Source organism: Balaenoptera musculus, chromosome 10, assembly GCF_009873245.2.
Source record: "Balaenoptera musculus isolate JJ_BM4_2016_0621 chromosome 10, mBalMus1.pri.v3, whole genome shotgun sequence".
NCBI classification, from domain to species: Eukaryota; Metazoa; Chordata; class Mammalia; order Artiodactyla; family Balaenopteridae; genus Balaenoptera; species Balaenoptera musculus.
In genome coordinates, this window is record NC_045794.1 from 38,548,535 (window position 1) to 38,692,713 (window position 144,179).

The 144,179-nt window shown below is 41.2% G+C and overlaps 4 protein-coding genes, 2 long non-coding RNA genes, 1 other non-coding gene and 1 pseudogene across 14 annotated transcripts; 5 read left to right on the top strand and 3 right to left on the bottom strand.

Moving 5' to 3' along the window:
• Positions 1 to 3,635: 3,635 nt before the first annotated feature.
• Positions 3,636 to 62,028, bottom strand: SENP1 (SUMO specific peptidase 1). 3 transcript variants are annotated; one of them, XM_036866862.1, is made up of 19 exons: positions 61,289 to 61,907; positions 57,745 to 57,792; positions 55,703 to 55,833; positions 54,574 to 54,655; positions 53,669 to 53,710; positions 49,285 to 49,444; positions 45,370 to 45,541; positions 38,108 to 38,211; positions 37,739 to 38,025; positions 36,151 to 36,199; positions 32,263 to 32,301; positions 31,327 to 31,411; positions 30,940 to 31,095; positions 29,934 to 30,065; positions 9,847 to 10,050; positions 8,899 to 8,978; positions 7,888 to 7,972; positions 7,269 to 7,364; positions 3,636 to 6,312 (listed from the first exon to the last, which is right to left on the bottom strand). In XM_036866862.1, the coding sequence occupies exons 1-19, from the start codon at positions 61,338 to 61,340 to the stop codon at positions 6,250 to 6,252; spliced, it is 2,067 nt and encodes a 688-aa protein (XP_036722757.1). In that variant the 5' UTR covers positions 61,341 to 61,907; the 3' UTR covers positions 3,636 to 6,249. The 3 variants fall into 3 exon arrangements, with proteins under 3 accessions (XP_036722757.1, XP_036722759.1, XP_036722758.1); XM_036866864.1 differs by lacking the exons at positions 53,669 to 53,710; positions 61,289 to 61,907 and adding an exon at positions 61,922 to 62,028; XM_036866863.1 differs by lacking the exon at positions 53,669 to 53,710 and having other exon boundaries at positions 36,151 to 36,205.
• Positions 62,029 to 63,224: 1,196 nt separating this feature from the next.
• Positions 63,225 to 65,545, top strand: LOC118901794. Its single transcript, XR_005021471.1, has 3 exons — positions 63,225 to 63,311; positions 63,971 to 64,093; positions 65,462 to 65,545. It is a non-coding gene; the product is annotated as an uncharacterized LOC118901794 (long non-coding RNA).
• A 12,958-nt stretch (positions 65,546 to 78,503) lies between these two features.
• PFKM (phosphofructokinase, muscle) lies at positions 78,504 to 103,624 on the top strand. 2 transcript variants are annotated; one of them, XM_036865396.1, is made up of 23 exons: positions 78,504 to 78,592; positions 81,744 to 81,836; positions 89,147 to 89,220; positions 90,079 to 90,156; positions 91,788 to 91,977; positions 92,206 to 92,371; positions 93,138 to 93,182; positions 93,600 to 93,708; positions 93,822 to 93,917; positions 94,180 to 94,272; positions 94,856 to 94,981; positions 96,082 to 96,146; positions 96,672 to 96,735; positions 97,482 to 97,631; positions 98,420 to 98,490; positions 98,846 to 98,933; positions 99,022 to 99,174; positions 99,671 to 99,835; positions 100,826 to 100,887; positions 101,112 to 101,223; positions 102,550 to 102,649; positions 102,728 to 102,833; positions 103,077 to 103,624. In XM_036865396.1, exons 2-23 carry the CDS (start codon positions 81,752 to 81,754, stop codon positions 103,219 to 103,221), a joined length of 2,343 nt encoding a protein of 780 aa, XP_036721291.1. In that variant the 5' UTR covers positions 78,504 to 78,592; positions 81,744 to 81,751; the 3' UTR covers positions 103,222 to 103,624. The 2 variants fall into 2 exon arrangements, with proteins under 2 accessions (XP_036721291.1, XP_036721292.1); XM_036865397.1 differs by having other exon boundaries at positions 78,553 to 78,597.
• LOC118901793 lies at positions 84,825 to 88,097 on the top strand. Its single transcript, XR_005021470.1, has 3 exons — positions 84,825 to 84,911; positions 85,494 to 85,618; positions 87,955 to 88,097. It is a non-coding gene; the product is annotated as an uncharacterized LOC118901793 (long non-coding RNA).
• A 1,408-nt stretch (positions 103,625 to 105,032) lies between the features above and the next one.
• Positions 105,033 to 113,175, bottom strand: ASB8 (ankyrin repeat and SOCS box containing 8). 5 transcript variants are annotated; one of them, XM_036867236.1, is made up of 4 exons: positions 113,084 to 113,175; positions 110,368 to 110,527; positions 108,809 to 108,913; positions 105,033 to 106,955 (listed from the first exon to the last, which is right to left on the bottom strand). In XM_036867236.1, exons 2-4 carry the CDS (start codon positions 110,494 to 110,496, stop codon positions 106,323 to 106,325), a joined length of 867 nt encoding a protein of 288 aa, XP_036723131.1. In that variant the 5' UTR covers positions 110,497 to 110,527; positions 113,084 to 113,175; the 3' UTR covers positions 105,033 to 106,322. The 5 variants fall into 5 exon arrangements, with proteins under 5 accessions (XP_036723131.1, XP_036723132.1, XP_036723133.1 ...); XM_036867237.1 differs by having other exon boundaries at positions 110,368 to 110,531; XM_036867238.1 differs by lacking the exon at positions 113,084 to 113,175 and adding an exon at positions 112,732 to 113,033.
• Positions 113,176 to 113,433: 258 nt separating this feature from the next.
• Positions 113,434 to 123,217, top strand: LOC118902755 (annotated as a pseudogene).
• A 1,496-nt stretch (positions 123,218 to 124,713) lies between these two features.
• On the bottom strand, positions 124,714 to 124,842 carry LOC118902924. Its single transcript, XR_005021638.1, has one exon. It is a non-coding gene; the product is annotated as a small nucleolar RNA SNORA18 (small nucleolar RNA).
• Positions 124,843 to 140,566: 15,724 nt separating this feature from the next.
• On the top strand, positions 140,567 to 142,783 carry CCDC184 (coiled-coil domain containing 184). The gene has a single exon (XM_036866450.1). The coding sequence runs from the start codon at positions 140,984 to 140,986 to the stop codon at positions 141,569 to 141,571; it is 588 nt and encodes a 195-aa protein (XP_036722345.1). The 5' UTR covers positions 140,567 to 140,983; the 3' UTR covers positions 141,572 to 142,783.
• Positions 142,784 to 144,179: the final 1,396 nt, after the last annotated feature.

A 144,179-nucleotide genomic window follows, 5' to 3' on the forward strand; every position in this document is an offset into this window, starting at 1 on the left:
TTGAGGATGGGTGGCTTTTATTTCCACCAAATGGTCAAACCATTTCCACCAGATGGTCAAACCATCTCTTCACTCCACCCTCCAGGGCCCCCAAGCCCAGTGCTTAAACACAGGCTTATTAAACACCTAGCATAAGGGGCTCCTCAGAAGTATTAGATGAGGAAAATGCCCTCCAGGAACTTAGCTCCGGCTAATAGACAAGACACAGGCAGCATGTAAAACAGTCCATTTAAAGGACAAGGCAGACAGAAGGGGACCCACAATCCATAATGGATGTACAACATCACTGGAAATAAAAAAAGCATAAAGAAAACTGTATATAATAGAAAGGTGTGTGGTTAGGGAAAAAATACTTTTTTTTTTTTTTTCCCCAGGAGAAACAGCTTTATTTGGACTGAGAGCTGGAGAGTGAGAGGAGGACCTGAGATAGCATACTGAGCTAAGGGGTAGAGATCAGTTTCCAAAATGGCAGGCAGAGCTCATCAGCCAAATGGACTCCACTTCCCAGCAGCCTGGCAGTGAGTTCAGTCAATGAAAGGCCTGCTGGGAAACGTTTATTTGCCACTAAATCATCCAAGCATGCCACAATTACAAGAAAGGTACAGGTCGTTTTTTCCTTTCCATAATGAAATTTCCACAGCATCTCCCCAATCATGAGTATTACAAAAAAAAGTTAAAAAATCACATTTTACAGATCTTAGACTTGTCTTCAGCATTTAGCTCAAATCTCACCATCTTCAAAAACTAGTTCTCCTGCAAAATTCACCAGCTAAAAGTTCTATCCAAGCAGTGGGAAGACGGCCTTTGCTAGCCCATGGCAATTCTTTTCCCATTTTCCCTAGCCAGTTAGGGTTGAACAGCAGAGTGAGGCTTAGATTGCAGGGTTGGCGGGGGGAGGGACACAAGGGCTAATTTCCCCCAGTACAAGATGGCATCTGAAGCTTGATGGGAGAGCAGAGCTGGAGAGACTTGAGGGAAGGGTCCAGGCCCTGTATTCAGTCAGAGTCACTGCTGGAAGAGGAGGAGGAGGAGGAGGAGGAATGCTTGCCATGTCTGTGGTGTTTCTGCTTCTTTTTATGAGCTTTTTTCATTTTCTTTTGCATCTTCTTGTCAATCACCATTCCTGGTCCTACCATGCCAGGAGCCCATGGATTCACAGGACACATGCCAGGGGCAGGTGGTGGGTATGGAGGGGGATAGGGACCTGAGGGTTGGCATCCTGGATACCCTGGTTGTGGCACAGGATGACAGGGCCCACCGGGGGAAAGGCTGGATTCCCCTGGGGTGCTCCTGGGGGAGTGGGAAAGGGGCCTGGAGGAAAGGTAGGGGTGGCAGGTGGTGGATGGGCAGGATTGCAACCTCCAGGGCACCCAGCGTTAGGGGGGTGTGGATATGGCCCTGGCTGCCCGGCATTGGGATTCCACATGTTCAGGTATTTCTTCCAGCCTCTACACCACTGGCATCCCGTCACCTCTACAACACTGCTTGGGCGGACTCCTCCTTTCTGGGAAAAAATACTTTGATTAGGCCCCTTGCATAGAGACTGAAACCCATGAAGGATATGCCAAACTGCTGAGGAAGGGGCTTTTGTTAAGGGCAGAGTGAGGCATTAGGTTTAGGGCCAACAAAGGAGGTGCAGCCTCACTGCAGGCTGATGTGAGTGGACCTTCTCCCCCAGACTCCTGAAATGTTGGTTAAGTAAATGTTTAGTCAGTTACCCCTACTCCTCCCTAGCAGGCCAGAGAGAAGCAGCTTGCACTCCTGGCCTGGAAAAAAAAAGCACCAAATCATTCACCTGCCTTCACTGGCAACACAGGTCTCAGTCCATTCTTGATGTAAAGGACAGATTACAATACATATGCCATGTGGAGTTGTATTATTTTCTAAGTGCTGCAGATGTCCAGATAAGAGATTTTAATGTAATCAGGGAAGGCTTCAAGGAGGTGAGATTTGGGTGTGTGCGCGCTGTGTATTCGTGAAAGCAGTAAGAGTAAATTGGATGAGGGGTGCCCAGCAGGTTGAAGGCTCTGGGCTCCTTGTGTGCCTCTCCCCGACAACTTTCCTTTCCCAGCACTAAAGTTCTGTGAAGGATGGAAGGACAATCTCCGGAAGTCAAGCAGTTGATGGTTACTCCTCAGTTTAGAATGGAGAAAAGTCAGCAGCTATGATCTGTTCCATTAGGAAAGACTGACCTGGGCCTTAACTCTAAGATCAAGCCAGTGTTAACACTGGCCTTAAACTTGACTTTGAATCTCTACCTTGACCAATTTCTATTCCAAGCAGCATTATGGCCCTCAATAACATTTCAGAATCTGGTTCAACCACTCCCAAATGGAACTCTCCCCACCCTCTCCCTGACAGGCCAGAGAGGCAGCCTGCACTAACGTTTCCTCGAGGTTTATCTTGTAGCTAAAAGTCTCCTAGTTTCCCATTTCTCTCCCACAGGGGATGCATGCCTAAGTACTCTTCTCTTCTCTTTTTTTTTTTTTAATTTTTTACTTATTTATTTATGGCTGTGTTGGGTCTTCCTTTCTGTGCGAGGGCTTTCTCTAGTTGTGGCAAGCGGGGGCCACTCTTCATCGTGGTGCGCGGGCGCCTCACCATCGTGGCCTCTCCTGTTGTGGAGCACAGGCTCCAGACGCGCAGGCTCAGCAATTGTGGCTCACAGGCCCAGTTGCTCCGCAGCATGTGGGATCCTCCCAGACCAGGGCTCGAACCCGTGTCCCCTGCATTGGCAGGCAGACTCTCAACCACTGCGCCACCAGGGAAGCCCCTAAGTACTCTTCTCTCAGTGGTGACCAGCATAACCCCATTTACCCTTACGTTACATCACCCACCACCTCCAAAGCTGGGAATAGGAATTATGGGCTCTTAAAAGACAGATATTAGGATTCAACACAGGTGAAATAAGGCCTGGGCTATTAGGAAAGCTATTGAGTTGAGTCTTACTTGTCCCTTCCCAAATTTTAGGATGAATTTGAAGCTGTGGACAGATTGCTCCTGGGTAGGGAAATATGGCCACTTTGCCAGGAGCTCAGCATGTAGTCTGAGTCAACAACAGGGCCTGATAGCGTTACACGTCTTTTTCTGACTCTCTTGGGTATGTGAGCTCCCAGGATGAAAGCATCATATTCCACCCTACCCCAACCCCCCTGGCCCATCCAGGTGGAGCAAGGGAGAAGACAAAGGCCGAGTGTCAGTTGTCTCTCTTACTCTGGGTTAAGACATATCTGAGAGCTGGAGGGATGGCACAGGAGAAGGACCAGAAGCTGAAACGCTAAAAACATTGGGGCTCTGAAGTGAACCCTCCCTCCCTACCCACTAGAGCCTTTTATGGGCCACGCAGAACCAGGTGGCGATGGACAGACTCTGGAATATGGCTGCTGGCAGTGCTTTTCCAGGCAACCTGTTTCTATCCCAGAACACTAAAACTTTGGGGCTAATCTTGCTAGGGGCAGTGGGTAGAAGATGCTAGCACAATTACAAGGGCAAAATAAGAGAGAAGTTGATACCACAGAGAAATATGAAGAGTCAGTTTACACAGAGTCTCCAGGCCAGATGAGGGAAAAGCGCTCTTACATTCAAACCTAAACAGGGCTCCCGGGAGCAACGGTGGGTCCCAGGTGACAAATGCGATGGAACTAGCCTCTGTGCCTCGCACCATGTATCCTCAAATGGGCAGGAATGGTCTGATTTTCTCTGTACAGGGTCCAGGAGTGATTGTTGAGACTGTGGTTTCTGCTGAAGGCTCCATATCTGGCATCTAGAGCTTATCATCCATCAAGTGTTCCCTTTCTTTGGGGAGGCAGGTAATTATGAGCACTGGACACAGAGGCGAGGGGAAGATCGGAGAAAAGGAAAGCAACAGGCTTTAGTTTAAAGCAGGTTAAACAAGACATTGGTAACATGCCCTTGGCCATGGAATACAGGAACGTCGTATTTTTTCCCCCCTGTCATCAAGGTCCGCCCTTAAATGAAGAAGAAAGTTTCCAGATGCTAGTCCTGCTCTTCTTGGGCAGCTGTCTGGAAAGAATGGCCCCCACTATGTTAAGTCTACTTGGTTCCCACCCTGGACCACAACCTGTGTCTCAGCCTGGACCACTCATGCAGGGCATCTCAGGATCACTAACTTCACCTTGTACAAAACTACACTGGTCAGAAAGTGGGGCCAAATTCAGACAGGCTTAACAATTCCTTGTATATTTTTCAAAGTGCTTTTGTTGCATGTTTCATTTTCTGCTGTACATGGCAATAAATATTTGTTGCTTTGGTCTGTACAAAAAGTCTGTGAGGAAAGTAAGACAGATGTTATCTAAATGGACAAACAATAAATACAGAGAAGTATCTTGTTTTGAGTCCCCCAGACAACAGCAAGAGTGCCTGAAAAACTCAGGTCTTTTTGATTCATGGTCCAAAATCTATACCATATTGTCACCTTTCAAGTTGTCACTTAAATACATTAAGTACCAAGAATCAATGTTCAGGAGTCCCACAATGAGCCTGCATGCCATAGCTCTCTAAAAGAGAATGTGAAAGTCCCAAGAACTCATATATAGAAAGCTATTTATTTCCTATAGAAAACACCAAAAAAAACCAAAACAAAACAAAAAAAACAAATCAAAACAAAACAGGCAAGAAAGAAAGAAGAAAAAAAAAGAAAACAAACAAACAAAAGGTGGTCTTCCCCCCAAAGGCAGGCAGTATGAAAAAGGTAGGACATCTAGTTGCTGGAGTGGAAAACAGTAACATTCAGTTAACAATGGAATATTTAAAAAAAATAGTTTTCTTTTCAAATTGTAACCTGTGGTAACACATAGAAAAATGTACTAAACAAGCTTGATATAAAACAGAGTAAAATTTTCAAATAAGCCCAGGGAGAAAGCACAATGTTGGAAAGGATGAGGTACATGGGAAGAGAAGAAAAGATTTCATACAAAACTACCTATTACAATAGAGAAAAAAGTATAAAATGTTCCTATTTTGGAACTTAAGTACAAAATGACACTGGCATTGGATCGTTTCACTATCTAGCCTGAGGAGCGCTCAGAGGGTGGGGAGATGCCACAAAGAACAAAAGGAATAGCAGTTTTTCAATCTCAAGCTGATCAGTCCAAATTCCACCCGTTTTCCAGTTGAAAATCTCGCCTCCCTCTGTAACCTCTACCCCAAGCCAAAATTCAACCAGGAATCAAAATATTCTGTTAGGAAGTCCACAAACACCCTACACATAGGGGCTGGGATCTGTGCGTGCTGGAGCTAAATTTGGAAAATGGTAATAAACCTACAGGCTAAAATGGTGAACACATTCAGCCTTCAAAAAAAAAAAAAAACATATCCCTGTGAAATATATATATATATTAAATTCTCTGTGGTTAGAAACATATTTAAACTAGCTAGCCACAGACCAAACTAGACCTGCATTCATCCAATGCTGGAATTTTATGCTAAAGACTGAGGTCCTTCTTCTTGGTCAGAAGTAGGTAGCAGTAAAAGTGGTGCCTTGTCACTCCACTAAACCACTCCCTGGGTGGGTCTTCCCCATATCATGTGTTGTGAGCACATGCAAGCCTCTGCTTTTAAGGAAAGGACTGCCTGGGACTTTGGGGTCCATCCAGGGCTCACGTGTTGTGCCTCAGGAGAGGAAGATGCTACAGATGATAAAACAGCCTTGTACAGAAGCAGACGGATTTCACAAAGGGGCATATAAATAGGAAAAGTCCTGGAGGAGGGAATTATGCAGGTGCCCCAAAGTCCAGTTTACAGTCACTTTCCCAGTGACATATCTTGAAAATCCTGTGTGTATGTATGTGTGCGTGTATATGCTGGTGGTTTTCATCCCTACCTTTTTGCCCACGTCCTTTCCTACCTCTTAGTAAGGCCTAACAACAAGAGTTTACATGAAATCAAGAGTCTTTCCAAGCTTCTCTCAGGCCCCTAATTAGAGACTGAGTGAGGCTGGAGCCCTTTGAAAATAAGATGGCAGAACTGAAGAAGTGAAAAGCAGTCTCTCTCTTCAGCTTAGGGATGTCCCTCACCCCTTTCACAGCACCAAAGTTTCTTTGCAAAAATAGTATCTAAGATACAAAAGGAAAGGCAGATGTGCTTGTGAGTGCATCTCTCCAGGGCCTGGTCCAGGATCAAGGACTTTACAAGAACAGAGGGTTGGGAGCAGCTGTTTCCAAGGTCTCTGGCTGTAGACAACAAAGAGCTGGTCTCCCACAAGTCCACGTCTGCTAATTGAGACAGTCTTCACAAAAGCTTTCGGTGGAGGATTTCCCAGACCATCCGCTTCCGGAAGTAGGGCATGTGTTGCTGTAGGGACACAGAGACACCCTTATTTTCATTTCTTGTATGCAGACCTAACACTCCTTTCCGTCTTGAGGTTTTCAACTAAAATAATCTCAGCTGAATTTCTGATCTTTCAAATGGCTCATTCTTCATCACATGTGATTTTTTTTTCTTTCTATTGCTTTTTTCTATTACTATCTCTATTGCTATTTTCCATTGTTGTAACCTTAGAAGTTTTGTTGGGCATTGCCAGAAGTCCCTAGGGTACACCCAAATGTCTCCAAGAATTTTGAGAATGGTGTCTATCAAGTCCTCTATGTTAAACTTTTAAGAGGATATGAGATCCGACACTTGAAAATCAAAAACTCACTTTTTACGGGAGGAGTTATAGGAACTGCAAGAGTGAGCTCCACCCAAGGGCTATGGTGGAAAAATCTGGTAAAGCCATTGATTTAAACAGAAGTAAAGAGTTAAGTGGAGGACACAGAATAACCCCTAATCTCTAGTCTCAATCCACTTTGGTCTCCGAAGGACCACGTGGACAGAAATAAACAATCACAAACTATAAGAAGACTGACCAGCTGCCTCAAGTGAGGGGCAGGGGAAGAGGGCAGCATAACAAATTACACTAGATCAAGATGTGGCCTGTTCCAAAACTTAACTGCTATCCAAATAAAGGGAAACTATAGGAAACTTGCTCTGGTCCCAGTTCTCTGCTTCTTACAGGATTTGAGGTAGGTGGGAGAGATGGGCGGAGAAGAAGGCTCTGCCCATACATCACAATATGTGATATACGGTAACCCGGGATGTGGCCTATCACTACCCTTTTTCTTGTGACGCGGCACAGGCAGTAACCACCCGTGTTATGAGCCACAAGCTGAAGCAGAGCCCCCTAAGTGGAGCAAGTGGAGGGAAAAACATCTATCCGGCAGCCTGGAGACAGGGTGGTCATAGAGCTCCCTCCTGAAGGCTTGGCTCACCTGTGTGAAGTTGATTGGTCTGTCTTTGGTAATGCAGTCAGCATATTTGCAGGCAAACATGCCACAGTCGCTTCCATTCATCTGCTGTGGAATTTCCTGAAAGGCCAAAAACAATAAAAAAGTGACATCTTTCCAAGCTTCCTTCTTTCTTATTTGATTATAAATAAGAGCCAAAGGATATAAATTTTACAGGTTTCCCTGAATTTTGAAGAGATGACTCTGGTCCCCGACTCAGAACAACAGAGGCTCAGAGAAAAAAATTCAGCATCTCAGTCCAGCCTGTGTATTTATTAATCACACAGGAGACTATCTTAGATTTCCATGACACCCAAGGGTGTAAAAGCTGGCCCCTCCCACAAGGGCCAAACAATCTGCAAACATTTCCCACAGATGAAAGTTTAGCAAAATAGCTGGGCATTTATAAAACCTAGTTCTTCATAAGAAACACATTACTAGTTTCCCACAGATAGCTTACTCTGTCTTCCCCAAGGAACCAAACGACCAAGCTGAGGTGAGGCTAGACACTAACACAGAAGGTCTCTGGGGACCAAGCAGTAAAATCCTTTTCTTTCCAATACCCTAGGTCTCAGGATTTCCATCTCATCAAGAAGAAATGTACCTGGCTTTTCTTGCTGAAGAGTTGCCAGCCATTGGTGTCAAACTCTTTCCTTTTCTTGTCAATGCTTTCTTGCTTCAGGTATTGCCTAAAGGTATTGGGAGAGAATGAGATGAGCTTGGGGAGCAGTGATGACAGCTGCCACTGCAAGAACGGGGCTGACAATCCTTAGGAAGAGTTTTCTTCTGCGCGTCTAAGGAAAACAGTATATACTACTGGGCAGGGAATCTTTGGACTGCTAAGCTTCCTTTGGAGGTCCCACAATTCAGGCCTTCCCTGTCAACCCAAGAGAAGCATGACATCTGCCTTTGATACCCAGGCTCCTTCTACCTACTGTCCGTCCTGAGGAACAAGTTTTGGTTCTTTTCCTTGGTTTATATGGTCCTACAGAACTCAATCTAATGGAAGAAAAATGTTTCTCCAGCAATACTGAGGTATTTATTTATTTACAGTCTTGATTCTCCTGTGTGAAAATTCAATCCAAATCAACAATTTGTTGAGTGCATACCTCATATACAGCACTCTTCTTAAGTGCGAACTGCTCACGATTCTGGAACCCAGCCCCCTCCTGGCTGCCAAAATGGTACAGTGAGAAATAGACATTTTGGAAAGAGAAACACATGGGATATAAAGAGATTTGCATTCTGGTTCCCAGTTGAGCCACTAACTAGCAGGACCTGAGCAAATCTAAGTCACCTCTGTGGGTCTTGGTTTCTTCATCTGAAAAATTAGGAGGTTGGAGTAGATGATTTCTAAGTAGTTTCTATATCTATATGTATATATCCACTCTGTATTTAGAGCACTGGGACAGTAATTATCCCCATTAGGGTGTATTTTTGGTATTATATTATTATTAAACTTTACTTATTTAGATGGAAAATATCCATTCTTACTCAAGATAAAGATTTCCTTTATTAATCACTACATTGAAGGGATCAGAGAACTGAGTTCAATAGCTGGAAAAACATAACATATACCCAACATCAAACTCTTTGTCCTCAACTCCCTACTTACAAGAGGATCCTGCAGGCTTCATTGTTTATCCCACCCATGGAGTCGTAATAGGTAATATTCTTCTTTCTAAAGTCTACAACCTGGGAATTAAAAAAAAAAAAAAAATCTGTGTTTATGAAGTGAAGAAAACTGGTTTCTCAGCTTTTCCCTTCCCTGGAATTTGGAACCTTCTGCCAGATTTCCTATGATATCATGACAAGTTTGATGGATGCTTAGCATTATACCATGCTTAATCTGCAGAGGAGAGAAGAACAGGGGGGTTATTTACTCAGAACTACGATGGGGGCTGATTGACTGGTGGCTCCAGTAATTGCCCTGAAACCTTTTTCTAGTACTCAGGTTCTCCATCTGCACTGTGGGTTACAGTGAAGACACAACATGCTCTTCAGAGAACGTAAGTTGAGTGAGATAATTTCCATACATTTTCTGAAAGATGGTAAAAGAGTCTAGTTTTTGTTTCTTTACTTGGAGAATTTCCTTTTGGCTTATGCTTTTCAAATGTAATTCAAAACAGACTGTGAAATACTTTTTATACTTTTATTAATATATTAAGCTCATGTATCCATGTTCTCAGAATCATAAAAAATACTGAATTACCAAGTATGCAAGACAAGTCATGATTAGGCAGAAAATAACAGTCATAGAATCTGAGTTGGCAGCATCACTGAGAAGTCACTTTTACTCCCCATGCCTTGCCTTTAGCCTGCTTTGACTTATAACTCCCTTTTTAAATATTTCCAGAAAAGGAAAACTCCATAGCTTTCTTCAAAGTCTAAGTATCTCCCACTCTTGACAGGGAGTTCACTGATCTATCCAATTTTTAGACAACTAAATGCTACTTTTTCTCTCAGTCATCTAGTGAAAATGTAGAATATTCACCACTCTCTGTGTATTCTATAATTACATAGATTTCTTTTAAATTTTATCAGTAATAAAAGAGGCACTCACAGCAAGACACCAGTGCACTCCCAGGTGAATGGGCACCAAAAGAATGTCAACAGAAAAGACATCTACTTTCTTTGTCCAACGTTTCACTGCTTGATAACCAGCCGTTTTTAACTTAGTGAAAAAAAAGGTATTAAATGCATGCACACTTGGCAATCCCTTCTCTTTACTTCGCTCCATCAGCATATTCATGTAGAAATTGATGATCTGTGGGAAGAAAGTATATGTATTAAAATAGATACTCCAGCCTTTCAAAATAGTTGTGTTGTAAGAAGGAAACACAGTTGCGATATTGCACAGCATAGGTTAGTTTCCTAATCAATTCAATTATGACTTCAACACCCAACAGCCTCATGTCCCTATATCAAATTTTGACTAGAAGGGAGGGAGGTGTTGAGGTGGTTATAAACAGTGAAAACAGAAAAAGCTGATGTGTGTGTGTGTGTATACACACACACACACACACACACACACACACACACACATATGTGTATATATATGGTTCCAGATACATATGGGAAGATGTTGGCCGGACTTGTAGAAGACTGAAGATTAGGTTAAAAAAACTGGAAAATGAGGAGGAAGGGGTGGTACAAGGTGAGACTCAGAGAAAAGGAAAGGAAGGAGTACAAGCAGTTTAATGAGGTACACACTAGCAGTTCCTTTAATCTATCGGGACTGTGCAAGTAATTTAAATAAATCCTGAGCTCAGAGTCTAGTGTTAACAAAGGTAAGATCAGTAGTTCAATCCTTCTATGTAGGTCTCCTGATTCTGCACAAAGATAGAAAATTCTGCTCCATGACTAAGGATTGCATTTTCAGCCTAACAAGCCACCTAGCAGAAGCAAACTGTTTTGGTCTCAAGTAGAACTGAGCGACAGAATAAACCATCAACTATATTGGAAAAACATCTCTAAACTGGTAGTAGCTCAGCAATGTCACCATTATAGAGGCAGACATGGATATGGTATAACCTACATTACATGAGACCTGAAAGTAAAATGACAAACATGAAGAGTAAAGTTCTCCCCCAGAATCTATATGGTTAGCTGCCTCATTTTTGTTGATTCCATTTATGCCTTCAATATCAAGTACAAGTGAAAGAAATTAAAATGCTTGATACAGGAGATATGTTAATGAAACAATGTGTTCTCTAACAATGACTATGTCATCCATGGTTCCTTTAAGTCCAGGACTCCTTGGTACCAAAGCTTGAAAGTTACTGTGCCGGAAGTTACTGCATACTTATTTTATGTGGCCAGCTGAGGTCAGGCCAGTGTCTGTCAACTGCAAGGAATGAATGGGCTAACTGATCCAAAGCTTGGAAATATGACTAAGAAAACAGGCACATTTTTCAGAATGCTTTTTGGGGAATGGGAAAACACCCCCGTCCTTTGACAAATATTTACACACTAGAATGCCAGAGCAGTGAGCCCAATAGTAGGCAACTACATACTGGGGAGGCAGCAGGGAACGCTGCCAGGAACACACCGGAGCATGGTCTAGACCAGAGAAAGGGCCTATAGATGAGGATGCCTAAGCAGTTGCAGGGAAACCACATTCACCATGAAGCAGAGCTCTGAGGGTGGTGGGAGGGAGAGCTAGGACTGAAGAAAGACACTGTTTTTCCTGCATCTCTGAAGACGGAACAACAGGCCCAGAGGACTCAGGTTGTGGTTGATTCTCTGTTGAGTGATGCCCAATAGGTAACTGGAGCTCAGTTATTTAAAATAATGATAATGAATTAAGACACAATTAGGATCACAGATTTCTCCAATCCAGGTTTTTAATCTAACCCTGCCCCCGAAGATAATGGTGCTAAAGGATGCTTCTCCACTTGTGAAGGCAGCCAGGAATGCAGGAGGATCTTGCTCAGCAAGCACAGATTTCACAGCTATAATCTACATCCTCTAGTGAGAGAAAATCAGCAGGAAGGGACTGATTCCTCTGGCATTCTATCCCACAGTATTAGCCATGCTATGAGGCTAACTAAACCCTTCAATCCAGGGGGTGAAGTGAACAGGCAGACAACCTGTCAGTCACTGTAAGCCAAACCTTCCATGGGGGCAGACAAGTTATATATTACAACAGGCAACAAGGACTTAGGATGGAAGTGGAAGAAATTAGAGAGAGATAAGGATAGCCAAGCACATGAAAGCCACAGAGATATATCTCCCCCAGGTGCCCATCAGAGGGGTATACCACCTTTGGTATAGTTACCCTGAAGTGAAAAGGATGACATTATGAGTGTCATGCTACACATGACTATCCTATTTTTCAGGAGGAAAGAGTGCCAGAAACCAATTAAGTTTAGCTGGACCTCCATAGACTGAGTTGTTTGGCTTCTTATTTCATTTTGTTATTTTGAGAGAGTGGACCTATAAAGCTAAAGACCAAGCCAGCTGAACAGGAACAGAGACCTAGTGATCAGGACACCACACTAAGAATCCCTCTTCCACTGCTTCAGTTCTGCCTCCAACCAAGGTTTCTCCACTGAGAGGGAAATGGCTTCCTCCAAAGCCAGCTCATTAATTAGCTCTACGGAGTGGTCTGGGTTCTTTTTCATTTCTCCTGTATCTCAGTAGGAGGGAGTTTAGTGGCTTCAATGTTCCCTCCCATTAACTGAGGACATGTAATCTGACATCTGAGGCAGAATTTAGATCTGAGTTTCTCTCCTCAGTTTTTCAGCTCTTACTCTATCCAAATGAGGAAAATTGCCGTAGTTCAGCCAAGACACAATCATACCAAAAAAACAAGCTAGGAGTTAGGAGAACAAAAAGAATCCTACACGTCATCTCACAGAGGGCTGAAGATAAAGGAAAAAGAAATGAGAGAAGGGATCACAGTGCTTAAGATGAAAGAGGAGCAATGATGGTCAGAGCACTTGCTTGTATTTTGTGAAGACAAGGTTCCCTCCCCTTCCATAGTGAGAGCCTTTCTGCACACAGGACTCTCTTAGCTTCAGAAGATCTTCAATTCCCTTTGGAATAGGGGGCTAAGAGTAATAAGTCAGCCCGGTGCCTACTGTTTGTCTTGCACTTGTCACTCTTTTGGGGGCCCACACTTGCCTCTGCTTGCTGCAGCTCCTGGTGCCTAAACAGCTGCCCTTCCTGCTGCCTTTGCAGCTTTGGCCATGAGTGCCTACTTGTCTATGCAGTCCTGTCTGGGGGTGGAATGGTTGTTTATAGTGTCTTATTCCTTTGTGATTTTATTTGAAGAGTTGCCAGGTTGAAGCTGAAAAAAGCTTCTCTTTAAAAGAAAAGCCTACCATGTTTTCAAACTAAGGACTCAATCCTTTTCCTGTATGTTACCACAATGACATAAATGACTGCTATTTGTATCCTCCTTCTCACGCAGTAAACCAGCCAAACTATTGTTTTCTCATGCATTTAGAAGTAAAACATTTCACAATACAATCCTGACTTTAACCCTTTCCAGTTTCACACTCTGAACCCTTATAATTGACTTAGGAAATAAATGTTCTAAAAGTCCTGAGCATGACAGTGTTCCTGAGCAGAGACCACGATAACTTTCAGGGGGAAAAAAAGCTGTTTTCCTATTTTACCCCTCCAGATTTTCCCCTCTACATACTCATTCTGAATTTTCTTTTTTTTTAAAGATTTAATTGTATTTATTTTTGGCTGTGTTGGGTTTTCGTTGCTGTGCACAGGCTTTCTCTAGTTGTGGTGAGTGGGGGCTACTCTCCCTTGTGGTGTGTGGGCTACTTGCGGTGGCTTCTCTTGTTGTGGAGCACAGGCTCTAGGCGCGCGGGCTTCAGTAGTTGTGGCACACGGGCTCAGTAGTTGTGGCATGCGGGCCCTAGAGCGCAGGCTCAGTAGTTGTGGCACACGGGCTTAGTTGCTCCGTGGCATGTGGGATCTTCCTGGACCAGGGCTCGAACCCGTGTCCCCTGCATTGGCAGGCGGATTCTTAGCCACTGTGCCACTGGGGAAGTCTTCCTCATTCTGATTTTTAAATTAGACTTATCCTTGTCAACCACAAAACCCAAAAGACTGACCAAGCAACAACCCCTGAATATTATGTGTCAGAAGGTCACTCACTCCTAAAAGATCTAATCTAATAATACTATGGAAACCAAGAAGGCAGACTTCAGGTAAGCTCTATGTTACTGCATCCCTCACTGTGTCCAGGATTTTTCTCACATGCGAATTCAAGTAACAAATTATTAGAATTACTGCCAAGGTTTTAGAGAAAGAGAGGCAGGCAACATCTATTTTTATGCAGTCATGACAACTGTAATTATTCTCCCTGTGACCTCACATAAATCCCTGGTTTATCAATAGGACTAGTTCTATTAAGAAACACTTTAAAGAGGTAAACTATAATGACGTGGAATCTTCCCACGAGTCATGTTAGAAACACTATAACTTCCATTCTAGTCATTTTATTCCACATGTTAGAGTGCATAGCATATCGTAGACCCCATCATATTCACTTAATTTATCTCATTTTGTCTGATTTTTTTCCCTTCTTACGCAGTTTTTATTTCCTAAGGAAAACCTACTCCCTGTGCTAGGTTTGTCTAGTTGGGCTTAATGTTTGGCAGGATGTTTCCTCTCTTACCAAGCATCACTTAGATTTAACTTCTCCTCGGAAACCGTTAATTATTGAGAAAGAGGTGTTGAAATCTTCAACAGTAATTATAAATTTGTCTATTTCCCCTTCCAATTTTCTCAGTTTTTACTTCATCTATTTTGAAGTTCTGTTAGGTGTGTACATATCTAGGTTGTTAATCCTCTTGAACTTACCCCTTTACCATTATGAAAAGTCTATCACTGGTAATATGACTTGCTCTGAAATCTACTTGGTGTGATATTAATACAGTTACTTCATCTTTCCTTTGTTTAGTGTTGGCACGGTATATTTTTTCCATCCTTTTACTTTTAACCTATATGTGTCTTCATATTTAAAATAGGTTTCCTGTAGACATATTTTTTAACCTAATCTGACAATCTCTGCCTTTTAACAGGATATTTATACTGTCCAATATGGTAGCTACTAGCCAAATGTGACTCTTGAGCACTTGAAATATGACTAATGCAAATTGTGTTGTAAGTGTAAATGTGCTGTAAGTGTAAAATACATACATTTTAAAGAGAAGGTAAAATATCTCATTAACAATATTTTCAGATTTATTACATGCCAAAATAACATATTTTGGATATATTGGGTTAAATAAAATATATTATAAAATTAGTTTTACCTGTTTCTTTTCACTTTTTTTTAATGTGACTACTAGAAAACTTAAAATTACATACATGGCTCACATTATATTTCTATTGGGTGTGCCGGGTTAGGTCATTTACATTTAATGTGATTACTGAGATGGTTGGTTTTAAATCTACCATCATGTTCTTTTTTTACTATTAGTCCCATCTGTTCTTTGTATCCTTCCTCTTTTCCTGCCTTCCTTTGGATTGGGTATCTTTTAATTCCATTTTACCTCCATTACTGGCTTATAACGATACCTCTCTGGTTTTTGTTTTTGTTTTTTAACTGGTCGCTCTAGGATTTATATGTCTTTAACTTATTGTAGTCTACCTTCATATAACATTATACCACTTCATGTATTGTATAGGAACCTTAGACAAGTATGTACTTCCATTTTCCCCCTCCTTTATGTTATGATTGTCATATACTTCACTTCAACATGTTATAAACCCCACAGTATGTTGTTTTATTTTTGACTTGACTAGTCAATTGTCTTTCAGAGATATTAAAAACTGAGAGCATTTCCACTGCTCTTCACTCCTCGTGTAGATTGAAACTTTTACCTCATATTTGTCTTCTGCCTGACAAATATCTTTTAATATTTCTTACGGTAGAAGTCTGCTGGTGATGAATTCTTTCAGCATTTGTTTGCCTAAAAAAGTATAGCCTTATTTTTTGAAAGATTTATTTGCTGGTATAGAATTTAGGTTGACAAGCTTTTTTTTTCCTCCTTCAGTACTTTAAAGATGTAGCTATATTGTCCTCTGGCCTACATGGTTTCTGACAGATCTTTGTTCCTCTGTACATAATATGCCTCTTTTCCTCTGGTTGCTTTCATTAGTTTTCTCTTTATCAGTGGTCTTTAGCAATTTGATTATTATACATTTCACTATGGTGTTTCTTCTATTTGAGGTATGCTGAATTTCTGGGATCTGTCAGTATATTTCCAAATTTGGAAAATCTTCCACCGTTATTTCTTTAAACATTTTTTCTGATACCACTTACACCCAACTTTCCCTTCTGGGACTTCAATTACATGCTTAGGCTTGACACTGCCCCAGAGCTCGCTAAGCTCTAGTCATCTTTTTTCAGCCTTTTTTCTACTCCATTTGAATGGTTCCTATTGCTCTATTTTCAAGTTCGCTAACTGTTCCTTCCACAGTGTCTAATATGTTAATCTCATCTCATGTATTTTTCATTTCAGATACTGTATTTTTCATCTCTAGAAGTTCAATTTGGGTCTTTTATATTTTCCATTTCTCTCCTCATAATGTCCACTTTCCTGAACATGTGAATATGTTAATGATATCTGTTTTAATATCTTTGTTGGCTAATCCTATCATTTTTGTCTTTTCTGGGTATTTCTATAGTGACTGTTTTTTCCCTTTGTTATATTTTTCTTCTATTTGCATGCCTGGGAATTTTTAATTGGATGCTAGACATTGTGAATTTCATGTTGTTGGGTTTTGTTGTTACCAGAATTTGCTGTGTTCCTTTAAATATTGTTGGGCTTTGTTCTGTGATATAGTTAAGTTAGTTGGATCAGTTTCAAGCTTTCAAGACTTGTATTTAAGCTTGTTACCATGGGTTCAGGGCAACCTTTATTCTAGGGTCACTTTGGCCCCACTCTTGAAGCAATGCCCTTTTGAGGACTCTATTCAATGCCCCACAACTTTTCTACTCTAGATGGTTGGGACATGAACTATTCTTGGCACCTGTGTTAGCTCTCAGGCTTGTTCTGATTCCTTCTTTCTGGTGGTTCTTCCCCCAGGCTCTGGTAGTTTCTTCCCATATATGTACAGATCAGTATTCAGCCAAAGATTTGAGGGGGGCCCACTGCATATCTCTGGAGCTTTCTCTTTGTTCAGCAACTTCCCCTCCAGTATTTATCTCACAAACCTTAGCCACTTTGGCCTCCCTGAACTCTGTCTCCTCCACTCACAAGACTGCCAGGCACTGCCAGGTTTTACCAGCTCTCTCCCCTCAACACACCGCCCCAGTAAGCTGTGGAAATCATAGGCTCATCCTTTTCATTTCCCTTCTCTCAGGAATCACTGTTATCCAATGTCTGAAAATTCTTGCTTGATGTTTTATCTAGTTTCCTAGTTAAGTTGAAAGAGTAAATCTGATCCATTTTATTCTATCAGGATCAGAAGAAGTCAGATTCATTTACTTGTATGCCTAAATAATTTCCATGTATTTCTAAATTTATCTGATGCTTTATAAAACAACTTTTAGGCCCTCTAAGAAGCAGAATTAGCAGGCCATAAAGAGAAACACAAAGCCTAAGGTAGTCCTCTCCTCAGGATCATTAACCTAAAATCTTAGACTTGGATTCCAGAAGTTATTCAACTCAATCTCCAGGAAATAATAAATAGTTTCTAGTACTGACATACACTTAAAAATATTTCCTTTTGTTTAATTTGTTAATATTGTTAATATTTAATAATATTGTATTGTTAATATTTGTTAATATTTCCTTTTGTTTCAATCTACTTTTGCAACTAACTCCTCCTCTCTTTAACCCTGTCTTCCTTCCCTTAATTAGAAATTTCTTTTAATAACTAATCACCAGACCTGGTATAGAAATCCCCATCTATATGTTATTAGCTTTCCAGCCTCATTTTCTATTCTTTACAAGGCAGCCACTTCCCACATTCCAATTTTGAGAAGTTTCATTTTCTTATAGTAAGGTAAAATGTTAATCCTCACCTATATAAAAATCCATTCTTAAAAACATGTTGGGGGGGCGGAGTCAAGATGGCATACTAGGAGGATGCGGAATTCTCGTCTCCTCACAACTAGGACACCTACCAGGCACCAGTGGGGGACCACGGACACCTAAGCAGGTAGGAGGAACCCCCAGCGACTGGGTAGGACGTGGGTCACTGGGGGAAGGAAGGGGGAGGAGAAGTGGAGGCGGGATGGGACTGGCGCCCCGAGGGGTGGCTGCGGGAGGGGAAGGGGTAAATTGGGGAACCACTGGGAGGGTAGAGGATCAAAAGGGAGTGTGGCCAGGTTTCCCCTGCCCACTTGAACCCCCAGGAACCTGCTGAGATCCCAGGCCTGATCCTCTGCCCATTGAGGCCCCCTCCAGCCATGCGGGTCCTGAGGGAGTGGGAGGGAGGGAAGGGGGAGCAAAAGTTAAGGCCAGACCTCCAGGACCGGCACCCTGAGGGCTGGCTGGGGGAGGGAAGGAGTTCCTACACCCAGCGGGACCCAACCACGGTTAGGGGTCCAGTGGCAACGGGGGAGACCCTGGGGGAGACCCTGGGGGAGACGGTGGGGGAGGGGCACGAAGGAGCGGAAGGGAATGGGGCCAGTACTTTCCCTGTCCACTTAGGCACCGGGAAGCCTGTTGGGCTCCCGGGCCTAATCCTCTGCCCTCGGAGCCTCCCCCCTGCCGTGCAGAGCCGAAGCCCCACCCCTACACCCCCACCCAGGGCCCCAACTCTACACTCGGAGACCCCCTCCAACGAGCTGGGCCTAAACCCCACCCACACACCCTCACTCAGTGCCCTACCTACAAACTACGGAACTCCACACTCCTGAGGCCCTCATTTCTGCATGCTGCCTCTCCTATTCCCCACAGGTCCTAAGCAGAGGCCACGCCTCAAGCTTAAAAGTCACCCACCTAGGCCCCACCCCATGCTCAAATGTCACCCCCCACCTGCCTAGGCCCTGCCACACCCTAAACAGTGCCCCTGCCTAAGTGCCACCACAGCCTAAACTCCACCCCCATGGTCAAGGCTTTTTTTTTTTTTTTTTTTTTTTTTCTTTTTTCCTCTTTTAGATTGGGGTTCTGTTTTACCTTGTTGATTCACTGTTGTTGATTCTTTTATATTTTTATTTTTCCTACTAAATCTTTTATTTTTCTAATTTTATTTTATTCTTTATACTTTGTTAGTGATCTCTCCTTTTGACTTGTCCTCCACCCCGCCTTTTCTTCCTTTTTTCTGTTGTGGTTTTATTTTGCCTTGTTGCAGTTGTTTCAATTATACTTTTACTTTTCCTAACATATTTTTTATCTTTCTACTTTTATTTTGTCTTTTATTCTTTGATATTGTACTGCTCCTTTTTTTCTTTCTTTCTTTCTTCTTCATTTTTTTACCGTGCCACAAACCTCACGGGATCTTGGTTCCCAGGGTGGAGGTTGGGCCCAAGCTCTCATAGTGGGAGCTCTGAGTCCAAACCACTGGACTAACAGGAAGCTCAGACCCCAGGGAATATTAATCAGAGTGAGACCTCCTGGAGGTCCTCATCTCAGCACAAAGACCCAACTCTATCCAACTGCCTGCACACTCCAGTGCTGGACGTCTCAGGCCAAGCAACCAGTAAGACAGGAATACAGCACCAACCATCAAAAAAAACAAAAAATGAAATGACAAAAAAATATGTTATAGACGAAGGAGAAAGGTAAAACTTACAAGACCAAATAATGAAGATGAAATAGGCAAACTACACAAAAAAGAATTCAGAGTAATGGTAGTAAAGATAATCCAAAATCTCGGAAACAGAATGGAGAAAATGCAAGAAACATTTAACGAGGATCTAGAAGAACTAAAGAGCAAACAAACAGTGATGAAAAACACAATTACTGAAATTAAAAATACTCTAGAAGGAATCAATAACAGAATAACTGAGACAGAAGAACGAATAAGTGAGCTGGAAGTCAAAATGGTGGAAATAACTGCCAGGGAGCAGAATAAAGAAAAAAGAATGAAAAGAATTGAAGACAGTCTCAGAGACCTCTGGGACAACATTAAACACACCAACATTCAAATTATATGGGTCCCAGAAGAAGAAGAGAAAAAGAAAGGGACTGAGAAAATATTTGAAGAGAGTACAGTCAAAAAACTTCCCTAACATGGGAAAGGAAATAGTGAATCAAGTCCAGAAAGCACAGAGATAACCAGATAGGATAAACCCAAAGAGAAACACTCTGAGGCACATATTAATCAAACTATCAAAAATTAAATACAAAGAAAAAATATTAAAAGCAACAAATAATATACAAGGGAATCCCCATAAGGTTAACAGCTGATTTTTCAGCACAAACTCTGCAAGCCAGAAGGGAGTGGAAGGACATGTTTAAAGTGATGAAAGGGAAAAACCTACAACCAAGATTACACTACCCAGCAAGGATCTCATTCAGAATCGAGGGAGAAATTAAAACCTTTACAGATAAGCAAAAGTTACGAGAATTCAGCACCACAAAACCAGCTTTACAACAAACGCGAAAGGAACTTCTTGAGGCAGGAAACACAAGAGAAGGAAAAGACTTACAAAAACAAACCCAAAAGAATTAAGAAAATGGTAACAGGAACATACATACCCATAATTACCTTAAATGTAAATGGATTAAATTCTCCAACCAAAAGACATAGACTGGCTGAATGGATACAAAAACAAGACCTGCACATATGCTGTCTACAAGAGACCCTCTTCAGACCAAGGGACACATACAGACTGAAAGTGAGGGGATGGAAAAAGATATTCCATGCAAATGGAAATCAAAAGAAAGATGGAGTAGCAATTCTCATATCAGACAAAATAGACTTTAAAATAAAGGCTATTACAACAGACAAAGAAGGACACTACATAATGATCAAGGGATCAATCCAAGAAGAAGATATAACAATTGTAAATATTTATGCACCAAATATAGGAGCACCTCAATAAATAAGGCAAATGCTACCAGCCATAAAATGGGAAATTGACAGTAACACAATAATAGTAGGGGACTTTAACACCCCACTTTCACCAATGGACAGATCATCCAAAATGAAAATAAATAAGGAAACACATATTTAAATGACACATTAAACAAGATGGACTGAATTGATATTTATAGGACATTCCATCCAAAAACAACAGAATACACTTTCTTCTCAAGTGCTCATGGAACATTCTCCAGGATAGACCATATCTTGGGACACAAATCAAACCTTGGTAAATTTAAGAAAATTGAATCGTATCAAGTATCTTTTCCGATCACAATGCTATGAGACTAGATATCAATTACAGGAAAAAATCTGTAAAAAATACAAACACATGGAGGCTAAACAATACACTACTAAATAACCAAGAGATCAATGAAGAAATCAAAGAGGAAATCAAAAAATACCTAGAAACAAACGACAATGAAAACACAACAACCCAAAACCTATGGGATGCAGCAAAAGCAGTTCTAAGAGGGAAGTTTATAGCAATACAGTCCTACCTCAAGAAACAAGAAACATCTCAAATAAACAACCTAACCTTACACCTAAAGCAATTAGAGAAGGAAGAACAAAAAAACCCCAAAGTTACCAGAAGGAAAGAAATCATAAAGATCAGATCAGAAATAAATGAAAAAGAAATGAAGGAAACAATAGCAAAGATCAATGAAACTAAAAGCTGGTTCTTTGAGAAGATAAACAAAATTGATAAACCATTAGCCAGACTCATCAAGAAAAAAAGGGAGAGGACTCAAATCAACAGAATTAGAAATGAAAAAGGAGAAATAACAACCGACACTGCAGAAATACAAAGGATCATGAGAGATTACTACAAGCAACCATATGCCAATAAAATGGACAACCTGGAAGAAATGGACAAATTCTTACAAAAGCACAACCTTCCAAGACTGAACCAAGAAGAAATAGAAAATATAAACAGACCAACCACAAGCACTGAAATGGAAATTGTGATTAAAAATCTTCCAGCAAATATGTATGGAAATATGTTAATATAAATGTTTCAGACATTACATGAAATTTCTAAAAATCTTATATGTTCTGGTATAATGTTATAAGTAATAATCCTAGTTATTACTTTAAAATGTATATCTCAGAAATAACTAATTTTCTTGTCAACTGCATTATTATGAACTTTCATCAAATCTTTAACCGTGGTCATTTTTAAGTCCTTTGTCATTTACAGACAGTTCTGGGTGTACTCTGATGATTTTGCAAATATGTTCCTATAAAAGGGTTTCATCTTCAAGAAATTCATGGAAAAGACTCTGACAAGTACAGGTTTCTGGTAACTGACTGTACTGCTGAACTGAATGAATAAGCATTTTCAGAACTCTAATGAAAAACTGATGAACTCATAAAAGTGCTAACAAAAGATCAAGATGAAAAAAAAAAAAATTAATTACATGGGACTGAGTGAACTGATGAGGATGAGTATAATTTTTGTGACTTTCTGTCTGAATTCAAAAAAAAAAAAAAACCCACAAGGACTCAGAGGCAAAGAATATACAAATCAATTTTCACTGCAAAGTAAAGGAGCTGTTACAGTGGAGGATTACTGGACTGAATGTCAATATTATGACATAGTATGAGTGTGTTTCATGTTTGGTAATTGCAATCATTGTTGCTTTTGTTGTGGTCATCCATGTACAATGCTTGGTGTCAGTCTATTTATGTCTTGTAAAAATAAAATACAGTGTGTGTGTGTGTGAAAAAAACAAAAAATAAAAAAAAAAAAAAAAAAAAAAAAAAAAACTTCCAGCAAACAAAAGCCCAGGACCAGATGGCTTCACAAGCAAATTCTATCAAACATTTAGAGAAGAGGTAACACCTATCCTTCTCAAACTCCTCCAAAATATAGCAGAGGGAAGAACACTCCCAAACTCATTCTAAAAGGCCACTATCACCCTGATACCAAAACCAGACAAAGATGTCACAAAGAAAGAAAACTACAGGCCAATATCACTGATGAACATAGATGCAAAAATCCTCAACAAAATACTAGCAAACAGAATCCAACAGCACATTAAAAGGATCATACACCCTGATCCAGTGGGGTTTATCCCAGGAATGCAAGGATTCTTCAGTATATGCAAATCAATCAATGTGATACACCATATTAACAAACTGAAGGAGAAAAACCATATGATCATCTCAGTAGATGCAGAAAAAGCTTTCAAGAAAATTCAACACCCATTTATGATAAAAAGCCTCCAGAAAGTAGGCACAGAGGGAACCTACCTCAACAAAATAAAGGCTATATATGACAAACCCACAGCCAACATCATTCTCAATGGTGAAAAACTGAAACCATTTCCACTAAGATCAGGAACAAGACAAGGTTGCCCACTCTCACCACTATTATTCCACATAAGTTTTGGAAATTTTAGCCACAGCCATCAGAGAACAAAAAGAAATAAAAGGAATACAAATCAGAAAAGAAGAAGTAAAACTGTCACTGTCTGCAGATGACATGATACTATACATAGAGAATCCTAAAGATGCTACCAGAAAACTACGAGAGCTAATCAATGAATTTGGTAAAGTAGCAGGATACAAAATCAATGCACAGAAATCTTTTGCATTCTGATACACTAATGATGAAAAACCTGAAAGAGAAATTAAGGAAACACTCCCATTTACCACTGCCACAAAAAGAATAAAATACCTAGGAATAAACCTACCTAAGGAGAGAAAAGACCTGTTTGCAGAAAACTATGAGACACTGATGAAAGAAATTAAAGATGATACAAACAGATGGAGAGATATACTATGTTCTTGGATTGGAAGAATCAACATTGTGAAAATGACTATACCACCCAAAACAATCTACAGATTCAATGCAATCCCTATCAAATTACCAATGGCATTTTTTTACAGAACTAGAACAAAAAATTCTTAAAATATGTCTGGAGACACAAAAGACCCCGAATACCCAAAGCAATCTTGAGAAAAAAAAACGGAGCTGGAGGAATCACTCCCTGACTTCAGACTATACTACAAAGCTACAGTAATCAAGACAGTATGGTACTGGCACAAAAACAGAAATATAGATCAATGGAACAGGATAGAAGCCCAGAGATAAACCCACGCACATATGGTCACCTTATCTTTGATAAAGGAGGCAAGAGTATACAATGGAGAAAAGACAGCCTCTTCAATAAGCGGTGCTGGGAAAACTGGACAGCTACATGGAAAAGAATGAAATTAGAACACTTCCTAACACCATACACAAAAATAAACTCAAAATGGATTAAAGACCTAAATGTAAGGCCAGACACTATAAAACTCTTAGAGGAAAACATAGGCAGAACACTCTATGACATAAATCACAGCAAGATCCTTTTTGACCCACCTCCTAGAGAAATGGAAACAAAAACAAACAAATGGAATCTAATGAAACTTAAAAGCTTTTGCACAGCAAAGGAAACCATAAACAAGACGAAAAGATAACCCTCAGAATGGGAGAAAATATTTGCAAACGAAGCAACTGACAAAGAATTAATCTCCAAAATATACAAGCAGCTCATGCAGCTCAATATCAGAAAAACAAACAACCCAATCCAAAAATGGGCAGAAGAACTAAATAGACATTTCTCCAAAGAAGATATACAGATTGCCAACAAACACATGAAAGGATGCTCAACATCACTAATGATTAGAGAAATGCAAATCAAAACTACAATGAGGGGGCTTCCCTGGTGGCGCAGTGGTTGAGAATCTGCCTGCCAGTGCAGGGGACACGGGTTCAAGCCCTCGTCTGGGAAGATCCCGCATGCCGCGGAGCAACTGGGCCCGTGAGCCACAATTACTGAGCCTGTGCGTCTGGAGCCTGTGCTCCGCAACAAGAGAGGCCGCGATAATGAGAGGCCCGCGCACCGCGATGAAGAGTGGCCCCCACTTGCCACAACTAGAGAAAGCCCTCGCACAGAAACGAAGACCCAACACAGCAATAAATAAATAAATAAATAAATAAACAAACAAACAAACCCAAAGTTTAAAAAAAAAAACTACAATGAGGTATCACCTCACACCAGTCAGAATGGCCATCATCAAAAACTCTACAAACAATAAATGCTGGAGAGGGTGTGGAGAAAAGGGAACCTTCTTGCACTGTTGGTGGGAATGTAAATTGATACAGCCACTATGGAGAACAGTATGGAGGTTCCTTAAAAAACTAAAAATAGGGCTTCCCTGGTGGCGCAGTGGTTGAGAATCTGCCTGCCAATGCAGGGGACACGGGTTCGAGCCCTGGTCTGAGAAGATCCCACATGCCACGGAGCAACTGGGCCCGTGAGCCACAATTACTGAGCCTGCGCGTCTGGAGCCTGTGCTCCGCAACAAGAGAGGCCGCGATGGTGAGAGGCCCGCGCACCGCGATGAAGAGTGGTCCCCACTTGCCGCAACTAGAGAAAGCCCTCACACAGAAACGAAGACTCAACACAGTCATAAATAAATAAATAAAAGAACGTGAATTTCTTAAAAAAAAAAAAAAAAACTAAAAATAGAACTACCATATGACCCAGCAATCCCACTACTGGGCATATACCCTGAGAAAAGCATAATTCAAAAAGAGTCATGGGAGCTTCCCTAGTGGCGCAGTGGTTAAGAATCCGCCTGCCAATGCAGGGGACATGGGTTCGAGCCCTGGTCTGGGAAGATCCCACATGCCGCGGAGCAACTAAGCCTGTGCGCCACAACTACTGAGCCTGCACTCTAGAGCCCGTGAGCCACAACTACTGAAGCTCTTGAGCCTAGAGCCCATGCTCTGCAAGAGAAGCCACGACAATGAGAAGCCTGCGCACTGCAACAAACAGTAGGGAAAGCCCGAGCACAGCAACGAAGACCCAATACAGCCAAAAATAAAAACAAATAAATAAATAAAAATATTTTAAAAGTAAAAAATTAAAAAAAGAGTCATGTACCACAATGTTCATTGCAGCACTATTTACAATAGCCAGGACATGGAAGCAACCTAAGTGTCCAGGGACAGATTAATGGATAAAGAAGAAGTGGTGCATGTATACAATGGAATATTACTCAGCCATAAAAAGAAACGAAATTGAGTTATTTGTAGTGAGGTGGATGGACCGAGAGTCTGTCATACAGAGTGAAGTCAGAAAGAGAAAAACAAATACCGTATGCTAACACATATACATGGAATCTAAAAAAAAATGGTTGTGATGAACCTAGGGGCAGGACAGGAATAAAGACACAGACATAGAGAATGGACTTGAGGACACAAGGAGGGGGAAGGGTAAGCTGGGACGAAGTGAGAGAGTAGCACTGACATATATACACTACCAAATGTAAAATAGATAGCTAGTGGGAAGTAGCTGCATAGCACAGGGAGATCAGTTCGGTGCTTTGCGACCACCTAGAGGGGTGGGAGGGAGATGCAAGAGGGAGGGGATATGGGGATATATGTATGCATATAGCTGATTCACTTTGTTATACAGCAGAAACTAATACAACACTGTAAAGCAATTATACTCCAATAAAGATGTAAAAAAAAAAAAAAAAACCATGTTAGAAAGCCTATTGTATGAACAGGCACTGTGGCTTACTCTTCTTTTAGGAAAGAGAGCAGAGAAAGGATAGCCTAATGGCTTTCTGTACATATCCCAAATACAGGACTTCTGGATTTTATTTTCCTTATAAACTAAATCTGATCCCTTTCATTTCTAGGATCTTATATTCCTCGTCTATAAAATAGTAGAAATAATGTGTCAACCACCTTCTTTTGGAGAAAATTTTAATGCAGCCTATAAAACTGACATGAGAAACAAAAAGAAAAGAAATGGTTATTAATGAAAATATCTGTTTGAGGGAAGGAGAATAGCACTGAAGAGAGCAAATTACTTGCAAAAGATTGAGAGTTCACAATTGAGAAATGGAATTAAGTATTTTAAAATGATTATGAATAATTAAGGATATCTACTAATTCCCCTTCAGAATGGTATTAGCTTCTCAAGGGCAGTAATTCTAAAAGCCTGAGAAATGCGGTACTTTGAAAATGGTGCTTTTTAAAACAGTTAAAATAGTTATTAAAGTAGTTATTATTAACAGTTCTCATCATCATTATGGACATGTGAATTGGCACCTGCTTTCAAGGTTAACATTATCCTGAACTCAGAAGACAAGTACTCCTTACAAAAGTTATGGGTAGGTGTGGTAGAGATAAAGTAGGCAAGGAATCTTTCCTTTCCCTTGTCTCTTCTAAGTAATGTAATTTCCATGAACTTTGTTTGGTAAAAATCCAGCCTCTGGTGGGCCCAGGGAATGGAAACTATGTCCTGATGAATGCTGCCTCTGTAAGGGAGCTCACTGAGGTAATACCAGAATATATAGCTAGAACTCAGCTCATATCCTACTCATTGCTGCCCCCTAGAAGGTTCTGCATAATTTACAACAAACACGAGCTACAATCCCTATAGAATAACTGACTCTTCCCCATTTAGCAGTGGCAGTCAAAAAATGGTAAAAGACCACAGATTAATATCTCCAAATCAAAAACACTTAATTGGTGGATATTTATGACTGTTTTTGATTTTCATTTTGCCCTTTGATTTGGTGAGCTCTTTTTTTCCCCTGTTATTTGACCCAATGTTCTAATATCACTATTCTGAGCCACAAGAAGCAAGGGATGCTTCCCCTAAAGCAAGACAGTATCAAACCATAATTTCTTTACTATTCTTTGTCAAAGATATTATTCAGGGAGTGATGAACTTCTGAAATTTATATCTTATAAACTCACCAATGGCAAAGACGGTGGGGTTAGTTCAGCTGGCCCCATAGAAGATCAACTTACTGGACATGACATGGTTCTCAAATCCTATACATCTAATCCTAAAATGGGATCCAATTTAAGATTCTGAGGCAGTATGACATAACAGATAAGACCCAATGCTTGAGTCTGAATCCTGGCTCTGCTACTTACTAGTTATGTAACCTTGCAAGTTTCTTAATCTTTCTATGCCTTGTTTCTTTATTAAATGGAGATGATAAAATTACAGTATCTACCTCCAAGGGTTGTGGTGACTATGACATGAGTAGAACACATAAAACACTTAGAATAAAGCATAAACAAGACGAAAGACAACCCTCAGAATGGGAGAAAATACCTGCAAATGAAGCAACTGACAAAGGATTAATCTCCAAAATATACAAGCAGCTCATGCAGCTCAATATCAAAAAAACAAACAACCCAATCCAAAAATGGGCAGAAGAACTAAATAGACATTTCTCCAAAGAAGATATACAGATTGCCAACAAACACATGAAAGGATGCTCAACATCACTAATCATTAGAGAAATGCAAGTCAAAACCACAATGAGGTTATCACCTCACACCGGTCAGAATGGCCATCATCAAAAAAATCTACAAATAATACATGCTGGAGAGAGTGTGGAAAAAAGGGAACCCTCTTGCACTGTTGGTGGGAATGTAAAATGATACAGTCACTATGGAGAACAGTATGGAGGTTCCTTAAAAAACTAAAAATAGAACCACCATATGACCCAGCAATCCCACTACTGGGCATATACCCTGAGAAAACCATAATTCAAAAAGAGACATGTACCACAATGTTCATTGCAGCACTATTTACAATAGCCAGGACATGGAAGCAACTTGAGTGTCCAATGGATAGAGAAGATGTGGCACATATACACAATGGAATATTACTCAGCCATAAAAAGAAACAAAATTGAGTTATTTGTAGTGATATGGGTGGACCGAGAGTCTGTCATACAGAGTGAAGTAAGTCAGAAAGAGAAAAACAAATACCGTATGCTAACACATATACATGGAATCTAAAAAAAATGGTTCTGATGAACCTAGGGACAGTACAGGAATAAAGACGCAGACGTAGAGGATGGACTTGAGGACACGGGGAGGGGGAAGGATAAGCTGTGACGAAGTGAGAGAGTGGCACTGACATATACACACTACCAAACATAAAACAGATAGCTAGTGGGAAGCAGCCGCATAGCACAGGGAGATCAGCTTGGTGCTTTGTGACCACGTAGAGGGGTGGGATAGGGAGGGTGGGAGGGAGACGCAAGAGGGAGGGGATATGTTTACATATAGCTGATTCACTTTGTTATACAGCAGAGACTAACACACCATTGTAAAGCAATTATACTCCAATAAAGATGTTTAAAAAAAAAAGGTATTTGAGTTCAAAAAAAATACTGCATAACATAAGGTAAATGCCCAACAGACGTTGGCCAATATTAGTATTTGGAAGGTCTTAAACATAGAAGGCCAGGATACAGGTACCTAGAATATCTAGTGCTTACTATATTGAGCATCTAAAAAGTATCCATAGCTATGAAGCTTGAGTACACCAAAGATATCAGGCAGGAATGCTCCTAGTGGGCCTAAGAAAGGAGGCAGGTAAATAGGAAAAAATCCCAACCCAGCTCTCTTCTTTTGCTGTGAAAATATCCTTCCTAAACCTGTAGACTCCTACAGGTTTAGGAATAGGACAGATCAGTTTAAAGATTCTAATGTAACTAATCTACATAAAATAATTAGAACTCTCAGGAGCTGAGAGCCATACCTTTTTTCTTTTTTAACTCAATACATCAAATATTTAATAATGTAACTTCTATGTCAGTTTAAATAATATCACGTATAAATGTAGGCTATTTTAGAAAGCTTCCCACTCATAACGTAAGTGACCTAAGTAGAGACAGAAAGGGTAGTAGAAATGGATTCCTATATGGAAATCCCAAAGTATTCCTTCATGCTGCAACATGGTCAGCTATTAAATATTTGATCAAAAGATGTGAACTGCAGGGCAGGTGCCTTAAACAGAGCGAGAATACCAATAAGTGAAGGTCCTCTCCCTCAGCGTCCAAATCTTCAACACATAAAAAGATAAATCAGCAGTTCTCAGACATTAAGGTACATAAAAAAATCACCTGAGATCTTTAAAATACATAACTCTACCACACTGCCTCAAACTTATTCAGGAGAATGGAGAGGCCTGTGAGAGCTGATTCTGAAGCAGGTCATCCAAGGACCACACTTTGAGACACAGTGAAATAATACCTTTCGTTTCCACTTGATGTTTACTTACTCTTTGAATATAAAAACTAGTGTGAGATTACCTCATCATTGAGCCAGTTCAGATGGTTTAGAGTTTGAATATCTTTGCGTGTAATAGTCAAGCGGAATGCTTCACTCAGAACTTCATCCTGGTTCCCATTACGAAATACATTCTTTATTTCTTTCTCCATTTCCTAGGGAACCAAGAAGTGTCAGAGATCAAGCATACATGGCCTTAGACATACCAATCTCTCACCGAGCTCCATGCAATCCCTAGACTTAAATCAACTATTTACTTCTAATATTTTGGTTTCTATTCCTTCCAGTAATCTCCCTGATTACTTCTTTCCATCCTAGCTTGTCCTCCCTTCTCTGTTTCAGTACATTTCAGACCCTTGTTTCATATTATTCCTGAAGTCTGAAATAACCTTCTGCTGTCAAATTTCCTAAGTTCATGAGAAGACCTAATTATATTTTATATCTTTGGTCCAAACAATTTCCTGAGAAATAGAATCTTTCTCAAAGGCAATAAGGGAATAAAGGTAGTGAAGTCTTTTAGAAACATTTTCCTAGAAAAATTTGTTTTACTTTTTTAATGTAAAACTGTGGAATTCAGCACAACTATAATAAATGTGTTACACTCACCAGCTATATGATAGTTTTTCAAACAGAAGAATGAATTAAGGAACAGATTTGTAAATGTATGCAGACTTTTATGTATTTTCCAAATTTTTATTCTGCGTTTTATTGCTTAAAAAAAAAGGTAAGGCTCAACTTACTATTTGATATCAAAGTACCAGACACATGCATTAAGTAAAAGTGCACATGAAATGAAACACAAATTTATTAAATGCTTTTTACTGAAGTCACTAAAAGTCACCCATAATTCTTTCCTGAATTTTCAATAATCCTTTAAAAATAAAGCCAAGATTGGTATGCAATACAAATGAAAGCAGGAGTATGCAACACAATTTAAATACCAGATTACTTTTATGTTTGAAATTTGTCCAAAGAATTCTCTCTAAACACAACACTTGCTAGTGTAGGAATTGAGAGTATATAATTTACCTCTGTGATTTCAGGAAATTCATCTTCGCTCTGCGTTAATTTATGACCTTTTTTTCCTGTTTCTTGGGCGATCGTGACAGGAATCTCCTTTTCAAGAGGCACACGAAGATGCAGTTCTACTGAATCATGTACTGAATGTTCTTGTTCCTGCAGTCTCTGAAAAACAGAGCTTCAAAATAAGTGGAATAAAGAAATCTACTATTTGTCTATGTACACTAAGTAGTACTAGCTGGAGAGACCAAGAACATAGACCACTTATCATACAATGCTATGCTATCACACTATCTTGTAATTACAACAACTTTGATCCCAAATCCAGGTAACCTTCTAAAATTAGTTTCAACCTGGATGTGCTATTCATTTATTATGTCAAAAAAATTGTTTTACCTGGTTTTGAAGCTGTAATGCCAGTGCTTTCTGCTCTTCAATCTGGCGCAATCTTTCCCGTGCTCGAGAATCATAAACACTAGTCCTTGGAAATGAAAAGGAACGTGACACAAATGCAGACCACTCTCTCAGTGTCAAGAACATTGCTGACGCACAATGAGCATTAAATATAAAACCCTCAGAGAGAAAGTCTAAAATCCTTATACTAACTTATCACTACATTTACTTTAAGACAAAGTGAAACCACATGGTGTTACTGAAATTATCCTATTTTTTTTTGATATAATGAAAATTACTAGTTTGTTGCTAAACGTGAACAAGTGACTTTTGTGTTCGTAAATGTGGAGTCCTTTTTTAAAAACATGCTTCTAAGATTATGGAGAAAGTGAAGCTTCATTCTAGAAATCCAAAAATGAAACTGAATCCCAAAGAAGAGAATAATACAAGATATCATCGAGGTTTTAGTTCAAATATTGTATTTATGATCCAGAAGAAGAAATATGGGTTTCTTTTTTTCTTTCAAAAAAATCAACTAGACCAGGGGTTTGGATAACTCAAAGTGAGTCCTTGAAACTAGAGACTAAACTTTCAGTGATTTTGCAAACTCCAGAAATAAAGATTATTCAGTAAATTAGTTTTATCAATGTGAAAATAAAGGCACTTACTTTCCTTTCTATACAATAGCTAACTTTGAAATATTTTTCCAATTCAGTTGAGCTTCAACAATTGTTACAGATTTAATAAACCTGAGTATAGATATGTCCCAACTCCAATAGAACCTTTAAAACCCAATTAACTTAAAAGTTATTTTCTATATAGACAAACATAGGAAATTTTTACTGACTAAAAATAGGTAGGGTGATTGGCTAATTGATTTCTTCTAACTGAAAAGAAAGTGATAGACAGGGAAAAATGATACCAAAAATAATAACTTACAATTCTTTGATCCACAGCTCTGCCTGGAAAAAAGTAGGACTATGGGTGGGAAAAGAAAAATGTGACAAATGAGCAGGAGACGTAAAGGAAAATCAAATATTTTCATCAAGAAAACCAATTATTTAAACAGTTTATAAAAATGCTTTACAAGTATGCAATAAATAAAAGGACCTAAATTACATAAAACAATTCTAACTGGGAAGTAAAGGAATACAAATATGAGTCATCCGCACACGTACAGTTAAAAAGATGACCCAACATTCAGCCGAGAAATTAAGTTTAGCATGCTCCTTACTTGGAAGAGAGACCAACACGATGTGAAAGAGTACATCACTTGTCAAGGCAATATATTAAGCTAGAACATTCCTCTTTCCAAATGGCTCAGATTGACAGATTTATTAATGGTTTAATAAAATCTTATGGGTTCTTGGACTTCTTGTAGGTCTACTTGAGTAAAAATACATTCAACCACATCACTTAGATACTGAAAATCCCCGCCCACAGAACAGCCCATATCAAATGGCTAATGAGCCAACGAACCAAAGCGGATAATCAGCAATACAACTCCATTCCAAAGATGAAAGGCCAGTTCTACTCCATGCAGCTCTTGCTGACAACCCAAGTGAATAATGCTTAGCAGAGTCACAGGTATGCTCTCTGTTCTAGAGCCTTTTGCTCTTCTCAGACTTTCTTGTCTCCTTTCTTATCTCCTTGCCCCTAACTGAAGGAGTTCTCATAGAACCAAATGAAAGAAGAGGGAACAGTTTTCCAAAGAAAACTTTCAGATACGTAGAACAAGTAAACAGAGCATCAAATTGCAATTTAAGAGACCAGTATCTCCTGGAGCTGCTTTGTGACCTTGAGCAAGTCACTTGCTTTCCATGGGCCTCAATTTCTGGGTTTGTAAACATGGAGATAAGAGTCCCTTTCAGTTCTTAAATTTCTACAGTCTGTCCTGTAAAGGCAAGAATAAGGGCTCAGAGATTATCCCCTTGCTCCTTAGCCTAACTTCTGAGAATTAGTATTCCCAATCATCCTTAGTTCTGGGGTTTGGTGATAAACATGCTGCTCTATTACCTCCCCACTGTCGGTAGCTACCTCCTTAACACAGTGAACGACTGATACAACAGCCAAGAAAGAAAGTCACAGAGATCAGTGGAAGCACTGTGAGGGGCTACTTAGCGCGGGATACTAAAAACAAATGAACGTGAGAATACATTTATTGAACAATATAACAAAGTGACAAGAATCACCCAGAATTTCATGGTACTGGATCATGCTATTCAAATTTGTCTGCTCCCCTTATTAGAATATAAGCTTGATGAGGATAGGAATTTTTCTCTTTTGTATTTACTACTGTATCCTCTGCACCAAGAATAGTGCCTGACACATAGCAGGCAGTCAGTATTTACTGAATAAATAAATAATGTAAGGGCCAAACACTTCTCTTTAACGGATCAAGGTATCTGCTGGCGCAGGAAAGCAAAATGCAGAGGAAAAAGCAAAATCTGTTTGCTTTTCAGAGATTATACATTACTTCTCATATAATTGAAGCAATAATAATTACAGCTACTTAATGAGCACCTACTTAGTGCTTTATGTATAAAACTCTCTTTGGGGGGTTTTACATATTAGTTAAGCCTCACAATAATCCTCAAATTAATTAAGACTCAATATAATGTGTAATAAGGAAATATTACTTATACTGTACAGAAAAGGAAATTGAGTTCAAAAGAATAATTTGTTTTGGAAGAGCCAGGATCAGAAACTATTTATGTCCAATTCCAAAGACTGTGTTCTTTCTATTATTGTAAAGTGTCTTCTAATAAACCAAAGTATTAAGCCAAAATGGAGATGATGAGTATTTGGGCTACTCAAGAGAGTATTTCAGGCTTTCTAGGAAATTCATTTATTTAACACAGATTTATTTACTAAGTACCCATGATGTGCCATGCACTATTATGGGCACCAGGTGGTAGTGCAAAGGTACTAGTACCGAACAAAGTACAGAGATAGAAGTACTGGAAGGAAAGACTAATGCTATCAGGAGAAGCCAGAGAAATGTCCTGAGAAAAAAATAACACCTGAGTCAGATTCTGAAAAGCAAAATAAGAGTGTAACAAGTGGACACGGAGAGAAAAGGAATTCCAGGCAGAAGGGGAAGGGTTGGAATGTACAATGGCACAAAGGCATAAAATACATGGCACATTCTGGGAAATAAGGGCAGATCTTCATTGCTGGAACTTAACCAAGCGGGAATGCTGGGAGATTAAGAATAAAGAGCCAATCAATCAACCAAGCCTTGGGAGAGCAGGCTCCAACTTTGACAAACAGCATCATCCAATAAGCCTTACCCAAGACTACTTCTTGTCCATCTCACTCTTCAGTCACTAGGAGAAATTCTCCATAAAGGAAAGGCAGACTCAGTAAAGAACTGAAGAACTGAGAGCACCCATTACATGAAATCAAATTTTTCCCAAGAAAGAACACCTATTTTTGCACATACACGTAAAGCACTTTTATAAGTGTTTTATCTGTAAGTTAATCTTCACAACAATTCAATAGTAAGGTATTAATACTCGCATTTTATTGATAAGGAAACTGAGGTTTAGAAGAGTAACTTGTCCAAAGTTACATGAAGCCTGGAAAAGGCAAGATCAGAACCCAGGTCTAACTCAAAAAAAAAAAAAAAAGTATAAAGAATAAAGCATCTAAACTATAAAGTCTCCTTGAGAAACTATAACTGGAGAATTTTTTTAAATATCTGAAGTTTAGAACATACAAGGGAGCTGCAAAGACACAGAGGAACTGAGATGAGAAAGAACATTTTATTATTCCTAACCTTCTCAATGGAAAACTGATACCATTATTATTCTAGCAATTGAATTGCTAAGGCCAGATATGGCAAAGACACAGCAATCTGAGTAGCAACTTATTGGATTACAGAGGAAGAAGTACTTGGTACCTCTCAGAGGGGTCAAGTTTCCTATAGAAGATCACACGTGAATTGAGACTTAGAAGATAAGAAAAAGACTACTGCCCGATAGACAAGTGGAGGGGCGAGAAGGAGAGCATGCCAGGCAGAAGGCACACAATGTGAAGGTAAGAAAATGCCTATCATCTTATAAGTCAGCATAGAATAAACACACGAAAGAATCCAGTATTTACACATGGTTCCTTCTCTCACCTCCACTGTGTCTCTCCTCAAATGTCACCTAATCAGAAACTTGCCATGACTATCCTAGATAAATAGCACCCCCAAACCCCAGTCCATATACTACCCTGCTTTATTTTTCTTTGCAGCACTTATCACCAACAGGCATGTGTTTATTTGCTTATTTGTTCTCTATCTGTCCCCCATCCCTCCCCTTACACCCCTTACAATTAGAATGTAGACTCCTTGAGAGCAGGAACTTCATTTTGTTCACTGCTGTTATCTCCAATGTCTATACTAGTACCTGGCACCCAAGAGACTATCAATAAATACTTGTTAAAGGAAAGAACGCATGATAGGAAGCAAGACTTGTGGAGGAAGGGTGTTGTATACCATACTAGGAGTTTGGGCTTGATTCTATGTCTGATAAGCCACCCTTGAGGGAGTTTAGTGAATGATTAGATAAGCATTTTAGGAAGATCACTCTGCAGAATGGAAGATGGACTAAAGAACAAGGCAAAGAATGGATTAGAAAACATGGTGGAAAATGGAATGAAGAACAAAATGGAGGCTGGAGGAAAAGCGATTAATCAGGAAGTTACTGAAATAATTCAAACAACATATAAGAGAGGTCTGAGTTGAGGCCATTTTATATTACTTAGATCTTAGTGAAGAAACAGTGATTAAATAGAGGGAGAACAATATGTTAAAAATGTCCTTTAACCAAAGTTTACCTGGGAGTTGGAGTCTGGGAATCTTTCACTTTGAGTAAAATCACAGAGTCTAAACAATAAAACACAAGAGCATATCATTATTAACAAAATTCCACATGGTTGTACCTTCTAGATGTCTGTAGTTTAAGTTCCCATATTTTGTTATATTCTATTTCCATAAACATAACACAGCATAAGGATAAAGGTAAGATGGAAGAGAAAGAGAGGCAGATCCATTTTCACTGAGCCATAAATAGGGCTTAGTGAAGAGCCTGCCTCACAAATAAAGCAATCACTCTAAAAGAAAGTATATATGCCCTTCAGCATCTCCTCCTGGGCTGAGCTTGCTCCCTGTGCTTCTTCTTTCTATTCCTGGGAAACAAGAATGTGCCAAGATTTCTCAAAAGTCTTTAGTTCATGAGCTACCACAAGACTGAATAAGGTGAAAGAGGGAAGGGGAAGGAGGAAGGGAAGAGAGGGGAGGGGACAAGAAGAGGAGGGAAGGCAGAAAGAAAGAGAGCAACAGCTATGTGAGAAGTAGCAAACTCTAAAGAGTGTAAATTCTATCATTCTAGCATTTATTTTCTATTGATAGAGGAAGAAATCATGTCCTTCTAAAGCACTATGATTAGAATCTCATTTAGAATATTTAATAAATGGTACCAGGAAAGTAATTAAACAGTTCAGTGTAGTATATTTGTTCCAGTTTAGTTGTATCTAAGCATCTGCCATACAATGCATGCTTCTGAAATTAACAGCTTTTAATAATAGTTCTCACCTGACAAAATTTAAGTTTTCATGAATATGTGTAGCTATATAATGATGTCACCAATAATTTTAATCCCCAGGTGAGAATTTTAAGAAAGTGAGGAATAGATTAAAAAAAAAACTAAATAACCTGAAGAAGGAGGGGAGAGCCTTAGAGACTGATCTAGCAAAAGATCCCTAATGTCTAACCACTTAACATAAAACTTGTTTTAAGTTACATGCCTAAATACATACCATAAATACACACATAACGCATACTTAAAGAAGGGGAAAACTAAGCAAACAAAAAAAAACTACCAGAGCAAACCTTTTAATTAACTGGAATGCTAAGAGACTGAATATTTTGGTTAGCTGAAAGTTAGGTAGAAAACTTTGTTTCCCAAACTTGCCGATGACCATTCCAAAATGCATAAACCTACTATACAGGTTTTATAAGTAGTACTTGTTTAAGAACTTCTACTTCAGTTCTTAATTGATGTTCCAAAACTCCTAGAACTTCAGAGTACTTAATTTTCATTGTAAAGTACTAGAAACAGAGACAGTACTGAAGTAATTGGGCTTAATATATTCTGACACAAGACTGCTCAGGAAGTTAATCTTTTAAATAAAATATTATAGGAAATCATTTGCATCTCCATGTAAGAAAAAAGTAAGCTACTTATTATATGCTTCATTTACTCGTGGCACAGCTAACTGAATTAAATGTATTTAAGGTATCTTGTACCTTATATCTTAATTAAGTTACATGTGTATTACTACCTTGCCTATAATTCACATGGATCCAATAAACTGTTAATTGGCTATTAGGGTTCAAAATACAGTTATACAACACCACTTTTACCTTCAGATTGTGTATTTGAAGCTGGTAAGTTATCTGGCTGATGTGAAAGAGAGTGGTGATGTTGGGGTTGATGGAGAGGATCAGAATCTTTGGATCCAAATGCAACAACATCTGGGGTATAAGATGATATGGAAAACACACTGTGGGACAATTGTTCCTGGGCAGTTAAAATGCTGGCCGATCCAGATGATGAAGTATCAGAGCCAATGATCTGGGTTGCACAAGAGTTTCCATTTTTAAACAGTGAGTCTTTCAAAGTATTCTTACTGGAACTAAGACATCGAGACCTAGCAAGAGAAGAATACAACTTCAATATCAAATAACAAAATGTCGAATTAAATTCATTTGAACAATGTTTCCGTGACTCACAAGTGTAAAGGAAAGTGTGTGGTAGGTTTGGCTACAGAAAACTGTTTCCCTGTGACCATCTGTAGCAGCTGTCTGTAAATCTCTCGTTCTTCCTCTTGAACTGTCTATAAAAGAAAAAAAAATCTTAAATACATCCAATGAGGCAAATGTTTCTCAAAGTAGTATCTAGACTCCCAGAAGCTCTGTCAAAGCACTGGCAGCATCCTCACGATAATTAAGAATTATGGTTCATTAATAATATTCTAGAAAATTATAAAGTATATATAAGAGGAGTTGAGTGAAGCAAATACCAGACAGTATATTTTGGAAAATTATGGGGCATATACGTAAATAACAGCATAGAGAAACTATGGGATATGAAAGCAGAAGGCCACTTTTGTGTCACTTATAGAGTGCCAGAAATAAAACATTTGAGGACCTCTAAATAGGACTCCAACATATCCCTTGACTCCTAATACCTGTTAGAAAAACCACAAGGAAGTAACCAGAACAGTGAAATGGGATATCTTGCTAAAGTTTCCTATTCTATCCAATTTTTAAGAGTGTAAGTATTTTCCAGAGATGGTTCTCATTATTTACTTTTTTTTCCCCCTCAAGTCCCAATACTGAATTTGGGGAAAAGCACATACTATACATCTACAACATAATTCACTTATTAACTTAAACACCTACTATGCTCCAGTCACTAAGATACCGCACTGAATAAAAGAAAGTCCATGCCCTTGTGAAGCTTACATTACAGTTGAAAGACTGACAAACTAGTCAAGTAGTATGAAGAAAATTAAAGATAAGAGAATAGAAAGTGACGGAAGAGGAACAGCAAGAACAGGTAAGACATTTCTAAAAAGGTGATATTTCAATAGAAACCTAAATCAAAGGAAGAAATCAGTCATAGAAATTTATAAACAGTATTCCAGGTAGAGTCAGAGCAAATGCAAAGGCCCTGAGACAGAAATATGCTTGATGTGTTCAAGGAATAGTAAGGTCAGTGTGAATCAGAAGAATAATAAGAAATGAGGTCACTTAGCAGAGAACCAGATTACATAAGGACTTGTAACTATAATCATGGTAAAGTATCTACACTGCACAGATCCCCTGAAGCAATGGGCTGCATTCATTAAATAACATGCCCCAGTATTTTCAAAATCTTATATAGAGTTTAATACAAGCACCAATCTTCACAAAATAATTTTAATACTTTGTGCCAATGCTAGCAACATCCTACACTGTGACATTTCAATATGCACATAAGCATTTCATTCAGTTTCAAATGTTTGTTAAAAGCACAGTGAAGGGACTTCCCTGGTGGCGCAATGGTTAAGAATCTTCCTGCCAATGCTGGGGACACGGGTTCGAGCCCTGGTCCGGGAAGACCCCACATGCCGCAGAGCAACTAAGCCCGTGCGCCACAACTACTGAGCCTGTGCTCTAGAGCTCACGAGCCACAACTACTGAGCCCACGTGCCGCAACTACTGAAGCCCGCGTGCCTAGAGCCCATGCTCTGCAACAAGAGAAGCCACCGCAGTGAGAAGCCTGCGCACTACAACGAAGAGTAGCCCCCGCTCGCCGCAACTAGAGAAAGCCCGTGCACAGCAACGAAGACCCAACACAGCCAAAAATAAATAAATAAATAAATTAATTAATTTTAAAAAGCACAATAAATAAAGCAATTATCTATGCAAAGGTAAAGAGACACTAAATTTTTTCTTCTTGAATCTTTTTTTGTACATAGTAAATTTCAATTACATTGTCAGTATAATGTTACTGATCTAACAAGATACACCTTGTACTGTGCTGCATGACAATTCCTTATGAGAAAGAGCTATCCTCAAATCTGAATAGTTGAGTGATCAGAAAAGGTAGAACTAGTTGAGCATTTGGTGGCAAAATAGACCCAAGAGAAAAAACAAATTTGCAATGTTCTATATGAAGAAAATAAACACCATTATTTTATCCCTTAGACATTAATATTATATTCAAGATGATGGTGGTCTTCTTTTTTAGTGTTTGTAAAGAGACTGTCTACAGTATTAAAAACCATAATTAAAATAAATGCCTCTTTATTAAAACATAAATTGGCTACTATGAAAATTCTTCAAGTAGATAATATGAAGAATGAAGCATCATTACAGATTATTAGATTGTAAGAGACATCTTTGCCAACCAACTCCACTGTGATCTATATACAGGAAAGCTGTGTTATCTGGCACTTTAATGACTGGAATTTTGAATACCCCTCAATGTACATCTTGACTCCACCTTCCCACTACACCAAGTAACCTAATCCACAATACTATGGGGTTAACAGTATGTTGTTTTCAGGGGTGGTAAAATGGAAGGAGGGAAGGGAAACCGTAAGCGGAATACCACACCTGAGTCGTGGATATTAACTCAATCATTTTAGTTCATTTTCACTGTCCCAACAAACTACATCTTAAAAAGCTCTGACTGTATTATCATAACACAGGGAGGAAAGTAAAGCAGATAAACTGGTATAGGAGGTTACTCTGCATACCAAGGGAAAATAAAGAAATATGCCCATTACTTAAAGACCTCCAGAGAACACCAAGAATTATGAGAACACCAATTTATTTGTGGTACCCTAAACACTTCAACCAAAAGGGGAAACATGAGGTGGGGGGAAGAATAAATCAGGAGCTTGGGATTAACGTACATATACTACTATATACAAGATAGACAACCAACAAGGACCTACTCTATAGCACAGGGAAATCTACTGAATATTCTGTGATAACCTATATGAGAAAAGAATCTGAAAAAGAATAAATATATGTATATGTATAACTGAATCACTTTGCTGTAAACCTGAAACTAACACAACATTGTAAATCAACTATAATCCAATAAAATTTTTTTAAAAGAGACTTAAACCATAAAAAGTTAGAAACATTTCCCTCCTTCCTGATACCTCATAGCGAAATGTTTTCTTGAAATAAATTTTTATACTTAGGACTTCCCTGGTGGCACAGTGGTTAAGAATCCGCCTGCCAATGCAGGGGACACGGGTTTGATCTCTGGTCCGGGAAGATCCCACATGCCGCGGAGCAACTAAGCCCACATGTTGCAACTACTGAGCCCGCGGCTGCAACTACTGAAGCCCGTGTGCCTACAGCCCGTGCTCCGCAACAAGAGAAGCCACCCCAATGAGAAGCCCACACACTGCAACGAAGAGTAGCTCGCGTGCAGCAACAAAGACCCAACGCGGCCAAAAAAAAAAAAAAAAAATTTTTTTATACTTATAAATAAAACATGAATAAACTAAGGAGCCATTAAGCAACTCAGCTAATGCAAATTACAAGAAATCTAGATTAACTGAACGCAAAGAGTTGATTTTTAAAAATAATTTAACACACACAAAAGTCCCCCACAAATCTTTTTCCCCAATAAATATATCTTCAAAGAAAAGCTTCTGTCTGAGCCTGAACAACCTCACAGTCATTAGACAACATAAAATGAACAGAAATAAATCCATATTCCAAATAATTATCTGAACTCCTTCAAATCCCATACTTTCAGTTTAAACTGATTTATGGTTTAAAAAAGAAATTACAGAAAAAAGGTTAAGAAGTTTTCACTGTTCTACATGTTTATTTGGAAGTTACAAGAATTTATGCTTTTTTTAAATGAGGCAAGGCACTTTTCTTTTTGGGGCTTCATTAAACAATAAAACACTGGGTATATTACATTTTATTTAGAACCATTTCGGACAAAGAAAGAATAGTCTAAGCAACTCTCAGAAGAACACGTAACGTTTGGCTTTACCAAAAGCAAATGCAAGATGCAAGGAGGTAAGTCACTTGAGACTTCAAACATAATCCTTTTTTGGAGCATCTGGTACTATAAAGTAAAAAAAAAAATTCTTTCTATGTATATTACTTATTAAACTATTTTCTATTGAGAAAGCAAATTAGGAAATTGAGAGGAAAGGAAGCTATAATTGGATAAAATGTTAAAGGAAGTTGGCTAACGTTATGTTTCAAACCTAATAGAGGACCAAAGAAAGTTTAATAAGTATAAGGACAATTAGTAAAGTATGTTTTTTTTAAAAGAAAAAGAATAAAACCATCAGTGACATCTATAAGGCAGTCTAACATCTTAAAATGCTGCTCAATATGTAGCAGAGAAGCATGTCTGGAAGCAACATATAATTGAAAAGAAACTACTTGTGTTTTTACTATTTAACATTTCTATTGTCCCTAATATTTTTTTCTTTCCTAAACAGAAACTCTCATCCTCTGTAACAGTGCTAAGAGAACCTTCTGTGATAACAGAAATGATCTCTATCCTGTCCAATATGGTAGCCACTAGCCATATATGGCTAATGAGTACTTGAAATGTGGCTAGCGTGACTGAGAAACTACACTTTTATTTAATTTGAATTAACTTAAATAGTGCACGTGGCTGGTGGTAACCCTACTGCAGTGGTCCCCAACCTTTTTGGCAACAGGGACCGGTTTCATGGAAGACAATTTTTCCCTGGAACGGGGGGAGGGGGAGATGGTTTTGGGATGATTCAAGTGCATTACATTTATTGTGCACTTTATTTCTATTATTATTACACTGCAATATATAATGAAATAATTATACAAGTCACCATAATACAGAATCAGTGGGAGCCCTGAGCTTGTTTTCATTTGCCACTCACTGATAGGGTTTTGTGAGTCTGCAAGCAATTGATTTATTACTGTCTCTGTGCAGTCAGACCTCTCTGCTAATGAGAATCTGTATTTGCAGCCACTCCCCAGCGCTAGCATCACCGCCTCAGCTCCACCTCAGATCATCAGGCATTAGATTCTCATAAGGAGCAAGCAACCTAGATCCCTCACATGCGCAGTTCACGGTAGGGTTCGAGTTCCTATGAGAATCTAATGTCACCGCTGATCTGACAGGAGGCGGAGCTCAGGCGGTAATGTGAGCGACGTGGAGTGGCTGTAAATACAGATGAAGCTTCACTTGCCGGCCACTCACCTCCTGCTGTGCAGCCCAGTTCCTAACAGGCCAGGGACCAATACCGGTCTGTGGCCGGGGTGTTGGGGACCCCTGCCCTATTGGATAGTATCGTTCTTTAATGTTGCCCTTGAATCAGCCATCAGCCAAGTGGTGGTACAGCCACCACCTGCATATTTCCAAATTCTTCTTCCTCACGTATTATCTTCAAACCCGTTGTAAGACTCAACAGCACAGTGGTGACATGTTAATTCCGCAGATAGCTTCATATTCCTGAAGGTGTTAGACAACTCCAGCAGCAAGATTCATACACAATTCTCCTTCTTTAACATAAGCAACAGATGTCTCTTGGAGATCCCAATATTTCCATGGAAAATAACTTTTCCTCCAGCTTATAAGCTCCCATCAATAATTTTAGTCCAGGGGGGAAAAGTAACATTTTAATCTGGATTATCTGTAATATCCAAGACTAAATATCTAAATAATCTGTTGAGAGTTTCATTTAATAAAGTTTGGTCCAATATTTCGTCTTGTTCATATAATACGGGTTACTCCATATTTCTACACTACAGGTGACTTGCTTTTCACAGCAGATTATAGACCTAAAAACAACTGAGACAAAATTCCCTGCATCTCTTGTTCCATAGGACAGGTTCAATCCTTGGCATCTTTTTGACACTGCAGAAGGAAAGAGAAACCAGCTTCATGTCCTCCCTTGACCCAGCCTGCGGCCTGGAAGGTGGATTGGAAGGATGAAAGTATTGGGTCAGCCCAAGTCTTCGGGCTGGAAGTGGAGGTGAAAGGAGGAGGGGCTGAGTGGTCCCAAGGACTGGTTGGCTAGTGGGTGAATGGGGGGCTTACAATGAGCACATTCTAAAGGGCACTGGCGATGCCAGCAGCAGCCACACGGGGCAGGGACGGGTTCGGGAGGCCTGTACCGGCTGCCATGTGTTACCGTCTCGGTCCCCACAAGTCTCTCGGTATCCTGCTGGCTGCCTACACTCTAGCACAAGCACAACCCCCACAGCTCCAGTAACTAAAAAAGAATTATTTATGTATGTAATAACTGATACGCAGATCGTACTAAATTCAATGTTACAAAAGGTACAGTGAAAAATAAATCACCCTTTCATTAACTGTTGCTCAGCTCTTATTACCAAATGCAACTGGTGCCAGTTTCTTGTCTATCCTTCCCCCTGATAATTATGATTTACTAGCTCTGTCATCCTCTGCTTGAATATTTTAGATTCAATACAAATTTAAAACCAAAAAATATACAGCATTTTGAACTATGTAACAAATAATCAAGTTTTGCCACCTAAGAGATCTTCACCGCCAAATTACACAATTATTTAGCACATAATGCTATATTCTTGACTCCACGGTCTGTAAGCGCCAATGGACAGGAACCACAGAACCATGCTGTATAAAAGAAAGCATACCTTCTAGACTCCTGTAGAAGAACTGGGCTGCAGGCTGGCCATTTATTAGTTGTGTGACCTCTGATCTTTACTTTCCAACTTTGTAAAATGTGGTTATTACCTCATCTCTACCTATTTCACAAGGTTATAAGAATTCAAAACAATAATACATGTGGAAAGCACACTGGAAACTCTAATGCTATATAAGTATGAGGTCATTATTACTCATATGTATCTCCACAGCAACCAGTCCAAAGCTGACTAGATGCACAATAAATATTTAATTGAACAGGTGTAAGCACATCTCCTTATTGTATAAATTATATGTTATATATAAGGAACTGATTTTTTCCTAAGTTTACTGAATGAATATAACATAGTGTCAACACAACATCTTTCTTGTGGAGAAAGTTTATGATCTCAAAGATCTTACTCATAATGAAAGGATGTAAATTATTTAGCTGGCTTCTTGACTTTTCTTTTATATTGAGGAAAAATTATCCTAGTAAGAAGGGCAGGTATGAAATCCAGCAAGGTTAACAGCTTTGCCACATGAAACTAGAGTTTTAATAAGGGTCCAAAAGAGAACAGAGATAGTTTGATGTACGAAAGCCACTCAGACAATACTGAAGATTAAGTGTGCTGTCCAACAGGAATAGAAGATGCTAAGAAAAATACTGAAGTCGTGCTAAAATATCTCCTTACTTTCTTTAGAAGAGATGCTGGCACTCAAAAAGAGTAATTAAGAAAGAAAAAAAAAACATAGAAAGGATTAATGGAATGGTTAATAAACATCTAAGTCAGAGGGAACAAATGGCTGAATGTAGGGAGAGTCTTAACTTTTAGCAGCTTTTGTTGCAGGTTTTCCTTACCTCTTCTGCTGTACTAATGTGTCGCCTCTGAGTTTTCTTGGGGCTCAAAAGATTTCGACGACATGAACCACTCCAAGATGGACTTGGAACAGGCTTAATAGGAAAAGATTTTTCATATGCAGACACATGACAGTGATGGTTTGACTTTCCTGTAAAAGTGTTTGATAATCCACTAAAAAAAAAAAAAAAAGTTTGTAAGAAAAGACAAGAACAGTAAGTAAGAAAATCTAACCAGGTGATTATTTTCACTTTTAAGAAATAACAAAAACAAAAAATGCAGACTGACAGATGTACCCTGTGAGGGAAATACACAAGAAATGATACATGAGTTGCTGCGTTAGGTTCTGCCACTTAAGAGGTCTTAAAGTGCCAAACTATGTAATTATCAAACACCTAAAATTGTATTTCTTAGCTTCGCCATCTATAAGTTCCTTTGGTCAGGAACCATAGACCTGTGTGGTATGACAGAAAGCCTATCAGATTAGAGTTCTTCAGAAAACCTGGGTTCTAGGTATGCACCTGGGTTCTAGGTGTGCTAATATGCACATCCTATTTACTCCCTGCAGTCCCCTTTCCCAGCCTTTTGGAGGGAATTATTTTAATATTAAATATGCAAAGATGGATAAAGCTGAAGCTTCTCAACTGTTTTTCAATTGAATTTAAGTTTCCTAAAAGACCAACAGAGGGCTCCCATCCTCCATTAAAAAAAACTAGGCTTTTTATGAGGTTGCATCACTGTGACTGCTCCTTCTGCCCTATCTACCTCTTTTGAAGGAGAATCTTGCTTTGTTTCTTTATACCATATGTGCCTCAAATAATGGGAAAAATTGGCAAGAAAAATATTTTTGTGGACTCAAAATCCAGTTTTATCTCTAAGGTTAGGTTAATAATTTAAAGTTTTTTTCTATGTGCTCTTTTTCAAATATCATTGCCCAGCACAGGTACTTGTGCTCAATATAATTAATTTTCTTTCTTTCTGCTGAGGATGAAGAGTAAAGTACATAGCTGACTAAGCTGAATTTATTGAAATGAACTCTTTAAATCAGTACATGTGGTCTGATCCAAATGAAATCAGACTAGGTCTAAAGAAAATTAAAAAGTACATATACTCCCTCTGACTCTTCAAACTCTAATGTTTCCTACGTGTGTTAGAGTGGGGAAAGGAGCAAGAACTTGGAATTTCAGAAACACGGTTCTTTTCTTAGGATGGGTAGATGTGGCTAGGAAAAAATGGCAAGGGCAATATAACTTGCTTGATAAAGATATAATGAATTCCCCACAATGTCTTTTGCATTTATTTTTCCTGGAGTGTGTGTGCGTGTTTAATGCAAAAGATTCTTCTTCCTAAAGAAACAGTATGAGGGCACTTGCGATGCCAGAAAGCAAGGGTGCTACCAACAACTAACGAGGTTGAGTCAGACACAGACATAAGCCTGAAGGAACTTCCACTAGCCAAAGTTGTGAGAATGTAAGCATTAAAAGAATAATGATTGTAGTAGTGGATTAAAACACACTGAATCCATGACACTGAAAAAAGAACAGAAAAATTCATTTGAACCACATGAAGTGGCGATTAAAAAAAAAAAACTTACTTTGAAAATTGGTAATGAAAAAGAAAGATCTAATCACATACCCTGCCTTCCCAGTAGGAAAACTATTTCAGGGTAACCAAACAGCCCTAATGAGGAAAAAAGCTCTCCCTTATAGCAGAGTGCCAATTAATTAGTGTAAAAGAAATGATAAAATTAGAAAAATACTATTTCATTAACTACTAAAATTATTATCAGGTCAAAGGAGGTCAAAAGGTACAAACTTCCAGTGATAAAACAAGTCATGGGGATGTAATGTAGAGCATGGTGACTATGGTTAATAATACCATATTTCATATTTGAAAGTTACTGAGAAAGTAGATCTTAAAAGTTCTCATAACAAGAAAAAAAAATTTTGTAACCATGTATGGTGATGGATGTTAACTAAACTTATCGTGGTGATCAATATACAAATATTGCATCATTATGCTGCACACCCGAAACTAATATAATGTTATATGTCAATTATACCTCAATTAAAAAATTACTATCAGCTAAGGATTATCAGTTGATATTAATAACTCCTAGGCTGATTTGAAACTGGTCGTTCATAAAATGCCAAAGTAACATCATTTAGATTACATTCTAGTCACAAGGGGGAAGAAAACCTAACTGTACAATTAAGGACTAGAGCGCTATCACTCTAAATCTAGAGGTCAATCCAGCATCACTAATGATAGGACTGTAAGTTTTCTAATATGATGTAACACAGCATCAGCTTTTATTAAGGTCAAAAATCTAGTTTATAAAATATACAGAGGATAGAGGACAAAATAATGATACTACGGGAAAGCAACCTGTCAAATCCAAAAGGTGGAACATTATGCAGAAAAAAGTCATGTCATAAAAAAAGGGGGTGCTGTTCAGGCTTGTAAGAGACTTAAGGGTGATAAATACCAGATGCAATTTTAAACTGCATACTGCTTTGGACAAACTAGCTGTAAAGGATACTTTTGGGTCAACTAGGAAAACTTAAATATAACTTATTCAGTGTATAAGATAAAATTTACTGAATGAAAAAGAGAAGATGATTGAAAAAGATTACAAAAGAGTTATGCACAATATGAACTCATTTTTGGAAAAAAATGTGTGTAAACAGAAAAATATCTGGAAGGACATGTACTAAGACATTACAAAGGTGACCTCTGACTGGTGGGAATATGATGTTTTTATCGTTTATTTGTGCTTATCTGTATTTTCCGATTTTGTACAAAGCATGCGCACTGTTTCTGTAATAACATTATTTAAAAAAATAACAGCATGGCATTATTGAGGAAAAAAAGCAACTTGCCAAATGATGCAAACAGAATATCTTTAATGAAGATAACATATTATACATTTTATAGTATTACACAGCATATATATCATTCTATATCTAAGCAAGAGAAAGTGAAAGAGAAACAAGCATAGGAAAAGATTTGGAAGGAAACGCATGAAGGGGAAGGGAATAAGATTGTGAGTAGTGGTCAAGGGATCTTTGGCTTTATTGGCAATGTTTTAACTTTTACAACGTGACTGTGTTAATGAATTCTTATGTAATTTTTAAAAATATTAAGAAGTGGGGAAGACAATCCCTGGGAGTACTCACACATGTTTCCAGAGTCCATGTGCTGATAATCATAAAATAAAATAAAAACCATCTTGTTGGTTTCAATCAGCACCAGAAAGCTTAGCTTTGACTAAGCAGGAAACTGAATGATCCCACATGCCTAAAATCCACCACCAGAGTAATATTTAAGAAGTCATAAATACCATATTAAAAAAGAAATATTTACTAATATAATAAAGTACTTGAGGGAAAAGTTTCTAAGCCAAACTTCATCTGCCTTTAATAATCAGAAGTTTGGTGAGGGAATGAGCAGGGCTTATAAGTTAGACTAAATATGATCAAGTTCTTTCTGAGTTTAATTTTACACTATAGGTAGTTGACTAAGGTGTAAGGTTGTTCTGGTTTAAGTCAGGTCTCTGCTCACATGAGAGCCTACAAAATGCGCTGGTTTCTTTGCTAGTGAAGTTGCAGAAATTGATCAATTTTCACTTTAAGGTTCAAAATAGCCATATTGATCCTGAAGGGTCCCAATACACTCATATCCACCAAGATTTCCCTCAAAACTCTCTCCCTCTAATGATAAGATTTGGCTGTCACCAAAATCCAGCACCAGATAAATTAAAAGTTGAAAGTTCAAAATGAATTCGTCCGTATCTCTATGGTTTAAAGTTCAAAAGTGGTGTTACTTTTTAAAAATGCCAATGTAACAACTATCTTATAGCCATTTTCCCTTATATTGCAGGAAGAGCTTGTGAACTGAGCAGCCAGAATACTTACCTTGAGGTCTTTCGGGTTTCGAGGTAAAGACTTCGGCTGTTTCTTGATTTTTGTAAAGTTGAACCTGATGCTGGAGTGGAATTTCTCCACTGGCCATTTGCACTCTGGCCAAAGGTTCTTAGGTCTCCTGAGCCAAGAAAACTGTCTGAGGAAGGGTTGTCTAGAAGAATAAAAGTTTGAATAAATTAAACAAATACCTATACTGGTTCTCCATATGACTGCAACCATGTCCAACATTGTATTCCAAAGTAATGTGGCATATCACCATGTCTCTAATGGAAGAAAGATCCCGGTCTCAACTGCCAGTAAAGTCTGCAATAAGGGAACTTCTACAAACTATAATTGATTCAGCCATACTAACCTGAAAATTGATGAAGGAGCTGAATCCTGCCACAGCCATGTGCCTTATCTGCATCAATGTGACTCCGTGGTGTCCACCAAAAGTCAACATTTTACCCCAACTATATCTTGCAAGCACTCCCAGGCCTGGGCCTGAAAGAAGGTAGGCCAGACCAGTAAGAAAGCAGGTGGAGGGCCAAGGAGAATTGTAATTCAAATGAACAACAGTTATTGCTTAATAAGCAGCTGGTGTCACTTTCTTGTTTTAATTACCATGTTCACGACTCAGGGGCTCTGTCTAAGAGCAGAGGTAACCTAATTGCTGCTTATTCTGGCCGGCTTATGGCAGGAATGACCCGTCATTATGCATTTGGTTCTGGTATGATAATCTTCAGTCACTTAATGTTATAATCATCAGACATATCAATACTCGGATGCTTGCTATTGCAATCAGACTAAGCGAGGATTAATTATTATTTGAATTTTCTGACTTGTGGCTTACAAACTGGGGTGATAAAAATCTTTCAAAGTTTCAGCTAGGAGTAGAATAATTTTTATAGCCTCCTCTCTCCATCAGCAGGATGGGACAATTTAAAACAACACCTTCAAAATAACTTCAGATGTTAGGCTATGTAACTGAGGAGCACCAGTAGAAAGACAAAAATGTAACTCTCTACTCCCTGAATTTTGTCTAATGCCAACATCACTTTGAGGATCCTCTTTCAAAGCATATTACTATGGAACTTTGCACAATATTATGTATTTATGTTATTTAAACTATTTAACATAGCTTTTGATACTCTATCCAAAAAGTTTGGCAGCTGACAAAAGTATCAGTTTTGTATTGTATTGGAATTTTTTTTTTTAAGCTGATCAGGATTATCAGAATTTAGGCTAAATAAGATGGAAAAAAAGCAGCAGTCAGGGGTGGTATTAGTACCAGTTGATGCACCAGTGGATGACCTAATTAATAATTAAATTTACTTTTAAAATGAATTACAACCTTTTCCCTTTATAATCAACAACTATGCTTGACATCTATTACTATTACTGTAAAAATAAGAGACATGAGGCTAATGAAAATGAGTTTCATTAAAGGACCAGAAAATCATTATCTTTAAGCAAAGTAATAACAGTAGAAATCTTCGTCTCTCATACTTTGTTGTGGTTAAAATTTGATTTGGGAATGATCTAACTAGAGATGTCTACTTGAGGAATAAGTCTACCAAAAAGTGCAAATTTGAGACCAAGGATAAACCAGAGTAGCCTCCTCAATGGCATCTGACAGAGGTTTTGGCTTTAAAATTCAAGGGAAAAGCACAGGATCAGGCAATCTGTTTCACCAGAATAAGGTGGTTCCATCCCCATTCAATGAAATCACTGAATAGTGCTCTACTGCTGATGGGATCAAGCAAAGCTAGAAAGGGACCAACAGGAGGCTGCACACATTCTTTTTTAGTTGACAGTTTAACCCAGTATTCTGTCATCATTAAGAAGTCAGATTGCAAATGTCACAAATAAGATTACTTATGTGTACACACACACACACATAGAACTATAGGGAAATACACCAAAATTTTAACTTTGGGTGTGTTCCAATGATAGAATGATGGGGATTTTTCTACTTTTCTCTACAAATTTTCTACAAGGACAGGCAGTAATTTTATGGACATAATGAAATTTTATATTTAAAAAAAAGTGTGTCAGGCAATCACTTAGTATGAAAGTAACCATCAGTTGCTCCTGTTAACTTTCAGATTCATTTAGTTATTATGAATACAGGATGCTTTAATTCATCTTACCTACTAAATGCCTATTTGGCAACCTAATTTAACATATTTTCCAAAGATAAGACATTGACAATGATTCTCAGCAAGAGCAAAATCATTTCTTTTCATCTAAAGCTACTTTTCTTTAAGGTTTAAAATGTTTTAATTTTCTTTTCAATTGTGCTCTTAATAAAATCAAGAAGTCTTCAAGTCTGACCAGCACTAAGTTATTAAAGTGAAAATGTTGCATTTTCTCTGCTTTCTAAATTTAAAAAAAAAAATGTTTTTAACAGTCTATTCTTGGGATTAAGAAGCAAATATTTAAAAAGCTTGATACAGAGAGGCAGATCCAGTAAAGTGTAAATGGGAAGCTCCAGACTCTAGGCTCTGAAGTTTGAGTTTTTCCTGTGTTTGTTTTCATCTTAGTGGAGGACAGGATAGTAAGGTAGGAGAGGAGACAAAGACCAGTACAGTCAGAATGAGGAGACTAAGGCAGGTAAACTGGGGACCCACATCTAGCCCAATCAAGAGTTAAGTCTCAAGGTGACTGACCACAGAAATCAATGTGGAAATTATTGGCAAAGAACAGGAGATAACAGAGACAATATTCTGCAGGACTTGTAATGAACAAGAATGGGTGTGGCAAAGGAACAAAGTTAAAAAAGTACACAGTAAAAAGATTTGAATTAAAGTCTTTATTATAAGAAAAAAGTATACAGACCCTCGGCATTCACAGATTGAAAGTTCTGATAGTCAGTGAGCAACCTAAAAGGTCTGTGGCATGTCATAAGCTTGCTTGGTCAGGGGCTAGACTAAACTTGGCAGAGGCATAAATCTGAATCCTCTGCTTCAGGCTGTATTTTAGAGAATGAATCTAATACCTCAGCAACCCCATTTCAATATGGTTTTATTATTTGCTGTTGGTACTCTCTAGTCATCGTCCTGTATAAAGTAACTGTTATGATTTTTTTTCTTTTCCTAAAAAAAAGGCCTTCAAGTGAGAGATAAAAACTCTGGCATAAAATTTTGATATAGGGATCAAGTTGTGGTATGAGGACAAACATAGAAAAAATATAACCCTCAAGAAACATGTAACTGAGTAGAAAGCCAGCACTCTGGTTAAATACCACCAGTCAAGAATATAGGGACCTGAGATGATCTCAGAAATATGCTTTGTGAATATCAAGGGTCTACTGAAATTTAAAAGAAAAAAGCTAAAACAAATTATTTTAAGTCATGTTATTTATAATAGCTGAAAATGGAGAGGGTGAAGGGGACCTAAACCATAGAGAAAATGAAGGAAATGAAGACATAGGCCCATTATCCTAAATCACAGCCCCCTGGATCCAGTTGTGTTTCTACATTAAAAATTTTGGCGATTTTACAAAGATAACCTGGTATATACTATGTAGCACTTCTAAGTATAATCTGAAGCAGCACCCTGTTATCAAACATATTGATATATCTACAGTAAAATGTGTAAATATTCATATTTACAGAGATAAATAAAAGACAAAACATAAACAGTTAAATGTCAGTTCATGTAGCTTTTGCCAAGTAATGAATTGAGCTCAGGTCAGGTTTTGATGTCAAATAAATCATGAAAAAATTTTTTGGTTTTCAGAGCTTTTCGGATTTTGGAATTGCACGTAAAGGATTGTGAATGTGCATATAAATTCCACGGATTATGAGAAATCAACAGAAAAAGGTAAATAAGAAGAATAACAGGTAAGCAGATAGAAAATTAAAAAAATATATATTGGGCTAAAAAAAAAATTACGTTTCAAATCATACAATGTGTACATAGATATATACTCAGATAAAAAAACAGAAAAGACCACAGGGTTAAGTAAGAGTTGAGTTAGCCAGGAGATCTTGAGTATAATTTTCTATATATGATTGTTTACTATTAAGCAATTACTTTAAACAAAAACCAAAATTCTGTCCAAAGGTAAATCAGCATACAAAATTACAAGCAAACACAGCCTGAGTTCAAATGAAAATATTATCCACTCAACTGTCCTTCCCCTAGGATCAATACTAATAAGCTATCAAGCCATATTTCAGGCTCTCTGCTCATCAGAAAGGCCTTTTCAACAATAATGATGGCAGAGTTACTTTCTGAAAAAATTAACTGATTTTTCTATACAATTATGCACATACTATGTGGACACCATTTCCCACCCCAGAAGAGGAAATCCAGTGCCCAAGGTAAAGTACCACCCACCTAAATGATATTTAAATATAATATAAATCTAAAAGAGCATCATACTAACGTCTTTTTAGGGGAGGAGATCTCATCTTGCTGACAAAGAATCCTGAGGAAGCCAAATAACAACAATAATTATTATTTGCATTTCATATTTATTATCTCAACTTATCCTTATAAAAATCCCATTGAAACAGGTTCAATGGTATGGCTAATATTCCCATACTTGGGTCAGGTGAGGAGATTAAGGCATGAAGAGTGAAAAGACTTTGGAAGACCACTATAATCTTCCTGGGTCATACTGCCAGGAGACTAACCAATAAAAAACTCTTAAGTTTCCCCAAGACAGAGCCAGATCATTGGAAATCCAAACCTTAGAAAGGGGGCAGATGAAAAGTCAGGCAGGCCAGGGGCTAGGAATAGCCTAGAGAATGCTGACTTCTGTCATGGATCACAAGTTGAAAAGGCAAGCCCTTGAATATGCAAGCATGGCTGTGGCAGGTGCTAGACAGAAACATGTAGTTAACATTTCCTGCCCTAATGGAGGGACAAGCTTGGGTAGAAATAAATTTTCAGGGTTTATGATTTCAAGCAGAATACAAATAGGCTAGCTCTGTGCTTCAAATCAATACAAGTAACCCTTACATCACATACACATATCTAAAAAAACAAAAAACCAAAAAAACTAAAAGCCAAAAACAAAGCTGTATTGCTTTTAACAAGGGCATAATAGACAAGTAGGAGAATGGATTCTAAAAAAAAATCTCCCCTTAAAAAATATTTGGTTGAGACTAGATCAGTGAAGTATTATAGCAACTATACACAGAGAGCTCATTAAAATGATGTTTTAGTGGAGAAAATACCATTTTGCTTTTGACAATGTTTTCACTTTTAGAGACAGTAAACACAAACAACTTGCTAGGAAGAAGTCTGAAAGGTAGAAATGCCTTGACTCCAAGTAATGTGTCATACCTGAATAATAATTTGGATAAGCTGCACTTCTTGTAGAACAAGTATAAGATCGGTCCAAATTTCCTTGCCTGGAAGGTAAAATCTAAACAAAACAAAAGTTTTTTCTTAAACCATATTTCTTACAATAAAACAAAAATTTACACTAGGAAAAATATATAATTAAACAAGATTATGACATATTTCAGAATGCAATATAATTAATTATAATTATATATATTATAAATAAATTAAGCTACATACTAGTAAGAAAGGAAAACATGATGAAATGATTAAGGCTTCAAGGGGAAAAATGGGCAAAATATCTGTTATACAACTTAATTCAAAGAATGCTCATTAGAAGGTAATACGTATTTAATATATCCTGTTCTCAAAGCCAGCTGTATAACATATCAAAGCAGCTGACAAAATCAACCTGGTTTTGATTCTCTTGATAACTTTACAGGACAGTTCTTAATCAGGGGTGCTGCTGCACCCCAGTACAAATCTGGAAATGTGTAGATATATATTCAGTTATCAAAATGATTACTGGGGGCAGATGCTACAGGTATTTAGTGCCCACGGATGCTGAACATTCTGCACACAGCAAAGAACGGGCTCATCCTAATTAGTAATGGCTTCCTACTACTGAGGAAGACCGCTTTATTAACAGTCCTCAAACCTCGGAGATTTTTTAAACTGTAGATTCTGATTCAGTAGGTATGGGGTAAAGCCTGAGATTCTGCTTTTCTAATAAGGTCTCAGGTGATGCTGATGCTGCTGGTCCCTTGAGAAACTAAGCTTTACAGAACAGAGAAATTTCAGAGCTACTGTATATTTTCATAGTTTCCCCCCATTTAATGCTCAGCAATTTTAAGACACCAGTTTAAAAGAAAGCTGATCTGTGTATTAGTAATTGTAATATTCAGAGGAATAATAAAGAGTTTCTAAAAGGTACCATTCTCCAAGAATTTATACATAGCCTGGCTCTTATTTAACTTTAATGTATCAAACAGAATTCCAAATACTAGCATTACTGATTGTAAAAAGTTTACATATATTCTTGTGCTTTTGAGTGTGGCATTTAAACTCTATCAGATGAAAACTTAAGCCAAAATAATTCATTAATTAAGGAAAGAAAATTATTACTAACCTGATGGTCAGAAAGTGAAAGCTGGTCCTCTGGAAAACCTGTTTGTGACAGGAGATGGGTTTTGAATATGGAGTTGTGGTTCACTAAAGTTACTTCTCCAGCATCCATCCTCATCCTATCAGCGGTATCATCTGGGGAAAGAGTCCGGATTAGTTCAAGTCACGTAATTCTTCAATACCTACTTTCCTATGAACCAATCTTTTCACCTAATAAAAATGATTTCCCCCAAACACCTCTACAGTCAAATAAAACCGCTCCTTCATAACTATTGGCAAGAAATCTCAAAATGTCACTGTCAAAAAAACAGGCCCACGTGCAGAAATTGGTTAATTTGGAATCGAGATCATCTACTAAATAGTTCAAAACTTGTACAAAAATAAAAAGAGCTTAATTCAAAGTTTTAAAAATAATGAAATTTTCCCAAAAGATTTTTTTATTTTAACTGTAGAAAAAAAAAAAAAAACGGGGAAAAAATTTCACCATTCAAAGCAAATACTCTTAACCCTGGTTTATTTCCTCTGTTTCAACTCAACAAGGTGCTTTAAAATTTAATCCACTTGAAAATTTTTTCTGCAAAAAGCGTAATTTATTCATATAGCTCTTAACAGATATCAGCTCAGTTACTGTATACTGTGGCAGAACCGTACTTTATTACCATTTTTGAGACCTTTGTTACCATAAAAGAGTTAGAACAGGAACAAGTGAGAGTAAGAGAACTCAGTGATTTATACTGCTATCAGCAATGAGAGAGAAGGGAAACAAATGACCAGGAGAAAGAAGGTAGACTAAACAAAAGGAAAAAACAGTAGAGAGAAGACTAATGTGGACTTAAAAGGAGCATATGGGATGTTATAAGATCTAACTGTATAGATTTTTCAAACTATTCCTAAATTGACTACTAGTCTTGACCTTATATTGTTCCCCGTTATAGACATAAAGTACTATGAATAGCAGAAAATGTTCCAATCACAATTAATTCTCAATGCCACTAGCTAAATGAAATTTAAATTTTACCTTAATCATATTATTTATCACATAGAGGGCAGTATAACAGTACTAAAGAACAAGGACCCTGGAACCAGTCCCTGAGTTTAAATCCTGGCTCTGCCAGTTATAGCTGTGTGATCCTAGGCAAGTTTCTTAACCTCTGTGTCTCAGTTTCCCTGTCAATAAAATGGAGATAATAATAGTACCTACTAGGTACTAAAGTAAGTCCCCTACATACAAACGAGTTCCGTTCCGAGGGCGCGTCCGTTAAGTCCAATTTGTTTGTAAGTCCAACAAAGTTAGCCTAGGTACCCAACTAACACAATTGGCTATATAGTACTGTACTATAATAGGTTTATAATACTTTTCACACAAATAATACATAAAAAACAAACACAAAAAATAAAGAAAACATTTTTAATCTTACAGTACCTTGAAAAGTATAGTAGTACAGTGCAGTAAAACGGCTGGTGCTTCTTAGCAGTACGACCTACATTACTGCTGCTTTTACGCTTGCTTCCAGACATCCTGGGCTTGAAATAAAGACACTGTACTACTGTACTCTATACAGTACTGTACAGTAAAGTACACAAAAGCACAAGGACTTGTAGAGGATGCACGCACGTGACAATGTACGCCAGACACGTGAACTAACTTACGTGATTGGACACGCAAACGCATGTTCGCATCTTTGAAAAGAAAGTTCACAACTTGAAGGTTTGTATGTAGGGGACTTACTGTATTAGGTATTTTAAGTACTTAAAAAACAAAGCCTTGCACACAGAAATGCTTGCTACTGTGTATTTAGCTTTTTCAATACAATGAATGAGAAAATGCTTTAAAATGTTGCTATAAACAATATCCCAACCAAAAGAAAATTGTTTGGTATATTGTATTACATAATTAGGATGAGATCTCCTTTAAAATTATTATTAAGCACAAAGACACAAATACTGAAAATATTATTAAACACAAAGATGCAAATATTCTTTCACTCCAGCTTATCTAATCAGCGTAACTAAAAGGAATGAACACTACTTCATAGTCAGTCTTACCCATGTCAGGTGTTTTCACATCACTGACTTCAGCAAAGATACAAAGTCCTATAAAAGAAGACAGAAAATAGAAATGTTACATTCTGAAACATCTCTTTCATGTCATTACAGAACAGGAAGCCACTCAGAAGTGACACTTGTATTCTTAGTGGAGAAAAATATAACATGGTAAGGCAAGTTGATGGGAAGAGAATGGGAACTAAAACTAGCCTGAGGTAGTTCCAAACATTTTGGCAACCTGTGTAATACTAAACAGCAATTATGGACTACCCACAGAATCACAGAATAATACAGCACGAAGCAGGTTAGGAGAGCCAACCCTCTGCAGATTAATTTGCATATGATCATAAAGTTAGTGACTGCACTGAAATTACAACCTAAACATTCTTCCCAATCCATTACTCTTTCTATTACCTCATGCTAAACCATTTTATTTTATTTTATTTGGACCATTTTAAAAGTCTTTATTGAATTTGTTACAATATTGTTTCCGTTTTATGTTTTGGTTTTTTGGCCCCGAGGCACATGAGATCTTAGCTCCCTGACCAGGGTTCCCCCTGCATTGGAAGGCGAAGTCTTAACCACTGGACCACTAGGGAAGTCCCACTAAAAAATTTGTAAACAAGTGACAGATCTTGTGGTAGTCCTGTTAGGACTTCTCTTCCATACGTCTTAGCAGCCAAACAAAAAGTTATCAAGGAACACTTCACAGTTGTACTAAGTACTTTTCCCCCCATCATTACTCAAACAGTTGCATACCAAAGCCCCTTTGCCTACATGAAATTATTTTTTTCCTCGATATATCTAATTTGCCCAGAAAAAGAAGTTAAAAGACTAACTGGTGGAACTAGGTTAGTAAATGTACCCTTGGACACAGGCTTCTTGGCAGATTTACAATAGGAGGAGACTAGAGATGGTACATAGATATAGTCATAATCTTATCACATATTTTTAAAAAGATTGAGCACTATCAGAGCTTCAATCTAAGGAAACTGAATGATGATAACAGGAATTCTTTATGGCCCCAATAACGAAGTGCACACATAAAGGAAGGCTGCTTGAGCTTTTCCTGGCATAGGTACAGACTAAGCAGAGTAATCATCTGATTACCTAGTCTTGCCAGGGAGGTTTCCCAAAGAATTTAAGCCCTAGATTTAGGCTTCAAATATATTTCCAAATGCTCAACTTACTAAAAGGTTTCTATCTGGTAATTCTACAGATTATTCTTTCCGCTTCTTTCTTTTTTAATAAAGGCAAATTCCCTGGGTCCCCCATTAAGGGAAAAAAAAAATCCTATCAACCAATAAACTAGCAGTGGCTTTTTCACATTTCACTCTTTCAGGTCACCCCGTAACTGTCATTGCTAGTCTTTTTTTTTTTTTAACAAACCTACCCTTTTAATATTTATTTAAAGTTTCATAACACACCTGTTTGGCTTGGGTGGGGAGGGGTGAGGGGACATTTTTTTCAGGTTTAGTTTTAAAATATTTGCTCATTTTCTACTGTCCAATCATTTCAGCACTTCCAAAGGTTCCCTAGGACACTTTGCCTCTCTTCTCTCCCTGTCCCCCAGCCGCCCCCAGCTCTGGGGGCCCATGGGCCAGGAGTCACCACTAGTCTTTTTTGTTGTGTTAAGAATGCCAATTTAAAAGCCTGGTGCCCATCAGAACAATCCCATGTTAACTTTCTTTGCATTGCTGAGATAGATGTGAAGAGGGAAGCAAGCAAATCAAAGAATGTTAGAGATTATGTCCAGAGAGGTTAAGTGACTTGCCTGAAATCTCAAAGATGGGGCAAAGGGAAGACAAAAATCCAGGCATCCTCACTTCCAAGCAAATGTTCTTTCAATAAACAACACAAAATCTCACATCCTTTAGCATATCCTTATTCAAGGATTCATACACATTGGCAAGATAAAAGTAATCCCTAGCTAATTCTGGGGAATCCACGCTTTATTATAATTTTAAGAATTAAAGCCCCACATTTACATTTTAATACAAATACATCCAGCTTCTTCAGTGTGCTACTTCCTTTTTGTCACTTGGCAAATACAATGGGAGAAGGAATATTTTACCCCAAGATTCAACATGAAATGTTGGACCTGGAACCTCTGAAACCACCAAATTCTTTCAAGCATAAGAATTTTTTCCCTCTACGAAGAGCATTCTAGTAACACATTTTCTACTTCACTTTGTTCATTTAATTTACTAAAAGAACATAAGTAGTTACAGGTATTCAGGTGAAGTCAGGTAAGTAGCTGAACACAAGATAATAGGAAATCTGAAAGAAAAAAAAAAAAGATGGCAAAGTCCTGGCAATAACAGAATGTAATGAGTATGGTAAAACATTTATAAGTTTACATACATGCAAAGAGCTGATTATAAAAGTGAATGTTTAGAGCTATGATGAAGTTTTTTGAAAGTATATATTGAGGAGAGGCATTGTACAATTAGCTTTATGCAGGACCAAGATGTAGTAAGAACAATTTATGATATGAGAAGGGCGTGGAAGTGATCATATGAATTATCCTACTACGAACTGTGGGAAATTATGTTTATGAGACAGTTTGTACTATATCATTATGTATTTTTTGGTTGTTTTTCATATTTTTACAAGGAATCTCTCCAATTAGACTCTAACACCTTAAACACCAAAGATTCATTTTCTTTCATACACAAACATTTACTGTGCACCAATAACATACAGGGGACTGGTGATACAAAGATGAATAAGAACTGGTCCCTGCTGCTGAGAATCTCACTGTCCACAGGAGGAAACCAGATTCATCAACAGATACTTACAGCCAGACAATAAAGCTGGTGCAATTGGTAGGAGGTGTAGGAGTCAGCTAAAGAAAAGGAAAGACTTCTGAAGCAGCAGTCAAGAGTTACATCACCTTAGCTTGAGGCAGAAGAACCTGTCTTTTAATCCACTTGCTCCCTCTAGATTTGTCATCAGATGGGTGATACGAAGACCACCTTTGCAGTTGGGATAATTAATTGGAATTAGGTAAGAGTGAATGAGGCTTCTCAAGATAAAAACAAATGAGGCTTCCAAAATGGGACTAGAGGGAAAAAAGGGAAACTCTAAATTGGAAGGTTAAGGGATCATGCTTAAAGAGATGCTTAAGGTTTCACGGTAACTGTAATTTCAAATTCAGTGTAATCTATCTTTCAACATGAGTCCTTAACACAAATTATCTTTATAGAGAGTGAAGATTTAGGAGATGATGCGATCTACTCCATCCAAAAACATCCAATTGGAAGAGGGACCCTAAATCAAATAGTTAGTGGCCTATAAAAGGCTTTATATAAATTTCATAAGAATCACCACCACCCCAAATATAAGTGAACCAAACGTGAGATGAAATGACTTAACAAGGCTGACGTGAAAGTGATAAAGGAGCAAGTTATTGCCAACAAGATAGTGGAAATACTGCAGAGGCACCGATAAACAGAAATCACCAAGCTCAAGAGAAACCGGGCATATATCCAGAGAGATCACGTTAGGGGACCCCAAGAAAGAGACGGTTCAAAGGAATTACCAGAAGGCGATGAGCCAGGTAAGCAAACGGTGGCGGTTAAGGGGATTTTCATAACCTGGGCAGGAGGGTCCAGACGCTTCTCTCTGGTGGTGGCACTAGCGGTATCACATCTCGGGGAGATACCACAGAGTAAAAAGAGTTGGAGAAATGTTTACGTGAGACGCAGAAGTAGTCGAGAAATATCTTTCAGGTCTCAAGGAAGGCGGGAGGTGAAGCAGGTATAACAGAAAAGCTGAGCTTCCCGGTGAAAACAGCTTTCCCCTGAGAGAAGACCTGCTCTGGCGGGAAAGCCCCGAAATCCCAACCGGCCTTTTCCTCACACGTAGGGCTCGGTGCTGAGATGGGGCCGGCCGTGACCTTAGGGAGACGGCCTCTCCTCGACCCCGGAGAAAGAGGCCTCAAGGAACGGCCTCGGGAAACCTAACTAACGGCCACCGGCCAGACCGCGGCCGGCAGACAGCAGGGGTGAGGGGAGGTGGTCCCAGGGGGCGGGGCAGAGGAAAAAGCGCCGTCCCCACAGCCGTCCCCGCTTCCGTCCAGCCCAGCCCAGGCTGCCGGGCCCGGGCTCGCACTGCCTCCCGGCCCAAGCTCCCTCCATCCTCACCCCTCCCCCAGCTTCCCGCCGCCACTCACCGAACCGGAACCGGCTGCTATGCGAAGGGGTTTCCGGCCGGGCGCGGAACGCAAAACCCGGGAACCGCCGCGAACCGGAACCGCCTCCACAACACCGGAAGAGCTGTTCGGTGGCAGCGGAGGAGGGGGGTGGGGCGAGAGGTCAAAGAGCAGAGTCGAGGACCCGCGCAACGCCTGCGCAGTGTGGCGAGGCCTGAGAAGCCGAGGGATCATCGAAGGCTGTGGTTATGATTTCCTCTTTCAGTTTAGACTTTTTCTTGTTCTCGTTGTTAGAATACTGTGAGTTTGCCCTTCGTCCTTCGCTTTTCTCTGTTCCCTCGGCCCCCTTACCTGCCGCCTTCTGGTTCCGCTCTGGCGGTTTTTGCTTATGCTCTGGTTTCCATGGCAGCTTCTTGCTGTGGCCCTCGATCTGCGGGAACCTGTGTCCACCTTGACAGATGTTGACCTGAGAGCTAAATCTAACTCAGGCTAGATTCATGTTTTATTGAGAATCACAAAACGTTAGTGCTTGTAGAGGTTATTGGAGATCATTCAGTCTGACTTTCAGAGATGTGAAGTCTTTTCCCAAAGTTATAAAGTACATGGCAGATCTGGGCCTAGTAAACAAGTTTCTTAACTTGCAATCCTATACTCTTTGCACTACATCATGCTTGATTGGCCATTGGGGAAAAGGGGGCGGGGAGCAGCTTGGGATTGGCTTAGGTTGGACTCTAGAAACGTGTAGAAATTTCCAGAACTCTGGAGGAGTTTGAAACACTCCTCCAGGAAGTGTAAGGAAAGCTATCCGGGGTCAAACCCGGATACTTCAGATTTCTGCCCTCTGAAGAACTAAATGGCCATGTTGTTGTTCCTGGGACCGAATTGATTAGCCTTTAATCTTTATTTTTAAGAGAAAATAATGAGAAGAAATATGTTTGTTCATTTAGACTTGTTACCAAGTCCCTCAGCTTGGCAGGCCTCAGGACCCAGGCCCTGTCTAGAAGTCTTGGAGAAATGCTTCTGAGTAAGCACTCTAGACCCAGATGACAGCCACAGTCTGAGGTCAGACTTGGCTGAGCTGGAGGCCCCCAGCCGTTTAGCTACTCCCAGATGCTGGAGAAGATGCTTGCTGAGTTCAGGATATCTTGCCCTGTCAAATGTATAAAAGTAGATTATATGTATCACTTCATATGCTGACATTTTATACTGTCAGGTTCTAAGACCTGTTAGTATTGAACATACCTGGTCCATGTCACTTTTGTCCATCTTAATCATTCCACAGATCTGTTGATTTGCGTTAAACTCTGTCTCTATTTCTAGGAGACAACCATGCATAAAGAGGAGTTGCATCTGAAATTTTTCATGTGTGTGATTCAGTCTCGCCAGTTAGTCAGGACTCCTCAGAGAACAGGTACCAGTGTCTCCTGATCATACTCCAGTGACAGAATGGGTTCTCTTGCAGGGAATCTCAGTACAGGATATGAGACTTACTAGTGTAGAGGCAGGCTTTAGCAGTCAACTGACCTTGTTTATTCCATCCCCACTATGATAAAATGTTTATGACTGAGTCCTGTCTTTTCCTTGTACAAGTATCAGGTGAGATTTTGGCCTGATGTGTGGGGGATAGGCCCCAGGCAGGTAAGGAGGACTTGGGAGTTGAAGGAGAACAAGATTTATAGCACATGAGCTGGTAGTTGATTTCTCTGTCCTTTGTGAATTATTTCAACCTTTCCAGGTTCATCTGTGGGAGTCCTTGTTGCCATTGGAACTGACACTCCAAAACCTATAAGATAAATAGAGTCCCAAAGAAAAATGGCTTTCTCTTCCACCCCAGTCTTAAAGTTTCTAGTTATGTGTTCTGCCTTTACCTCATTTATGTCAAAATAGTAGAACCTTTTGGAGGTAAGATAGTTGTTGATAAGAGTCATCACTTCTCTAATTTGTCCCTGGATTTATGCGAAAAATGCCCTGGACAGCTAACTGAGAGCCATAGAGAAAGTGAAAGAGAATAAAGAGCACTCCCCTCCCTGAATCCCACCTTGAGGGTGACCTAGAAATGTTGCTTCTCAGCTGGGGAAGCTTCAACTTGCTGCATGCTCATACAAAAGCCACCACCCAAGACAGATGCCTTGAAGAGTCTAGATACTATGGATGATCCAGACACCGTGGAAGGCATACCTATTTTTAAAAATGGTGAGGCATGTGGTTAAACAAGGGGGAGGAATGTGGAAAGGAGTATTGGAAAGTGAAAAATTTATGAGTAGCATTATAAATCAGGATAGACTTGCTAAATTCAAAATATGAGTTAAGACACAGGGGAGAAAGTTGTGTGTGTGTGTGTGTGTGTGTGAGAGAGAGAGAGAGAGAGAAATCTGTAAAACTACAGAAAGAGGGACAGTTCCCTCTATGAAGAATAGCTTGATTTAGTCAATAGTAAGTCTTGTGGCTCCCTCATAACTGTAAGCTGCTAATCTGGTTTAACCTATTATTAGGAACCTTGATATATAAAAATGTGAAACTTAAAAAAATAAATTAAGGAGTTATTATATCACAAAGTGATTCCAAATATCATAAAAAATATTCACCTTCAGAATCCACTTAATAACAGATTTCTCTTTAAGTAGTGTCCAACTCTTAGGCAATTTATATGAAACTTCAGAAACACATTTCTGTGTTTCTTCTCAACTTAAATATATCTGTATTGGAGTCAGTTCACTGCAAACATTTATTGAGTTCCCACTATGTGCCCAATAATATGCTAGAAATGATAAGAGAGGTTGTAACATAACCTTGTCATTGTTGCAGTAGTTTACAATTTGGAAATGCCTTAAAGATTATTTAGTCCAACTCCTTATATTTCCAGAAGGAATTCAGGTCTAAAAAGGTTTTCCTCAAGAAGTTAACAAATTCATTGGAGTAATTACTCCCAGCACCTATGAAGTATATAGCAATATTTATTCAATAATTTTTGAGCACTTACTATTTGAAGTCATTGTACTAGACTCAGTAGGAGATGAGAAAATGAACTAGATGCTTTTCCTATCCCCCAGCAGCTGACGATCAAGAAGGGAGATAATAAGTTAAGAGCTTGATAACTTTGGTTCAAAAATGTTGAATTTAAAAAGAAGATGCCTTGGAGATGTAGGAAAGGGAGGGGCCAGCTGACTGTTTAGGTAGAGTTTCACTGAGCTTCAGCATGTTGGCAGGGCACAATGGTCCAGGATCCAGTCCTAAGCTTTGAAATGGCATACACTCTAACTTAATTCAGTCCCCTTAGTGTACCCAGGGTTAACCAGACTCACAAGAAAATGGTTTGTATACAAGAATCCCAATTTATTAAGCTGTTGGAAGAATACATATCTATATATGGCAACTGTGTGTGGTCTGTGTCCCTTTAATCAGACATTGCTTTGCCCATGCATAAAAAGCTGCTAGGTAAAGAAGCCCAGCTGGTGGACTTGTCCTACAGTTTCCCGAATTTGTATAGATTATTTCTTATTTGCCCTCTTCTTCCCTGCTTTTCCCATTCTCATTTTGCTCTATACTTAATACTCACCTCAGACCCCCTTTGCTCTGATGACCCATTTGGAACTGCTTCTGTGGTTTGAACTCAGCATTATCCCATGGACAAAATTTTGATGTTCACCTTCTGCCTTTAAGCACTGAGGCCTCAGGTAAGAGCTACATTTAACCCTTCCAACTCTCCCATTAGAGATTGAGAATCAAATATCTTCCCAATTTGCCCCAATGGGGCCTCCATTCCTCCTTATCTGCCTTTCTCCCTGCCTACTTCCCCTCCTTCATTCCCTCCTCTTCCCTTCCTTTTCTTCCTTTCTCTCTACCTCCCTCCTTTTTGTTCCTTCCAAGAAAACTTGTTTAGCACATACTATGTCAGGCACTGTACTTGGCACTGGGAGTAAAGTAAGGAAAATCAGTACATTGCCTGCCCTCATGAAGCTTATGGTCTTGTGGGAGGAAGACAGTAATCACATGATCACACATGTGGCTAGATAATTAGAATAATGCTAGTACAATGAAGGAAAATAATACCATGTAATCAGAGTGTAAAACAGAGCACCTAACCTGGCCTGAGAAGTCAGAAAAATGCTTTCTCGGGAAGACCTGAGAGATGAGTATGCACTAGCCAGGCAAAGGGGGAAGAGGAGCTTTCTGGAAAAAGGGACAGTAGGCTCTGAGATGAGAAGGAGTTTGGCTCATTGGAGGAGTAGAGAGGCCAGTACAACTTGAGTGAGGGGAGGAGTAACTGGGGAGCCAACTATAAAGATAGTAGAAGAGCCAAATCATGCTGTGCCTTCTGGGTTTTACCACTTCTAAGCTGTAAGAACCTGTATTCTTGCTAAAGGAAAATCAGTGGGAGCTCTGCCTCTATCAAGATTGCCTTCATCTCAACCTAGTCACCATTCAACATTGAGCTCCCGATCCCAACCTCGCAGGACCAGCTCCAAGGAACTTGTATTTTCATGAAGCTAAAGTTCTCAGGGCTTTTATAGTGTCAACTAAATTGGAAAGATCACTGAGTGGGAAAATAGCCTTATAGATGCTTTTCTTCCAGTCAAATATGCAAGGATACCAGTAGACCTGTGGAACACTTTTTTTCATCTTCCATTGGTTAATAGAAATGATCTTATTTATCCTCTTGGACCACCCTACTATGGGTGGCCCCCTGTTAAACTGCCTCTCAGTTAACCCAGGGAAATGTGTATAAGAGCCTGAAGGTATATCCCTTGGACTTGCTAAACAGCTAGGCCTTTCACATTATGCTTGATGAGATGAAGTAGAAGATCTGAAGTAGAAGACTCACTCCCAATATTGTCTTATATAATGATTATTTGTCTTCTCTTCTCTGATATCCCCCCAAACTTTCTTCTTTAAGAAAAGAAAAAGTGTATCTGGTCCAAGCTTGAGTCTTCATACCTCAGCTAAAGACTTTGTTTACCTCTGCCCTTATCAAGACTTGAATGTGGTGCTTCAGCCTGCGGTAGGGGTCATCTTGTTACCTGTAACCTCTTTCTTGAGCTAGCTTTCTCAAGAAGTTGATCCTCATTGGCAGAAATGACTCCATAGGAACCACCCAGGCCTTTGAGACATGCAGATTTATTCTTCAAGTGGCTGGTGTTCCTAGACCTCCACAACTTAGAACAATGATTCTCAAACTTCATTGTGCATCTGAATCACTTGGAGGGCTTGTTAAACCACATTGCTGTGCCTCAGCCCCAGAGTTTCTGATTCAGTAGGTTCCAGGTAGGGCCCCAAAATTTTCATTTCTGACAAGGATCCAGGTGATGCTGAATCTGCTGGACTGGAATCAAGAAGTTTTGTCTTAAGCCAGTGCACTGTGTCAGAAACTTTAATATTTGTTGCTAGTAGAGGCTGCAGTGTCTCCAGGGGTCATCCTATGCTAACTAGAGCTAAAGATGACTCTCCAGCGCAGACAGTGGTTTCATGCTTGTGCCCAGGGTCTGTCCTCAGAGAGCTTACATTCTAGTGGAGGCAAACACACAATAGTATATTAGTCAGGTGATGACTAGACGAGATCCAGGGGTTGTGTAGAAGTGAGAGGACCAGATAGATATTTGTTTCAACCCAGAGAGAGACCCATACCTAACTGCTACATATGTTTCACAATATGAACCCACCAAGTCATAGTAACCCAGTTACAATTCTGATTCTAGTCCAAAGGAAATCTTGGTGATCCTCTGGTATGATACTCCTAACTTCTTCCTGCCTCAGAACCTTTGCATTTGCTATTCTCCCCATCTGAAAGCTCTCCCTCCAACTGGTAGCATGGTTTTCTCTCCTGTTTGTTCAGACTTCTTCCTAGAATGTCATTTCAGCAAGGTTTTTCCAGAACACCCTACTTCAGATAGCACACTTGTTGCTCTGCTTCTTTGCCCTGCTTTATTTTTCTTCAAAGCATTTATCACTAATTGACTAATTTGTTCATTATCTGCTTTCCTCACTATTATTTAAGCTCCATAAGGATAGACAGGTTTTGTTTTGTTCCTCCAATCCTGGATCCCCTTGTGTCTAGAACAGTGCCTAACATGTAATAGGTGCTCAATATTTGTTGACTGAACACAAGAAACCTATAGTATGCTATTTCCTCTTCTCCTGGGTTAGAGTTACACCTGGATGACTGACATACCTACTTCTCATTCCTAAATGATGGTCCTGGTACAGCATCACTAGCATCATCACCATAATCTTTATCTTCTCATACCATCCTAGTGGTAGTGAATGGACTCATGAGTATGGCATACAACATCCTCTTTATTGCCCCTCATCTATACCAGCCTTTAGTAATCATTGTGAAAGAGATCTTCTGTCTTCATGAACTACTCGACTTTCTGGCAGTAATGTCTAATTTTATCCTAGTTTAGAGGGTCCTCTCCAAAGCTCTCTATATGTTTATTTAACTACCATTACTTAACAGGGTTAATGGGCAGAGCATATGAACCAAGTACTTTAGGATACCTCAGCTGGTTTACTCAAGTGCTCTTCCTATCTAGCTGCTGTAGAATTCTCTTTAAACATCTTCTTGTACTTCTCTCCCCCAGAATGCCTTATAATTGTATGCCATGATAATTACGCCATGATAATTATAATTTTTGCCCCTATTATTTGCCTGGACTTCATGTCAATATCCCAAATAGCTGGCTAATACCTAGAAAGCTCTGGGGAGTCTAAGAGGACCTCCTAAATGTCTTCCCATACTATGAGGATCTATGTAAAGAATATGTCTTTCATTGCTTGGTACCAGCGTATGACGTATAAGGTGAGCTGTCGTATAAGGTGGCTCTCCTTTGTGCTGAAAACAAGAAGACCACCAACAGATAGTACAAGGTAGAAGAAATAGTGGACTTTAACCACATGGCCTTCTGGGTCCAACTGACTCTCTTCTTATGGGTTCAAGTCTTTTTTTCCCCTCACTCTCTGCCAAGTCCCCTAAAGCCTGAATTCTAGCTACAAACCTCGACAACTGAAGAAAGCTGATTATATTTTAGACAAAGTTCTAGATTTCCAGCAGAACCCTAGCTAATTCCTATCATTGAGTCATTAGAATGGGCATAAGCCCCTCTTGAGAAGCCTATTTGAGGACCCCAGGTTTTTTTCCTGTGCAAACCCAGGACATTTTAGCTTTCTTCTCTGGAAGAGGGGTCCAGGGTGTCCTTTTTCAGCCCCATTAAACCATACCAGCAATGAAAATAATCTTCTAATAAGGGCAAATTCAGCTGCTGGCTTAGTTTGGTTGCCTCAAGATTTTTTTGGGTACCATCTCTTGTTTGCCTAACTTGCTGCTTTGTTTTTGTGACTCCTGGTCCTTAACTCTGCTAAGCTGTGTGCTTTACTCCTGACAGTTTCCTTAGGCATCCTAGCTTGTATGACAATGTTTAGACCCCTTTCTCAACCTCTTCTTCCTTAGTCACCATACTATGTTTACCTGTAGGCTTCACATACCAGCACCATGCCCTGAGGGATGCTTCTCAGCCTCCCCTATTAGAGGCCCGAGGATTGGATATATACCATATTTTTTAGAACTTCCCAGATCTCAAACATTCCCTTCTGTCATCAGTCCACCATCAAATTATACATCCAAATTTTGATTCATAAGTCAACCATGGCTCACGAAAATGCCCCTTCCAAGTTGTTAAGGTTCCTGGGAAACTATATTTGAAATTTAAAAGTTGTTTGATAAACAGAAAATTATGAAAAAGTGAAATGTATTGTCCTGGAGTTTAAGATTAAAATTATGGAAAATCCATATAAGGAGCTGTCATGGTTTTATCATATCATCCATCTCTCTAATACTGGAATATCCACTGGTGTCTCTCAAACAGTACTAAATAAACACTGCCAAATTCTTGCTATCCAGGTCCCATTTTTTTTCTTACTCCGTTTTCCCTCAACTAATATATTTATGGCATAAGAATTTGATATATTATAATTGTTAATTGGGTTATTGACTTCTTCAATTATATCCCAGGTCCAATGAAATATAAGCTTCCTATGAACCTTTGATAGCCCCTCTAGATAAGCTTCTTGAGAGCTTATTATAACCTCAGTACCTGACACAGTGGCTGGCACATAATGAGTCCTCAATAAATATTTGTTGAATGTATGAATAAATTAATAATGAATAGGGGTTTCTCAAAATTCTTATCAGGAAGACATTTACAGCCATTTCTTAATATGATGTATTTCTTCCATTAGCTACTCTCTATTTTGGGTTGGATTTTTACTAATTTAGCTCTCAGAGAGTAACATCTTCAAATTTGGGGATTACACCAGGATGACCATAGGCAAGGCCTAAGTACTTTCTGTGATTCCAACCTCCAACTGACCTGAAGGTTCCCTAGGTGCCTTTTGATATGATATTTCTTTGAATTGTGCTCATATAGTTTTCTAGGAACTCCTAGGGATGATTGATCCCTGGACAGAAAAAGGGATCTAAAGGATCAAGTATCTTGGGATAAGGCTATGAGTGAATGACATTTCCTTGTCTTTACCTAATTAAGGTAGACTCATTAATGCAGTAATTCATTAAGAACACTTTCAATGAAGATATAGGAATCGGTAGTGGGTAGAAAGGGGAAGGGGTGGATTGATTTTTAAATTTCAGCCTTTAGATTAATTTTTGGAGTTAGAAACCCCAGAATGTATGGGGAGCTTTTCCAGCCTCTCCTTTTTCAAATTTTAAATACATATTTATTGAGATGTAATTCACATATCATAAAATTCACCCATTTAATATGTATAATTTGGGCTTCTATCTTCCAGTTCCCCATGTAAGGCGCTTGGAAGTCACACTCCATGCTAACAGCAAGTAATAGTAAAAAGACTGAAAAACCAACAACTCTTCTTGAATCTGTAAGAGAGGGGAGGACAAAGGGCAAACTGTTGACCCCAAAACTGGAGAGACAAACAGGTGAATACAGTTTATCACAGCTTACTGGAGCAGAGACCCAGGAGTGGAAACCTCCTCCGGAACCAGTGAAGGGGTAGGAAAGCCTGAACTGTAATTGACAAATTGCTGGAGGCTCAGTGCACACAGTTCTGGGAGTTAAAAACTATAGGGGGATCCAATCAAAGGGGGACCCTCACAATATTGTGAGATTTACTTCCAGGAGTTTGACCAGATTCCCACAGTAAATATCAGAGAAAAATCTCCTTGGGCTTCCAGCAGGGAGAGGAGAAGAGGAACCATTTTGAACTAAACCAGAGTGCTACCAAGTCCAAGCTTGTACTGCTTGCCTCACGACAAGCCAGTAAATTGAGAGACGAGTTGTTGGGGCAAGGAATAGCAGCTTTATTTGGAAAGCCAGCAGACTGAGAAGATGGTAGATTAGTGTCCCCAAAAACCATTTTCCCTGTGTTAGAATTCAGGCTTCTTTTATACTAAAAGGAGGGTAAAGTCCTGGTTCCTACATGTGTTCATTTCTTCCTCCCTGCAGCCATTCACAGGTGGACCTGGTCAGAAGGTTTCCTGTGAGGTAAACAAAGGTATATTAGCTTAACGTTCATTACATGGGAGGCAGGGTTCCCAGAGATGGACCATTATGTATAATTTAAACTTATAGGCAACATCCCGTTAGTGACTGACTTGTAGCAAAAAGCATAGACTACAAAGGTTAAAGTAAAAGAAATAGATCCAATATGGAGTCAGATTTGTTCCTGCCTGTTACAAGAGCACTTTATTCTTCTTAACAAGGCCTGCCTTCAGGAGAAACTAGTTAACCAGAGCCTAACTTACTGGGGTAAGTTATCAGAGTCTAACTGACCTGAGGAAGGGAAATACCCAACTCCAGCCCACTCTAGCTGTCCTATCCCACCTAAGGGGGGTGGGGAGAAAAAAAATGCAAGAAACACTTGTGAAATTCATAGTCCAGAGGCATAGACACTGTAAAAGAATGAAATCTAACCATAGGACTGTAGAATGCTTTCCCTCCCCCCATATTTAAGACCACATCATTAAGGCCTATTTACAGCACTTTCTTTTATCTAGTATGTCATGTCTGGCTGCCAAGAAAAAGTTATAAGGCATATAAAAAGGCAAAAAAAAACACAATTTGAAGAGACAGAGCAAACATCAGAACCAAACGTGGCAGAGATGTTGGAATTATCAGACCAGAAATTTTGAACACCTATGATTAATGTGCTAAGGGTTCTAATGGATAAAATAGATAGCATGTAAGAACAGACAAGCAATGTAAGCAGAGAGATGGAAATCTTCAGAAATAGTGTTATTTGAAACTTGGATTAGTTGCAAATGTATATTGCAAACTCTAGGGCAATCACTAAAAGAAGTGATAAGGTATTACTGATATGCTAAGAAAGGAGAGAAAATAGAGTCACATAAAATACTCAGGTAAAACCACAAAAGGCAGAAAAAGAGTGGAAGACAAAAATAGGAACAAAGAACAGGACAACAAATAGAAAATGGTAATGAATATGGTAGATATTAATACAATACTCATTTTGAATGTCAGTGGTCTAAATGTACCAATTAAAAGACAGATTGTCAGAGTTGACCGAAGACATGACCCAACTATGTGTTGTCTACGAAAAAACCCACTTTAAATATAAAGATATCTATAGATAAAAAGTAAATGGATGGAGAAAAATATCCCATGCTAACACTAATCAAAGAAAGCAGGATAATTTTAATTTTAGACAGAGCAGACTTCAAAGAAAAGTTATCAGCATTGAAAAAGGGTATTACATAATGATGAAGGGCTCAATTCTCCAAGAAGATATAATAATTCTTAATGTCTATGTGCCTAACACACAGCATCAAAGTACATGAGGCAAAAACTGATAGAACTAAAAGGAGAAATAGAAGAATTGACTATCGGAAATGGAGACTTCAGCATTTTTCAGGAGTGGACAGACATAGCATACAGAAAATAAGTACGGACATAGTTAAACTCAACGCCACCAATGAACTGAATATTATTGACATCAACAATTCATCGAGAGATTGGTTCAAGATGGCGGAGTAGAGGACATGCACTCCCTCTTATGAGACACCGGAATCACAACTAACTGCTGAACAGTCAATAGGAAGATACTGGGACTCACCAAAAAAGATACCCCACATCCAAAGACAAAGGAGAAGCCACAATGAGATGGTAGGAGGAGCATAGTCACAATAAAATCAAATCCTATAACTGCTGGGTGAGTGACTCACAAACTGGAGAACAATTATACCACAGAAGTCCACCACTGGAGTAAATGTTCTGAGCGCCACATCAGGCTTCCCAACCTGGGGGTCTGGCAACGGGAGGAGGAATTCCCAGAGAATCAGACTTTGAAGTCTAGAGGTATTTGATTGCAGGACTTCGACAGGACTGGGGGAAAGAGAGACTCCATTCGTGGAGGGCACACACAAAGTAGTGTGTGCACCAGGACCCAGGGGGAAGGAGCAGTGACCCCCCCCCCAGGAGACTGAACCAGACCTACCTGGTAGTGTTGGAGGGTCTCCTGCAGAGGTGGGGGGGTGGCTGTGGCTCACCACGGGGACAGGGACACTGGCAGCAGAATTTCTGAGAAGTACTCCTTGGCATGAGCCCTCCTGGATAGCCCCACCAAAAAAGCCTATAGTCTGCAGTGCTGGGTTGCCTCAGGCCAAACAACCAACAGGGAGGGAACTCAGCCCCACCCATTAGCAGACAAGCAGATTAAAGTTTTACTGAGCTTTGCCCACCAGAGCAACACCCAGCTCTACACACCACCAGTCCCTCCCATCAGGAAGCTTGCACAAGCCTCTGAGATAGCCTCATCCACCAGAGGGCAGACAGCAGAAGCAAGAAGAACTACAATCCTGCAGCCTATGGAACGAAAACCACATTCACAGAAAGACAGATAAAATAAAAAGGCAGAGGACTATGTACCAGATGGAGGAACAAGATAAAACCCCAGAAAAACAACTAAATGTAGTGGAGATAGGCAACCTTCCAGAAAAAGAATTCAGAATAATGATAGGGAAGATGATCCAGGACCTTGGAAAAAGAATGGAGGCAAAGATCAAGAAGATGCAAGAAATGTTTAACAAGGACCTAGAAGAATTAAAGAACAAACACCTAGAAGAATTAAAGAACAAACAAACAGAGATGAATAATACAATAACTGAAATGAAAAATACACTAGAAGGAATCAATAGCAGAATAACTGAGGCAGAAGAACGGATAAGTGACCTGGAAGACAGAATGGTGGAATTCACTGCTGCGGAAGAGAATAAAGAAAAAAAATGAAAACAGCCTAAGAGACCTCTGGGACAACATTAAACACACCAACATTCGCATTATAGGGGTCCCAGAAAGAGAAGAGAGAGAGAAAGGACCCGAGAAAATATTTGAAGAGGTTATAGTCGAAAACTTCCCTAATATGGGAAAGGAAATAACCACCCAAATCCAGGAAGTGCAGAGAGTCCCAGGCAGGATAAACCCAAGGAGAAATGCTCAGAGACACATAGTAATCAAATTGACAAAAATTAAAGACAAAAATTATTAAAAGCAACAAGGGAAAAATAATATACAAGGGAACTCCCATAAGGTTAACAGCTGATTTCTCAGCAGAAACTCTACAAGCCAGAAGGGAGTGGCACGATATATTTAAAGTGATGAAAGTGAAGAACCTACAACCAAGATTACTCTACCCGGCAAGGGTCTCATTCAGATTTGACGGAGAAATCAAAAACTTTACAAGCAACCAAAAGCTAAGAGAATTCAGCACCACCAAACCAGCTCTACCACAAATGCTAAAGGAACTTCTCTAAGTGGGAAACACAAGAGAAGAAAAGGACCTACAAAAACAAACCCAAAACAATTAAGAAAATGGTCATAGGAACATACATATCGATAATTACCTTAAATGTGAATGAATTAAATGCTCCAACCAAAAGACACAGGCTTACTGAATGGATACAAAAACAAGACCTATATATATGCTGTCTACAAGAGACCCACTGCAGACCTAGGGACCCATACAGATAAAATAGACTTTAAAATAAAGAATGTTACAAGAGACAAGGAAGGCCACTACATAATGATCATGGGATCAATCCAAGAAGAAGATATAACAATTATAAATGTATATGCACCAACATAGGAGCACATCAATACATAAGGCAAATGCTAACAGCTATAAAAGAGGAAATTGACAGTAACAATAATAGTGGGGGACTTTAACCAATGGACAGATCATCCAGACAGAAAATTAATAAGGAAACACAAGCTTTAAATGACAAAATAGACCAGATAGATTTAATTGATATTTATAGGACATTCCATCTGAAAACAGCAGATTACAGTTTCTTCTCAAGTGTACACGGAACATTCTCCAGGATAGATCACATCTTGGGTCACAAATCAAGCCTTGGTAGATTTAAGAAAATTGGAATCGTATCAAGCATCTTTTCCAACCACAATGCTATGAGATTAGAAATCAATTACCAGGAAAAAAGCATAAAAAACAATTCACCAAACAACAGCCGAATGTAAATTTTTCTCAGGGTCACATGATTCACCCATACATATTCATTCATACATTCATGCATACATGATAACATATTTACCAAGCTAGACCACATTCTGGGCTATAAAAAACATCTTAACTAATTTAAAAGAACAGAAATTATACGATGGCTGGTCTCAGACCACAGTGGAATTAAACTAGAAATCAATAACAGAAAGATAACTGGAAAATCCCCCAATACTTGGAGATTAAACAACATACTTCTAAATAACGCATGAGTCAAAGAAAAAATCTCAAGGAAATTTAAATATATTTTGAACTAAATGAAAAACACAACTTATTAAAATTTGTTGGATACAGAGAAAGCAGTGCTTAGAGGGAAATTTATAGCCTTGAATGTATATATCAGAAAAGAAGATGATCTAAATCTCTTATAGTTCCCTAAGTTTCCATCTTAGGAAACTACAGGTGAAGAGTAAATTAAATCCAAAGTAAGCAGGAAAAAAAAAAAAAAAAAGAATTAGAGCAGAAGTCAATAAAATTGAAAACAAGAAATCAACAGAGAAAATTAATGAAACCAAAAGCTGGTTCTTTGAAAAGATCAATAACGTTAATAAATCCCTAGCTAGGGTAACTAAGAAGAAAAGAAAGAGGACACAGATTACTAATACCCAAAATGAAAGAGGGGACATCACTACAGATCCCATGGAAATTAAAAGGATAATAAAGGAATACTATGAACAACTCTATGCCTACAAATTTGATAACCTAGATGGAAAGGACCAATCCCTTGAAAGACGCAATCTGCCAAAATTCACACAAGGAGAAACAGATGATTTGAATATGCCTATATCTATTAAAGAAATTGAATTAATAATAATCTTCAAAAAAAGACAGTGTCCTTTCATGTACTTATTGGTTATTTGTATATTTTCTTTAGATAAATGTCTTTTCAAACCCTTGCCCATATTTTTTAATATCACAATTTTATTTGATATTTCATTGAACAGGATATATTTTTGAAATTAATAGACTTTATTTGTTAGAGAAGCTTTAGGCTTACAGAAAATTGAGCAGATTGCACAGAGTTTCCATATATCCTCTGTGTTTTCTGCTCAGTTTCCCCTATTATTAACATCTTGCAGTGGTGTGGTATATTTGTTACAATTGTTGAACCAATATTGATACATTATAATTGACTAAAGTCCATAGTTTACACTAGGGTTTACTCTTTGTGTTGTACAGTTCTATAACTATTGACAAATGCATAATGTCATGTATCCTCCATTAGAGCATCACACAGAATAATTTCACTGCCCTAAAAATCCCTTGTGTTCTGCCTATCTATTGCTCCATCTCTACTCTGAGCCCTTGGCAACCATTGATCTTTTCACTGTCTTTATAGTTTCACTTTTTCCAGAATGTCATACAGTTGGAATCATACAGTACGTAGCCTTTTCAGACTGGATTCTTTCACTAAGCAATTTGTATTTAAGCTTCCTCCATGTCTTTTCTTGGCTTGATGGGTCATTTTTTTTTTTTAATTGCAATATTCCACTGTATGGATGTACCACAGTTTGATTATCCATTCACCTTTTGAGGGGCATTTTGGTTGCTTCCAGTTTCTGGCAATTATGAATAAAGCTGCTGTAAACACTCATGTGCAGGTTTTTGTATGGATGTAGTTTTCAACTCATTTGTGTAAATATTTAGGAATGTGATTGCTGGATCATATGGCAATACTATATTTAGCTTTGTAAGAAACTGCCAAATTATCTTTTAAAGTGACTGTACCATTTTGCATTTGCACCAACAAAGAATGAGAGTTCTTGTTGCTCCACATTCTTGTCAGTATTTGGTATTGTCAGTTTTTGTTTTTGTTTTTTTCATTCTAATAGATTGTAGTGGTATCTCTGTTTTAATTTGTGGTTCCTAATGACATATGATGTTGAGCATCATTTTATATGCTTATTTGCCATCTTCTGTCTTCTTTGGTGAGGTATCTGTTCAGATCTTTTGTCCATTTTTAAATTTGGTTATCTTTTTATTGTTGGGTTGCCAGAGCTACATATTCTCGATACCTGGTCCTTTATCAGATATATGATTTGCAAATATTTTCTCCCATTCCATGGGTTGTCTTTTCACTTTCTTGATGGTATCATTTGCAGTACAAAAGTTAATTTTGTGTAGTCACATGGTTTTATCTCCTAGTCACTTGCATTCTTATTGTTTGTAGAATGTGCAGGTGCAGAGACGAAAGAAAGCAAGAGGAAGGGCAGTAGAAACAGCAAGGAGACGAGAGATGACTGTGGAGAGGCATTGAAACAAGGCATGGGTGGAGCAGTGGAAAGAGTAAAGAGGATCTGAGTAAAGGTTGCACCTCTTGCTGTGGTAGTACCGGACCTATGTTCCCAGAATGGATTCTGTTTGCTTTGTAGCCCAACAGATATGCTTGCTTCACTATCAGAATCCTGCACCCCCTTCTAGTGCAGGCTTGAGAATGAGGCTATCAAGGCAGGGGTCTTGCCTCTTAGTACTCTCATTCCTAGGTAGCTTCTCCGTATTTTCTCTGAGAAAGGTAGGTAAATGTAAAAGGAGTTTTTGAGGTCCCTCCATAGAAAATACCAGTGATCAATGTTCCTCAAGGGCAGGGATTCTGTTTCACTTGTCGTTTCATCTCTCAGAACCTAATACAAAACCTGGCACACAGACTTCCAATAAATGTTTGCTCAAAGAGTGATAGAGGTGGGAGACAATGGATAGGGCCAGAGAGGGAGGCTTATTATTAGTTGCGGAGGATGTTTGAATGCAAGGAGTCTCAGGCAGCCTCCGCTCGGAAAAAAAGTGTCTCTGATGACAACAAGGGAAGCAACTAAATAATTCTGATTCCCACTGTACACAGGAGCTGATGGCTCCCGAGATAGATGCAGCGACTCCAGAACCCTCTGCGGAGTGAAGAGACTAAGCCGGTGTCACATTTGAGCTGTGTTCTTAGCGGGAGGGGGAAGAGGAGGAGAAAAGCTACCAGGAGGAGGCGGAGCCTCCGGGCCAGCATCAGCTTAGTGGAGGCTGGAAAGGCTCTCCTCTTTCCCCTCCCCTGTTGCCTCCACCTGGCTCCTCCCCGTGTTCGCCAAGCTCCCCTCCCCCCTTCCCCAAGGACAATCTGCAAGGAAGACCGGGCGGAGGAGAGCTAAGACTGTAAGGCAAGAGGGGCCCTTGGGTAAAGAGCGAGGGGAAAGCTGAGAGCGAGGTGGGAATGAACGTGCTGGGAGGAGGCGGTGGGGAGAACAGAAAGGAGCACAAGGGAGAAAAAGAGGTGGCATGGCATCAGAAGCAGGAGCTGAGGCGGGGGATGGGTGAAGAATCCTAGCCCCTTCGCTCGGCTTGCACGCACTGCTCCTTTGCCTGGAAATCACGGATGGGTGGGTGGTGTTCGGACCTAGTGGCCCTCGGCTGCCCGACTCCTACCCTGGCACTCATCCAGTTCAAATCAGTGCACCTAGGATGCTGCCTCCAGTATTTCTCCCTCCCGCGTGCTTATCTCCGCACCTGCGATTTTATATATAGGTTTTAACATGTCTGTTTCTACGTGTGTGTCACTGTTGATCTGTTTATTCACGAGTCTGCTTGCATATCTGTGACTGGTGCCTCTATAACAATTTTAGAGAAGCAGAAGAAGAATTTGAGCTGTATTTTGCCGGTCAGCACTCCTAACCTTCCCCGTTTATGATGAATTCTCTCCCTCACTGAAGCCTCTGTGGGTGGAAGATCCCTGTATGGGTTTCTGCCAGTGATGAGCTCCCAGAGTGACTGAGAAGAAAAAAACTCAGGGAAAAAGGGATCAGCATAGTACTCATATGTTTTGTTCTTTTCTTTCCAAAATTTTGCCTTCCTATTTGCAACCACTTAGTCTTTCTTTTTTTTTGAGAACTGCAGAAATTTGCACAGGAACACTCTGGTTAAATAGGAGAGTGTTTCTATCTATGTGTGTTTGTATTCCTCTCACTGTCACTATCTGCTTTCTTAAGTCCTATTTGTATCTGTATGTGTTAGAAGTAGAGGGAATATAGAGGTACATCTGTATCCAAGCATATTTTTAAATTTTTCTATATTTGTGTGTATTTCCTGTTGTTTGTCAGTTCACTAATGCTTTTGATAAGAGTTTATTGAACTCCTGTTGTTATGTGCATAGACTTCTTTAGGCTTTGGTAGGCCATGGGAGAGTTTAAAACATGAACATGATCCACCCCCCCCCCAGGAGTTTTCAGTCTAGTTGGGGAAATGACTTTAGCAATCATTAGTCCAGGTGTCTGCAGACTTTTTCTCTTAAAGGCCAGATAGTAAATGTTTTAGGCTTTGCAGGCTATCAGGTCTCTGTCACAATAATCTCTTCTGCACAAAAGCAGCCATAGATAATATGCAAAAGAATGTGAGTGGTATGAGCACTGAAATCTGGATTTCATATCATTTTCACATGTCATGGAATTGTTTTTTCAACCACTTAAAATGTAAAAACTTTTCTTAGAAAAATGTGAAAACTTTTCTTAGTTTGCTGCCATACAAAAACGTTAGAAGGGCTTGATTTGGCCCGTGGGCTGTAGTTTGCTGACTCCTTATCTAGTCCAACCTTTTCAGTACGTAAGAAGCAATTAAACTATCACATAAAGTAGTAATTAAGTGCTAAGTGTATGATCTGGTTTCAGACAATATGTGATTAGAGGAGGTCCAGTAAGAAGCCCTCCTTGACCTGTGGTAATCAGTGAGGGCTTAATAGGTTTAACAGGGATGTGACTAGGACAGGCCGTAAATAATGGAGTAGGATATTGATCTGTGGAAAGAACCAGGGTGGCCTTCCAGACAAGTGATGCAGTGTGCACAGGCACAAAAGTGGGGAGGAACAAAGAAATGTTCAGGTGATCATGGAGCAGAGAATTCATGGGAGCAAAGGTTGAAACTCTAGGCAAGAGTTAGATCATGGAAGTTTGAATGCCAACCCAAAAAGTTTGGGTTTATCTGTCAGCACTGATTATACGTAGCATGTCTGTGAATCTGTGTTAACAGCACTATGTATGTTTCTGTTTGTTTTTCTTCATGAGTGTCTCATTGCATGTATTTGATTGGCATGTGTGTGGATCTGTATGTGGATGTGACCTATGTCTTTATCAGCAGCTACCCTGATTGCCCTGGGTTCACAGCAGAAACATGAGCTGTATTTAAAGGTCATCAGCTCCTGTTCGTGTGAATGAATCCTCCCTTCAGTGAGGCCTCAGGGGCCTATGACCTTCCCATGGAGGTTTATTTTGTGTCTCAAATAGAGTGGAGAAGGGAAGCACAAGCAGAGGGGGACCAGCTATTGTAGTAAGCAATTCAGGTGGAAAGAGGCAATGAGGACAAAAAGGAAGAGAAGGATAAGGGAAGATAATAAGAAGGAAGAATAATAGGGTTTGGTAACCGTTTTGATTCTGAGAGTAAAGAGGAGATAAATTTAAAAGATAACAGATTTTAGCCAGATAACTGGGAGAGTGATGATTCCATTGGCATTTTTATGGATACAAAAGTATGTCCTTTGTTTTCCTTTGAGAGAGATAAGCCCTAAAGACAAAAATAGGAAGGTGTTCACATGTCATGTGTACATATCTGTGTATATGTGGCACTGATTTTGTGTTACTCTTCCCATTTGATAGTATTTAGTGTGAGGAGCAAGGCCTGAAGATAAAGGATCAAGAGACGCTCAGGAGGCAGAGACCCTGAGAGGGATGGGAAAAGCCAGAGAAAGTCCCTAACCATTCCTGAGCCTGAACCATTATTTTGCCAGAGCTCCAGTGTGCCTCTATAACCTCAAACTCCTGTTCTAACTTAGCCCAATTCCGTAACACCCAACCCTAATCTTCACCATAACCCAACCTACCCTTGCTTTTCTGCTTCCACTTTGCTAGTTTTCAGTGCCCCAAGCCTCATCTGATTCCTATCCTCGGCAACAGCCCTTCCCTTCATTAAAAGGGAGGAATCTTTGAGGCTAACTTAACTTTTTCCTTTCTCATTTCTGTTCAGTCACCCACCCTTCTCCTTGACCTTAGCTCATTCTCCAAATAGGCTCCAATTGGGGTGGGAGGGATTAGAGAGGATTTTTGCAGTCTTGGGCTTGAGTTCTGTGACATTTCAGCTTGTCACTCTGTGGGGTGTGGCTTTCTTCTGGAGGAAGTCCAAAGATCCCAGGCTGCAAAGCTCAGACTCAGTGTAGTGGGAGAGCCTGACTGAGGTGGCTCTAGCCAGTCTAACAGAACCATCCCCTGAGCTCATAGCACCTTGATCCAGCTGTGTCTTAACTGGCCACTCTCTTGAATTCTAGAGTGGATCATGACCCATGAAGACCACCATGAAGCCAAAACCCTGGGGGTTGGCAAAGCCATCGCCGTGTTAACCTCCGGTGGCGATGCCCAAGGTAAGGAGGAGGGCCCAGCGTGGGGAGAGACAAAAGCCATGGCTTGGAGGCTGCCTTGAATTTTCTCACTTCCCTAGCCCGTAGAACAGAGCTATCCTCCTTAAGATCCTCCTGCTGTAGATTCACACTGGAATCTTGGGCTTCCCTAAAACTCTGTTAGGTCTAAGTCCACAAGTGCTTTTGGATTTCATTTGCTCTACTTATTCACTTAAGTCTCCATAAATCTTCTTTCCACGTTTCTCTGAAGATTTGGGACCATTTGGTCCTTTGGTACCTGGAAAACTGGTGTTTTCTCAAGCAACATTGGAAAGAAATAGACTAAAGAGATAAAATTGTTGAGGGGGCAGTAGGTGGATTCACTTCAAGTATGTTGGAAATGATGGGGAAAGGAGGAGATTTGGCATTGGTATTTGGTGGGCCCTAGTGAATCTTCAGGTACCAGTTCTGATGTCTGCAGAGCTCCTGCACTGACCAGGGTCAGGTGCCTCACTCTTACAGCACAGTTCCTTCTACTAGGCGCACTTCTGCGTCATTCTGTCATTCTCTGGCCTCTCCTCCCCTTCCATTCCTTTAACCCTTGAACAAACGGGAACAGCAGCAGTTAATCAGTACATATCCAAGGGAGTGGGGCAGAAAGCAAAGCCAGAGAGAACGGGTCTCTGGGTTGAGTCCAAGAAACCTAGGAGTCAGAAATATCAGGTATATGGAAAGATGAAGTGGCAGATAGGGAATGTGGTGTTTTTTTCTTTTTTTTCAATTTATTATTTATTTATTTTTACTGTTTTCCCTCTTTGATGTACGTTCTTGTATATCGTAATTTGTGATATGTTGAAGAGAGGCAGAATTTCTTTGAAAGGGATACTAGGACATGGAGACTGTGATGAGGAAAAGAGAGAAAGAAGGGGATCTCAGCTAGCCTCCCCTTCCCTCTGCACCACCCTCCCTAGGCTTTCCTAGACTTTGTGTCAAGCACCCACTTTGTATAGCGCCCTGTCCTGTGTGTTGTGGAGAAGTTGATTTCCTTTGGGAACTTTAATGAGGAAAGATATCATACATTACTAGAATTCTTACGTAAGGCACATAAATAAAAATAATCACGTGTGTCTTAACCAAGTAGAATCCACTTACATAATGAAATGATAGGCGTTGGTTGGATTAACCAGGGAAAACTTCATGAAAAAGATAGATTTCAAGAAACTGAACTCTTCATTTAAGTAAAGTGCTTAGAATAGTGCATGATGCAATAAATGCATTACTAATTAAATAAAAAGTGAATTGTTGAGCATCTGCTGTATGCCAAACAGGATGGTAGGCACTAAGGCTACATCAGTGGAAAAGTCACACATCATCTTTGCTCTTATGATCCTTCTTATTAGTATATTAGTTAAGCTAGACCTTAAGTATATTTTAAACTAATGTTTATAATTGTGATATGTATTATGACCAGGAGAACGCTATAATGAGGAAACAGGAAGGAGGGCACAGAGGCCTGAGTTTAGGAAGAGTAGACAGATTAGGAATGCAGAGCCCTCCTTGAGGCTGTGGAGACTGCTGACTTGGTTTCTGTTGCTTCTCTCTCCTCTCCTGGAAAGAATCCCGTGCCAGTAATGAGTTCTTCAACAGGAACTCTGAGTGTTGATCCTAAAACCTTGGTAGGATGGCCTGTGGAATTGGATTGTCAGATTAGGGGAAGTGAGAGCCTGCTAAAAAATCCGGATGAAGCACACAGAGTTATGCATTTATGAAAAAGTAGAGCTTCCTGGAGAGGGAAGGAGGTTAAAAAAAAAAAAAAGGTCTAAGATTTAACGTGGGTCCAAGAGCAGCAGAGCCCTCCCAGCTTCTGATCCTGAGCAGAGAGACCCTCTTATTCTAGAGATGCCCATCACCCACTTTAAGGGAAGGATCATCTTCTGTGGAGGCAGGGGCTATTGATAAGCTCATTTCTGGAGGGCCCAACTGGACCAATGCCTATGGGATTCTGTGACAGGCACAGTGTACCCAGGGAAACACCCCACTGTGAATCCCCATAACATCACAGGTGCATGTCAGTAGGGACTGAGAGTTGTAGAGGATGGAATTCTAGGGAGGAAGGAAGCAAAACAGAAAACTCCAAGTAAAGCTGAGAGGTCCCAACTGAAAGAGCAGCTCAAATGCAGAAGTGACCTTCCCGGAGATAGGTTTGAGGGGCCCTAGTTCTCACAGGGAAAGGGCACAGAAAGGTTTTTCCCTAGAGGCTGTGGGCCACATGGGAAAGTGAGATTGGGCTCTGTAAGATCAAGAGGGGCCTCAGCTCTGTCATTCCCTGAACTTAGCAAGGCTAGTAACCTCTTAAAGTAGAAGAGTGGCCAGAAATCAGACATCCTGAACTCAGAAACTGGGCTGATTAGATACCAAATCCTAACTCGCTTTCCAGCCCAGAAGTGGTCCCAGTCCTCTTAAAACCATGCTACATTTGGCCTTATGAAATTGGCATATTCTGCTGGAGAGGACCTCAGTCATCTACTCTATCCCTCTGTCTTCAGACAGGCAGTCCATTCCAAATGCATGTTTATCCTATTTTTAAAGGTTCATAGGAACAGGATTCTATTCCCTCTCTGGATTGCTGTTGTAGGATTTACAATTTTTAATTGCCTATCCATCAGAAAGTATAATTCACATCTAACAAACATTTGCTCCTCATGTCCTTTATTTCTTATTTAATGTTCAGTTAGGGTAGAAAGAAACTTTTTAGCAAAAAGGTAGTGACCAAGTCATACATTGTTTCTTCTTCTATCTCATGTCATAGAGACCCATCACCCATAGTTCTCCCTAAAGCCTCTTCCCAACAGGCTGTAATTGGAGACTCCAAAATATGTGCTTCTGATGTTCTCCAGAGCCCCTCCTGGCTGTACCCAGAGTACCCCCTGGGTGGTGCCTGTAATCTTATCCTTCATCTTGCTTCTAATAAGTCAGACAGCTGCTCATAGAGGGTTATTTAGGGCAATATGGAGCAGCCAAGGACTGGCCTGGGATCAGAAGAGGCCAGTGATGAAGAGGCCAGTAGGAGAGCCCAAAGAATTGCTGGGACTTTTTAGTGTAAGCTATCTATACAGCCCAGTCTGTGATTTCTAGGGAACTAGGGGTTTGAGACACAGGCACAGAGGCACCAAAGGGGTCCTAAAACTCGATTTCTAGGGAAACACTCAGATATCCAATTCAGAGGCAGGAAGGATGACCTCTGGAGGTTGATACGGTTGAAGTGAGAAGGCAGAGGGAGGAGAAAAGAGAATCTTCTTATGGGATTTTTCTTCTGCCCAATGGATTTGGATATTTCCTGTCCACCATCTGTTGTATGCTTTACACTTAAAACCTTTTAAGTGATTTGTTTTCCTTAAATGTTTTCTCCCCTACCCTTGCTCACCTCTGGGAGCAGGAAACAGCATTCCAGCCTATATGTTTCAGAAGGTTTTTTCTTTACTTCTTAAGATTACAGATTTATATTCCGGGACTCCAGGTATCCAAAAGAGAATCCCATAGGCCTTGTGAGAGTCTAGAAAATAAATAAACAAACAATAGTTTCATATCTGTTCTGATCTTTTTAAGTTGAGTTTATTCATCTTTCCTAAAGCACTGATGGCTTTGTGTTGACTCTAACCTTGTAGTTTTTCATACACACAGGCTTTTCCTAAAGCTTCTGAGAAGCCCCCTTCCTTTACAGATTTTTGTTTTGATTCGTTTGATTCGTTTAAGTCCTTCAATTAGACTTCTAGACTTCATGGGGCTTTGCCTTAGTGATGTCATAAGTAAGTTTTGTTTTTTTTTTTAAACATCTTTATTGGAGTATAATTGCTTTACAATGGTGTGTTAGTTTCTGCTTTATAACAAAGTGAATCAGCTATACGTATACATATATCCCCATATCTCCTCCCTCTTGCGTCTCCCTCCCACCCTCCCTATCCCACCCCTCTAGGTGGTCACAAAGCACTGAGCTGATCTCCCTGTGCTATGCGGCTGCTTCCCACTAGCTATCTATTTTACATTTGGTAGTGTATATATGTCCATGCCACTCTCTCACTTCATCCCAGCTAATCCTTCCCCCTCCCCGTGTCCTTAAGTCCATTCTCTATGTCTGTGTCTTTCGTCCTGTCCTGCCCCTAGGTTCTTCAGAACCTTTTTTTTTTCTTTTTTAAGATTCCATATATATGTGTTAGCATACGGTATCTGTTTTTCTCTTTCTGACTTACTTCACTCTGTATGAGGTGAGTAAGTTTTGACATCAGTGCTCACCAATGACCTCCTGTTGGCAAGCCCAACCTTCTAGTCCTCACCTTAGATCAATTATCAGAAGCATTTGGCAATGTTCCCACTTCTTGAAACTGTCTCCTTTGGCTTCCAAGACATTGCTAAGTCCTGGTTCTCCTCTTGCCTTTCTTGCTAGTTAGTTTTCATCATGGAACCCCTGTTAGTTTTCATCATGTTAGTTTTAGTTTTAGTTTAGTGTTAGTTAGTGTTAGTGTTAGTTTTCATCACGGAACTCCTCTTTCTCTGCCCATTCCTTCAATGTTGGTTTTCCTCAGGGTTCCATTCCTTGCCCTTTTCCCTTCTAATTTTACATATTTTCTTGAAACAGTCTCTTCCAAGTCCACATCGATGTTCCACAAGAACTTCAAACTCAATAGATCCAAATATAAATATATCACCCCCACCCCTACCTTCCCGAACCAAAACCCGCCTCTGCTCAGTTAACTGCACCACCGTCTTCCCCGTGGCCTAAGCCAGTCACAGGACATCTCCTCCTTCCTCTCCAACACCTTGAAATCTAATCACATGGCCGATTAGATGGAAGTCCTGTTGCTTCTGTTTCCTAGGCGTCTCTTGTCCAGTATCTCTGTTTTGTCCTAAATGCCACTCTCCCAGTCTAGGCCCTCATCATTTTTGTCTAGGCTGCCATCTAACCCTAGTGTCACTTCTTTCAGTCTGTCTTTCACGTTGCTGCCAGAGTGATGTTTCTGATACCTAAATCTCATCATGTCCCACCGCTCTCAAAGTTCTTCAAAGATTCTCTGTTGCTTGCAACTTTTTTTTTAAGGTTACAGACCCCTTTAAGAATCAAGTGAGGGACTTCCCTGGTGGTCCAGTGGTTAAGACTCCACGCTTCTACTGCAGGGGCTGCAGGTTTGATCCCAGATCCGGCGGGGTACTAGGATCCCGCATGCTGTGCGGTGCGGCCAAAAAAAAAAAAAGAATCAAATGAAAGTTGTGGACCTTCTCCCAAAAGAAATGCCCGTGCCCACAAAGCTTTTCATATAGTTTCATGGGGTTCATGGATTCCCTGAAACTATCACCCGTGGATCCCCAGTCAAGCCCTGGCCTTCAGAATAAAAGCCAGACTTCCTCACTGGGCACACAGGTGCCTGCCCATCTGTGTAGCTTCATCTTGCCATCATTTTACATTTTATTCTTTATAATACTGAATTTCCTAAGGTTATTTCTTGACCCTCACCTTTATTTGTGCTATTTCTCCTGTCTATAACACTCCCCAAATTCATCCACCTAGCAAAAAGATTTGAAAGGAAATTATCCTTTAGGCCTCAGGACAAATGCTGTCTTTTCTGTATCACCTTCCCTGGCTTCCTCCTGGCAGCGTAGATGTTCCTTTTCCTTGTCCCCCCTGCACTTTGTACAAATCCCCTCCATATGGATCCAATTTAGAATAACACTATAATTCTTCCCAAGTCTTGAGGACCATTCCTGAGTCCTTTATCTTTGTATCCCCAGACTCTCTATCATTCCGTGATGCATCCCCAGTGCCTACATAGTGTCAGGAACATGAGAGGTATTTAATAAATATTTGTTCAGTAAGTGAATGAACCTTCAATTTAATTTGGAGCTTGTCGCCACGTAATACCAACCTTTGTCAGCCTGCAAACAAACAAACCCAATAGAATCTTTTTGATTCTATTCCATTCCAGATAGCTTTGGATAATGCAATAGTTTGTTATGGATTTTAGTCTGCTGCTGCAGATTTTTCCAGTTACTGACTTCTTTAGTGCTCACTGGTGTATGATGTTTCCCCAGGCAGGGTTAAGGACCATATGAATAGATTTGAGATTGAAACAAAAATGTGTAATGTATACAGGGGTATCTGAGGGATGGTGATTAGAGTGGTTCACGAGAAGCTGACCCATCGCAGCATCACCTCCTCAAGTTACAAGGTAAGACAGCGTTGCCAGGATCAAGACCCAGGAATGTCTCACCAGTGAGGCTGTGCTGAGCACAGTCAGCAGCGGCATTGTCTCTGCTGTGGAGGTCTTCACAACCATGTGTTGTGTGTTGAGACAGGTCAGCTCCTTCCCATACTCTTGGGAGAGAGTTCTTGTCATTGAGTAGCTACTAGGAGAAGGATAGTACTCACATGGGAAAAAGAGGAAAGGCTCTCCTCTCTGTTTCAGCCCTAATTGTTTCTCCCAGTGGAAACAGAATAATTGGCAGCATGATTTGTAAGTTCCTCATACACGTGTTACACACAGGGTCACAGGAGAAGATCAGCGCGGGAGAAGGAGAGCACAGAGTCTCCACGAATTCTGTCTGCACACTTGGTCACAACCTCTTCTGGTAGTTTGGGAGCCAGAGAATCTCAGTGTGTGGTGCACACTGGAACATACACCAACTCAATGACACTAAAAAGCTGTGTGTGTGTGTAGACTGGGAGAATCCGTCAGCCAGTAATTGTTGTGCTCAAGAACAGCTTGTGAATGGTCAGGTCACTGAGCCCCAGAGAGCCATGTCTTTGTCCTGAAAAGCCTATACAAGCTGGAGACCTAGATTCAATGCAGAAGGCAAGGAAAAGCCTCGTACAGCCATTGGGATTAGCATGGAGGTCAGCAGTGTTGGTTTAGACATTTAGGATTTGGATTAAAAGCTGAGCTCGTCCTAGTTCTGTGACCTCGACCTCTTTGAACTTCAGTTTCCAAATCTGTAAAATGGAGGCAACTCCAGAGCTGTGGATAGGATTAAATGAGTTGGCAATCGACAAGCATCTAGCAACATCTAACCCCACAATAAGCATTCAAGATTATTATTCCCCAGATTGCCCTGGCAAGGAAAGGTCTTAGGAAAGATGGGGTTTTGGGGTGAGGGGAGAGGAATGGAGGTAACTTGTGCTATATTAACATTGAATGAAGTAATTCAGTGTTAGTGGGGAGGCCAGAAGAATTGGATGAGAGGATTCTAGATTCAGAGAAAAGCCTTAGAAAAGGACTGTCTCAGATCTTAGAGTCCAGGGCCGCTTTTCTTAGGATAACCTCTCTCTGACTCTTTCCTCCTTGCAGGTATGAATGCTGCTGTCAGGGCTGTGGTTCGAGTTGGCATCTATACTGGTGCCCGTGTCTTCTTTGTCCATGAGGTTGGTTCTCTGCTCTGCTCCCCATTATTCTTTCTCTGGTTTCTGCTCCCCCTCCCCACTCTCTTTCCTTACCTCCCAGTTACGTTGCTGTGTCTGGTTAGTCTTGGTTCCCTGTCTTCACAAGTCACCCCTCCCCACTCGGGGCTCCAATAATGACGGTGGGTCCCAGGAATCTGCAGGCTGGGTCCTCGTGTTGCCTGTTCGATTTAAAGTAAGAAGTAGCTCTGTCTTCCCTTTACCTCCCCCAAGAGAAGAGAAGGTGAAATGAGTTAGTATTTCATAGCAAATTCAATACATCAAGAGACAGAGCCCTAGGAGGGACAGAGCCCTAGAGTCCCACTGTGTTTCTGCAGTTTGCCTTACTTTCTGAGGTTCTAAGTCCTCTTTGGTTCCCTCCTCTCCTTTTCCTCTCATCCTTTGTCCACTCTTCTTTCCATAAGGTCTGTCTGCCTTTCTTCTCTCAAACGTTATAGTCTCTTATCTTTTCAAGTCACATTTATCTCCCTTCCTCCTTCCAACATACCCTTCTTTTTTTCCTCCATTGTTGGTTATCAAAACCATCTGTCATCTAGTTCCCCTGGGAGGAAATGGGATGAACCAAAAATAAGAGGAATCAAGATCAAATATTAGGAAGGGCATTCTTATGTTTAGAGAATGAGAGAAACTAAAAGAGGGTGTTGAAAAAGCTGACGTCTCCTTCCTTGGACTGTGTTATTCTCAGGAGCACCCAGGCGTCAGTAATGGGAGGCGGGATGGGTGACTTGATTCTCAGAGAACCTCTTCCCAGGGACTCTGTCTTAATCCTGGGAGTTTGGGGGAAGCCTAGCAGAGGCTGAATGGGTGTAATGTACCCCACAGGGTTATCAAGGCCTGGTGGATGGTGGAGATAACATCAGGGAAGCCACCTGGGAGAGTGTTTCGATGATGCTTCAGCTGGTATGTTCCAGAGGATTCCTGTCCCGTGTTTGTCCTGTCCTTGTCTCACCCCCACTTGGATTGGGGCTCATGGTTTCCTGAATTCCCTGCCATGTGGTTTGATGAGAAGGGATTCTGTGACCAGAGAGGGGCTATGTTTGTCCTTTACTCTTTACATTTGAAAACATCACCCTGGTTTCTTGGGGCGGGATGGAGGATTGGGTGTGTGATCACAGGACACTTTGCTTTTTATAGAAAGGTCATAGGCAAGACTTGAGGAACTGGCACGTAACAGGTCCTGCTCTGGGGTCACAGGGAAGGTCAGGCCCTGAAAATAACCTCACCAGAGGACTGGAGCCAGAGCCAGAGTAGAGCTGAAGTTTGCCAGTCCTCATGTGATGACGATGAGGTGACCTGATACCAGACCTTTTAAGGAAGGAAGGAACCGAGAGAGCGTTTTAGAGTTTAAAGAAAAATCTAAGATGATTTCAATTGTATCCACAGCCCTTTTTGCTACTTTCTCTACGTCATTCTATACTCATCTTCTGATTTACTGAAAAATCTGCACGTTACATTTGTATCCTCATTCTTTACCTCAATGCCCTAAAAAAAAAAATCCCTGGGAAGAAATGTAATGAGCAGCACTTTGTGAAGGTTTTATACAGGCAATGGCGCCTCCGTAAATTGGTCTGAGAATGAGCCATAATTCTCCATCAATATCCCCGAAGTCATGGGTGCCAGGAGTGCATATGATTTGTGAAAACCCTAAGTGTACTTTCCTCTCTTGGGATATCTACAAGCTCCTGGGGATTTAGGGCTCTCCATATTCAGAGCTGTTTTTCCTGTGAATGCCTGGGTCTTGTGGTTCCTCCCACTAGCACACAGATCCCCAGGCACAAAGGGGAAAGGATTAGCAGTGCCTTGTCCCTGTTGAAGTCACTGCTGCTGCTTCTTACACGTCTAAGATGAGAAAGATGGAGATTATTTCAGATGCCTACAGATATGTGTGTATTCCTAGTTCTCTTTAGGACAGTCACAGTGACAAAGCCTTCAGTGGAATGGGCCCATCTTAGCAGTCTTCTAAGAAGTGTAGCATAACATGGGAATGACCCTGTGATACTTCAGCCAGCACCATCTCGCCTTCCTTTAGAAGGGGCCAGAAACAAAACAAAACAAAACAAAAACCAACTCAGTGAACTACAAGGAGGTTAAAAACAGGGAAAGCTATGGATAGGCCCATGCAAATCAAGCTGAAAATTAAGATAAAGGGAACAATCTTGAATGCAGTCAAAGGAGTTAGGCAAATGAAATAGAAACGTGTCTAAGGCAATCAAGACTCGCATGTCTTCTATTAATGGCTAAGCTTGTATAATTATGTACCCTCTGACAACAGAGTTAAACATCAGTATTCGTGACTCTGGAATTTGAAACTCATGTGAACTTCATTAATCCTTTTCATGAAGAATAAAACTTTAAAACCACACACACACACAAAAGAAGGGGCCAGTGACTCTTCAGGATGTCAGGGAACTTCCTAGGGAGCCACGTGGTGATGCCAGCCCATCACAGTGTTGGGATAGGGCAATCTTAGCATGTTGAGCCCAAATTTGGCCATGTCACCTGGGGAGCTGACTCCCACCTCTTCCCCAAAGGGAGGCACGGTGATTGGAAGCGCCCGGTGCAAGGACTTTCGGGAACGAGAGGGCCGGCTCCGAGCTGCCCACAACCTGGTGAAGCGCGGGATCACCAACCTGTGCGTCATTGGGGGTGACGGCAGCCTCACTGGGGCTGACACCTTCCGCTCTGAGTGGAGTGACTTGTTGAGCGACCTCCAGAAATCAGGTGAGACGTTGCTCTCGTGAGTGTGGTTTCTGCGTATGTGCACACACACCCGCCTTTCCCTCCCATGGAAGAAAACTGTTGCCCAGACACAGAGGGCCGTCTTTGCCCTCTTTTGTCTGCCATTGTCAACAACTGCCATTGGCTGCAGCCCCTTCCCTCTCCAGTCACCTGCTCCCTAGCATGCCAGGGACCTCACCCAGTGCCTCCTGCTTTGCTTCCCCTTGTCAGGTAAGATCACAGTGGAGGAGGCTGCCAAGTCCAGGTACCTGAACATTGTCGGTCTGGTTGGATCAATTGACAACGACTTTTGCGGCACTGACATGACCATCGGCACTGACTCTGCCCTGCACCGGATCATAGAGATTGTAGATGCCATCACCACTACCGCTCAGAGGTGAGGGCCCAGTGGGAGGAGGCGTGGGAGGACGGCGCTGGGACAGACCAACCAGCTGGGGACTAGAGAAGATGAAAGTGCTTGAGCTATGGTGACTACAGTGACCAGTTTTCTGGGACTAGAACATTGTTTTTAACTAAAAATTATCCCTAGAGCACTGAATTGCACTGCTCTATAAATGCCATAAGACTTGCCTCTGGCCGCTATCTACCCACTGTCCAAACGTGTCACTCTGAGGTCTTTAATACCTGTGGGGTCTCCTAAATGATTAAAAATGATTGGTCTAAATGATTTGTCTACAGACTGAGACAAATCCAGGGAGCCCCAAACCTCTCCAACCGTGTCCTAGAGATTGTAGCGGCCGTTACGCCACTGCTCAGAAGGGCAGGGACTCGGGAAGCAGTGCAGGAGAATGGGAGGGCGGGGGCGGGTGACAGTCTCCTGCAGGTTGATCCTGGAGGATTCGAGGTTAGTGGAATCCTCCCTCCGCTTCTTTTCCCTTAGCTCCTTCCCTTCCCAGGCCCCCTCCTTCCCAGGCACAGAGCCTCAGTACTGACACCTTTTTCTGTGGTGTTTTCTCAGGCCTGGGACACCCTGTGGCTAAAGTGTTTCCCCTGGGTCTTCCAGGTGTTTCAGGAGACCTGCTGGAAAGCCCACAGCATAAATGCATCTCGCTGAGCGCTTCCTTGGCCTCAGTGTGGGTGGGGGCTTGGTCCTGGCCATAGGGCCACTTGGACTGTGTAAGCCCTATGTCTGTCTCTTACAGCCACCAGAGGACATTTGTGTTAGAAGTGATGGGCCGGCACTGCGGGTAAGATCCCCCACCTTGCCTCGTTTATGCCTTGGACCAGGCAGTAGCCCTTTCCTCTTCCCCGGGGAGTCCAGGGAGGCCTCCCAGCGGTGGCACCTTGGAGGTGTACACACTTGGGGTGGCTGCCTTTCCCCGTCTCCAGCCCACCTCCCTTACATCCCACACGTGCACGGGTGAAAGAGCAGACGGTGCTCTGAGATGGGGAGCCGCTGTGGCAGGTGAGCGTGGATAGAAGGGGCTCTTCAGGGACAGAATCTCGCTGATTGGCTGAACCAGTGGGGCTTGTCCCCTCGCCCCAAGAATGAAACGGCGGCTCCTCAGACCTTTCACCGGCTGCGGGACTAGGGGTTGTCAGGAACGGGAGAGGCTGTTTGTGGAGTGTAGCTCCTGGCGTGACGCTTCTGGCTCTCGTCTCAGATACCTGGCCCTTGTCACCTCTCTCTCCTGTGGGGCCGACTGGGTTTTTATTCCTGAGTGTCCGCCAGATGATGACTGGGAGGAGCACCTCTGCCGCCGGCTCAGCGAGGTACCGGCGCTTTACTTCGCCCTTTGAAAATCCCTCGCCCTGTTCTGCTGCTGGCCCCTTTCCTGTCCCTCAGTTTCATAACACTGACCATGTTTTCCTTTGTTCTTGACCAGACAAGGAACCGTGGTTCTCGTCTCAACATCATCATTGTGGCTGAGGGTGCGATTGACAAGAATGGGAAACCAATCAGCTCAGAAGACATCAGAAATGTTCGTATGAATGGAGCCAGAGAGGCCTTGACACCTTATCCACCCTGGCCCCATTCCCTGGTGGTTTCTGAGTCTCCCCTTAGTCCTGCACATCTCTCCCCAGGTTTCCTGCCCCCTGGTTTCCTCCCACCTAGGAATCATTACAAGATAAGAGGCTAAGTCATCCTTGGTTTATCTAGGTCCCTGCTTGTTTAGGGACCTTGACTTTAAGTCTAGGTCCTTGACTCTGTATCTCTCTCTGTCCCTCTCTTGATCCCTTCAGCTGGTGGTCAAGCGTCTGGGATATGACACCCGGGTCACCGTCTTGGGGCATGTGCAGCGGGGTGGGACACCGTCGGCCTTTGACAGAATCCTGGTAAGTCATGGGGCTCTGGGGCCCTCACACCGTGGAACCCTCAACCTGCTGTCCTTTCCCAGCAGGACAGTGCTTCACCAGCACAGGGGCTTCAACCGTTGCTCATGCCACCCTGCCACCAGACTCGACTGCAGTGGCCCTTGACCCATTCCCATGTGCTCAAGAGTTCTCTTTTGTTGCAGAAAATGATGGGAAACGATATGCTCCCCTAAGGTCTGATATCTTAGAGCTTTGAGCATGAGTGAAAGTATTAATATCTAACCTCAGATACTCAGTTTGTACCCTCTTATCCTACTTTCATCAGGAAGGGAATATTATTCAGCCCCAGTAATCCCCTTGATTACTGTAGTGGATATGTTTCTCTGGAACCAGGTAGAATCCTTGGGGTTCTGGTGGCAAAAGGATGAAGAGTCATCAAGCTTTAGACAACATCTGGGTCGGGAGGTAAAGCCCAGTGAGTTTTTGGCCACGGTCCTTAAATGCGGAACTCAACTCGTGATTTGGAAAGGGCCTTGAATGCCCAGGTTCTCCAGGCCAAGACTAGATGGGGAGGCTTGAACCAGACTGTCTCTGCTCCCTGCAGGGCAGCAGGATGGGTGTGGAAGCAGTGATGGCTCTTTTGGAGGGGACCCCGGACACCCCAGCCTGTGTGGTGAGCCTCTCTGGTAACCAGGCTGTGCGCCTGCCCCTCATGGAGTGTGTCCAGGTGGTGAGTACTGACCCCAGCCTGCCTTCCTGCCAGCCCCAAACCCGTCTCTGAGCTCGAGCTAATGGGGGAAGAGAGCAGCTTCCGAGGCTACCAGGGCGGGAGCAGGTGGAGAGGTGGCGCAGCACAGGAAGGGACACGTGGGGAAGGCACACGATGGGCTTTGTGCAGGAGCTGTCACCTCTCTAACTAAGCCTCAGTTTTCCCATCCGCCAGATGTTGCTAAAGAAGATGCGAAGCTCTACATCCTACCTAGTAATGAGACACATGCAATCTCTCTCCAAACTTATTAAAAGCAGGGGAATACTATTAAGGTCTGGCTGGGTAGCTTATCCCTCTCTCTGATTTCTCCATTGAACATGTTTCTCTGAACCAACATGAGGTTACTGAGAAATGCTCACCTCGAGGGTCAGTATAAGGACTGGAGAGAAGACATGTAAATGGTCTGGAAGATGCTGAGTGCTCAGGAAGTGGTGGCTCTAGTTATGGAGGAATCGCTCCTCTGATACCACAGGGCAGACGCTGAGGCTGGGAGCTCAGGGGTCTGGTTGATTCTCAGGGCTGGCTCTCCGTCTCCTGGCTGCTTCTCTCTGAGACTTGGGAGTCCTAATTACCTACAGCCCAGACAAGCTCCAGGCTTGCCTGGAACCGTATCTCTAAAAGCCCCAAGCTGAAGCCCTGGCTCGCAGAACAGAAAGCAATAGTTGGGAAGCACATGGCAGGGATCAGCCTTTCCTCCTAACTGGTTACCTGCAGGATCGTCTTCATTTAGTCATTAGTTTACAGGCTCCTCTGAGGCTGGGGCCCTGGCTGTGGAATGGAGGAGGGTGCTATCTTATCTGGGTGTACTCCTCCACTCTGCCCGTCTTCGAATAAATAGAGCATAGAATCAGCCCTGTTCTTTTGCTGCTCATTACTCAGAAAATTAAGGAAAACAAAGATACCTCTTCTATGAAAGTTTGGGGGGCATAGAAAAGGTGGGGTACAGGATGGGCAGGATCCAATCACAAGCCCAGAGATGGGCAGGGTCTCAGTGTGGGATGGGAATCCAGTGCTGTAGAACCCTGCCCTGGAGTCTGACTGTTGCCGTGCTCCTCCCTCAGACCAAAGACGTGACCAAGGCCATGGATGAGAGGAGATTTGATGAAGCCTTGAAGCTGAGAGGCCGGTGAGGAAATGACCAGGAGCTCACTAGCTACAGAAATCTGATGCCACAATGAAGCCAAAAATCGACGTAGCTCCAGACCCAAAATAGGAGCTTCTGCTTTTTCCTCTTCTTATTGTCTCTGCAACAGTTTCTTCTGAGAATTAGTTGTGAGATGACCCAAGAGAGAATTAGTTGTGAGATGACCAGGTGTCTCAGTTCACCCCAGGGATTCTCTCCCTGGCCTTAGCCTTTCATAGTCTGTTATTTCTATATGTGGACCCAGCTAGATCATAAGTTTCTCTAGGCGAGGGGGGAAGAGTGCTCAGGGAGTGTTTGGTGAGTTAGTGGCCTCTTTGCAGCCCCGCCCAATCCCTGCTCGGGGCCCAGTTATGTCCTTAGAGGTTTGCCCTGTGGAACTTCACGCTGGGAGCAAAACTTCAGACCAGATCCCCTTGGCTGCTGGCCTCGGGGAATGGCCTGGAGACACCGCCCCTCTCTCCCTCCCTCTCTCTCTCTCTCTCTCTCTCTCTCTCTGTACTTTTTTAGGAGCTTCATGAACAACTGGGAGGTATACAAGCTTCTGGCTCATGTCAGACCCCCAGTATCTAAGGTACTGGCAAGTTGCTCTCTCCCCTTATTCTCCCATTATGAAGTGCTACCCTCAATCCACACAACCTACTTCTTTGCCCGCCTGTAATCTTCACTGCTGAGTCCTAGACCCCACTAAGATAATTTTCTCTCAGTCACCCCAGATATAAGCCCGTGTTCTTAGAGTGCCCTGAAGGTCTCTAAGCCAAGACCCACATCCAGTTTAGGGCTGACAAGATAGCATGCAAGGAATGGGAAAGAAGGCTTATGTATTATTTTCTCTGGGCAAATCTGGAATAATCACATCTAAGTGTATTTGAGCCACCTCTTCCATTGGCGTAGTGGTTCTTAATATTTACCATATACCAGAATTACCTGGGTTGCTTATTAAACATGCATATTCCCCTCCCTCAGAGGGGATTCAGATCGGGGGTAGTGTCAGGAATATGCAGATTTAACAAGCTCCCTGGGTGGATCTGATACAGCAGGTGGTCCAAGGATCCCACATTGGGAAACACTGCTCTGGAGGGTCTCCTATTCATTTTGCAGTGATACCTGGGATCAGGGAGCACAGCTTTATTTATTGATCTGTGATGAAGACATCTGCTTCCGTCCTATGGGGGAGGGGACAGGCTGTGCTGGCGTTCCCTGGGGGAGGGGTGTGCTGTCAGGACCATAAGGGACTCAGAGTGTAGCTCCCCTTACTGACCTGTCCCCCTCCCCCTGCTGTCCCCTCTTTCCCCTTTCCCCCTCTGCTTCCTTCTCCAGAGTGCCTCTTACACAGTGGCCGTGATGAATGTGGGGGCCCCGGCCGCAGGCATGAATGCCGCCGTCCGCTCCACCGTGAGAATCGGTCTCATCCAGGGCAACCGAGTGCTGGTTGTACACGACGGCTTCGAGGGCCTGGCCAAGGGTCAGGTACAGGGATACAAGGAAGGAGGGCACTTACTTTGGGGCCAAGGAGCAGTGCAGTGAGAGCACCGAGTCCTAACCACTGGACCGCCAGGGAAGTCCCCAGAACTTTTCAGTAGCAAATACTGCAGTACTATATGATCCGGGGTTGGTTGGATCCACGAATGCAGAGCGGTGGATGTGAGAGCTGACTGTCAAGTTACACATGTACTTTTGACTGCGCAGAGGGTTGGCACCCGACCTCCATGCTGTTCGGGGTCAGCTGTATACTATGTGTTTTTTCTGTACTAACGGGCGGGTGGTGTATACATCGTGGACACACCGGGCAAAGGGATGACCCACGTCTTGGGTGGGATGGTGCAAGATTTCATCACGCCACTCAGAAGAGCATGCAATTTAAAAGCTGTGAATTGTTTATTTCTGGAATTTTCCATTTAATATTTTTGGACTGAGATTGACCGCAGGTAACTGAAAGCTTGGAAAGTGGAATCACAGATAAAGGGGGACTACTGTATTTAATTTTAGGGCAGTGGGAACAGGCAGGAGCCACTGAAAGGAACCCTTTGCAAACAACGTGTCTGATTTAATTCTCTGTCCCAGAGTTCAGCACAGGGCCTGGCGTAATCTAAGGCGCTTAAGATTTGTGAACGAACAGAAAGGGGAGGAAGTTGAGTGAGGTGGGAAAAGCTGGTGCCTGGCGTTCCTCTGTCCGGGCAGGTGGGTGTTGGGGCGGGGTCAGAGCTGACGGAGTTGTGTCAGGCCACGAGGCGGACCTGTGCGACCTTTCCCTGCAGATCGAGGAGGCTGGCTGGAGCTATGTTGGGGGCTGGACTGGCCAAGGTGGTTCTAAACTTGGAACTAAAAGGTCAGTGCATTACAGGAGCACTTCCTCCTAGTTGCCCTGAAAGGTGGGCCTTGGCACGCGGGCGTCAGTTCATCCGGTCAGGGTCTGCCTGACCAGTGCTGTCTCTGGGTCTGCTCCTCCCAGGCTCACAGTTGCCTCATGAGGGCAGACGTGCCAATCCAGACATCTCTTGGCAGCTCTGGCAACTTAGAGCCCCAGCGTGTATCCTCGGACGGGGATGAGAAAGTGGGGTAGGGAAGGGGGCACAAGTTAAGAAACTATAAACAAAGTGCCTTCTAACTGTAGCGTTTCTCTCCTTCAATTTTGCTGTCTCTTCCCCAAATTCTATTCCCCTCCCCCTGCCCCAATCAACTAGAACTCTACCCAAGAAGAGCTTCGAACAGATCAGTGCCAACATCACCAAGTTCAACATTCAGGGCCTTGTCCTCATCGGGGGCTTTGAGGTGAGTGCCCCCCCCTTTCTTCCTACCCCCCCCCGCCCCCGCCTTCCCTCTCCCCTCATTCCCGCCCCCGCTGCTCTCGTCTTCTCAGGCTTACACGGGGGGCCTAGAGCTGATGGAGGGCAGGAAGCACTATGATGAGCTCTGCATCCCGTTTGTGGTCATCCCTGCCACGGTCTCCAACAACGTGCCCGGCTCGGACTTCAGCGTGGGGACCGACACGGCTCTCAACACCATCTGCATGGTGAGGGCCACCACTGCTTCCCAGCCTCTGGCCAGGACTGTAATCCCTGGACCGAGTCTGAGCGTAGAAAGTGAGCCACTTGTTTTGTACCAACCAAGTGGCAGTGTTAGAAGAATGCTTCTTCAAGCCCCGGCATTTATACACACTGCCTTTAACCGTACATATCGTGTCCATCCTCCACGCCTTGTGAGTCCTCTCACCTAGAAAGGTGTCTGTACTCTGCATATCAAATGATTTTTCCTTTCTGAGGTCCTACAGCCTAGTTCCCCTACTCCGAGCAACAGGAGGGGTAGGGACAGCTTCCTTCCAGGGGAGGAGCTCCACACTCTGCTTAGCAGACGTGCCTGCTGTCCCGGAAGGCAAGCGCTCGATGAGGCGTAGGGGCCCCGCTGGCCTGGGGAGGATGTCGCTCCAGAGTTGGGTGATGGCAGGGGCCGGCGAAGTGACAAGAATCACACCCCTGACCGTGTCTTTCTATGACCTGTTGTCTTTGCAGACCTGTGACCGCATCAAGCAGTCAGCGGCAGGCACCAAGCGCCGGGTGTTTATCATTGAAACTATGGGTGGCTATTGCGGGTACCTGGCCACCATGGCGGGCCTGGCAGCCGGGGCCGATGCTGCCTATATTTTTGAGGAGCCCTTCACCATTCGAGACCTGCAGGTAGACGGCTACCGAGAGCCCCTCTCCCCGCCCCAGTCTCTCCCCACTGTCCCCACAGCGACCTAAGCTGTGAGAGCCCAAGGCGAGGACAGAGCTGATGTGTGGTCTGTGTGTGGAGTCCTAGAAGGAGCACCGGGCGGGCATTCTCTGGTGTAACCTCCCGTACGTGGCCGCCGCTCCTGTTGCTGGAGCATTTGTTTGAAGGGTGGTATGCAGCTAAGCACTTTACGTGCGGTTTTGCATTTTATTTTCATAACAGACATGCAAGGGAGCTATTATCTCCATATGACAGATCAGAAAGGTTTAGTGAGGTTACAAAACCTTTCTAAACTTTGAGTAGGCGGTTTAACTGATTGAGAAAGTCACAAGCCCACCCCCCTACCCCCCACCAGCTTTCCCTTGCTACCAAACCGGGGTCCTCATTCCATTATTTGAGGGCATACCTTTATGATCCTCGTTTTCCAAGATCCCCGTTCACTGGAGGGAAAAAGAGCCACAAAGTGGAGGGCCGCAGGCTGAGAGAACTCCCTAATCCAAGGGCCCAGCCAACCCCTGCCTGCAGTGGAGGGTGACCTTTTCTCTCCTTCACCCCCAACTCAAAGCCCAATGAAGGGACTGCTTCTGGGTGAATCACTGCTGTACACGGACGGATGCAACCCGGACGCAACCCGTTTAGAGACCTACACGGAGAGCAGGGTCAGCCCTCGAGGGAGGGAGAACTGGAAACCCCTGAAGGGGCCGAAAACTGACAGTTGCCACACTTTGTCCAACTTTCCCTCTGCCTGTTCTGCCTGTCGCATCTGGAGTCTTAATTTCAGTCTGCACTGACCTTCTTAAAGGGCTTAGGCACGGTTCAGGCCCTGGGCTGTAAATAGCCCTCTTCATGTCCCTCTCCCTCCTGCAGACACCTGGCGGGGAAGAAGGGATCTATGAGCCTGCCCAGCCGGATCCACTCTCAGCCGGGCTTTGGATTTTCTGTTTCATTTTCAGGTGAACGTGGAACATCTGGTACAAAAGATGAAAACAACTGTGAAGAGGGGACTGGTGTTAAGGTACCTCATCCCCGGTTTGCTCCTAAGTGAAGAGAAGCAATAGTCAGGCTTTGGCCCTAGTCAGACTGCATCCGTGGCTCGGACACCCTGAGGAGTCTGGATACAAATGGAGAGCGCCTGGACCGCGGGGGGAGATGGAACCGGGAGGGGCAAAGCTGACCAAGGCAGAAGGCGGGTGGAGGGAGGGGGACAATGCCCAGCACAGGCTTCGGTCTCTCCTGCAGGAATGAGAAGTGCAATGAGAACTATACCACTGACTTCATCTTCAACTTGTACTCTGAGGAGGGGAAGGGCATCTTCGACAGCAGGAAGAATGTGCTTGGCCACATGCAGCAGGTGCGGAAGACACGCCATGCCCGTCACCAGACAGCCATAAATAACCCCCAACAGTCACTGAATCTCCCAGTAGCCTCCGACCCGCTGGAGGCTATTGGGGCTGCCACAGAGCGTGGGCCTGCAGGCTTTTACAGCCACAGAATCAGAAATCTTTACCTTGGAAATGGCCTTAGACATTCTGTGGTTCATCCTCTTTATTTAGGGCAGGGTTTCTCAACCGTGGCACTCTTGCCATTTTGAGCTGGAAAAGTCTTTGTGGTGGTTGTGTGTGGCGTAGGATTGCTTACTTAGCGGCATCCCTCTGCTCTAACTCACTAGATGCCAGTAGCACAGCCTCCCCACTTGTATGACTGAAAAAATGTCTCTAGACATTACCATATGTCCCCTGGGGGGCCGAATCGTCTCCAGTTGAGAACCACTGCTTCAGATGAAGAAAATGAGGCTCACAGAGGAGAAATGCTTTTTCCAGGGCCACTAGTCAAGCTGGAATGAGGTCAAAATGAGCTGGTCCAGTGCTTTCACCACCACAGCGTGCTGCCTTTTGTGGGGAACCTGTGAGACGAGTACAGGCACCTTGCTAGGGTTGGGCTCCGTCTCTACTAACTGGAGTTTCAAGGAGAAAGGAATCCCTTTCTATCACCCACATTCAATCCCCACCCAAGGCAGGCCTCACTCACAGATGATACTAGTGGTCTGAGGCCTATCCCATCCCAAATGTCCCCGCAGATGCCTCTTAAGCATTGACCTTTGACCTTTCTATATCCACAGATGAATTCACATTATCTCAGTTTGAATGGGCTTAGCAGCTCCTGCAGGAATGGGGTACTATTGCATAAAGTATGAAGACCTATTTTCTGTTTTTCCTTCCTTCCCATTTTCCCACTTCTGCTTTGTTCAGAGAAACTGTGCACCATGTTTTATATTATTCTGAGGTGCTACCAAGAGCATCCAAATTGGGTCACAAGGAACACTTGTGTCATTGATGATGGTGACTGACAGAAGCTGCTAAGCTAATGAGGGGCAGGGAATTGACTGAATGGCCAGTAAGACTAGACGGAAATGAACAGGGTCATGCAGCTATGGAGCTGGAAGAGGCGACTGTGAGACCAGTCATCCGCCTGTACTAATTAGTTACTCTGAAGTCTGATAAACGGCCAAATACACTAGGCCAGCTTGCCCTGGTTCCCGGCCCTGTTTCAGGATTTCCTTTCATAGTTAGACTTCTGGATTCCTATTTCTGGTTATAAATTTTTCTCTGTGTATTCCCATATCTTTGCCACTTCATTAGAGCCCTTCCCCGTGTAATTTTTATGATTCTTTTTCCAGGGTGGGAGCCCAACTCCATTTGACAGGAATTTTGCCACTAAGATGGGTGCAAAGGCTATGAACTGGATGTCTGGGAAAATCAAAGAGAGTTACCGTAATGGTAGGTGGGGTAACAGGGTTGCCCTCTTCCTAGAAGCTGGTTCCCAGTATAGAAGCTGACTGACCATCCCTGTTGCAGGGCGGATCTTTGCCAATACCCCAGACTCGGGCTGTGTTCTGGGGATGCGTAAGAGGGCCCTGGTCTTTCAACCCGTGACTGAGCTGAAGGAACAGACAGATTTTGAGTGAGTACCTCTACTTCCTGCGGTGGTTCCCTCCCCGGTAATTTCAAGATCTACCCTTCCCAAGCTGCTCACTCTCCTCAGTCCTTTTCTTTTACGAGTAACACCTGTAGTCGTACCTACTTCAGATCTGATGCCCAGGCCCCAAATCCAGCCTCTTCTGCTCTGCTCTTCTTCCCATAGCCTTTGATAGAAGTTGATTGGGGTGCTAAAGATTAAATCATCATCTACCTCGTTCCTCTGTAGGCACCGCATCCCCAAGGAACAGTGGTGGCTGAAGCTGAGGCCCATCCTCAAAATCCTAGCCAAGTATGAGATTGACTTGGATACCTCAGAGCACGCCCACTTTGAGCACGTCAGTCGGAAGCGGTCCGGGGAAGCTAAGGTCTAAACCTCTTTGCAGTGAGAGGAACGGATCGTCTGATCATGGTCAGCTCACCCCGATAGATCCAAGTCCATGCATTCTCAAGTGTTTCAGCTCAGCTCATTTTCAATTAGGTTTCCTTTTATTCTGTAACTGCAGCCATGGTCAGCTCTGGCCAGGGAGCTGGGGCAGGGGGCAGTAAGCATAAGCTCCTTGTAGGTAGAATTTATCCTGACTTCTGCCCCGGCTTCATGTGTCACACGAGGCTGGGCTCCTCTAGTGCTACTGCTCGATTTCAGTTACTCGGTTAGAATTTTCCTAAAAATAAGCTTTATTTATTTCTTTGTGATAACAAAGTCTTGGTTCCTCTACTACATTTACGACAGTGACAAACCATAACTACACTAATAAATGCCAACTGGTCACTGTGCTTTTGGTTCTCCTGTTATCATCTTCACAAGTGCATTCCTATCAGCCTCAAGCACCAGACTCTGCCCAGCGGACACCTAGGAAAATGCAGCCCATGCGCTAACCCCATGTACTTCTCTGTGTTCTTGGACATCTCTTGACTCTGTACACAGGGTCCTAAAACATAGGACACTGTCCTTATCCTCATCCCGCAACTAGTCCTCCTGCATCCTCTGCAGCCAACAGGATGCTCCTGTCTTCCTTAAGCATGAAGTTGTGTTTCACCTCTTGATCATCTACCCATTACCCAGCGTTGCTATTTTCCAGCCATCCCCCAATCTCTACTCTTCCTCTGACAATCCAGGGTTCTTCCTTCTCAACTTTTCCCCTGTGCTCCTTCCTCGATGAAAGCCAGACACCATCAGTGGGGAGACATGTACATCTTGAATGCCTGGGAAATAGAGACACCCAGTCCCGGACCTAGTTTGGTGGATTGGTTGAAATACTGCTTAGGAAAATTGTCAGTTCTTATTCAGCTCAATTTGTTTTCTGTCCCATACTTCCTCATTAGCAAGTATCCATGTAATACAGTTGGTTCTTAGGATTGGGACTACAGACTGTTCCCCCAGTTGATAGGATGCTGCCCTGTCAATGCCAGGCTTGAGATTAGTCTCCAATAATCAGATCCTGGCTCTTGGCACAAGCATACATATTCCTCCCAACCTACACAGTTTCCTCGCTTGCTTGCTGAAGCAGGAAGGAGGTTTGCAGTTTTACAAGGGATGGAGGAAAGGATTATCTGTAGTACTTCACTTTTGCTGGCTGTCCAAAGTATAACTGCTATACCCTAAAAACAGTTCTAAAAAATGACCGAGGGCTTCCCTGGTGGTGCAGTGGTTAAGAACCCGCCTGCCAATGCAGGGGACATGGGTTCGAGCCCTGGGCCAGGAAGATCCCACATGCCACGGAGCAACTAAGCCCGTGGGCCACAACTACTGAGCCCGCGTGCCACAACTACTAAAGCCCACGTGCCTAGAGCCCGTGCTCCACAACAAGAGAAACTACCGCAATGAGAAGCCTGCACACCGCAACGAAGAGTAGCCCCCGCTCGCCACAACTAGAGAAAGCATGCACGCAGCAATAAAGACCCAATGCAGCCAAAAATAAATAAAATAAAATAAATAAATTTATAAAACAAAAAAAAAATGACCGAGAAGTCTCGTCAGAGCCCAGCATTAAAGCAGCCAAATGCCCTTTGTACAGTTCTTTAAGGGGAAGAAAAATTAATAAATATCAAGCACTGTTATCACTGATTCTTCAGAACAGCCAATGCAGGTGGTGGTGACAGCCCCATTTCAGAGATGAGGACACTGGGGCTCATGGTAATTAAATAATGTACAGAAAAGTAGGAACAGTAGAAATTGCCAAACTTGCTTTTAGAACTGTTTATTTCTTTTTTTTTTTAAAGTGAGCAAAAAACACCAACAGCAAAAGGACAAAAGCAGACAAACTTTTTCAAATTAGCTGTGTCAGCAGATTCTGTTCAATTTTATTTATAGTTCCCAATCAGTTAAAAAAAAAAAGTTTTTCACATTTGCATAAGGTCATCTAGGATCAATAACAACTTGATCTAGTTTAGGAACATGAAAAGGGAGAGTACTGTAAACTAAGTATTGTTCACTAAAACAGATCTTTTTTGGGTAGGTGGGTCATCTCAGAGGAAGCTCTTATAATGCTCCTCCCCCACTCCTCAACTCTCCACCCCCTCCACCAATGTCTAGTATAGATCAGTAAAAAGTAAAGTTTCCAAAACACCTGAAAACAAAACAAAACAAAACAAATTCCAAACTCATAGCAGAGTGAATGAAGAAGACCAGAGAGAAAAGGCAGCCCAGCCCATGTCCTCCTGTGCTCGAGCAAACACCTTTGCCTATGGTGCGGCAAGTGCCTGTCAAGCCCACTAGAGCAAACTGGCTGTCAGGAGGAGAAAGAACTGCATTAGAAGAAAAGTTCTGAGGACTGTTAGTTCTTAGGACTGCTTAGAACCTCCTATCCCTTCTACTGTATGGAAAGCAGCATGACAGTCTTTCTAAAATAATATTGCTGAACCACTGTAACCCTTGGGCACACCCATGGAAAAGGAGCAAAGGCTGCCCTTCCCTTCGATGGTGAGAAAGGGGGCCAGTCCCTTCTGAATGCCCCAGGATGATTCTAGGGATATCACCCAGCCCAATTCTGAACCTGCACACCATTTGAGGCTGTAGTATCTTCATTTTGGGGCTGCAATTGTTAGCTGGAATTTTCTTAAACTTCTTCACAGATCAATTAAAATGTTGCTAAGAGGGATTCTTCTGAAAACGTTAATCAGGTCCCCAAAGGAAAACCAAACATATGTTCTATAAATACGCTTCATCTTCCAAGAGAAATTTAGTCTCACTGTTGACTTTTTCCCTAAAGGGAGGGTCGGGGAGACCTCTTCCTTTTCAGGGTGCAATGTGAAAGGCCAGGTAAGCAAGAAACAAACAAAAGTGAGGGACGTTTTGGTTGCTTGGTTCGGGGAGGGGAGGTGATGTGGACGTTACTGCTGTGACATGTTGCCTCGAAACAGAAACCACAGAGCAGGAGCAACTGCTTCTCCTGTTTTCCAAGACAGAGACGGTGCTGCGAGGCAAAACCTCACCCAGGGCTGCCTGCCTGACGGCGCACTCGTCTCCTCTGGGCTATTCTACGAGTAACACGTATTCCTTCAGAGAAGCTGGCAGCGGAAGGCCCTTCACCGCATCCGGCAGGTACTGGAGTCCCAGGCTCCGGCGCACAGCATAGCGAGAGAGGGTTTTGAGGGTCCCTGGGGCTGAGCACAGAACAGTCAGTTTTTCACATAGCTGCTGGTCTTTGGCCACTTCTCGTGGCATGGTGCCATTTTTCCTTAATTCGAAGTGTCCCACAGCTCTGTGGAGGAGCTCAAAGCAAGAGTCCTCTTTCTCTGTTCCAAGTCCCCTGACTAGCAGAGCCACCAGGCGGGAGATGGGCGTCTGGCCTTTTAGGTTGATGACTCTGACCTCTGCACCATAATCAAGAAGGATGCTGACGCTCTCCAGATTTCCCTTCATGGCAGCCCAGCTGAGCGGGGTGTCATTGTTGTAATCCAGGGCGTTGACAGAGGCCCCGCTCTCTAGGAGGGCCCGCACACACTCGGCATTGTTCTTAAAGGCTGCCCAGTGAAGTGGGGTGTCTCGGTTGCCGTCCAGTGCATTGGGGTTTGCACCATATTCCAACAGGACCTCCACACAAGCCTCATCTTTCTCGGCTGCATAGTGGAGGGCTGTTCGGTTATAACCATCCAGGGCATTCACCTGTAAAGGGGGAGCAACTACATTACAGTGTATAGACGACTGAGAGGACGACAGGCGGGCAAAGACGCTTGCATGTGTCTATCCACTACCTTTGCTATGTAACGTTCTGAACATGAGGGTCAACAAGCAATTCCCAGGGAGTCATGGTGATCAGGATGGAGCTATGACAGGAGCTGAGGAGCAAATAGGAAAACAACTGTCCCCAGACAACCGACACTGTTATGTCCGCTGATTAGCTGGCCTGCATTATCTAGGATTTTGCTTCCACGTTCTTATTTACTATTCACTAGGACTTCTACCACAGAGTAAGGGGAAAGAAAGAGAAGATGAAGTCTAAGTCCTTGTAACTACTCTGAAAGACGTTTATTGGAAAGCGGCTTGAATATACTGGCCAGAGAAAAGGTTTTGGATTATTTTACTTATCCTGACTCACTCTGTATCCCGTGGCTAACGGCAACCAGACTGAAAAGTAATGAGGTCAAGATTCTGCCCATGTAGCTCTGCTGTGTTCTTTAACCATACGGAGAAGCTCAGATTGTTCATCCAAGTCAGCCCCCTGCAAACATATGCTGTGAGGTCACAAGACAGCCTGGAGGAAAGCATGTGGAGGAAAGAACACAGATCTTCCAGTGCTGGAAGAGCAGCTGGCTTGCTAAAACTCAGCATCACCTATAATTTTTGAAGGCTACGAAGACTTCAGATCCCAGGTTTAAATAGCGAATTATCTTCTCCCATGAAAGGCACTAAAAAAAAAAAAACCCCTGCGATATTTAACTGAGTTCAACCTTCTACTTAGCTAAAAACTGCCTCCCCCACTGCCCCCCCGGGGTAGTTTCACTTTTATCATTGACATTAATCACTGGCTTTCTCTTCAGGGTCACTCATAATAGTTACGGGATAGTTGATGACAAGTAGAGAACAACACGGCGGTGTGGAGGTGAGGACGCTGGGGGCTGCAGCAGGCTTACCGACCAGTGTGTCTGGGGCCCGCACACCAGCTTCATGGCATGTCCGATTCAAATGAGTGCCGCGGCGTGTGCACCTTGAAGATGCCTCAAAAGCTGTCGAAACTGCTGATTTATTTATTTAATAGGCACTTACTTAGTAATTACTACATGCCAGTGCTCTAAACAGTTTACAACCTTATGAAGAAGACACCACTATCATCCTCATTTTACAGATGGGGAAACTGAGGCAAAGAAAGGTTAAGTAACTTGTTCAAGGTCACACAGCTGAAAGTGACAGAGCTGGAATTCAAATTCATGAGGTATGGCTCCAGACTCTGTTCTTTTAATCATTCATTATACTATGCTGCTTCTTGCTACTGCCAATAAAAAGTAATCTATGTTTTTTTATGTTAAGATACATTTGAAAGAAAATAGGAACAAGATATGCTAAGACAGAAAAAAATCAGTGGGCAGAAAGAGCACAGGTAGCTCAATCCTGGGGAAGGGACTGCCTAGTGATCTATTCTCCAGTGACAGAGGTATTAGAAGTGTACATCCAGTAGTAGGTCTCAAGTGGTTTACATTGAATCAGGGTTGAGGGGCCTGGAGAGTCAACAGGCAATGAGAGGATTAAATGGAAATATAAACAACCCTAGAAGGAAGGCTGAGAGATTAAGGGGAGATAAAAATTCCCTCTTCCTGGAGTCATGGACAGTGTAAGAAAGAAAGGCAAAGGAATGAAATACTTCGGATGATTTACCACTACATTTTGTTTTAATATTGGCCATGCCAGTGTTACCAGGAGCTAGAAGGTGGGAAGAAATGGGAGAAGAGACAAGAAATTTTAAGAAAGTGTGACGCTCAAGTTTTAGTGAATCACTGATCTGACAGTGTTAAAAACGTTACCTCAGCTCCCTTCTCCAGCAGTAACTCCACACAGTCCGCATCGGACACCATGCAGGCACAGTGCAGGGGCTTCAGCGTGCCATGGGTACAGTTCACATCTGCTCCCTATGGGCAGAAGGAAACTTCAGTCAGTGTGCTCAGCTCTGGCTCACCACGCAGGACAAGACTCAGAACAAGGGCCGGGGGGAAAAGGGTTCTAACTCTGTACTGTAAACATACTACCAGCCCCAGTTTCTGTTCCTATTCATTAAATGATATTATAATGCCAATATCCAAACCAAGAGAATACACTGAAGATGAACGAAAGGAACTGTCAATTCCTTAGATCAAGTCATTAAGTTTCTCCACAAGCTAGACTGCCAGATGGTCATTTGCATATCACTGAGGACATAACTTTATATGTAAAAGCAGTGGAACCTTATCATCAGGCAAGAGGGTTGGAAAAGCAATCAACTTTCTATGGCTACCATGCTCTGAAAAAGTCAGGAAAGGGAGTCTTTCAGACTGAAGCCAGGAGAACTGGCATGCTCTTTTGCCAACTGACAGATGACCATCACTAATATTAAGGTCATCTTAATGTTGTCTCTTTGTTTATAAACATCTTCAAAGTAGCCTATTAGTATCAGCATTCTCTGCCACCTAGTGCCCACTGGTACTTCTATTTCAAATCTGGTAAAGAAGATGGAGATAGCACAGCAGACCAAAGTCACAGAATGACTCAGCAGCAGAGCTAGAATTAGAACGTGACAAACTTTCTACTGCTGAGTCTTCTGATACCACTTTTGCTGAGAACAAGCTAATGCTGTACGACTTTTTCTTCTCACAGCTGTGCCACACAACTCTGAAGCAGCTACAGGGCTCTAGACTGTAAATAAGGATGCTAAAGTTGTTAAAAAGAATGTACAGAAGTAACCATCTAGATGCATTCTCTAGTGACCACAAAAATTACCCTGTAACTTCTCTTCAACAGGAATAATACACAGACAAAGGCATCAAAGCCTTTCTAGGATACTAGTCATTCAGCAGAATTACTGAATAGTAGTGGCTAGACATCAGATAGCTGAGGAGTTTTCTTAAGTCAAAAATTACCATGCATTTTAGGGGTTGATCTTCTCTGTGGAACTGTAAGTGGTGGCTGTTGGTAAGACAGAAGGCCAATGATATCACTCCATGTAATTATTACAAAACACAAGGATTTGAAAGCCGCTTATGCTTTGCTTGCCTCCTTCCTCCCTTAGTACAGCATGTGTTGAAGACTTTGAGCTTGCTGGGTCCCATATGCACCATATGCAGACGGAGATTTTATAGAGAACAAGGGACTAGGTTTATCTAGAACATAATTCCTGAAGAAAAATATCATAGGCGCAAAGTGAAAGGCAGAAGGGAAGAGAAGCAAAACATAGGCTAAATATATTTTAATGGTCAAGTTAATACATTTTAGACGACTCCCTGTGATCTTGTGCTGAGTCAGAGCTGCAAATCTGTCATCCATTAGGATTCCCCGGGAGCTTTCCCACTTCACCTCCCCAAGGACTCTTGCATCAACACAGCACACTCACCCCTCTGATGAGGTCCTCTACATTGTCATGTGGGAAGGAACGAATGGCAGCGATTGTTCGGATTAAGCGCTCTGAGAGAGAGTATTTGCTCTGAATGCTCTGCATAATATACCACATACTGGAACTCATCAAGGCTCAGAGTACGTTCACATGCTCCAAACTGCCTGAAACAAAGATGTTTTAGGCATACACAGTCTCACTGAGCACATCTGTCCTTAGAGTTAGAGGTTCTCCGAGGCCTTCCCACTACTAAAACCAGATTTCAAATAGATCAATGATTCATTCATTAATATCATTTTTTCTTAATCATAAGAAATAGATTATAATAGTTGCTGAAGGAGCTGGGTAAACCTGGATGCAAATGTTCTGACCCTTGAAATCTCAGTTCTACTCTCTGACCTAGTCTAGCACAAGATTTCCCCAAGAGGCTCCAAGCTCCCCAGGGAGCTCTGTGTGGTTTAAAAAAGACTAGGCAAGGAAGGGGATTCTTCTAAAGGCTAAAGATGCCATAAAACATTCTTTTCCTCCTCTGAATTACGTGGTCTTTATTATCAGCACCCCCTTTAGGTTACTTGTTACATTTGGCCTTGCAGTATAGTTACGGTCATATTGTCTTTCCATCTAAACTGTAATCAATTGGAAGGCAAGGTCCTTGTCTTCTACTTTTTCGGCCCATGTAAGGCCAGCCACAGAGTCTTACAAAAAGCAGGTATTTAATAAATACTGGTTGATTGACTGACTGAAGGGTATGGGAGTGATTGCTACTTGTGAGAAGAGATGGAACAAATACAAATGACAAGGCATCTGTGAAACAGTTTAAAATGTCTTCAGCAAAGAAAAAAATAGGAAGTTTTTGAGGTAATATTCTAAAATAAGGAAGGAACGCCAAAGTATAATTACTCTGGGGTCATCTATATAAAATTAGAAAAAAATTTCAAAGTTCACACCAATGACATATGCTTGCAGTTGTACGAAAACAAGCATAGTGAAAAATGAATTTAAAAATTGGCCATTTGTGACAACTGAGAAGCAGACTTGAGTTCGGCGTTGGAAAAAGAAAATAATGCAATATACTTAAATTCAACTATGATAAGTGTTGGCTGTATAAGAGCCATGTATCAGTTGGGGAACATTTAAGATTACAGCAAAGAATGTGGAGTATTTCTATGAAAAAGCATATATCAAACTGTAGAGAAAACATGGTATGCTGTATGGCTCTCTAGGTATAACTGTTTAGGAATCCATGTTCTTATCAAACTATAAGCTCCTTGGCGGTAAATATAGTGTTATTTTTAATAGTGCCTGGCACATGGCAGGTTCTCAATAAATATCTGTTGAACCAGTGTAAAGCTTATTACTTTGGATCCTAAAAAAATCCAAGACTTGCAGTAATTAAACATCTTATGCATATGATGACTACTAAGGGAAAAATCCAAAAATTATTTTGGTCATTTCATACTATGTAATTTTTGCCTTTTGTGAAGGACTGTCCCCTTATACATTATGTAATATACTATAAACTCTAATAGTTTCCATTTTGCTACTCAGTAGCCATTTATCTGTTTAAAATATATACAGTACTAATTAATGGAATGCAAGTTAAAAATATTCAATTCATAGGTATCAATGATTCAAATTGGGTATTCTCCCCTACTTTATTAAGAATAAGTAAGCTTACACACTTGTTTATATGCCTCCCTGAAATTTTCTAGATAGTTTAGACTTGGCATACGTTTTAATCTCTCCAACAGCCACGAAACTCCTCAGAGACAAAGGGTCTGTATCTTACACTTCTTTGTTGCAAGGAAAAAGGGGAAAAAGGCATAGCTGCATTTGAGTCATTGATTTCAAGAACGGGGGCAGAAAACAGAGCGTCCAAAGTGGAAGGCTTACACCGAAGTGGTTCTGTTAACCATTTCTGGGTCATGATAATCTGAAAAAACTAGACCCTCCAATCATTTTCGGAGCGCCCTTGGGCTCCACGCTAAGAACTCCTAACTCAGAATATGACCACTGGTCCTCTGCTGCTGCCGCCTCGAAGCTCGTGCTGAAGAGTGAAACTTCGGGGCACACAGACAACACTGTCACTGTCACGGAGGGTCAACGAAATCTAAACTCGACGTATCTCCGGGCAGCAGCCTATACACGGTTTGACCCCAAGTCTCCCCTTTCCTCTCCTGGTGCTGAAAGTCCTCTCTCTCCCGTTTTCTTTCACTTCGGATCCAGAGACAACCCCAAGGTTTTTGTTTTTTGTTTTTATTGCGAAGCTAGAAGCAAAGTAGGAGAGAGGTGACGTCCCAGAGCTCTGGTGCTAGTGAGGCCAGGCTTCCGCCCACCAAGGCGGGGCCCCCCGCCCCACCGCACCTGCTTGGGGGAGGACTCGCGGCAGCTTGGTCTCGCCGAATCTAGGGGGGCGGTGGACAACTGCACGAAATGCGAAGACTTTATAAAGAAAGACTTTCCGCACGGGCTCCTCAGAGACCGCAGCAATTCCAGCAGGTCTCCCGGGGCCGGTATTGAAACGGGGTCGCGAAATCTGGCAGGGGAGCCCCTGAGGCGGACCAACCCCTGCCCCGATCTCCGCAAGGCCCGGAACGAGGTCCCAGCCTCGAGGGCTGGCGGACCCCGAGCTGGGAGTGGAGGAAGCGTTACTGGGCGTGCGGCCCCGGATTAGGGAACCAGGCTGCAGACATTTCTGCAGCGGGGCAACACTCACCGAACTGCGGGGCTGACCTGGGTGGTGAAAGCCGCTGTCAAGACGTGACCCGGAAGCAGAAGTTGTCTCCCGGGGGCCCCTCTGTTTACAGGATGGGTGACTAGAATGGGCGCCTGCGCAGCGACCGGTGTCCGAAGGCGGAACGCGCCTGCGCAGATTGTGAAGCCGCCTTGGTCCAACCAAGGCTTAGTTAACTGCTTTGCTATCTAGCCCCGCCACAGGGTTTGCGCAGGCGCAATGTGGCGCTATCGGTTGCTGGCCCGGGGCTAGGTCCGTGGCGGTGGTGGGCAAAGAGCTCACTCCCCGCTGGCTGTTCGACCAACTCCGTGGGGCTGTGCCTGCGTGAAGCAATGAGTTCATCCGAGACCTCCGCTGCCTACCACTGTCTCCATCTGATACCGGACCTGAACAGCCAATTCCCAGATTATTCCCAAACTCGCGACACTGATGCGGTTAGTTGGGAGAATAAACTGTTAGTAAGAAGTGTCTTTGGCAAATAAAAGAGACTTCCAGCATTTTTCATAACATTGGAACGCATCGATGCTCCTCGGAACCCTTCTGGATATTGTCCACCCTCCCTCAAAGGAAACTATTGATATATCAAAGATAAACAAGCACTCACGAGGAGTACTAGCCCAAATGTTGAGGGCTGAAAAAATACGTACATGCTGACATTAACCTTTCCCAACCAGAGAGATGCTGACACCTGCGAGTGATGATTTTTCCATGCAAAGCATAAACATTTCAAAGCCAGCAGCACGTAGTGGTGCATGCAAAGAGTAAAGCAGCCCACACAGGCAGACTGTTAAGAGCCGTGATCTACCCCGCACGCAGCCCGTTTAACCAAGAGTTTCCCAGCACCCCCTCCGCAAAGCTTGCTCTGAGCAACAGAATTTAACCAGTTTGAGAGTAAAGCAGGGCCCAGACAGTTCTTGTATGTCAGTGAGGGAATGGCGAACTGGAAAAGTTCACTGAGCCTCCTCCCTGCATCTTGTAAATTAAGGATGCTTAGTACATTTCCTTATTATTAAGGATTGGGAGACAGATTTGCAAACAGTCAATTGCAGTTAAAGATCACTATTTCAACAAAATTTTACTGTACAAAGCTGATGTTGAAGAACAGTTCTACTTCATGGTGAGATCAAGAGAGTGTAGAGAGAGAGGGTCTGTGAAGAGGTTTCTTGTGGAGAAATGTGTTTTGTTGAGATCCCGCTCCCTTCCCACCCAGAGGGAGAGGCAGTGCTGGTGCTGCATCCTTCTCAAGCCTAAAGAGGGGCTCTGTGGGACCAGAGGGCTTGGAAATTTTTTCCCATAGTTGTAAAACACAGAGGATTGCACTGACTCTTGCATATAAATAAAAGAAGGCAGTGGCCATAAAGCAGAGGTGGCTGCACTGGGATCCACCAGCACACCCAGATTCGGTAGGGATGACAAATGTGAAACGTTTTCCTGGACCCAACGTGGGCCACGTAGAGGACAGTCAGCATGAGGTTGCTTTTGGTCTATTCAAAAGACTTGTCTAGAGGTGTAGAGGGACCCAGTGACCAGAAGCTAGAGATGAACGCAGGAATCCTAGAACCCACAGAGGCTGTTGCAGGCAACCACCTGTGTCTGTCTAGGCCAAAGGGACTCAAGTGAGAGGTCTCTGATGATGGGAATCTCCAAAGAACCTCTAAAAGCACCTTACAAGAAAAAGAGTAACCATCTACCAGACCCAGGTAGTACGGACCCATCCTATCAAAACAGAACCGCCCTATCCCCGTGGCTGTCCTGCCTCCTCCCACTTTTACACAGCAGATCAAACAGCAGTTGGCTAGTGGTAAGCCGAGGAGAAAGCTGAAGGCAGCAGCCACCAGCCACAGGAGGCAGCTACCAACCCTCCCCTCGTGGGGGAGGGGAGGAGAGGGCTTAGACTGGCACCTTAGAATGAAGCCTGAAGTATTTGATTACCATCTTGGACTGGAAACATTCTAATTACTAAATCAAGACTCTTTTTTTGACTTAAAATGACTGTTACTTAAAATACTGTCCATTATCAAAGAATAAACCAAAAAGTCAGAGAATCTGCCCAATTTTCCATTCAGGGGCATGAATTATCCCCTCCTAATAAATATTTTTAAAAGACGGTAAAAGCCAAAAAGTAAAGTGGTATTTTGATCATATCCCATGAATCTTCCATTCAACATCCCAACACCATCTCTATATATTTCAGCTTATTTATGATCTTCATGCTTTGATTACAAGTGATTCCCTGAGTTTGACTTTTTTTTTAATATGTTGTGTCTCTCATAAGACTTTTATTTTTTCTTCTCTCCCTTGCCAGTTCTAGTTCTGTTTTGAAGAACTGTTCATGAGATGGTGTTGATTGACAGTACAACTAGTGTTCCTACTTTCACACCTTGGCATAAACTGGAACTAGAAATTTGATAATAATGGTTTGCTTGTAATGAATGCTACTATCACTGTTCAACATATATCAGTATCCAGTCTCCGTGGATGGATGCCAGCGAGCTGTCCCAGTTTACAGATCTGGGTGTCTTTCTTCTTGAGCGCTGCAGCAACCTAACAGCCGTGGGCTTTTGTACAACTCCTTTTTGGAGTGAAAAACTCCTTTTTTCACCGGTTGGCTCCAAACCGTTTCCTGATTTTGAATGCAGTCCTCTAGAATGACAATTCCTGGAGGAGAGGAATTCTGCCCTGCAACCTCTCTTAAGTGGTAACACGAAGCACAAGTTTTCTGGCTTCTGTCTAGAACTCATCAGTTACTCTTCTGACTAAACAGCCTCGTCCTTCTTCAGGGGCTGCTTGACTAATGTTGATGAAAAAGTTTTCCTCACACCTTTCCTAGAGAAAGGTGACTTAAGTAAGAAGAAGTGATTCCTTCCAAAGAAGCTCTTCCCCCATCACCAAAGAAAATGAAAAGAACCAAAAGGAAGTTTGAGATACCCTAAGAGTGAAGGAAAGCTGTCAAAATTAACAACGTAGAGTGAAAAGATAATATCCAAGTGTCAGACTGGTTGGGAAAAATAACTTTCTTTCATTAGTGTAATGGTGCATTTTCTCTTTCTATTTTGAATTTCTTTAATTTTTAGGATTATCACTTGTAGTGTATTCCTTAATTTAGAAACAATGAAATATCCATGAAAACACCATAGGGACCAAGGTTCCAGTTCTGATAGTTGTTCTAGTTACCTTACTTGTAGCAACACCTACCCCCAACAGTTAATTTCACAAAACTTAGATCATATTTGTGAAAAGTGGTTTTCTAAACTATATAAATGTTGGTTCTTATCTGTGTCATCTATGTATTTGTTCAAGGAGGTTACCAAATGTCTGGGCCTCTCAGTTACACTGCAAGCTAAGGCAGGCACTTAGATTTCCTGCACTCACCTCTCCCCATAGCACAGTCCCAAACACACAGTAGGTATTGGATAAATGCGAACTGAATTGAACTATGGTGAACTGACTTCTCAAAGACAGGGATAGCAGAATGCCTCTATGTACTGGTCCCTGATCTTGAGAAAAAAGTCAGTGGCACATTTACAAGGAAAGTTGAAAGAGGGCTTTGGAAATAGAGCAAAGGAAAAGAAAAAAAAAAGTTCAGGGAAATATAATGCAAACCTCATGAAACTTTTTATACACTTAAACCTTGTCCTAGAGAACGTAGTTCAGTGAAGAAAAGAACAGTATTAATGTGCAGCAGGGGTAGTCTCCCAAGACATGTTATCAAGATTAAACAAGCATTTCTTTCAGAATTGCTCAGAGGCAGACATGCTCTCAGTATTCAAACTCTGCTCTTTTTCCCTTTAAATTTCCCCAAGGCTTGGGGAAATTTATGAATCATTGTTTTTTTTCAGTTAGCTTTTCATCAGTATTTTATTATTTTTTGGCCCTACAGGTTACCAGTATTTTCTACTATCAGAATAATTTTGCTAATCTTGAGACTTTATAAAGAAAGACTATCTGAGGGAGTTTGAAAAAAAGTTACAGTAAAAATACAAATAACAATGTTAGTGATAATATTTAAATTACATATACATGATACTATTTTTTTCAAGACTGTGGGCAGTTATTTGCTAGCAAACCAAGACTGGAGTAGACAAACTCTAGCAGGAGAGTTTTTAAGATTGTTCAGGGGAGGGAAATTAACAGAGGAAATGCCCACTTGCCTGGTTTCAGTGGGTGGTTCAGACTGATCTGAAGAGTCCTACTAGCAAGGAAATGATTGGATTCTTTGGATCAATTTTAGGGACTTGAGAAGCAAGTTTTGGTTGATCTCATAATTTTGTGCTCTCCTAGGCCTGTGCTACTTCTAGTAGGAGTATGTCTCCCCCTGGAGGGGAAATAGAGCATTTGTTCCTTCAGGTTTCTTGCTCAGAGTTCAATAATTAGGGTTTTTTCCCTTCCTTCTTTCATTCATCCATTCATTCAACAAATACTTATTTAATCCTATTATTTTGCTGTTTGTTATGATCCAGCTGAAAATAAGATCAGCACGGTCCCTGTCTCCAGGGAAATTATAGGTTAGTGTGAGAAATGAACATTAAAGAATCACCTGAATGCCTAAATAATCACAATAGTGATAAGTTACATAAAGGAAAAGTGTGGAGGATAATATGACCTTTCAAAGAAGATCCCAATCGGACTGGGAGTTCAGGGAAAACTTCCCTGAGACCTGGAAGATACATGGATATAGCCAGATCAAAGGTGTGGAGGAAGTGAAGGGAGTGGGTCTTCAAGCAAATGGAAAAGAGTATTGAAAGACTTCAAGAAGGAAAGAGCTTAGGAAGTTGGAAGAAGAGAAAGAGGTCAGAATAAGGAGGCTGGGACACAAGTTGAGGCCAGAAAGGTAAGGATGCTTCCGATCAGGCAGTGTCTTGGGGGCCATGTGAAGGATTCTAAACTTTATCCCAAAAGAATAGGAAGCTATCGATAGGTTTTATGCAAGTGACATGATCACAACTGTGTTTTTAAAGGATTACTTTGACTTTCTGTTGAAGAATGGATTATAGAAGGGGCAGAGTAAGGATACCATTAATAGATTACTTCAATATAATGTAGCTATGCAAGAATGAACAATGGCCAGAAGGAGCCCAGAAAAGAGGCAGCTTAGCACAACCTGGGGGCTTCAGAGACTTTTCAGAGGAGATGATAACTGAACAAAGTCTTGAAAGATTAGAAGGAGTAAATAAGGTAAAGAAAGGTGGGAGTTTTTCCTCAGGAAAAGAAGTAATAACTTATTTAGACCAGTCATTCTTCTGAAAACAATTAAAATACTGGATAGAATATTTTTTAAAAATCTCCCTAAAAATACCCAAGGTGGTTTCAAATGGGATTCTTTAAAGACCTATAATCTATTTTATTTTATTTCAAATTGAAGAATAGTTGATTTACAATATTATATGAGTTTCAGGTGTACAACACAGTGATTCAGTATTTTCATAGATTATACTCCATTTAAAGTGATTATAAAATATTGGCTATATTCCCTGTGCTGTACAATATATCCTTGTAGCTTATTTATTTTATGCATAGTAGTTTATGCCTCTTGATCTCTTACCCCTATTTGACTCTACCCCCTTCCCTCTCCTCACTGATTTGTTTTCTGTATCTTTGAGTTAAAGACTTATAATCTCAATTCTATTCCAAAACACAGAAGAAAGACAACTTCAAAAATTCTTTAAAGAAATAAATATAACACTGAAACCGGAATCGGATAAAGATTGCACAAAAGGGAACACTACAGACCAATCTCATGTATGAATATCAATGCAAATATCTTAAATAAAACATTAGTAAATGGAATCAAACAGCATGAAATGTCATGACCAAGTGTCAACTGCTTCAGGTATACAAAGATGGTTCAATGTTAGAATATACATTAATATATTTAATAATGTTATTATATATAAGAAGAAAAGATCTTGCAATTATCTCCATAGTGCTGGAAAAATATTTGAGAAAATTCAAGATGTATTCCTAGTAAAAATAACTTTCAAAAGAGGAATAAAAGACTATTTTCTTAATGTCACAAAGTATCTTGCTTACCAACATCTATCTTACTATTTTCATGGGAAAGCACCAGCGGCATCCCTACTAATATCTAAAACAAAACGAGGCTATCCACTACTACTGTAACATCTAACATGTTGTTGGACGTATTTGCCACAGCACTGTTACAAAGAAAGAATTAAATGTATGAGAATTGTAGATAATCTGATGGTGAGTCTAGAAAATGAAAGTAAGTCAATGGAAAAACTACTGCATACAAAAAGATGATTCAGTAAGGCAGCAGGATATAAAAGCAATTTGCAGAAGTCAGTAGGCTTCATAGAAACAAGGAAGAACCAGTGAGAAGATAACATAGAGAACACCCACATCCCATTTAATAGCAACCATAATTATAAAACTCCTAGGATTAAGAAGAAATATGTAAAAATCTATGAGAAAAATTTTATAATATTACCCAAAGACACAAAAGTGGACTTGAACAAATGAAAGACATACCTTAAGTGAATTTGTAAATTTAATATAATTCTAATAAAAAATTCAACAAGATTTTTGTTTGTTTTTTAGTTAGACAAGTTGATTCTTATGCTCATATGGAAAAAATAAACAAGAACTTCCAGGGAAACCCCAAATAGAAGAGCAATGAGGAGGGGCCAGTCTTACTAGACATTTAAAGTACTATAAAGCCTTCATAATTAAAATGGTGTAGAATTGGTACATGAACAGACAGACACTAGTGGAACATAATATAAAGTCAATCCAATACATGAAGAAATTTATTAATGATAAGGACGTTTCAAAATAATGAAAAAATGGACTCAAATAAATGCTGTTGAGACAACTAGGCATCATTTGGAAAAAGATAAACTTGTATCTATAGCTTATACTGCACACCTAGATAAACTCCAAATGGATCAGTTAATTAAACATAACAAAAATGGAAACCATACAAGTTATAGAAAAAAACATGTGTAGATTTCTGTATAGTATTCCCATGGGGGTAGTGGGGAAAGCATTTATATGATTCAAAATCTAGAATCAATAAAAGACTGATAAATTCTATTACATATAATTTTTAAAAATTACATGGCCCAAATACTGTAAGACCAAAGACAAAGAATTCACTGGACAAAATATTAACAACTCTATCACAGGAAAAAGTTAATCTCCCTAATATATAAAGATCTTCTAGAAATAAAAAGACGTAAGCCCAGTAGAAAAATGAGCACAAGACATGGACAGATAGTTTTAAAAGATTCATGCAAGTGGCCCTTAAAATAGTGAAACACACTTAACTCACTCAAGAAAGAAAAGCAAATTACATTACACTGAGATAGAATTCCTTGCTGTGTTGGCAAAAATCCAGTAGTTTGAGAGAACAATTTGTTGCCAAAGCTCTAGGGAAAGAGACATTGATATGCTACTGGTGGAAATGTAGAATGATACAGCCCTTAAGGAGGGGAATTTTGTATTTTTTGAATTAATTTTTTATTGGAGTATAGCTGAGTTACAATGTTGTGTTAGTTTCTGCTGTATAGCAAAGTGAATCATTTCTACATATACATATGTCCACTCTTTTTTTGTTCAAATTCTTTTCCATATAGGTCATTACAGAGTATTGAGTAGAGTTCCCTGTACTATACAGTAGATCCTTATTAGTTACCTATTTTATAGGGAAGTTTGTATTATCTAGCAAAATTACAAATAGATGCATTCACCCTTTAACCCAGCAATCACATTTTCTAGAAATCTATACTCAAAATACACTGCACAAACTTGAAATAATATGTGCACAAGGTTAGTCATTGTGGCATTATTTTTTTTTAACATCTTTATTGGAGTATAATTGCTTCACAATGGTGCGCCAGCTTCCGCTCTACAACAAAGTGAATCAGTTATACATATATATATATGTCCCCATATCTCTTCCCTCTTGCGTCTCCCTCCCTCCCACCCTCCCTATCCCACCCTTCTAGGTAGTCACAAAGCACAGAGCTGATCTCCCTGTGCTATGCGGCTGCTTCCCACTAGCTATCTATTTTACGTTTGGTAGTGTATATATGTCCATGCCACTCTCTCACGTTGTCCCAGCTTACCCTTCCCCCTCCCCGTATCCTCAAGTCCATTCTCTAGTAGGTCTGTGTCTTTATTCCCGTCTTGCCCCTAGGTTCTTCATGCCCTTTTTTTTTTTTTTTTTCAGATTCCATATATATGTGTTAGCATACGATATTTGTTTTTCTCTTTCTGATTTACTTCACTCTGTATGACAGACTCTAGGTCTATCCACCTCACTACAAATAACTCAATTTCGTTTCTTTTTATGGCTGAGTAATATTCCATTGTATATATGTGTGTGGCATTATTTTTAATGGCAAAAAACCTAGAAATGTCCCAAATACTATCAACAGTGGGGAGTTGAATAGTTAAACTATGACACATAATGGAATACTATGAAGCTATAAACATAACGAAGAATATTTTTATATGTTGCTATAGAATAATTGTCACATTGTGTGAGGAAAGGTGCAGAACAAGTTATATGATAGTTACCCTTTGAACAAAATGAAGCATTAGAAAGATAATCCAGAAACTAATGAAAATGGTTATTTATAGAAGGCGAGGAGGGGGAACTGGGATCGGGGTTAGGAGTGGAAGGGAGACTCCTCTGAGTTTATTTTTGACTTTAGAATCAAGTAATTATTTTACATATTCAAAAAATAAATTAAACCAAAAAGAAAAAAAGGACAAGCCCTAAAATTGAAAACAAACAAAATAAACCTAAATGTGTATGATATCGGTAACATAACCAAAAAGAAAGATTTATTTCAAATGACTTCTGAACACAGGACTTTGTCCTTCTTTAGTGGGATATATTGTAAGAACAAAACAAACTGCAAAGAACTCTTAAAACTTCATTTTGTAGTTTTATTGTTAGTACTAATACTGGTATTGTGAAACTGTTTTGTGTATGTTATAGGATAAAGCAAATAAGTTCAGTGTAAGAAGTAATAAAAATGTAAAATTAAATATGTTAAAAATTTAGTGTTTTAATTAAATTTAAATCAAATCCACAAGATACAGGTATTCTGAAGAAGCCAATAAGCTCACTGAAGAATATGAACAAGCTCAGTGACATGGAGTTTGGAAAGACTCTCTAAATGAGGAAACACAGAAGACTGTTCTTCAGTGGGCCAAGTATGATGATTCCTTAGACAACCTCTGTGAAGGTGAGGACATATAGTACCCTGGCAATGAATACGTAGATTGTTCTTAATCCTAAGCATTACATAGTTAGAATGGACCAGATGCTTGGAAGATAGGGAATATCATTATCTATGAAGAAAATTATTTCAAGTCACAGACAATAAAAGACATTTAAATATTTTGGCTTCTAGTCAAGGGAAATGTGAAGAGAACACTTTTCACAGATGGCTAGAAGGTCTCTGTGTAAAAGAAGTGACATACTACAGACATATCTGGATTACATGCAAGCAATAATGTGTGTTTGAGTGTGAGAGAGCTTTTACAAGATACCTGTTTGGAAAAGAAAGGGGACACACATTACAGAATTTCACCAGTGGGTTTGATGGAATTTTGACTGAAGGGGAATATCCAAGAAGGCCTAAGAACACGTATTTTCTCTACTTAAAAGAATTAAGGACTTTATCTAAAGTGCTACCATTCTCTGGGCACCCAGATTTCCAGCTATTCACTGAAAATGAAGTTTAAGGTTCATAAAACAAGATTCAAAAATTACTCTTGGAAATGTTTCATAAAGTCAAATTTTTTTCTTTTGCATCTTTATGGAATTCATTTATTCCCCTTAGGATTAAAAAAAAAACAGGCACACTTTAGGCTGCATTATAGAAATGTTCCCAAAATTATGGATTACGTTGTTTGTTTTAAATGTCGACTGTGGAAAATATTCAGACTCAGGGTTTGGGCACTGCTTTGAAGGTCTTGTTTTCAGAGAAATTGATAGCAAATAAACCAGAAAGTGGGTCCACATATGAAATCCATCCAAACAGGCAAGAAATAGTATCACTGTTTAATGTATTTGAAAGAATTTATACAAATATGAAAGAATTGGAAAAATTCAGAAACTTGTTGCAAAATATCCATTAAAGAAATGAGTTGAAATGTGCCTGTTTCTGGACAATGGAGTCCAAAGAGTGAAATAGCAATGAAAGTTTGAAGTCAGACCTTTAATTTAAAGCTATTTTTATTACAGGAGAACTATATTGTTTAAGTAAACAACTTTATTTTGTAATTGTGCTGAGTTTACATATGTATAATATTATTGTGAGTCAAAGTAAGACTTTGACAATTTGGCACAAATTTTAAAGTTTAATATTGAAAAAAATGAGGATTATCAAAATTTAAAAATGAATAAAATTTAAAATTTTCACAGGAGAAATATAGCAAATTATAGACTATAGAAGAAAAGATTAGAGAGCTTGAAGACAGAGATAGAAACTATTCAAAATGAAGCAGAGGAAAAAAAAGACTGAAAAAGAAAGGATCAGAGTAAAAGTGATCTGTGAGACATATCAAGCAGTTTAACATACATGTAACTGAAGTTTCAGAAGAACTGGGGGCTATACGAATATTTAAAGAAATAATGGCTAAAAATTCCAAGTTTGAAAGCTCAATGAAATCCAGGCATAATAAGCTTAAAGAAAACCATGCCAAGGCACATAATAATCAAACTTCTAAAAACCAAGGATAAAGAAAATATTCTAAAAGCAGCTAGATAAAAAAGACAAGTTACATATAGAGCAGGGATTGGCAAACTATGGCTATGGGTCAAATCTGGCTCACCTCTTGTTTCTGTAACTAAAGTTTAGTTGGAATACAGCACATGCATTCATTTATGTATTTGCTATGGCTGCTTCTGTGCCACCTTGGCAGAGTTGAGTAGTTTCAATGGAGACTATATGCCTTGCAAAACCTAAAAGACTACCTGAACCTTTACAGGAAAGTTTGCCATCCCCCACTACAGAAAAACAAAGAAAATAATGACAGCTGATTTCTTATAACGGCTAAGCAAGGCAGAAGACAAGGTTGACCTAGAATTTTTTACGCAGCAAAAATACCTGTCACACATAAAGATGAAATAAAGACCATTTTTTTTCCTGTGCAAAGTGTAAAGGGTTTTTTATTCTATTTTGTGTAACATAGGCAAAATTATTTGTCAATAAATTTTTAAGGAATTTCACATGTTCTGATTCTTTCCACTGCCAATCACCTTAGTTCCTCCAAACTCATAATCTTCAAGATAAAATAGCCTTTTCAAAAAGAAGTTGTCATGTGAGTCAGCCCACAATTCTTTTAGTTGGGCTTCTTTGATCTCCAGTGGAATATGGACATACTTCAAAATTCCCCACTTGTAATCTTTGGGATCCAATTTCCTCAAGCAATTTACTTTAGGACCATGTTTAGGGTCAGGAGATGGATCTGCCTGTTTCTGAATTTGACACCCTCTAAAAATGTATTAGGTTCAAATCGTATTCACTCCTAAACCATCACACCCTAGAACAGTACATAGAGATCGTTGGGATATGCAAATACTGAAGATAAAAAAAGTTTGACTGTTAGGTTTTTCATAGTTTAGTTGGCAGCTCTGTCTTGTAGTTCTTCCCCACTGATCTAACGGGTAGTTCTATGAGTAAAGGAAACCACAGTTACTCCGTGAGGCGTTTCCAATGATGTAGGTTTACAGAAAAAGCCTCATTGGGATAGACCTCAACTAAAGACCATTTTAAACAAACAAAAGATGAAATGATAAAGGAAGTTCTTCAGGCAGAAAAAAACAACATGAAAAATTTGGATCAACACAAAGGAATAGAGAGTACAAAAAATGATAAATACTTGGTAAAATATTTTTCTCAAATTTTATCTCTTAAAAAGATAAATGATTAAAGTAAAAATAATTAAAGTGCATTTGGGATTTTAGCTTATGTAGAAGTAATAAGTGTGACAACAAAACCACAAAGGACATAAGGGAGGAAATGAAAGTATGTCTTTGTAAGTTTCTTGCACTGTGACAAGATAAGGGTGTATATTGTAAACTCTTGAACTGAACTGTCCAATACAGTAGCCACTCACCATATGTGGCTATTAAAATTTAAATTAGAAAAAAATTAAAAATTCAGTTCCTTAGTCATACTAGCTATATTTCAAGTCTTAAATAGTCATATGTGGCTAGTGGTTACCATACTGGACAATGCAGACATAGAACTCCATCTTCACAGAAAATTCTGTTGGAAAGAATGGCTCTAAAGCAATAAAAACAAAACAAAACAAAGAGAAAAGAGGAGGAAGAACTAAAATGCCAAAAGCCAAGGTAAAAAAATCATTTTAAAATTCACTTAGTCTAAACATTGGAATGGAAATAAGAAAAAAGAAACAAAGAACAGATGAGACATATAGAAACAAAATAGCAAGATGATAGATGGAAATCCAATCTTATTAATAATTATAATAAGTATAAATGACATCCCAATTAAAGGGTAGAGATGGTCAGGTTACATAAAAAGTAAGACTCAAGTACATTCTGTCTATAGGAAACCTACTTGAAATGTAAAGGCACAGATATGACAAAAGAAAAAAATAGAAAATATATACCATGCAAACACTTAAGAAAGCTGAAATGGCTCCATGAATATCAGACTAAGTAAATATTACAGCAATGGATATTACTAGGAATAAAGAAAGGCCATTTCATAATGATAAAGTGGTCAATTCAGCAAAAGGACATAACAATCCTAAATTGTAAAATATATAATAAAAGATCCTCCAAAATATAGGAGGCAAAACCTAATAGAAATGAGAGATAGATAAGTCCACAAATTTGGTTTAAATCCAAATTATTAATATTAAATATAACTGCATTAAACGCACTAGATAAAAGACAAAGGCTGCCAAAATGGAAAAAAAGCAAAACAAAACAAAATGTGACTATACGCTATCTGTCAGAAATACACTTAAAACCTAGGAAGTTGAAAGTAGAGAAATGGAAAAGGAGATATGCACCCCATTCAAAAGAAAGCTGGTGTAGCTATATTAACATCAGTCAAAAGTGACTTTAAGGCAAAAAGCATTATCAGTGAACAAAAACACTGCCCAATAATGAAAACCATTCAATTCACCAGGAAAATATGTCAATTCAAAAATTTAAATTATACTTATAACATAGCACTAGAATATATAAAGCAAAAATTATCAGAACTACAAAAAATTTATCAGAAGAATAAATTCACAAACATAGTGGAAGATTATAAAAACCTCTTCTTAGTAATTTGTAATACATATAGAAAAAAATCACTTAGGATATAAAAATTTTTAATAAACAATTTATAAATTTGTTTTAAATTTTGTGCTAATGGGTGTCTCTAAACCTTGCATCCAACAAAAGCAAAACACATATTTTTCCATGATGCATATACATAACAATTGCAAACACCTTGTCTATTAGAAAAATTTCAACAAATTTCCAAAGGTTGATATTGAACAGGAAGTGTTCTTCAACTACAATGGATTTAAGTTTTAATAACAAAAAGATAATTAGAAAACTCCCACGTTTGGAAATTAAGAAATATTAGTTTATTCAACAAATATTTAATGCATGCATACTATAAGCCAGGCACAGTCTAGACACTTGGGATTACTATATCAGAGAGAAATTTATAATTAAAAGTCTGACTATACCAAATGTTGGAGAGAATGTGGAGTCATGAGAACTTTTACCCTGCTGGTGGAGTGTAAATCATTACAACCACTTTTGAAAATAAGTTGATCTTTTCTAATAGAGCTGAAGCTCATACCTTATGATTCAGCAAGTCCATCTGTATGTATAAACTTTAGAAAAACTCGTTATGTGCAACAAAAGATATGTACTAGAGCATTAGTAACAATAGTAATATCCTAAATTTTAAAACAACTGAAAGGTCCATCAACAGTAGAATACAGCAGTAGAATACAGGCAAATACGTTGCAGTATATTCATGCAATGGAATACAGTAGAAAAATAAATATAAACAACACACAGCTATCCTCAAAACACTGATGACTTTTACAAATATAATGTTGTGAAAAAGAAGCAAGACACAAAATGATAAATTGTATGGTTCCATTCATATAAAGTTCAAATGAACGAATTCATTGTGATTCTATCCATATAATGTTCAAAAACAGGCAAAATAACACTACATTTTTAGCACTGTATAAATATATGATAAAATATAAAGAAAAGCAAGACAATTATCATCATGGCAATCAAGGCAGTGGTTACCCACAGGAGGGAGGGAGTTTTGACTCCAGCATAGCAGTGAGGGACATTGGGGAGGGGAGGAAAGATGATTGCAGTACTCTGTTTCTTGATCTGGGTAGAGTGATTATTCATTAAATTGTACATGTATGTTTATTTACTTTTATGTATTTGTCCTCTATTTCACAGTTAACAAAGGTCCAAGAAAAGGAAAGGGAGAGAGGGCAGACAGCAGAAGCAAGAAGAACTACAACCTGCAGCCCGTGGAATAAAAACCACATTCACAGAAAGATAGACAAAATGAAAAGGCAGAGGGCTATGTACCAGATGAAGGAACAAGATAAAAGCCCAGAAAAAAAAACTAAATGAAGTGGAGATAGGCAATCTTCCAGAAAAAGGATTCAGAATAATGATAGTGAAGATGATCCAGGACCTCGGAAAAAGAATGGACGCAAAGATTGAGAAGATGTAAGAAATGTTTAACAGAGACCTAGAAGAATTAAAGAACAAACAAACAGAGATGAACAATACAATAACTGAAATGAAAACTACACCAGAAGGAAGCAATAGCAGAATAACTGAGGCAAAAGAAAGGATAAGTGACCTGGAAGACAGGATGGTGGAATTCACTGCTGCGGAACAGAATAAAGAAAAAAGAATGAAAAGAAATGAAGACAGCCTAAGAGACCTCTGGGACAACATTAAACGCAACAACATTCACATTATAGGGGTCCCAGAAGGAGAAGAGAGAGAGAAAGGACCAGAGAAAATATTTGAAGAGATTATAGTCGAAAACTTCCCTAACATGGGAAAGGAAATAGGCACCCAAGTCCAGGAAGTGCAGCAAGTCCCATACAGGATAAACCCAAGGAGAAACACGCTGAGACACATAGTAATCAAATTGGTAAAAATTAAAGACAAAGAAAAATAATTGAAAGCAGCAAAGGAAAAACGACAAATAACAACATACAAGGGAACTCCCATAAGGTTAACAGCTGATTTCTCAGCAGAAACTCTACAAGCCAGAAGGGAGTGGCATGATATACTTAAAGTGATGAAAGGGAAGAACCTACAACAAAGATTACTCTACCCGGCAAGGACCTCATTCAGATTCGATGGAGAAATCAAAAGCTTTACAGACAAGCAAAAACTAAGAGAATTCAGCACCACCAAACCACCTTTACAACAAATGCTAAAGGAACTTCTCTAAGTGGGAAACACAAGAGAAGAAAAGGACCTACAAAAAAAAAAAAAACCCAAAATGATTAAGAAAATGGTCGTAGGAACCTACATATCGATTATTACCTTAAACGTGAATGGATTAAATGCTCCAACCAAAAGACATAGGCTTGCTGAATGGATACAAAAACAAGACCCATCTATATGCTGTCTACAAGAGACCCACTGCAGACCTAGGGACACACAGAGACTGAAAGTGAGGGGATGGAAAAAGATATTCCATGCAAATGGAAATCAAAAGAAAGCTGGAGTAGCAATACTCAAATCAGATAAAATAGACTTTAAAATAAAGAATGTTACAAGAGACAAGGAAGGACACTACATAATGATCAAGGGATCAATCCAAGAAGAAGATATAACAATTATAAATATATATGCACCCAACATAGGAGCACCTCAATACATAAGGCAACTGCAAACAGCTATAAAAGAGGAAATTGACAGTAACACAATAATAGTGGGGGACTCTAACACCTCACTTACTCCAATGGACAGATCATCCAAAATGAAAATAAATAAGGAAACAGAAGCTTTAAAAGACACAATAGACCAGATAGATTTAATTGATATTTATAGGACATTCCATCCAAAAACAGCAGATTACACGTTCTTCTCAAGTGCACATGGAACATTCTCCAGGATAGATCACATCTTGGGTCACAAATCAAGCCTCAGTAAATTTAAGAAAATTGAAATCATATCAAGCATCTTTTCTGACCACAACGCTAGGAGATTAGAAATGAATTACAGGGAAAAAAACGTAAAAAACACAAACACATGGAGGCTAAACAATACGTTACTAAATAACCAAGAGATCTCTGAAGAAATCAAAGAGGAAATCAAAAAATACCTAGAGACAAATGACAATGAAAACACGACGATCCAAAACCTATGGGATGCAACAGAAGCAGTTCTAAGAGGGAAGTTTATAGCTATACAAGCCTACCTCAAGAAACAAGAAAATCTCAAATAAACAATCTAACCTTACACCTAAAGTAACTAGAGAAAGAAGAACAAACAAAACCCAAAGTTAGCAGGAGAAAAGAAATCATAAAGATCAGAGCAGAAATAAATGAAATAGAAACAAAGAAAACAATAGCAAAGATCAATAAAACTAAAAGCTGGTCCTTTGAGAAGATAAACAAAATTGATAAACCATCAGCCAGACTCATCAAGAAAAAGAGGGAGAGGACTCAAATCAATAAAATTAGAAATGAAAAAGGATAAGTTACATCAGACACCGCAGAAATACAAAGCATACTAAGAGACTACTACTAGCAACTCTATGCCATTAAATGGACAACCTGGAAGAAATGGACAAAGTTTTAGAAAGGTATAACCTTCCAAGACTGAACCAGGAAGAAATAGAAAATATGAACAGACCAATCACAAGTAATGAAATTGAAACTGTGATTAAAAATCTTCCAACAAACAAAAGTCCAGGACCAGATGGCTTCACAGGTGAATTCTATCAAACATTTAGAGAAGAGCTAACACCCATCCTTCTCAAACTCTTCCAAAAAATTGCAGAGGAAGGAACACTCCCAAACTCATTCTATGAGGCCACCATCACCCTGATACCAAAACCAGACAAAAATGTCACAAAGAAAGAAAACTACAGGCCAATATCACTGATGAACAGAGATGCAAAAATCCTCAACAAAATACTAGCAAACAGAATCCAACAACACATTGAAAGGATCATACACCATGATCAAGTGGGATTTATCCCAGGGATGCAAGGATTCTCCAATATACGCAAATCAATCAATGTGATACACCATATTAACAAATTGAAGAATAAAAACCATATGATCATCTCAATAGATGCAGAAAAAGCTTTTGACAAAATTCAACACCCATTTATGATAAAAACTCTCCAGACAGTGGGCATAGAGGGAACCTACCTCAACATAATAAAGGCCATATACAACAAACCCACAGCAAACATCATTCTCAATGGTGAAAAACTGAAAGCATTTCCTCTAAGATCAGGAACAAGACAAGGATGTCCACTCTCACCACTATTATTCAACATAGTTTTGGAAGTCCTAGTCATGGCAATCAGAGAAGAAAAAGAAATAAAAGGAATACAAATTGGAAAAGAAGTAAAACTGTCACTGTCTGCAGATGACATGATACTATACATAGAGAATCCTAAAGATGCTACCAGAAAACTCCTAGAGCTAATCAATGAATTTGGTGAAGTTGCAGGATACAAAATTAATGCACAGAAGTCTCTTGCATTCCTATACACTAATGATGAAAAATGTGACAGAGACATTACGGAAACACTCCCATTTACCATTGCAACAAAAAGAATAAAATACCTAGGAATAAACCTACCTAGGGAGACAAAAGACCTGTATGCAGAAAACTATAAGACACTGATGAAAGAAATTAAAGATGATACCAACAGATGGAGAGATACACCATGTTCTTGGATTGGAAGAATTAATATTGTGAAAATGACTATACTACTCAAAGCAATCTACAGATTCAATGCAATCCGTATCAAATTACCAATGGCATTTTTCAGACAACTAGAACAAAAAAATCTTAAAATTTGTATGGAGACACAAAAGACCGCGAATAGCCAAAGCAGTCTTGATGGAAAATAATGGAGCTGGAGGAATCAGACTCCCTGACGTCAGACTATACTACAAAGCTACAGTAATCAAGACAATATGGTACTGGCACAAAAACAGAAACATAGATCAATGGAACAAGATAGAAAGCCCAGAGATAAACCCACGCACCTATGGTCAACTAATCTATGACAAAGGAGACAAGGATATACAATGGAGAAAAGACAGTCTCTTCAATAAGTGATGCTGGGAAAATTGGACAGCTACATGTAAAAGAATGAAATTAGAACACTCCCTAACACCATACACAAAAATAAACTCAAAATGGATTAGAGACCTAAATGTAAGACCAGGCACTATAAAACTCTTAGAGGAAAACATAGGCAGAACACTCTATGACATAAATCACAGCAAGATCTTTTTTGATCCACCTCCTAGAGTAATGGAAATAAAAGCAAAAATAAACCAATGGGACCTAATGAAACTTAAAAGCTTTTGCACAGCAAAGGAAACCATAAACAAGACGAAAAGACAACCCTCAGAATGGGAGAAAATATTTGCAAATGAATCAATGGACAAAGGATGAATATCCAAAATATATAAACAGCTCATGCAGCTCAATATTAAAAGAACAAACAACCCAACCAAAAAATGGGCAGAAGACCTAAATAGACATTTCTCCCAAGAAGACATACAGATAGCCAAGAAGCACATGAAAAGCTGCTCAACATCACTAATTATTAGAGAAATGCAAGTCAAAACTACAATGAGGTATCACCTCACACAAGTTAGAATGGGCATCATCAGAAAATCTACAAACAACAAATGCTGGAGAGGGTGTGGAGAAAAGGGAACCCTCTTGCACTGTTGGTGGGAATGTAAACTGATACAGCCACTATGGAGGACAGTATCGAGGTTCCTTAAAAAACTAAAAATAGAATTACCATATGATCCAGTAATCCCACTACTGGGTATATACTCAGAGAAAACCATAATTCAAAAAGACACATGCACCCCAATGTTCATTGCAGCACTATTTACAATAGCCAGGTCATGGAAGCAACCTAAATGCCCATCAACAGACGAATGGATAAAGAAGATGTGGTACATATATGCAATGGAATATTACTCAGCCATAAAAAGGAACGAAATTGGGTCATTTGTTGAGACGTGGATGGATCTAGAGACTGTCATACAGAGTGAAGTAAGTCAGAAAGAGAAAAACAAATATTGTATATTAACACATATATGTGAAACCTAGAAAAATGGTACAGATGAACCAGTTTGCAGGGCAGAAATTGAGACACAGATGCAGAGAACAAACGTATGGACACCAAGGGGGGAAAGCTGCGGGGGGGTGGGGGTGTGATGAACTGGGTGATCGGGATTGACATGTATACACTGATGTGTATAAAATTGGTGACTAATACGAACCTGCTGTATAAAAAAATCAATAAAATAAAATTTAAAAATTAAAAAAAAGAAAAGAAGCATTATTCATATTTATTTTGTTATGTAGTTATTGAAACTTTTATAAATAAATATATTTTTAAAAAAGAAAAGGGAGAAAAAGGTGAGAAAACTTAGAGAACAGCATGACTAAAGGTGGGGAGGCATGAAAGTGTGCTGGGTGTATGTGCATCTAGAAGGCAAACAGTGAGGCAGAAAGAGGTGGGAAAAAATGAAGCTGGAAGCTATGGGAAGCCTTTGGAATATTTTAAGCTGGTTTGTGAGAAGGCTTAAATGTGAATTTTAAGTAGATTCTTCTAAATGCTGTGAGGAGAGGGATTTACAGGGAGGAGAGAGGGGAGGGGCAGAGGAAAGGCTGAAAGTGGAACTGTCCCAATCCTCCAGGCATGAGATAACCAGGGCCTGAAGGATGGCATTGCCTATAGAAAAGGGAGAAGGGAATGGATTAGAGAATGGTCTATGGGATCAGAGATTACTGTAAATCTTCCTATTTTGAAAAATACACAATTGCTTCAGGACTCTTTCAGCTTTGGGTCTGTGCTTCAAATGTGGGCAGTGGGGTGCCAAAATATCACAGAGCTGGTCTCAAGGGTAAATAAATCTATTTCTTTCCAAGCTAAACTCAGACAAGTAAGACTCTCCCAGTTTTCAAGTCCTCCTGGAAAGGAAAGGCAAGCTCCTTCCTCTCACGGATCCAGCACTCTCAAGAAGTCCTTTAAGAAATCTTACTTAAATGCTTCATCCTGCCTCTTGTCCTCATAGTGGAATCAGGGTATGATGCTGCCCTCTACCCTCTGTGCTGGTTTGTTTCAGAGTTTAAAATCTATGGAGAATCTCCTTCTAGCTTTTCCTTCTCTCTTACCTCTGTTGATTATTTACTTTCTTCCCTTAGACTTTAGACTCAAATTATAGCCCTGGTATCATCTCCATGCTCCATCTCCATCTGCATTGAACTTGTCTCCTCAATCACTCTTTTTTATGAAAAGAATATCCCTGAAACACTAATAAAAATCCACAAGTATGAAGCAGAGAGGGCTTATGTCCCAGAGATCTCATTACAATTGAAACACCAGTGATTTCAAAGTTCTAGTAATGTAAAATTGTGAGCAGTTTATTGTCTTTCACACCTGCAAGTGTCTTGGACGGTACTCATTGTTCTGCTGAGCAGCAAAAGCCACTAATGTCCTTGGTAAGAGGGAATTGATTTTTAATAATACATGAAAACTGGAAGGATGTGTGATATGGTGATGGATGAGCTAGGATGAATACGAGATTGGGTATGTGACTCAGGATCACCCTCTGAGGGGAACTGAGTCCCAGTTTAATGCATTTTATCCAGGCAACTACCAGTGAAATTGCCCTCTGCTTCTTGGAGACCCAGATAACACTGCTGAGAATAGCAAGTTCTTTTTTTTTTTTTCATCAATTTTATACACATCAGTGTATACATGTCAATCCCAATCGCCCAATTCAGCAAGTTCTTGTTGAAATTGTCCTACTTAGGTTGTTTAAAACTAACCTCAATCCCTGGAATACTGTTTTTCTGATCCAGGTTTGATGTTTGGTTTTTAATTTGATTTTACTATCCTGGAAAAACTGATCTTTATATCTCCTTTGTTATATATTTGATCAATGTGGAGACTTTTTGTTTGTTTGTTTTGGTTTGGTCATAGAACAGAAATAGGGAAGGCATAAGCAGAGGACAAAAAGGCCTCAATTTTATTATAGTATAAAGTACCCTGGGCTAACATTACAGTAAATTACTAGCCTATCAGCTCAGGAACTCAAAGGGAAGAGAAACCCTAGCTTTACAGCACAGTAACCTTTCTCTTCATAATATCCCTTCTCAGTTAGCTACCAATCTTATAACCAGTAGCAGGGTACTTTTTCTGAGCCTGTCTTTAGTAGAATAAGGGTATAAATCAGGAGTTCTTCTCTGTGACATACAGGATGGGGATACAGGCTTGGCATCATCCCATTCTCAAACATTTGAGGGGAGGAGAGAGCATGCAGTCCTCTGACCTTGAAGTTTGACTAAAACTTGGCCCCATTCTTTGACACTTTGATGGTGGAATATGCTGCTGGGGGTTCCCCTGGGTGGCTAGGTGATAATTCTTATTTCAAAGCTACAAGCACTTTTTTATCTTGCAAGAGGTGGGGACTTCCATGTGTCTTACAGTAAGTATTCCTTCGTACAAGGAAAGCCAGTAAATGGGCCATTTAACTGTGTGAACATAAGCCATAGATCATCAAAGTAGATGGCTAAAACCAAAGATAACCTGCTCTCTAAGATAAGGCAGAGTTGGAGCTCTGCAGGCTATGTGTCCTTAAGGGAGATGTTTCTTTTTCTAGGTATGGATTCAGGCTTCATTCATTCATCTATTCAACATATATTTATTGAGCATCCCCCAGGTGCCAGGCACTATTCTAGCGCTGGAGATATTGCAGTGAACAAAACCAAACCTCTGCCATAATGGATCTTACACCTAGTTGGAGGTGAAAGACAATAAATAAATACATAAATGAATAAACAAACAAGTAAAAATACAGTATCACAGATGGTAATGGCTGTGGAGATGTATAAAGCAAAGTAGAGGGACTAGAGTATTCCAGAGTGAAGGGGATCCTAGTGCCTTAAAACAAATAAAGCAGGCATTGTGTCTATAAACTGTGAATGTGTAGTTGACCACAGAAGATGGAGCTGCTTTCATGTAAGACTTCTTAAAACAGGGGCTTCAGGGTCTTGGTGAAAAAGTTGGAGAAAGGGCCCTCCTCCTCACTTCTGCCTAAGATGCAGCACCTTTGCAGTCCTTTGAAGATGTGGATTACTTTTGGGGGACCCTGTTCATGACATAATCATGAATACTAGTGTAGCTGTGTGTGTTGAACAGAACCATAGTGCACCCTCACAGTGGTTGCTCTACTAGGGCAGCTGACAGTGCCTTGTTGGCCCTTGGAATACCACCTCATAGCAAAAGGGAAGTGGTAGGAACCACTTTTGATAGTATTTTTAGGGCCTTTGAGAAGTCTGGAGAGAGCATAAGTAGAGGCATTAGTAAGAGTGAGACCTGAAAAATTTTTTATATATTGTCCACAGACTTCCTTAAGATATGACAGGTGAGAAGGGGCCTAGAAATTTGCATAAGTCAGTATTAAGGAACTAAATTTCTAAAAATTCTTTTAAACGGAAGAGAAGTCTGAGGCAGGCATACCACAGTCCGTACCCTGCCCAGATACTTGGACATAATTTCCTCCAAATTTGACTGATACTCTGGGAGAGGCAATTTGCCAAGCAAAATTGCCCCATGGCACCAGAAATTGTGGGTGTTCTCAGGTGGTACAGCATTATCCATGCCTGATGAGGATCCTGACTTGGGGACAAACCAGGCCCTGAGCTATTGGCAACTTTCTGGGGGCAGAAAAATATATGGAGAGGATGCATGAGGAGGGTGCACCAGGCCCTGCACCAGAGGTCATGGGTGGCTCCAGAGCTTGGAATGTCTGTGGCTATGGCCAACTGCCCAGCAACACTTGGACAGGAACTAGTCATGTCCAGAGTGGCACAGGATAAATGACTAAACATGCACTGAAAGGGGAAAAACCCTTTGCAAGTGTTGATACAAGAAAAGCTGTTGCAGTGGGCAATGAAGAAAGGGGAAGTAGTGTGAAAACAAGCAAAGCAGGTTTAATTGAAATGACAGGCTATTTTCAGTGGAAGTGCAGACTGCATGAGAAGTCGGAAGGTCCCCTGGTATTCTTGCTCTGAGTAAAGTTAATATGAGTGAAAAAGAAATGGGGAGGGGTGGCCTTTAGGATTCCTAAAATTAGGTTGAAGGCACAAAGCAAGCAACTGAAAGCCCAGCTCTGGGCTTAAGTGAGGGGTGTGTGTGTGTGTGTGTGTGTGTGTGTGTGTGTGTGTGTGTGTGTGTGTCACCTCATGACCATATCTGTGACAGTAGAGACTCCTGAGTGTGTGAACAGTTGGACCCCCTCTCCAGTCAGAGGCTTATATGGATTTCGGATCTTTGCAAATGGCCATGCCCATTTCTCTGTACAAGTGTGGAGGAGATGAGCAAAGCAGGTTGGCTGTAACATCAGGCCACCCACCCTCTCATGATGAGAAAATTTAGTCTATGTGACAGACAAAATCCACAATAATGTGAGTATTCTCAGCCTCTCAGTCTTTCTTACCCTCTTGGAAGGAGACCCCTGTCACTGACAGCTGGGGCTCCTGGTACCTGTGCAGATCAGGGAACTGAGGAACAGAATCAAAGGAGCTGAAACAAGGACAAGGAGTTTCTTCTTGCAGAAGAGAAAAAGAATACACTCAAGAAGTAAAGGGGGTGGGGGATTGAAGAAGCAAGGGCCAGGCTTGAGAGAAAGTTTGGGGGTGTTGGGGGAGAGAGGAGAGAGAAGGGCAGCAACAGCTATGATCACATGAGCGAGATGAATAGAGAAGGAGGGAAGAGAAGTTTAAGATGTTTTGCTCTGTGCTAAGAATGTAAACCCCTTTAGAGTTTTTCCAGAGACATAATAAAAATCTCAATTGCTTTTTAATTCTTTTTTGTTATTAGATGTGTTTCTTTTGAATGTGATATCATGCTGAGATGGGCCACAAGGCAGCTCAGCTTCATAAAATTTACATTTGGGGAGTACTGTCTGGGATTGCGGACCTATGGTGCAGCAGTCAGCTGTTCCTTGATTTTGACCATCATTCTAGATCTGAGTCAAGCGAGCATCTTTATTACAATTGCTGGATTTATAGTGCAAAAAGTACACCAGCTATATAAAATAGACACTGGAGATAAACTAGACACGAGACAGAGGAAAATGGCAGAGACTACTAAGAATCACAATTTTAGTGACAATTTGAGGTTTGGAACTAGGTGTACCTGATGGAGACCTTTATCTATGCAGCATGGAGTCTCTTCCCCCCATGAGCTGACGAGATTGGGATGAAGGAATAGAACAGCTAAGGTGATTCCCAGAGGAAAAGAAAAAGGCAGGAAGCAGAAGAGGAGTGCATAGGGCTTATTTTTTCTTGCTGTGTCTGAACACTCTAGTGATATGGCCAGAGTACCTACCCATTCAGCTTGGGGATGGACCCAATTAACAAACCCCAGGGCCCTGGCTTCCAAGAGGGCCCAGCACTGTAACCCAAACAGCTGACTGAGGCTCTGCTCCACTCTCTGCATCTGTCCCCCTTATTTTTCTGAGACTAGACCTCTCCTATTTCCCCTTGTCTCAATTTCACAGAGAATTCCTAAAATTATCTGGTTCTGAATCTGAGGCGCCAATTGTCTCCTTGTATTTTCAAGTCTTGGTGCTAGTCCACACCCCAGATCCCACCTACCCTTGGCTCTCCAATGTCTGACTTGGAACTTGACTGGATCAGCCACACCCCTTGATCTCTGCACTGTTTCCCATATTCTTTCATGCTTCTCCAATAATTTCCCCTCCCTCTAGGCTCAGACCCCTGTACTCTCAGCAGACCTCATGCCAGCGTCTCTGGGGAGCATGATGTAATCTTATGCTGAAAGCCTTGACATACATGGTATCCGCAACAACAGTGGCAAAGGGCCTTGTATGATGGCATAACCCAGCTCCTACTGTATGGGGGCTATGTTTAATGTAAGGTTAAGGCTAAGATGGGAGGCCCTGTGTTGGGAACAGGGTCAGTTCTTGTAGGTAGAAGGCAGGGGCCTATCTGAAGAGTGAGGGAGCTGGCAAGGTGAAATCATCCATGTGAAGTGCTGGTCAAGAGATGTGAAGTAACAGACCTAGGCAAAAAATCTGAAAATCATGCCAGTCTTTTCTGACTATAGCAAAAGTCTCCAGGGAAAGACGAACAGCAGGGTTGAATCCATAAGCCCTGAGAATATGCTTGCTATAAACTTATACTGTGTAAGCTCCGCTGTTTTTGGTGTGTCTTGTCTGTTTCTAGTTTTCCTACAGCTCCTTTTTGGTAAAGTCTTTTCGTGAATACCAGCGCACTTTGGCTGTGCTTAGGGAAACCAAGGAAAAGCATTTCTGTCTTCTCCTGAGCTTTAGGAATAACCTGTGGGACACATGGTGGAGGTGGGAGTGATAACTGAGGTGAGAGTCACAAGTCTGTGGAACGGAGGAAGGATGGAATGAGCAAGCAAATAGGATTGAATCATAGAAAATACAATAGGTTTTTAAAATTTCTCCATATATTTGTTTTGGGAAATCAAATTTCTAATGGCTGCATAATACTTTATTGTATCAACACTGCCTTTGATTAAACATTTTGCTGTTTAGGATATTTCCCCACTTGTTTCTATTTTAATAGCAGTAAGACAAGGAATAAGCCAAAGAGTTTTTTAGTGCCAGAAAAGTTTCTCTGGGCCAGCCCCACTCCTCACCACTAGAGTATGCAAGCAGGGAAACCTCAAGGTAACACATTTGCTATCGCTGAACCACTAGTATACGAAACACTCACCCATACCTAGCTCTTCCCCATCTTGAAATGATACAGCTTTTCTCTTCCCCAGATTTACTTCTTCTTGTGAACTTCATTTTGGTTTCTGAACACTTGGCTTCTCCAATTTACTAAGGTCATTATTAGTTAATATGCTGCTGCCCAGGTATTGTTTGCTTTGCAATCTGAAGTCATCTGTAAATGTATTAAATTCAATTTTTCTTCCTCCTCCTCCTTTCCCTTTCCCAGGAGTCCTCCTGACTCCGCTCCTCAAAAAGGGAAAGGCATTGTCACAAAGGTTGAGACACTCAGTGTATGTCTGTACCTGGGTGGTGGGCCTGCTGAGGGGGAATTACCCTTACATAATCCCTCCTCCCCATCCCTTCCACACATTGTCGACAGTTCGCCCTTTCAACTGTGAGCTGATGCAGTGTTATTCAGAGTTAGAAATAATATTACCCAATATTACCCAGTCCAATCCCCTAACAGATCAGGAAAATGATTTATTCAGGGTCTCTGAACTAATAAATGGAAGAAACAAAACTGAATTCAGGTCTCCTAAAATCCACTACCTGTGAGCTGGAGAGTAATGGATGAGGGAATGGGACCCAGTGGTTCTTGTTAAATTATTCATTCAACAAACGTACTGAGCATTTACTTACTACGCGCCAGGTTCTATTTTAGGTGCTGGGGATTCCGTGCTGGAGGACACGGAGGAGACAAAAATCTCTGTTCTTACGGAGCTTTCTTTCTCAAAACTGAAGCGCTTTGCCTCACCGTGCTGGGTCTCATATGGGAGGGAATCCCATCTTTTCTCGGCTCCTGTACTACCTTACCTACAACGAGGGCTGATTTACTGCAGAAGCAGAAGGGAGTGGCGGAAACCTCCGTAGTGCCCTCCCGCGCCTCTGCACCTCTAAGGCCGGGCGGGGCCGGCTCCAGGGCGCCACCGCGCCCCAGCTCTAGTCTGGGTAATAGGGTCGGCCTCGCTACCCGCTCTGCTTCCCTGCTGGAGGACAGAGAAGCAGGACCGGCTCTAACGTCATCCTCAGAGAAAGGATTTCGGGCGGGTGAAAATCCTTCCAAGGCAGTCGCGCTCAGTGTCTACCACCCAGGCTAGGGGAGGGACGATGTCTCCCCGACCTGGGGATTTATGCAGCAAACTGCTCTCTCATGCTTCCCTATTAAACATTGCAGCCACACGCTCTTTCAGCTGAGGCCACTGCAGCGTCCCCTCCCCTCCCGCTTCGCCCGCTAGCTCAGACTCCAGAGCCCCACTGCAGCTTCCCAACCATCCTCCCTTTTCTTCTCCACTTCCTGGTTGCCATGGAGACACACGTCTTTTAAGGGCCGTGCGTCGCCTTGGAAACAGAGGAGCATCCGCGGCTCGGCTGGGAGACCCGCCCTTGTCACTTCCAACCACACTCGCTAGCGCTGCCCGTTAATGGCCGAGGGGAGTCCCGAGCTCGACCCGCTACTGGCCTCTGCCTCGACCTGAGCGCCTGTGCGAGCGCTTCTGTGACCCAGGGAACCCGCAGGCACTTGCCGCTCTTGGCGCCCAGAGGGCGGAGCTGACACGGGTGCAATTCAGGAGGCTAGGTAGGGCAGGGCGCTTTCGCCCCGTGGCGAGCCGGAGAGACGCCGGCCCTGCGACTGTAGCGCGATCCTCGTCCCGCAGGCTCTTCCCGGCCTCCCGATCCTGCCCGCACCCTCCGCCCGAGACTCACCTCCTGACGTCGGCTCCCCGCCCCTCTCGGGAGCCTCCTCTTACCTCCGCTCCTCCCAGCCCCTCCGGGCACCTCTCCCCCTCCCCGTACCTTCCCCCCACCTCGAGGCCGGGCTGGACCGGACCCGGAGCCGCCACCGCCCGCTTCTGCCATTCAATGGAGGACGGTCTGCTGGAGATCATGACGAAGGACGGCGGCGACATGCCGGCACCTCTGGAGGTGTCCACGGTGCCGGCCGTGGGGGACGTGATCTCCGGGGAGTACAACGGCGGCATGAAGGAGCTGATGGAGCACCTCAAGGCCCAGCTGCAGGCCCTGTTTGAGGACGTGAGGGCCATGCGTGGGGCCCTGGACGAGCAGGCCTCGCACATCCAGGTGCTCTCGGACGACGTGTGCGCCAACCAGCGGGCCATCGTCTCCATGTGCCGGATTATGACCACCGCGCCCCGCCAGGGTGGCCTGGGCGTGGTCGGCGGCAAGGGGAGCTTCCCGGGCGCCCCCCAAGAGCCGGAGACCCCTTCGCTTGGGATCGGGGACAGCGGTTTGCTGGGTCGCGATCCTGAGGACGAGGAGGACGACGATTCAGAAGAGAAGGAGATTCCCAGCTCCGCCACACCCACTAGTCACTGTGAGCGCCCCGAGAGCCCCTGTGCTGGCCTCCTTGTGGGCGACAGGCCACTTGTGGAGCCCCTCGATCTGCCCGACATTACCCTGCTGCAGCTGGAGGGAGAGGCCTCTCTGTGAGGGGACTCTGAGGGGGCACTACTTTCCCGGGCTGGCTTTGGGTTTCCGAGCGCATGACGCGAGAGGACTGAACCGCGCGGTGCAGCATGCTTCACTCCGACCGCTATTCTTGCGGGTCAGGCGGAAGAGACTCCCTCGAGGAAGCATTTATAGGGTGAAGGACTTTGGGAGCATCAAGAGTTCTTTCTGCCTGACCAAGCGAGACTAGCAAACTGCGGAAAGGTGAGGTTGTGGGAGAGGAAGCGCCCATCTCTGGACCCCCATCCAATCCCCTACCCTGCCCTTTCCCCCTCTCCAGCCAACAGGAGAACCCCTGAATTGTGTAAATAAAATTCTGCTTTTTCTATTCTGAAAAAGGACTTATCTAGGACTCTGGCAAATAATCTCTAACAATTTACCTAGAAATTAAGGAGTTGGGGGTATTCTGTTCTGGCTAACAGAAAATTTACCCTTCTGATGAAATCCAAGTTATTCAGCGTTCTGCAGAAGCCTCTCCCCCTCACAGATCTCTGCGGCTGCTGATTGGTAAAAGAAGCTTGAGGAGGGAACTGCAGCCCTAGGAGTCTGGGTGAATGGGGTTCCAAGGGCCTCTGGGCTGGGAGGAGCTGGCTATCAATGTGCATGAAGACATAATAGCTCAGCCTCTAGGATTTTGCATGCAGAGTGGATCCTGCCTTGTCACTGACTTCATCTGGGATTGTTTTATCCACTCACTGAGGCTTAGAGAACAAAGAGCCCAGTTCACAGGCAGAGACTTGGGGATGCTCAGCAACAGCCCAGACTTAGGGGACACTGAGGGACTCTTGGGGGCCGCAGCCAAAAACTGTCTCTCTCCTGGCTATACCTGCTTAACTTCAGTTTTCTTTTCCTGTCAACACTTCCCTGCCCGCTGCCTCTTGGTGCTGCCTCCATAATGTCTTGTGTGCGTTATGTGTGCTGACCTGTGTAGTAGTGTGTGAGCCCTGAGGGGCAGGGCTTGTGGCTCTGGTGTTAGGTTCAGGGAGCTTCAGACCCTTCTGTGAGGCCCAGGCTCTCACGGCGCTTTCCCCTCTCCTCTCCTCTTTCACCCCCACAACCAGGGCATGGAGCATGTGGCTGCCCTGAGGCTCCTTCCTCAAGTGGTGACTTTATGTGCCCTTTCTCCTCCTCCGTGTATCCCTTCTCAGTGCTTTCCTTGGTGTTAACCTTAATAAAGAGGCGTCATCTCCCCTCCTTGCTGACTGGTACTAGGGCGATGTCAGGGTGGGGCTTCTGGACCCACTGCATGGACACAGGCTTAGCGGCAACTACAGGGACCATGCCTTTCCTCCTCTCTTCTTGCCTCTGGTTCCAAGGAGTTGACTGTCCCTGCCCTGATTGGGACATGCATTGCCAACTCTACCTGCTGTCATTTCCGACCTGGACCTTCACCTCAAGCTGGAGAGGGTACGTGTTGAGACTCCCAAACTAACAAGGGTTTTTAGTAGCTAGAAATCCAGATGTGCAGGAGACTTATTTTCAGTGAAGCACCTGGCTCCTGGGAGATGATTTCCAAATCTGAGTCCTGGAATGGTAGGCATGACACTTGTTCCATGGGAGGGTTAGGGAAGGGGTATTGTTCAGGAGGGATTGCCCGGAATCTCTGGCAGTAGAGTGACATATCACAAAGGAAACCACAAAAACTGCCTCAGGCCTCTTGTGGAGAATGCTCCCCCGGGAGCTTAGATTGACATCAGCTCTAGTCTGCTCCCTTGGGCACTGGAGATTTTCCAGGCTGCTCCAAACAAAATCTGGGAGAAGAATGAGCTGGGGTTCTGTGTGTGTGTGTGCACTTGCACCTGCATATCTGCATATGTATGTATGTGTGTTATGTATTTGTGTGTGTTCTTGCTGCTGGTTGTTGCAGAGAGATGGAAAGAGCACTGGCATTGAATCTCAGTTCCAACAGTAAATGAGTGTTTGAGACTTGCTTCCTTGCTTGAGGCTTAGTTTCTGCCTGTGTAAAATGGGGACAAAAATTGTTGAGGAGAAAAATATCTAAGATCCTTGGGAAGTCTTGTGCAAATGTTAGTTTTTTCTTATAGTTCTCTTGGGATAGGGGGTGATGGTGGTGACTGGCTCCTCTGGGAAAATACAATTACTTAGGGAAGGTTCTAGAAGCTCCTGTTTAGTATAATCCTTCCCTACCTAAAACTCTTATCATTCAAGATAGTCAAGGGGATGATGAGATTCCCAAGCTGACATGGACTTTCTTCATAAATGTCATGTAGTTATGGGTCAAAAAGGACTTAAAGCCAGCTCTGTACACATAGGATGACCAGAGGAAGCTTTGAGTTGTGCAGTGGTTGGGGAATATGTGCCAGGGCCCTAGAGAGGGCAGCTAAAGTATATTAGTGGGGAAGTGTCCCTGAGGGCTGGAAGATAGTTTCCTGTTACAGTTCCAGCATTCTGCACCAATAACAACAATGATAGCTATCATTTATTGAGCACTTACTGTGTGCCAGACACTGTGCCCAATTTTATCTCCCAACAACCTTATGAAGCAGGCACTATTATTATTTTCACTTAACAGTTCCAAAAACAGTCTCCAAGACTTGGTCAAGGTCATACAGCTAGTACTTGGCAGAAC

Excerpts from the sequence above, each read along its gene's own strand:
- SENP1 (XM_036866862.1), bottom strand. The coding sequence starts at position 61,340 with ATGAAAATCCCCTTAACCGCCACCGTTTGCTTACCTGGCTCATCGCCT. Across the intron at positions 53,711-54,573 it reads TTATCCAAATTATTATTCAG|GATTCTTTGTCAGCAAGATG; the intron begins GTATGACACATT and ends TGGCTTCCTCAG. Across the intron at positions 10,051-29,933 it reads TGAACTGGCTCAATGATGAG|ATCATCAATTTCTACATGAA; the intron begins GTAATCTCACAC and ends TTCTTCCCACAG.
- PFKM (XM_036865396.1), top strand. The coding sequence starts at position 81,752 with ATGACCCATGAAGACCACCATGAAGCCAAAACCCTGGGGGTTGGCAAA. Across the intron at positions 100,888-101,111 it reads AAGAGGGGACTGGTGTTAAG|GAATGAGAAGTGCAATGAGA; the intron begins GTACCTCATCCC and ends TCTCTCCTGCAG. Across the intron at positions 101,224-102,549 it reads TGCTTGGCCACATGCAGCAG|GGTGGGAGCCCAACTCCATT; the intron begins GTGCGGAAGACA and ends TTCTTTTTCCAG.
- ASB8 (XM_036867236.1), bottom strand. The coding sequence starts at position 110,496 with ATGAGTTCCAGTATGTGGTATATTATGCAGAGCATTCAGAGCAAATAC. Across the intron at positions 108,914-110,367 it reads TAGAGGACCTCATCAGAGGG|GGAGCAGATGTGAACTGTAC; the intron begins GTGAGTGTGCTG and ends TTCTGCCCATAG. Across the intron at positions 106,956-108,808 it reads TGCTGGAGAAGGGAGCTGAG|GTGAATGCCCTGGATGGTTA; the intron begins GTAACGTTTTTA and ends CCCCCTTTACAG.
- CCDC184 (XM_036866450.1), top strand. The coding sequence starts at position 140,984 with ATGGAGGACGGTCTGCTGGAGATCATGACGAAGGACGGCGGCGACATG.